We start from the raw sequence: 144,179 nt of genomic DNA, 5'->3' as shown, positions 1-144,179 counted from the left end.
GTCTCCAGGTACGCTTTTTCTGACTCTCCCCTCTTTTTGGCTTTGTCGACGGGTTATATTCCAGGGTTATTATGGACAATTGCAGTCTAAACACCAGGCTTATTAACTGTCTTTTATTAAACTGCTTCTTAAACAGGGTGGAATCAAGGCTGATTCCAATAACCTTATTCTCTTATTTCAGACTACTGAAAAATATTGTCCTTGGTTCCCTGACAAAAGTTCTATGGACCTGTCAGACTGGGATAGAGTTGGCCCCACTCTCCACCAACTCATGAGAGACGGTGTTTTACTTCCTATTTCTGTTTGGACTGACTGGGCTCTTATTCATGTTGCTTTACTTCCTTTTCAGTCTGGTGATCCTCTTCAACTGCCAGAAGTTAACGCAGATGGTGAACCGCTCCCTTTACCTCGGGTGGCTGATCCCCCTACTGGCCCTCCTCCTGATGATGAGGGAGAATTCGATCTCTCCTTGTTTTCTCCCCAAGAAGAGGAACCTGTTGATGATCCCCTCCCTCCGCCTCCTATCTTGGAACCTGTATATGTTAACTCTTCTTCTACTAAGTCTTCCCCTCTGCCAGAGGAAGACGTGTGGCATTCATCTGAATGGCCTGTTTCTCATTCTGCTTGTCCTTTTGGACCTCTCCCCTCTTCTAAGTCTACTGTTTCTTTCCACGCTCTGGGACCCCTTCTTTCAGAGGCTTGGAATCCTACTTCCCCCTAGTCTGCGTCCCGGTGCCCTCTCTCTCCTTCTCTTCCTCTGCCCCTGCACAATAGATGTGTGAGTCACCTGTTTGGGTACAGTAGTGGCTGCTTTCCAAACACAAGTTGGACCCTTAATTGAAATTGTTAATGATTTACTACAAGCAAACACTATTGAGCCTCCTTGTCTCCATGGGACTTGCCTGTGTTTGTTGTACAAAAAAAAGTCAGGAAAATGGAGGATGGTAACAGACTTAAGAGCTGTTAATGCAGTTATTAAACCTATGGGGGCATTACAACCCAGTATGCCCTCCCCCTCCATGATTCCTAAGGAATGGCCTTTAATTATCATTGACCTTAAAGACTGCTTTTTTCATATTCCTTTAGACAAGTCAGACTGTGAAAAATTTGCTTTCACTATACCTTCCATTAACAATTCAGCTCCTGCAGCTAGATATCAATGGAAAGTTTTACCTCAAGGAATGATTAACAGTCCTACTATTTGTCAGTTGTTTGTCAGTACTGTGTTACAAGCTACCTGACAGACTTTTAAAAATAATTACATTCTTCATTATATGGATGATATACTGATTGCTGCCCCCACTAAAGTTGAATTAATTTAATGTTTTACCTCTTTAAAATTAGCTGTTGCTAATGCAGGACTCCACATTGCTCCTGATAAAATCCAACAAGCCACTCCTTTTCTGTACTTAGGAATGCAGCAAGAAGCTCACTCCATTAAGCCCCAAAAAGTCCAACTTTGTATTGACAATTTAAACACCTTAAATGATTTTCAAAAATTACTAGGTGACATCAGTTATCTCAGACCAACCCTAGACATTCCTACTTATGCATTATCTCACCTGTTTGCCACTTTATCAGGAGATACAGATTTAAACAGTCCTCGCTCTCTATCTGAACCAGCAAAACAAGAGTCGTCTTTTGTAGAACGAGTGAGAGAGGCACAAGTCTCTCGTATTGACCCAAATTTACCTTTATAATTTTCAGTTTTTCCTTCCATCCACTCTCCTATGGGACTAGAGCACAAAGTGATTCTCTAGTTCAATGCGTATTTCTTCCTAATTCAACCTCTAATACTCTTTCAATATATCTTGATCAAATAGACACTTTGATTGGGTTAGGACGTCAACATATCACTAAAATTTCCGGCTTTGATCCAAACATTATTGTGGTCCCTTTTTAAAAAAATGAAGTTAAAAATGCCTTTTCTACATCTTTGTGCTGGCAGACTAATCTGGTTGACTTCACTGGTACTATTGATAATCCTTTGCCTAAATCAAAATTCTTTCAATTTCTACGAAATACTTCCTGGATTCTACCAAAACTTACTCGTTCATCACCACTAGAGACAGTCGTTACCATTTTTACTGATGGATCCAGTAATGGAACGGCAAGGTATGTAGGACCAAAAGATAAAGTCATTTCTACTCCATACACTTCTGCTCAAATAGCTGAGTTGTTTGCTGTTATCTGTGCATTACAGGATTTTGATCAGCCTCTTAATGTTGTCTCTGACTCAGCTTATGTAGTCCGTGCCACTAACGCAATAGAAACAGCTACCATGAAAAATATTGCTGACGCCAATATGTTTTCCTTGTTCTCTTTGGTACAAAAAACTGTCAGAAACCAAAACCATTCTTTTTTCATCACTCACATTCATTCTCATACTAACTTGCCTGGACCTTTATCTAGTGGTAATCATGAAGTTGATACTCTACTTTTTCTAGCCATTACAGATGCAGAACAATTTCATCAACTCACTCATACTAATGCCTCAGGTCTTAAACATAAATATTCTCTCAGTTGGAAATGAGCTAAACAAAGTGTACAATACTGTTCTCAATGTCAGGTTCTTGTCTTACCCACACAATCTCCCGGAGTTAATCCCCGAGGCCTTTCTCCTAATGTCATCTGGTAAATGGATGTTACTCATGTTCCTTCTTTTAGAAAATTAGCTTATGTGCATGTCACAGTTGACATCTTTTCCAATTTCATCTGGGCTACCTGTCAAACCAGAGAAGTCACTTCTCATGTTAAAAAACATGTGTTTTCATGTTTTGCAGTTATGGGAATTCCTAGTGAGCTCAAAACAGACAATGGTCCAGCCTATTGCAGTAAAGCTTTTAAAAATTTTCTTGATCAGTGGCATATTAAACGTATTACTGGTATTCCTTATAATCCACAAGGCCAAGCTATTGTAGAAATAAGTAACAAAACTTTAAAATTACAATTACTCAAACAAAAAGAGGGAGATAAGGAGTTGTCTACCCCCACATACAACTAAACTTGGCATTGCTCATGTTAAATTTTCTTAATATTCCTAAATCCAGTTGTTACTGCTGCCGAAAAACATTTCTCTGGTAACTGTCCTACGGTAAACCAAGGAAGGGAAGTGTGGTGGAAAGGTTCAATCTAATATATGGTCAAAATGTTCTATTTTAACATGGGGAAGAGGTTATGCTTGTGTTTCCCCAGGTAAACATCAATATCCTGCTTAGATTCCTGCTAGACACCTGAAATTGTGTCCTAAAGATGCATGCAACAACGACACAGAGAAATTTGCTGAAAAAGTGCCACAGCAGGAAACAACTAACACATCCAATAGTCAAAAAGAAGAAAATGACCACACTAACTCCTTTACGTTAGACAATCCAGTCAGCCATCCTGAACAACTTGTCTCCAGCAATCCAGGTCTGCTCAACCTCTGCCTCCTCCTGATGACACTGATCCTTCTACCCTCTGTCACTCCACAGACTTAAAAACTATACATATTGGGCCTATATTCCTTTTCCTCCTCTTATTCGAGCCATGACATGGATGGATGCTCCTATCGAGGTCTATGTTAATCATAGCATTTGGATGCCTGGTTCTGTAGACGATCGTTGTCCTGCCCAATCTTAAGAAGAAGGAACCCCTCTCAATATCACTTTAGGTTGTAGGTATCCGCCTTTGTGCCTGGGATCCACTAATGGATATTTCTCATTAGATATTCAAACTTGGGCAGTCACTCTACCATCTAGTCACTCTGTCCCTCCTTTAGGACACTTGGTATCAGGGCTCTCATTAAAACCTCTAAGGCAGATCAAAACAGGAATCACTGATGATATTCACACATCCCAATATAAGCCTTTAGGATCTGCGTGTCCTCTCAACTTCTCTTCAAATGCTGACAAATTAATATGGAAGGATTGTGTTAGTTCAGAAGGAATGGTGTTATTTTATTCTTCTCACTACACCATTGTTGATTGGGCTCCCAAAGGTCACATTACTAATGGTTGCTCTCAAGGTCACAGAGATTGTCAACATTTTCTCTATGATATTACTTATCAAAAAAAATAGTGACAGCCCTCCCCTATTATATTGTAGATTTAATTCCTTTTTCCTTTTAAGTGGAAAGGGTCAGGGGTTGCCCCTCCAAAGCCAAGGCTCATTGTTCCCCACTTAGGACGTGAACATTCAGAATTATGGAGATTAACCATAGCTATGATGGCATAAGAGTTTGGGCTGGAGAAAGTGTTATAAGTAAATCCACCTTGTCACCTCGAAAACTAAGAAAACAGATTGTCTTACTTTTGTCTATTTACACTACTATTTCCACACAGCCAAAAATATCACTATGGCAATCGTCAAAAGGTCAATTCAAAGATGGGACAGTAAAGATTATGAGGACTTTTACCCCCCTGTTGCTAATGCCCCCCCACCATTTCTCATACAACCTATTCCCCTGACCCCACATTCACAAAAAAGAGTACCGTCCCAAAATATATATAATATCTATATGGAGTCCAACAAAACTGTACCACTTAAAAGTTGTGTTAAACCACCATATATGTTATTAGTAGGAAAGATGCATATTAGCTCAAAAACCAACTTAATCACCTGTGTTAATTGTTACTTGTATACTTGTATTGACTCATCCTTTAATCAATATCATAGTATTTTAATAGAGCCAGAGAAGGTGTTTGGCTCCTTGTAGCCTTACATAGGCCTTGGGAATCTTCCCCTTCCATCCATGTTATTAACAATATTTTACAAAAAAATTCTTAAAAGGATTTATTTTTACTTTAATTGCAGTAATAATGGGCTTAATTGCTGTTACTGCGACTGCTGCTACTCCTGGAGTTGCATTACATCAATCTATTCAAACCGTTCATTTTGTGGATAAATGGCAAAAAAATCCTACTCGGATGTGGAATTCTCAGTCAGATATTGATCAAAAATTGGCCAATCAAATTAATGATCTAAAACAAACTGTTATATGGATGGGAGATAAAATTATGAATTTAGAACATAGATTACAAATGCAATGTGATTGGAATACTTCTGATTTTTGTATAACTCCATTTCAATATAATGAGTCTGTTCACAGTTGGGAATCAGTAAAATGCCATTTACAAGGAAGTGAAGATAATCTAAGTTTGGACACAAGCAAACTAAAAGAACAGATTTTTGAGGCCTCTCAAGCACACTTAACTGCTTTACCCAGTGCTGAAGTTTTAGACGATATCTCTAAGGGGTTATCTAATCTCAACCCCATTTGATGGGTAAAATCTTTGGGAGGATCCACTATCGTTAATTTTGTTCTGTGTTTAATTTGTGCTATTGGTTTATTGTTCATGTGTAAAATTGGAAAAAATACTCTTCAATCTAATCGTAATCATCACCAAGGTATGATTGCTATGGTTCATTTAATCAGAGAAAAGGGGAAGATGTAGGGAGACACCCTGAAACTATTGCTACAGAATAAAAAATGAAATGCCCCTGATTATTGTAAATACAAAATTGCATGCAGGATTGTGTAAAGACAATGCCAGATTGTACTGCCAAAATGAGCCAATAGCACGTGATGTGCTTCCCCCTGCAGAGAGCCTATGAACGGACGTGCAGTCAGAAAGGTTTCACATCACCAAGATTCGCATCCCAGAAAAGCAGATGTTCATAGCTCTGGGAATGGAATGCGACCCTCATGGAGAGCCTATAAATGAACGCATGGGGGAGCGCCTGTCCATATGGATAAGATAGGACTATAAACGCCCTCATCTTGCTGTGGCTCTTCTAGGCCTCTTTAGGGTTAAGGCATACTCCCTTCTGAGAAATTCTGGTCTCATTGTCTAACTTCATGTCCTGTTTCTATGAATTGTTTGTAACCAGCTTTTGCTGCAACTGTTACTGCTGATTAATATCTTGCTAATCATAGGTTATGGAAAGACTGTGTTCCTGTTTTAAGACTCTGTTAGAAATTACTGACGCACACACTATATTGTAAATTCTTACCTCTGTATACTGTACTTCTGCATACAGATGTTATGTTAAAGAATTACTTCATCCCCATGTGACCATCTCACCTCATAATCAAATGACCCTAAATCCCTCACTAACCTACCCCCATCCTCACTAAACTTAATAATAAATGCTGGCATATCCAGTGCACTGTTGGCACTGCGGGACCAGAAGGCGGTGACCCCCCTGGACCCAGCTTTCACTGTCTTATGTGTGTCTATTATTTCTCGACCTGCCAATCCACCTGGGAACAAAGAGAGAGCCCCGTTGCATTGTGGGTTGCTGGCCAGATCCCACAATACCTAATAAGATAAAAATTTGGAACATTAAAATTGTTCAAAAATGCATGGAATTTGGCCTAGTTTAAGCCATAAAGCAGTTGAGTTTTATAGACTTGTATATAACAATAGGCTGCTATTATAACTGGAGTATATATATATACTTATAATATAAGTATAATTATACTTAACAATATAATTGGACCTGTTGAATATACTTTGATTTCTGCCTCTCTTCATAATATGGCAATGCTATTCAGGGTTATTTATTTAATCAGTCATGTATTATTCTGAATTATGGATGAGTTTTAGAACATTAAATTAAAATAAGAAATCTAACCCTGTAAGCAGCACTTGGAAATTAGTATGATCAAGGTCTTTTGGAGTGAGGAATATTAAAAACCTAGAGATATAATCAGGGATTACACATTAGCCACTAGATATTGGAAACTGAAGTAGTTAAAATTCTACTGCTAGTTGCAGACTTAAATTAGAATTCACTACTCTCCAAGATTACATTTTCTATAGAAAAGATATCAAAAATGAAACCTCCACAACATAAAAGTGACTATTAATTAAAGGAAACCAGAAAATTAAAATAATTTATTTCAATTAATAATGTAAAAATACTAACTGTAACATTTTAATGAGTAACATTTCAAAATTAAAGGTGTTCCTTAATCTTTTTAAAATTGTGCATTTTTACTCATGTGTTTTAGAGTAAACAATTCAAAATCATAAAACAATTAAGAGAAATATTAATCTAAAATAGCAAAACTTAAGAAAAAAATGAAAAACTTATACAGAAGAATAACTTTTTATTTGTCATATATTCCACTATTGGTATAATCACTTTGTTGCTAGATCAAAAGTAAATGATATACTTAAAATAACACACCCACACACACATTCTTTCTTTCTCCCCAGAGTCCCCTTCATCTTCTACTAGTTTAAATATTATTCACTTATCTTATTTTTGTTTAGAAACTTGTCTAATAATTGTCCAACTTTATTGTCACAAAAACATTTTTAAAAAATCTCACTTTTTTATCTACCTCATTTATAATGATATGATTATGATCTTTGTTGACTTGAGTCTTTCAAGCTGCTGAAATTTTTCAGGCTCTGCTTGGTAGCTTCATGATGGTGAATCTGATGCAGCTCGTCTCAGAGAGAACTCAGACATGCCCTTGATACCTATGTGTCAACATTTATGAAGATTCCAGTGTTTATTATATGGGCATAATTGTGTCCCAGTAAATACTTATGGAAAGTCAATTGTGAATTTGATATAATTTTCATACTGCACAATTTTTTCAAACCATTTAAAAATGAGAAAAACATTCTTAGCTCAGAGGTTGTACAAAAACAGGCAGCAGGCTGGACTTGGCAGCAGGCTGGTCCATAGTTTGCCAATCTCTAGTATAAAAAGGCTCCAATCCTATATTTGCAGAATTAGGGAATACTTTCCAATTTAAGAAGTGCTAAACTGAAACTTGAAGGATGAAAGAGAATTACAGTTTCTAGCACAGACGGAGATTTTAAAATATAACTGTTGGCTAAAGGAGAAATTAGTCAAGTGAAAGGGATAAGGAGAGAAGAAAATGATAGTTCTACAATAAAGTATCAGCTGTTTAAAATCTACAACAAAATTGACCATGACATTTTTGAGAGATCAAAATATACCTAGTGCGATTGACTTGAAGACAGTGAAATGTGGAACAGGAAGCTACATGTTATTGGGAGAGCCACATCCACATTCCAAACTGCACCTCTTCTTTTGCAAAATGGGAAACAATATCTTCTAGCATTGCAGAGATGGCTAAATAAGGTAATTGATATGTAATTGCTAAATGGGTAGAAAGTTTAATATTTATTCTTCATATATTACCTTTTTTTTCAGAACTGTGCCTATTTTATTTTGACTTTATAAAATTTATTTATTTTGCTAAGCAATGTTTTAAAATTAATGTGGTTAAATTGAACATTCTCCAAATGTACTGCTTTATCAAAGTTGTCAGTTAAATTTCATTATAAAGTTTATTTTATAATGTTTGCAAATATGTGAAAGTTACAAATAATGTTGTAGTAGCCCAGAGAGGCTGAATTGAAACCTTGTATTATTTTGTTTTGTTCTATTCTGGTTTTGGTCTGAGAGGGCATGCAGAGATTAAATAGTGCTTTTCTATTGCACTAGTTTTTACAAGTTAATTTGTAATTTTATTTCATTTTTTCATTCATTTACTCTATAAATATGTACAGAGGGTGCAATCATATGCAGCAATTATTTCTATATTACAGTTTCAAAAGATAGGAGCCCATTTTCCCTTGAGAATAAATCCAAAGTATAATTAACCACCTCAGCAAGAAAGACACAATACTTCACTGCCCTTCAAATAACCCTGAGTAAATTATTTATTCCCCCATAAAATAGATGGTCAATTGAACACATATCACCTCCCTCCTACCCCTTCCTGCTGTGTATATTTAGTGCTGAGCACAGAGTCTTCTGAGTTATCAGCTATTCTTATAGTGCTATTTTCTTCTTTAATGTTACTTTTGACCTCCATATTGGTAATACTACTCAGGGTGCTCTCATTAAGGTCAATTTGTCTTATAGACAGTGGACTTCAAATGGAAAACATGTCCAGTCAATACAAGGAGATATGTAAGAAGTACTTTAACAAAAGTTTTACTTTCTAAACGAAATTTACTTCATTAAATTTGAGGCAGTGTTGCTAATGGATTGAGCGAGGAGATATTTCACTATGCATTGCGACTGGACTTCAAAAATGTCTAACATTCCCTCTGGCTCCATTCCACTGACTTATGTGTGGGATTTGGAATGTCATAGAAGAAAGCTTCAGGTTATTCATTTATGAAATGGCAGCATAATGATCTATAGATCCCACAGAAATTTAACATCAATAATTACAATTTTTTGTAAAATGTTAAGTAATATAATTTAGCCCTGAGATTAGTGTTTCAGACCTTCCAGGAATATACAAATTATCTTTGTGATCTTAAAGCATTATTGGACACCAGTGACAGAGTTTATGACTCAGAGAACTTGATTTTAATTTTTTTCTTTGGTTTATTTTTCCTTACATAGCAAGAATGAGAAATATTAAATAAAAATCATTAGAAAACAAATAAAAGTGTATGAAGTTGTAAAAATTAACCAACATTATAAGCAATTTAACAAATATAGACTGCCTACTAATTATAAAACTCTCTGTTAGTTCAGAAAAGAAAACAGGATATTTTTCATTCTAAAGTAAGTGATCCTAGCACTTCGGGAGGTCAAGGTAGGTGGACAGTTTGAGGAGTTCAAGACCAGAGTGGGCAACATAATGATACCCTGTCTCTTAAAAAGAAAACTTAATTTTATAAAAAATAGTAAAGCAAGTGATCTATAATTGTCAGCATTTTTATTGGTATTACAAATAGCCCAGTTGAACAGTTGTATGATTGAAATAAATACAAATGAAATATACGAAATGAATACAATGGTGATATGTATTTTAGTTTATATCTTTGCTATCAATCTTGACAGATATTTACTATTATCATTATTATTTTCTAAGATGAATTCTTGCTATGTTGCCCAGGCTGTTCTCAAACTCCTGGGCTCAGGCAATCCTCTTACCTCAGCCTTCCAAGTAGCTGGAATTGCAAGCATGTAACCCTATTGCCGGTTTCACAGAGATTTTTAAAAACTTATGTGTGTGTGTGTGCATATTCTTTATATATATGTTATATATATACATATATAAATCTTTTGGAAGACATGAGTGACAATGAAGAGTAAAACAAGAGAGAATACATTGACTGTTCAAATCTGCCAAATGCTGATATATATTATCCATTTAATACTTATCTCTACTGAATGTAATTTTAGCAATAAGAAAATTGATCCCATAGTCCTTAAGAATTAAAACCAAAATGATTCAGCTGACAATGAGAAGGAAAAGATCTCAACACAGACTATATAATTCAAAGCCTATATATATATTGTTTTCGATATACCACATTACCCTCTCTAAGTAAGAAGTGGAAACATTTTTTCTTCCTTTATGTCTTTTCTGTGTAGTGAATGATTTTACTACTATTTATTTACTAGAACTTTTAATGTCATTTTCATAATCTAAGAGAATTTCAATGAAAGTCTTGGGATGTAGTTGAGTTTTGCTTTCAGCTCTCAAGTGAATATAGAAGCTCTGACAGAGAAGATTTAACAAAGGAGTCACTCAGAAGAATTCTGCATGGAAAAATGGATTATAATAAGATTCATCAAAGAAAACTAAATATACAGGAGAATGTTAAATTTCCATAGCTTAAAATGGCAAAAGGAAGATGGAAAACACATGTGAAACACAATACAAATACAATTTTTAGCTTTGGAAGTATGGGCAAAGCCGACAGCTCAGGTAAGTAACCATAGTAAACTGACTTACGTAAGCACCTCACTTTGAATGGTAGACAATCTAATCACTGGGTAGTCATAAGTAAAATATCGCTTCCCTATAAAAATGCAATGGTGATTATATTGACAGCATGTTGAGAGTATAAGAAAGAGATGTCAAATATATCCATGTCTTTCTATCACCACCTATTTGTAAGCAGTGCTCACTAAGGGGAAAAAATGGAAGAATTACAGTTTGGAAATATTTATGCTGTACAAAAATTACTTCTGTAACTGAACCTCAGAAACTTCCTGGGGAAAAAAAAAGCAGAGTTTCATTGTCAACTCAGTGGGAAGAAAAATTGAGCTAAAAGCCAGTTCTACACTTCTAGAGGAATTCCATTGAACTCTTTTGTGAAAGTATTAGAGAATAATAACTCCCTTGATTTAGGACAGGAGGCATTTATAAATGGCTTGGGGTCTCTAACTAGTCTTTCTACCACCAGTCTTGAACCTTTCAGATCTTTAACATGGCTGGCAAGGAAACAGCTACTCACCTTATGAAGATCTTTTAATACCTTCTTATTTGTCTCAAAATAAAATACAAAATTCTTGTAATAGCATAAAATGAAGCCCCCCAAATTATCATGTGGAGTCAGCTTACCTGGGTAAGTGTATCGTTCTCTTATCTATCTTTTTACCTTAACTTTTGATATCCACAAAACTATATGAACTTTTTCAATGGTCTATACCCATAGACTCTCTTCTCTGTTCCAGTATTCTAAACTCACTTTACGTACTTGGATATACTTGAATTGGTTTGCAATCTTTCTTATATTGTTTTTCATTCTTTTGCCATCATCTTTCAAAGTCCATATATTTTTCAGGTTAAATATTAGAAGCCTCTTTCATAGCAAAAAATTTACTGGCTATTATTTGTAAGTTAAATTTTAAATTATATCAATGCAATTTAATTGATAACTTATACTATGAGTTTATACCCTGCTCTAGCTTCCAAGGATATGTAGATGAAAGCCATAATTCTTACTCCAATATGCCTAAAATTTAATTGGGGGAAACTTAATTAAGTAAACAATCACAGTTCTTTATACCATATATTGCAATTTTACTATTCCTAGTTAGCATGATACTATTTAGGAGGGATACTCAATGTCTTAGTAATTTGAGGTAACATCTAAGTTGATGTTTAAAGAAGGAGGATTAGCCAAGCAGTGTAAAAAATGTGTAGAAGGTATTGGCAGGATGAGGGAGCACAGAGAAAACACATAAAAGATATATGGTGAGATATGAGATTGGTAGGAGAAAGGGCAGAACTACATGGACTCATCTACCTTGTTAAGGAGTTTCTACTCAAATCTGAGGAAAATGTGGAACTCACAAGGTGATGTTAAACAGAAACAACATACATGATCAAATTTGTCTCTTTGAATTATCACTAGAGTAAATGAACTGTTCAGAGGGACACATGAATGGACAGAGACCAATTTTAAAGAGTCTTGTAGTAATCCAGGGGTAGAAGATAATGGCTGGTACTACATTGCAGGATGAAGATAAAAGACAGTAAACAGGTTTGGGTGGTAAAATTAATTACCCATAATGATTAATTATATGTGAGAAATGAAAAAGAGAAATAGGAAAATACAACGGGGCTTGTGGCTTGGACAAACAATTAGAAACTTGAAGAAAAGAAGGGATTTTATGTGGTGAAGGAATAAATTTAAAACTATGATATATACACTAGCTTCCCATAAAATACAATGTGATTATTGTATTCATATACAGATGTTCCTCAACTTCTCAACTTATGCTAGGTTTATCTGGACATAACTGTTTTGTGAGTCAAGGAGCATATTACATGACTATCACATTTGCACCATCATAAAATCAAACCTCATATGTCAGGGACCATCTGGATAGTTCCTTCTTAACAAAAAATAGATTAAAAACATGACCAGGAGAATTTAAAAATTATTCCCTGTCCTGATAAAGTTAACTTTTTGCTTGTTTATGCCAAATATATTTTATTTATTATTTCCTGATCACCCTGTCTACCATGACTTAAAGGTAAAACTCTGAATATAGAACCTTAAGAAATTAGTTTATATATTTAATATTATTTATATTTTTGAAATGAGGAAGGTGCTTTTTTGTAAAATATTTAGTAGAATGTTTGTAAAACAAATGGTGAATTGATACTTGCATAGCTGTACCATATCTTTGTACAAACATATCTGAGCTCTTACATATATAGTAAAGCATATATATAGTGTATATATGTATATATACATATACACACATATATAGTAAAGTGTATATATATATATATACAAAAGCAAAAATTTTTAATGTCAGGAACGTTTATTTTCCAAAGCATTGGAAATTTTCAAATGAGAAGTTAAATATTAGCTTTTAACCTCGTGTGGAAAATAAATCACTTTTGCCATTGCTAAAAGATAAAAGGTCTTTCTTTATTATAGATGGTACAAGTGGTTTTACAAAAATGAATGATCCAACACACATATCACAGTTTAAATAATTAGGTTTAATAATGTAATAATTTGATGATTTAATTTTAATAAATTTAATAATTTGATTTTCATAGTCTTCCATAATTGCTTTGCATTAAAGTTGAGCAGAATAATCAAACAGTAATAATCACAATGATACTACTAACAACAGTATAAGGAGGAGGGAGAGGAGGAATGAAGGAGGAAAAGGAGGAAACATAAGCTTCTTTTTAGCAAGCCAAGATGATTTTCTCCAAAGTTATCTTTATATCATACATGTACGCTTAAAAAAATAAAATAATATTATAATGTATATTATGTTTTCTTAACTCATTGGGGTGGGAGGGAAGCATGTATCTAAGGAGTCTGAGAATGTTGGTTACAGACGTTAAAATTCAGAATGTTTTAAAAATAATTCTACACCTAACTCCCCAATTCTTCCAGTTTTCCTCTGAGATATTTTATGAAGCAATTAATCAGGACATATTAACCCTCACCTATTTCTTATACTCTTTTATTGTTTTAACAGCCATGCAATTCTCCTTGATTCACAACTTCAAACGCTGTTACATTTTGTGGCTTGGGCCAGAATTCTAAATTTAATTTTTAATTTCGGTGTGGCTGAGGTTCTCACCTTTGCTCTGATCCCAAGTTTTTCTCTGTCTAAATCAGCAGAGGCAGGGCTAACGCAAAGGGAATTGAGATGATAAATGAATCACTGTTGTGCCTCTTCATAATTCATTCCCCTTTTTCATTCTGTTGCAATCACAGCAGTGAGTTAACAGAGAGAAAGAACGGGGAGCATAGGGTTGAGTTAATGTGGCATATTCTAACACCTCAGCTCCCCTGGATTCTGTGTTAGGTATGAGTCAAATATTCAGAAAGGAATAAGGAAATCTTTTGATAATTTCGAGGATCCACATACAAGATTAAAAAAGAAACACGCATTTTAAAATCTCTATAAAGATAACAGTGTAATGATCAAGACACTGTATAGAAAGATATTTTGCATGTAATTTCATTATATTTGGGCATTAAAACCATAAGTTCTTTTATTTATATGTCAGCTTTAAAGCTGTAAAAGCCCCAAAATGATAATGGAAGGTATACTAAGGGAATCTATTTATTTAATTAAAAAAATAATAAAATACAAAGAACGATTTACTTCCAACGTCAAAGTATTTGTACTCTTAGGCTTAGACACTAACATAGGTGAGTCTGAAGGAATTATCTGTCTTCTTCCTGCACACCAAAATTTAGTTAACTCATAATCTGACTTTAGACTTCTGTATAGTCATACAGTTATTATATTTTGGGGACAACTTTTCCAGACCTCCCTGGCTCAGTCATTTCCCCCATAGTACACGTTTATGGTATCAGGGACTTCTCCTAAGTAGTAATTGCAATTTAGTATCACTGTGTCCTTATTTGTTCCTCCTGAAGAAAGGGTCCATGTCTTGTTTGCACTGCATTTTAACTCAAATAGCAAACATAGTACACGCTATATAGTAGATAATGAAAAAAAATATCTTGAGATGAATGAGCAAACAAATTTTAGACATAAAGTCTTTAAAATCTTTACAAAGTAATCTCAAATGTCTAGGCAACTCACAGTATTAAAGTAGTTTGAATAAGCCTCATTCCTCCCAATTGATTGCAAACAACTTAAAGTTATATTAGGGTGTTTTGCACTCTTTGAATCAATAACTGTTCATTGAAATAAAGTGTTTCGGTTTTAGTTTGGGTAAGGTCAACATTTCTGTAGCTTTCTAGATATATGAAAACTATTCAAATTGCTTTCAAACTTATACCAAGAGAACAACTTTTAAAATAATATTGTTGCCCTTTGAAAAAATTACATGATTACATATAAAAACAGAGTCCTTTATTCACTTCTCTTTTTTATGCAAATACAGTTGGTTATAATAAGAATGAAAATGATAATATTGAAATTTAAAAACCATAAGATGTTTTAAAATGAACATATTATATAATGATCACATTTCAAAATATATGAGCCATGAAGAACAAAATATTTCTATATTTTCTTTCTGAAATAACCACTGATTCTGACATAGTAACAGATTGTGCCATGTGTATGTGTGTATATGTATATGTAGGAATATATCATTCTAAATCTCTATAAATCATATGAGCCAAAGCAAAACATGTTACAATTATATACATATATAACTTACATTCTGTGTTAGGCAAAATTATGCTAGAGATAGAAAACTCAATTCCAAAGTTATTTGGTACCATCATACTAGAGCATAACTTACATGTAATATAATTCTCAGAAATTAATGTTGAAAACTAGGCCAAATGGAAGTGAATTCCTTCTAAATGCCCTCATCTTTAGGTAGCTGTTTCTAAAGCTGCCTCCAGGGCTCACAGGAGAGCTTGTTTCAACCGCATAATAATACGTGCCTTATATATCTGCTTTTTAATAGTAATCTGTTCTTTTCTTTGTTGAGCTAACCTGATATGCTTATCTGAGTTATTAGGAGCAGATGATATATGTTATTTATCCATATTTTTTCATGGAATAATCTCGCTTTTGAAATTTTTCACATAGAATGCGTCATATACACAAAATATTGCAGTTAACATATATTTATAATATAAAAAGCTACATTTAGGCTTGGCACAGTGGCTCATGCCTTAATCCCAGCACTTTGGAAGGCCAGACTGGTGGATGGCTTGATTCAGGCGTTTGAGACACACCTGGGCAACATGGTTGAAACCCCATCTCTACAAAACATACAAAAATTAGCCGGGCATGGTGGCCACACCTGTAGTCCCAGCTACTTGCGGGCTGAGGCAGCAGAATCGTTTGAGCCTAAGGGCTTGAGGCTGAAGTGAGCCATGTTTTTTGCCACTGCTTACCAGCCTGGGTGACAAACTGAGACCCTGTCTCAAAAAAAAAAAAGAAAAGTTATATTAAAATGACCACCTGTTGGATCTGGGCAAGATGACAGACTAGATGCAGCCATGAAGTGCCACTCCCACAGAGAGAGATCATGATTTCCACTATACCAACATAGCTTGAACAGATCTTCAAAGAGAAAATGCCAAATGTGCATGGCGAGAAGAGGCAAACATTGAGCCTCAAGAGGGAGGAAGCTGGAAACCACGTGGGGTGCCCCAAGGCGACGGTTGATTCCCAGCCTTGAAAGGCACCTCCCGAAAGGGTGTGTAAAAGTTTTGGGGGACTGCCCACTCTCACCTTGAACCTCTGGGATTCCAGCTGCAAGGAACTCCACACCCCCATCAGTGTGTGAGTTGCCAGGGGATCCCCCTAGAGATCAGAGGCAGAGCTGCAGCAAGCACAGAACTGGGGATGTTTGAGTGTTTGAGTGAAGGCTGACTCTTCCGAAGCCCAGCCATAAGTGCCCATCCCCAGGGCTGTCTTTCTCTGAGAGGTTCTGGGCCCAGCTAATCACCAGGGAGAATGCAGTACCTGCTTCTCCACAGGACTAGGATTGCTACCACTACCACTACGCTACCACATCTGTCCTGAAGTCCTGCCTACCTACCAGCCCCTCCCAGGGACCTTTCTTACCCCCAGCCCCCAATAACCATCCCTAGAGCATGTACACAGTGCAGCCTCCCACCTGAGTGGTTTATTTTACCTGAGAGCATTCTGGCAGCCTAAAAGCACTTGGGTTCCCATGCTGTACCTACAGCCCAATGCCAGGCATCTGGAGGATAGAGCTATGAGTAGCTCCTGGGCCCAGGGCTGTGGCCTGCAGTTCAAAAGTGCCCAGCTGAGATCTGTGCTTAGCACCCGAATGGGGGAGGAGCCCACATTCTCAGAAAATGGAGAGGGAAGAGTGGCACAAGTTCAAGGGTTGGTTTGGGACCTAGGTGTGCCTCCTTCCACAGGGATGGTCTGATGGGGGGGCGCCTATTTCCCTATGGGACTTCTCCCCACAGGAGCCTTGCAGCTTGAAAGACTACATCATCAAAAGACAAACAACAATAAAAGACAACAGAAAGACAAACAGCAGCAAAATAGCAGGCACGGTGCCAATGATCAGAGGTGGCTCCCCCAAGGCCCATGAGCAGATCTGGTGATAGGGTCACTTCTCTCACCCTCACTCCACAGAACACAGCTGCAAATGCAAGGAATACACAAAGGAACTCTATGGCTATGTAAAAGCCTATCCACCGTCCATTGCTCTCAAGCACCATCTACTGGATTTCAGTCCAAAATATTATACAACACCAAAAAACACTACTAATACTACTCTCAGCAAAAACAAAGCCAAGAACACAACAACAAAGACCCTGTACAGAGACTGTGCCTCTGAAAACTTCCAGAAAGGAAGCCAACTGACTATATTCAACCTATACCACAGTTAAAAGAGTATCACACCTCACAGACGAGACAGAATCAGCACAAGAACTCTGACAATTCAAAAAGGCAGTGTCTGCTTACTTCCAAACAAGTCCATTAGCTTTACAGCAGTGGTTCTTAACCAATCTGAAATGCCTGAAAGGACAGACATGAAATTCAGAGTCTGGATGCCAGGAAGCTCAGTGAGACCCAAGAGAAAGTTGAAACAATCCAAGGAAGCCAAGCAATCCAGAGAAAGGATTCAAGAGCTGAAAGACAAAATAGCTATTTTAAGAATAACTATTCTATTGAGCTGAAAAATTCACTACAAGAGTATTATACTACATTCAGAAGTATTAACAGCAGAATAGACTAACCTGAGGAAAGAATCTCAGAGCTCAAAGATGGGTTCTTGGAATCAACTAGGTCAGAAAAAAAAAAGCATTAAGAAAAATGAAAACAAAACCTTCAATAAATGTGGAATTTTATAAGAGAACAAATCTATAACTCATTGACATTCTCGAAAAAGGAAGAGAGAGACAAAGCAACTTGGAAAATATACTTGAGGTTATAGTCCATAAAAACTTCCCTAATTTCACTAAAGAAGTCAACATGTAAATCCAAGAAACACAGAGAACTCCAGCCAGATATTATAGATGGGACCATCCAAAAGGAACATAGTCATCAGATTCACTAAGAGCAATGCAAAAGAAATAATCTTAAAGACAATTAGAGAGAAGGGGCCAGTCACCTATAGAGGGTACCCCATTAAGCTAGCAGCAGACCTCTCAGCAGAAGAGACTGGAGACCTTTGTTCAGCATCCCTAAAGAAAAGAAACTCCAACCAAAAATTCTGTAGCTACCAATCTAAGTTTCATAGGTGAAAGAGAAATAAAAATCTTTCTCAGACAAACAAATGCTGATGGAATTATTCCATCCTTACAAGAGGTCCTTAAGAAGTGCTAACTGTACATTTGAAAGAAGACAACTGCTACCACAAAAGCACACTTAAGCACATAGCCCACAGCCACTATAAAGCAACTATGATCAAATCTACATAATGACCAGCTAACAGCCTGATAACAGGGTCCAAAATACAAGTATCCATAATAACTTTGAATGTAAATGGGCTAAACACTTCACTTAAAAGACACAATGACAGTCTGGATAAAAAGTCAAGAGCTAATCATTTGTTGTCTTCAAGAGATGCATCTCAGATGTAATGGCACCCACAGGCTCAAAGTAAAAGGATAGAGTAAGATTTACCATTCAAATAGAAAACAAAAAAGAGCAGGAATTGCTACTCTTATATCAGACAAAACAGATTTCAAACCAATAAAAATTAAGAAGGACAATAGAGGGCATAACACAATGATAAAAGGTACAATTCAACAAAAAACCTTAGCTATATATATATATATATATATATAAGTATATATATACACTAGTATATATATTAGTATATATACTAATATACTATATACTAATATATATTATTAGCATATCTATACTAGTATATATACTAATATACTATATACTAATATATATTATTAGTATATCTATACTAGTATATATATTAGTGTGTGTACACACACACACACACACACACACACACACACATATAGTGGGAGACTTCAACACCTCACTGACAGCATTAGTCATATCATCAAGGCTAAAAATTAACAAATAAACTCTGGACTTCACACTTGGCCAATTGGACCTAATAGACGTCTACAGAACACACCACCCAAAAATCACAGAATATACATTCTTTTATCTGCCCACAAAACATCTTCTAAGATCAACCACATGCTCAGTCATAAAGCAAGCCTTAATAAATTCAAAAAAATTGAAATCATACTAAATACATTATCAGAGCACAGTGCAATAAAAACAGAAATCAATACCAAGAAAATCTCACAGAACTACACCAATATATGGAAATTAAACAATTTGCTCCTGAATAACTCCTGGGTGAACATCCAAATTAAGGCAGAAATCAATAAATTCTTTGAAGTTAATACAAATAGGGACACAACTTACCAAAATTACTAGGTTGGAGCCAAAAGAGTGTTAAGCCCTAAATGCCTCCATTATTAAGTTAGAAAGATCTCAAATTAACAATCTAACTTTTCACCTAAAAGAATTTTTTTAAAAAAGGAACACTACCCTAAAGTTAGCAAAAGAAATGACTAAAATTACAGAAAAACTGATTAAATTGAGATGCAAAAATCCATACAAAAGATCAATAAAAACCAAGAGTTTGTTCTTTTTTTAAAAAAAAAAAAAAAGATTTATAAAGTACTAGCTAGATTAATAAAGAAAAGGAAAGGCGAAATACAAATAGGCACAATCAGAAATGACAAAGGTGATATTACCATTGATCCCACGGAAATTTACAAAAGACTCTCAAAGGCTACTACGAATAACTCTATGCACATAAATTGGAAAATGTAAAGGAAATTGATACATTCTTCAAAGCACAAAACCTCCCAAGATTGAATCAGGAAGAGACTGAAACCCTGAATAGACCAAAATCAACTTCTGAAATTGAGTCAGTAATAAAGAACTTACCAACCAAATAAAAAAAAAAAAAAGCACTGGACCAAATGCATTCACAGCTGAATTCTACTGGACATACAAAGAATTGATACTAATCCTATCCAAATTATTCCTAAAAAATCAAGGAGGAGGAGTTCCTTCCTAATTCATTCTATGAATCCAGTGTTAGTCTGATACCAAAATCTTGCAGAGACACAATGAAAAACAAAAACTTCAGGCCAGTATCACTCCTGAGCATAGATGCAAAAATTCTCAACAAAAATATTAGCAAACTGAACCCAGCAGCACAATAAATGAGTTAATATACCATGATCAAGTAGGCTTTCTTTCTGGGATTTAAGGCTGGCTAAATATATGCAAATCAATAAACTCACCTAACAAACAGAATTGAAAACAAAAATCATATAATCATCTCAAGAAACACAGAAAAAGCTTCAGATAAAATCCAGCATCACTTCACAATAAAAACCCTCAACAGACTAGGCATTGAATGAACATATATCAAAATAATAAGAGCCATCTATGACAAACCCACAGCCAACATCATACTGAATGGGCAAAACCTAGACCCATTTCCCTTCAGAACTGGGCAAAAGCTGGACCCATTTCACTTCAGAACTGGAACGAAACAAGGATACTCAATATCACCACTCCTATTCAACATAGTACTGGTAGTCCTAACCAGAGCAATCAGGCAAGAGAAAGAAATAAAAGGCATCCAAGTAGGAAAACAAGTCAAACTATTTCTCATCACTGATCATATGATTCTACACCTAGAAAACCCTAAAGACCCTGACAAAAAAAAAAAAAAAAAAAAAAAACTTCTATAACTGATAAATGACTTTAGTAAAGTTTCAAGATATAAAATCGATATACAAAGAAATTAGTATTTATCTTCACCAACAATATTCAGGCTAGAGTGAAATCAACAATCCTACTACAATAGCCACAAGAAGATGAAATACCTAGAAATACAGTGTATTAGTCCATTTTCACACTGCTATAAAAAACTGCCAGAGACTGTAATTTATAAACAAAAGAGGTTTAATTAATTTACAGTTCCACATGACTGAGGAGGCCTCAGGAAACTTCCAATTATGGCAGAAGGGGAAAGAGAAGCAAGGCATGTCTTACATGGTGGCAGGAGAGAGAGAGAAGGGGAAATAACCACTTTTAAACCATCAGATCTCATGAGAACTCACTGTCATGAGACTAGCATGGGGTAAACTGCCCCCATGATCGAATCACCTCCTACCAGGTCCCTCCCTTGACGTGTGAGGATTATAATTTGAGATAAGATTTGAGTGGGGACACAGAGCCAAACCATATGATACAGCTAATCGGGAGTGAAATATCTGTACAAGGAGATCTACAAAACACTACTGAAAGAAATCAGAGATGACACAATAAATGGGAAAACATTCCAATTTGTGGATTGGAAGAATCAATATTACAAAAATGGTCATACTGTCCAAAGCAATTTGCAGTGTCAATGCTATCCTATCAAACTACCAACATCGTTCTTCACAGAATTAAAAAAATTTATCGTGAAATTCATATAAGAAAATGGAAAATCCAAATAGCCAAAATAATCCTAAGCAAATAGAAGAAAGCCAGAGGCATCACACTGCCTGATATCAAACTATACATTAATCAAAACATCATGTAAAGGGTGAAAAACAAACACATAGGCCAATGGAACAGAACAGAGAATTCAGAAATAAAGTTGTATACCTACAAAAACCTCATCTTCAACAAGGCAGCAAAAAACAAGCAATGGGGAAAGGACTTCCTATTTAATAAATGGCACTGGGATAACTGCCTGGCCAGATGCAGAAGATTGAAGCTGGACACCTAGTTTTTCACATATATAACAATTAACTTAAGACTTGGTATAGTATCTCATGCCTGTGATTCCAACATGTTGGGAGGCACAGGCAGGAGGATTGCTTAGACCCAGGAGTTCAAAACCAGTCTGGGCAACATAGCAGGACCTGTCTCTACAAAAAATTTTAAAAATTAGCCGGGCATGATGGTGCATGCTTATAGTCCCAGCTACTCTGGAGGCTGAGATGGGAGAATCACTTCAGCCCAGGAAGTGCTGCAGCGAGCCATGATGGGTGCCACTGAACTCCAGCCTGGTTGACAAAGCAAGAGCCTATCTTAAAAACAAATGAACAGTCCAGGCGCAGTGGCTCATGCCTGTAATCCCAGCACTCTGGGAGGCCCAGGTGGGTGGATCACTTGAGGACAGGAATTCAAGATCAGCCTGGCCAACTTTGTGAAACCCTGTCTCTACTACAAATACAAAAATTACCCAGGTGTGGTGGTGCACAGCTGTAATCCCTGGTACTTGGGAGACTGAGAGAGGAGAATCACTTGAACCTGGGAGGTGGAGGTTGCAGTGAGCCGAGATCATGTCACTGTACTCCAGCCTGGGTGACAGAGCAAGACTCCATCTCAAAAAACTCACAAACAACAAACAAACAGAAACTTAAAATGGATGAAAAATATACACGTAAGATTTCAAGGTATAAAAATCCTGGAAAACAATCTTGGAAATACTCTTCCCAACATTGGTCTTAGCAAATAAATTTTGTCTAACTTTCCAAAAGTGACTGCAAGAAAACCAAAAATAGACAAACGGGACCTAATTAAACTAAGGTGTTTCTGCACAGCAAGAGAAACTATCAACACAGCAAAAAGAAAACCCATAAAAATAGGAGAAAATATCAAAAAGTATGCATCCAACAAAGGCTTATTATCCAGAATTCTATAAGAAACTTAAACAAAGGGAATAAGGGAGGAGACCACCCCTCATATTGTCTTATGCTCAATTTCTGCCTCCAAAGAAAGAAGAAGTAAAAACTAAACGGCAGAAATGAAATCCACAAGCAGACAGCCCGGCGCCACATCCTGGGCCTGGTAGTTAAAGATCAACCGCTGATCTAATCAGTTTTGTTATCTATAGATTCCAGACATTGTATAGAAAAGCACTGTGAAAATCCCTGTCCTGTTTTGCTCTGATCTAATTAGTGGTGCATGCAGCCCCCAGTCACATACCCTCTGCTTGCTCAATCAATCACGACCCTCTCACGCACACCCCCTTGGAGTTATGAGCCCTTAAAAGGGACAGGAATTGCTCACTTGGGGAGCTCAGCTTTTGAGACAAGAGTCTTGTCAATGCTCCCGGCCAAATAAACCACTTTCTTCTTTAACTCGGTGTCTCAGGGGCTTTGTCTGCGGCTTGTCCTGATACATTTCTTGGTTCCCTGACCAGGAAGTGAGGTGATTAACATATGGTAGAGGGATCCCCATAGGTAGTGTAGGCCTGCCCTGTGGAGCATCCCTGCGGGGGACTCTGGCCAGCTTGAGCGACGTGGATCCTAAGAGTGCTCCTGGGTAGGCAATTGCCCCAGTGGAGTGCCTCGCCAGAAAAGCGCATGGCAGGCCCCCATGGAGGACCAACGCAGTGGCTGAACACCGGAAAGGAACTGGCACTTGGAGTCCAGACATCTGAAACTTGGTAAGACTAGTCTTTGGAACTTGCCCACTCCATTTGAGTGGAAGCGTGGCCTGATCACCCACAGCGTGCCTGTACTGGCACTTTGGTTTTTGTTTTTGACTTGACTTGGATTGTTTAATACTTTGGTTTTGGTTTTGACCTGGCTTGGATTTTTTGATACTCTGATTTTGGTTTTGATTCTGGTTTGGTGTAAGCTGTAAAAGTGTGTGTGTCCTTTTTACCTGTTCTTTGTTTTGTGGTGTGCGTGTGTTGTGAGTATGGTGTTTTGTCTCGAGGAAACATGGGTCAGGCACACAGTAAGCCTGCCTCACTAGAAACTATGTTGAAAAATTTCAGAAAGAGATTTAAGGGAGACTATGGAGTCACTATGACACCAGGAAAACTTAGAACTTTGTGTAAGACCGACTGGCCAGCATTAGAGATGGGTTGGCCGTCAGAAGGAAGCCTGGGCGGGTCCCTTGTCTCAAAGGTATGGCACAGGGTAACCTGTAAGCCAGGGTACCCAGATCAGTTCCCATATATAGATTCTTGGTTACAGCTACTTTTGGACCCCCCCCAACAGTGTTTAAGAGGACCCGCAGCAGCAGTACTAGTAGCAAAGGGGCAGTTAGTTAAGAAAGGTTCTCACTCCACCTGCCAAGGGAAGTTGGCACCAAAAGTCCTGTCTGACCAAACACCAGAAAAATCATGGCAGGAATTGGTACCAGCGGTACACCCTCCTTATCGAGAGGAAGGGCTCCCCACCCTGAGCCCACAGCACCTACACCTCCACCAGATAACCATACCCCTAGACCACCCAGAGTAGACAAAAGAGGAAGTGAAGTCACAAGAGAAACTCCTTCCTTGGCAGCTCACTTACAGCCCAAGAGTGGAATCCAAATGGCCCTGAGAGAGCAGTAATATACTGGGGTAGAGAGGATGCACACATGGTGGAAAGGCATGCCTTTGTGTATCAACCTTTCACCTCTGCTGACCTCCTCAACTGGAAAAATAATACTCCATCTTACACTGAAAAGCCTCAAGCTTTAATTGACTTGCTCCAAACTATTATACAGACTCATAATCCTACTTGGGCTGATTGCCCCCAGCTGCTCGTGTTCCTCTTTAATACAGATGAAAGGTGAAGGGTGCTCCAGGTGGCAACTAAGTGGCTAGAGGAGCACGTCCCAGCCGATTACCAAAACACCCAAGAACATATAAGAATTCAGCTGCCAGGAACAGACCCCCAGTGGGACCTGAACAAGGGACCAGACATGGAGAGGCTAAGATGGTACCATGAGGCATTAATAGAAGGTCTAAAGAAAGGGGCTCAAAAGGCTACAAATGTAAGTAAGGTCTCTGAGGTCATCCAAGGAGAAGAGGAGAGTCCAGTGCAATTCTATGAAAGACTGTGTGAGGCTTACTGTATGTACACTCCTTTAGTTCAGATAGCCCTGAAAATCAGCGCATGATTAACATGGCCTTAGTTAGTCAAAGCGCGGAAGATATCAGGAGAAAACTGCAGAAACAGGCTGGGTTTGCGGGTATGAATACCTCACAGTTTTTGGAAATAGCCAATCAAGTGTTTGTGAATAGAGATGCAACAAGCCACAGAGAAAGCCGTAAGGAAGGTGAATGCCAGGCTTGGTGAAACGCCGACTTACTGGCCGCAGCCATTAGGGGAACTGCCCCAAAAGGAGAGGGAAAGGGGGGTTCCGGGAAGAAGAGAAAGAAAAGAATTCACTCACCCTGTAGGACGACTTAGTTGTCTGGGACAGAAACTGTATAATGGTACCACAAAAACAGTCACTTGGTGGAGTTCAAATCACACAGAGAAGAATCCATTTAGCAAATTCCCAAAGTTGCAAACTGTGTGGGCCCACCCAGAGTCCCACCAGGACTGAACAGTCCCCGCTGGATTATACTACATATGTGGGCATAGAGCTTATGCCAAATTACCTGACCAGTGGGCAGGTAGTTGTGTTATTGGCACTATTAAGCCATCTTTATTTCTACTACCCATAAAAACAGGCAAACTCCTGGGCTTCACTGTCTATGCTTCCCATGAAAAGAGAAGCATAGCTGTAGGAAATTGGAAAGATGATGAATGGCCCCCTGAGAGAATCATACAATATTATGGGCCTGCTACTTGGGCACAAGACAGCTTGTGGAGATACTGGATCCCCATTTATATGATCAACCGAATCATACGGTAACAAGTTGTCTTAGAAATAATCACTAAAAACACTGGCAGAGCCTTGACTATTCTGGCCTGGCAAGAAACTCAGATGAGAAATGCTATCTGTCAAAATAGATTGGCTCTTGACTACTTGCTAGCAGCTGAAGGAGGGGTCTGTGGGAAATTTAACCTTATTAATTGCTGTCTATACATAGATGATCTAGGGCAAGTAGTTGAAGACATAGTTAGAGATATGACAAAACTGGCACATGTGCCTATGAAAGTGTGGCATGGATTTGATACCGGGACCATGTTTGGAAAATGGTTCCCAGCGCTAGGAGGATTTAAAACTCTTATAATAGAAGTTATAATAGTAATAGGAACCTGCTTACTGCTCCTTTGTTTGCTACCTGTACTTCAAATGATAAAAAGCTTCATCGCTACCTTAGTTCACCAAAATGCTTCAGCACAAGTGTACTATGTGAATCACTATCTATCTGTCTTGCAAGAAGACATAGGTAGTGAGAATGAAAGTGAGAACTCCCTCTATTGAGTGAGATTCTCAAAGGTGGGGGAATAAGGGAGGAGACCAACCCTCATGTTGTCTTATGCCCAACTTCTGCCTTCAAAGAAAGAAGAAGTAAAAACTAAAAGGCAGAAATGAAATCCACAGGCAGACAGCCCAGTGCCACACCCTGGGCCAGGTAGTTAAAGATCAACCCCTGACCTAATTGGTTCTGTTATCTATAGATTACAGATATTGTATAGAAAAGCACTGTGAAAATTCATGTCCTGTTTTGTTCCAATCTAATTACCGGTACATGCAGCCCCCAGTCATGTACTCCCTGCATGCTCAATCAATCACGACCCTCTCATGGCACCCCCTTAGAGTTGTGGGCCCTTAAAAGGGACAGGAATTGCTCACTCGGAGAGCTCAGCTCTTGAGACAGGAATCTTGCCGATGCTCCCGGCCGAATAAACTGCTTCCTTCTTTAACTCGGTGTCTGAGGGGTTTTGTCTGCGGCATGTCCTGCTATACTACAAGCAAAATCAAATAACCCCATGAAAAATGGTCAAAGGACATGCATAGACATTTTTCAAAGGAAGTCATACAAATGGCCTATAAACACTAAAAAAATTCTCACATCAGATAAATGCAAATCAAAAGCACAATGAGATACCATTCAAAATGACTATTATTGAAAAGTAAAAAATAAAAAAATACAGCAGATGCTGGCAAGGCTGAGGAGAAAAAGGAATGCTTATACACTGCTGGTGGGAATGTAAATTAGTTCAGCCACTGTGGAAGAACACTTGAAAATTTCTCAAAGAACTTAAAACCAAGCTACCAGTCAACCCAGCAATCCCATTACTGAGTAAAAACCCAAAGAAAAACAAATCATTCTAGCAATAAACTCACATGCACTCATGTGTTCATCACTGCACCATTCACCAAGCAAAAACACAGAATCATCCCAAGTATCTATCAATGGTAGATTGGATAAGAAAACATGGTACATATAAGCTATGGAATACTACACAGTCATAACAAAGAATGAAATCATGGCCTTTGCAGTGACATGGATGGAGCTGGAGGCCATAATCTTAACAAATTAACACAGGAAGAGAAAATCAAATACTGCATGTTCTCACTTACAAGTGGTAGCTAAACATTGAACACACATGGACATAAACTTGGGAACAATAGACACTGTGGACTACTAGCGATTGGAGGCAGGGAGGAGGAGTGGGTTAAAAAACTACCTATCAGGTACTATGCTCTCTACCTGGGTGAGGGGATCTGTACTCCAAACCTCAGCATCATGCAATATTCTCTTGTAACAAACCTTCACATGTACCATCTGTACGTAAAATAAAAGTTAATATTAAAAATCAATGAACACCCCTGGACACACCACTCAACTAGACAATCTAAACATAAACAGTGTTCTGGAAATCCTCTAACCACGGTCCTGATTTTTATGTGAATTATCCCTCTTACTCCTTTATAAACACACACAGACACAACCTCCCCACACATACACACACAATTTCTACTTAGTTTGAACTTCATAATTCATATAAAACGGTGTTTTCTCTTCAGTATATATCATATATATGGTCAAACATTACATAAGTATGATATATCCAAATTGATGTATGTAATCATGGTACTTTTTTAGTAATTTACTTAATCATTTTGTAAAGATATGCATATATGTGTATGTATGTACATATATATGTGTGTATGTACATATATTTGTGTGTATATATATGCATATGTGTGTGCATATATATACACACACATATATATTACTATTGATGGGCAGTTACTGGGAAGACATTCAACATATTTGACAATCAGTGGTACAAAGAAACTGAGCAGTCAAAGTGCCACAATTACTCCAAATGAATGTCAGCTATAAAAAAAAAGCAGTTATACCAGTGCATATTACCTGAACCCAGTTAACTTAGAAGGTTTCCACTTTTTTCCTACCAAAAATAAGGCTGATATGAATATACCTGAACATGTACCTTGTTTCAAATATACCAACCTTTTTTCTTAATCATACACCTAAGAGTAGAATGGCTGAATGACTGAATATGTTGAATATGAATATGCCTGTTTTCATTATATAATGCCAAATTGTTCAAGATGTGCCAATTTACAGAGTCTGCAATGTGGGTGAGTTCCCATTAACCCACTAACACTGGTTGTTATATGTTGTTTGAATTTTCATGTCTGGGAGAAGTAAGATAAAGAAATAAACAAACATCTACCACATCAAGCCTCTGGAGTAAAATGTGTGCTCCTCAAAATCTTTGGATTAAGCTGGATCTAAGACTAGGAAATAATTTGTAGGATGGTAGGCTTTGTTCTTCATGGAGAAGAGGAGAGCACAAAAATAAATGAAAAGCTATTGAAGCCAAATTTAACAGAAACTACAAATTTTTCCTCACATTCCATTCATGTCCTATTCATAGATGCCAAATTTTACATGCACACATTAAAATCCAGATAAGGATAAATATTCTCAATTCTCTAATGGTTTAATGAAGCCAAATGACAACATTAAAATTAGGGTTAGGGTTAGGGGCAATAAAATGTAAATGGCACTTATCACATACCACAGTGATGTGGCTTATTTCTGGGTCTTCTTACAGATGAAGCCACTTGCTCTTGACTTTATATTTTCTTATCATACTGTCTAAGAAATGGTGATAATTAGAGAAAACTTGGAAGCTTGGTTTTGAGGATGGCAATGCCAACATCATTCCCTCAGTGCTAAATCTCTCATTCCAGGCTTTTACTTCAGAGAAAAATTAGCCCATATTTAGGCCACTGTATTTGGTGATTCAACTGTAATGGCAAATTGACCGGTAGCCCACTTAGTGCACTTTAAAAATTAAATATTTTCTACTATGTATACCTGATTTGTAAAATTAAGTAAAAATAATAATGAAATAGACATCCATTCATATATCTTTCTAATTATTTAAAAACATAGAAAAGAAGATGTGATATGTATGTTTCATAAACCCATCAAACAATACAAAGGAAATAAGAATTAACATTCATATGACAAGTCCTTTCCAGATATGCTCTCCAGCTGGAAAAATAAACAAATACAAGAATCAAGACTGTATATAATGTTTTCCCTTTTGTTTAGATTTCAGTAAGATATTTTAGAATTATACCTCTAGACATATAACTTGTGTTTGGCTCATTTTCTAACTAATTTTTACTGATAGATGGCATATTTTATATTGATAATTTATTTAAATAAAAAACTGCGTAGCTTACAAAACATTGGTTAAATGATTAATTAGTAAGCATTTCATATTGAAATAGTGTTTATCTTATAGCTCATTCTTTGCCACAGTGAAATAACACATCGTGAGTTTTCACTAAATTGGCAAGAAATATTAGTTGTCATGAATAAGATAATTTATTAAAATTTATTATACTGCAAATGGAGCTCTCTTAATATTCACAATGTAAAGTTTTATTTTGTAAGATTCTTATTAGAAATTTTCATGGTCAAGAAAAAAATCAGTAAAATTTAATGAGATTTTAATATTTAAGTGATCAACACTTTGTAAGATCTAAGTCTCAAAGATTTGTGAAGTATCTCTTCTTAGCAACATGTAAACCTGCAAGTTTCTACTTCCGTAAGATAAAGGAAAATATGGTTGCATTGCTGAAGTTAGACGTAGAAGAAACACTGGATTTCAACCCTCAATTTGTAGGTGTGTAAATGGAATTCTTTGGAGGTTGTAAAGGTATCATCTCTTTACACATAATGGTCTTAGCAGAAGCAGGGCTTGAAGCTGTGTATTTGTGTTTCAACTAATGATACGATTTTTAAATTAAATCCCTATTTTATCTAAATTCATGTATACTCTTCATAACATGCCTTTTGCAGTTAGCATTTTCTATTTTTTACTATGATTTTAACTATAAGTGCTAATGATGCCAACTTGTAAAATGTGATATTGAAGCTTTTTGTCATTCTCATAGTATGTGAAAGAGCTTCCAGATCTTGAAGATTAAACCAGGAAATGTTTTTAAATAATAAGAAAAATAATTGTTTCTGCTTTCTAGTATGCATTCAAAGGGAAACAATTTTAGTTATAAGTTTATGCATTTCAATAACAACATCATGATTTTTCAATGCTTTACTTTGATTTTTAGATACTGTCACTAAAAAAAAAACCCTAATACTTTATGAGTGTTTACAATTTATATATTGCCATGAAACATTAAAAATAGGATTTCAGTCACTATGCATGAGAGACTCAGAAAGAAAAAAACACTCTAAACTTATTCTGGTCTTTTGACTAAAATTTGTATTCACAAGGAATAACCCAACAACTTTGAACATGCAGGTCAGGTCTAATGCAGAGCTTCTATTAACTGTGGTCTCCTGGGATTTATACACATCATATGTGAAGTGAATGGACCAGCTATTACCTCAACCACAAAGAAATAAAAACTGGTGCATTTTTTTCTTATTTTTTCTTTTTACCTTTATAAGTGTCTTTCATTTCATTTTCATAGCTTAGTGGTTTATATCACTAATAGAAAAGAAATTCAAAAATAAATCTAAAGTATAATAATTTAAAAAATCAGAATTTAATTATTCTGGTATTTCAGTGAATTAATACTAGAATCAGAAAACAAAATGCTTTATTCACACTTACAAGGACAATATTGATATTTTGTTTACATAGATTTTTCAATTGGCATCTTTTGTTTCTCCTAAATATTATCAGGAAATGAAGTTTATGGCAAATGGAGCCAAAGAAACATCCTTAATTTGAAAGAGACAAAAAAACAAAAACAAAAACAAAAAACCAATAAAAAGTTCAGTGGTGTGTGCCAAAAGTGGAAAAAGAGGAAAAGGGAGAATAGCTTTAATGCTGGTTGATGAGGGAGTGACAAGAACAATTACCTCAACTTTTTGTTTTTTTTTTTTTTTTGAGACGGAGTCTCGCTGTGTCGCCCAGGCTGGAGTGCAGTGGCGCGATCTCGGCTCACTGCAAGCTCCGCCTCCCGGGTTCCTGCGATTCTCCTGCCTCAGCCTCCGAGTAGCTGAGACTACAGGCGCCCGCCACCACGCCCAGCTAGTTTTTTGTATTTTTAGTAGAGACGGGGTTTCACCGTGTTAGCCAGGATGGTCTCGATCTCCTGACCTCGTGATCCACCCGCCTCGGCCTCCCAAAGTGCTGGGATTACAGGCTTGAGCCACCGCGCCCGGCCTACCTCAACTTTTAAGAAAGGTAGGCTAGTTATGTGAACATTTACTCCTGGACATACTCTTTATAACCTCTGTATATTTGTAACTAATAATTGTGTGTGTGTGTGTATATATATGTATGTATGTATATATATGTATGTGTGTGTATATATATGAATGTGTATATATATATAAACATATAACAAAGACCAAGTGGCATAAATCTGAAATAATATTTTTACACAATAATTAGAAAACAGGTAACACATTTTCTTATGATTTTAATTTTTAAGAAAGGAAAACATGCATACTTGTAATATTGTCCTAAATCTCGCTAAATATGCTTTAAAGAATTGGTTTTCATAGTAAGGATGTTTTTATTCATATTAATAATGGAAGCTCTACTTGCTTCTCAGAAGAGCTGAAAGCATTCTTGAGCATAAAGTCATACACCTTTTTGGGAAAAGGTGGTGTCTAAAGTAACCTGACAAGAAACTTCCTATGTGGAGCTGGCCTTATGTCTGATCATATTGATGCAGTTCACTAAATATTACTAGAATTAAATATAGCTGCATGGAACAGTCATTTTTAAAATTAATAAACTGTATTTAAGAGCAGTTTTATATTAACAGCAAAATTGAGTGGGAAGCACACAATTCCCATGTAACTCCCATTCCCACTTAAATGCAGACTCCTCCACTCTTCACATCCTGCACTAAGGTTATGCATTTGTTACAACCTATGAATCTACATTGACACATAATTATCACCCAAAGTCTATAGTTTATATCAGGGTTCAATCTTGCTGTTGAACATTCTATGTGTATGGACAAATGAATAAGGACACATATTCACCATGATGGTATCATACAGAACAGTTTTACTGCCTCCAAATCCTCTGTGCTCTGCCTATTCATCTCTTCCACCTCCCTAAACCCTGGAAACCACTAACTCTTTTATTGTCTTCACAGTTTTGCCTTTCTAGGATGACATATATTTGGAAGTACACAGTCTGCAGCCCTTTCATATTGGCTTATTTTACCTAATAACATGCATTTCAGTTTCCTCCGTGTCTTTTAATGGGTGTATACTTCATTTCTCTTTGCCATTTAATGTTAAAATATGAGGCAGATGTCAAAGAAATATCCAGAATATGGGCATTGAATGAAGAGTAATTTTCAAGTAATAAAACTTCATCCAAATTTATTTTTAGAAAAAAAACAACTAATTTATTTTTAAGCTGAATTATCATGCACACTGAAAAAATCTATATACCTGTACTTCTTGAAATTGTACAAAATTAATGCTAGTGGAAATCATAATTCATTTCACTAACTGAAATCTCAGGTTTCTTATGTGTATATTCAGCAGTAAGTTTTAAAAATTCTTGAGTCTATATTTTAAAAATAAAATATAGAATGCATAATGTAGGTAAAATAAAAGGCATTCAGTTCCTATAAAAAAACTGCACAGCTCAAATGTAATTACCTTATTGACATCATGATAAATTTAGTTTAGAGAGTTCAAATAAACATCTGTTACCTCCACTCACAAATGTGTTCAAGCATTCATGCTGCAAATGCTTATCATATTTTTAAGTGAGAATAATTTATACTCCATTTACAGTCTATCTTTCAGCATGCTTGAATGTGACTCAGAGAAAGGTTTATTAATAAACTGCAGTTTATGGGAAAATCACTTAAACTTGATAAAAGACAATTATAATAACAAAGACTTTTAGTTTAATTGTAGTGATCTACTTTCACCTAAATTAGTCCACAAACCTATAATGAGATAAACTTAAGGTGATGTTTTACATGAATATATCCACAACCAAGATAATATAAATTTTCCAAAAGTGCATCCATCTTTTTGCGAGGTGGTGGGAGAAAGAGAGAAGTTGGGAAAATGATAACTGCTGAATGAAGGTAGGAGAAAGCTGCAAAATAGTACATTCATGAAGAAAGAAAAAGGAGTCGTTCTTTCAGCATTTTGGAGAGGCTCGTATCACTGAGTTTGTAGATGGGCAGAGGGTAAGCAATAGACGTCAGATTGAAAGTCAGATTGAAAGACAGTCATGACTTAAAATATATCTAGACAGGATTTAGCTATATTCCCAACCCCTTTCTCCATATAGAAATCTCTGCATATAGGAACATAGGAATGAAACTTTGATTCACTAAGGAAATGATCATGATCAAATGTTCCAACAGGCTTGTATTTAGGTATTTTCCACAGTAAAGGCACAGAGCACTGAGGCACCATTTTGTTCCTATTGTTTTGATAACTCTTAAATCAATTTAAAACCAACAGTATCTGAATTCATGATATAATAGATATTACAATAAAGTAACATAAATATTGATTCTAAAGGAAAGCAATAAAATCCTAGGAATATGCTTAAAAGTGCAGAGAGACAATTATGTGTATTTGTGCATATAACAAAACTCTACTGATGTTCGAAAGAGATTTAAAAAAGAGTACACCCATGAAAAAAGTCTCTACTTGATATGACAAAGTAACATATAGAAATAACTGCAACAAAGATAGCATTTAATTAATAAGCCTGATATAAGAGAGAGAACATGTGTAAATAGCAAAGGCAAATGAAATTATAAAGTTAAAAAGTAAAAAGAAATGTAAAATGGTGGGGATAGAAAACATAGGAGAAAGAAATGTCTATATATTAAGGGCACGTGTTTACATATTGATAGAGCTCACTATACTCAAAATTGAAACACAAAAGACTCAGCCCTAGAAAAATTATCCTGAGAGTTCAGAGCACTAGGGATAAAGAAAAAATTTTAAAGTTTTCTAAAGATAACGAAAAGGTAAAAGAGGAAGGAATATCATGTTCTCAAATGGCTCTTGAGCAATACAAGATAATGTAGTAAGTTCATTTCAAATTTATAAGACAAAAATAATTTCATTTAATATTGTATCCTACATTCAGGCCATCAACACTTAATCAAGTTTGTTGCCATATTATTTTCAAATATGTCCACATTCAACATCTGAGGATATTCTACGAGGATCGTGTGTTGGGGGAGAGGGGTGTACAGAAAAAATCCACAAAGGAAAAAAAGAAAAATATAGGAATACATACAATTCAGGAGAGTAGATTCCAGACAGGAGAATAATAAATGAATTTCCACAGTAACTTGCACAATATGCTTGAACAGTTAGTAGAGATTGTTCCACATTCATCTTAATATAATTTTTTTGATTATTTAAATTAGTCTTTTGAGAGATATATCAAAATAAATGGATGGTACAAGAGTTTGTATATGGAGTCATTAGAAATGATATATACTTATATAGATGTCTTAATATCTTATACAAGAGACAAGTAACAAATTCTAAATATAATTATTCAATTGTCTTAACTTCATTGTTATTTTATAATTTTATAATTTTTAAGTCTCTTAAAAATAAAAACTAACTCATTTAAACATTTTTTATATTCATTTCCTCTTCCGTCAAATTGAAGTTGCTTCTTTTTATGTCTTCTTTTTTTTTTTTTTTTTTTTTTGAGACAGGGTCTCCCTCTGTCACCCAGGCTGGAGTGCAGTAGCACAATCAGCTCACTGCAGCCTTGACCTCCCAGGTTCAAGCTATCCTCTCACCTCAGTTTCCTAAGCAGCATACATCATGGCTAACTTTTAAATTTTCTGTAGAGATGAAATCTCCCTGTGTTGCCAAAGCTGGTCTGGAATTCCTGGGCTCAAGTGACCTTGCCACTCAGACTCCCAAAGTTCTTGGAATATAGGCTTAGCTACTATAACTGACCTGAAGTTACATTTAATAACGTCTATATACTTTTATTGGGCAGTTTGGTGCCCCCCTAGATATGTAAAACTAAATAGCACATTACTCCTGAACCCCAAACTGTAAAAAACCAACCATAGTTACAACCAACTAAACAAACAAAAACAACCAAAGAAAATTTGGCAGATTGTGGAAATTAGGCAAAGCTAGCAGAGGTGACCTACAGGGTGGCAAATGTCTTGGATTTTTTTTTTTAATTTTGTTGTATTTTGAGACTTTTCTGACATAACACAATGTTACTCCTTAAAGAACTGGAAGAAATAGTAAAGAAAATAGAAAGAGTGAAATCAGCAAGATATAAAAACAAAACAAAACAAAAACCAGACAGATAATATTCAGCAGTAATAAAACCAAAAGCTGATTCATGACACGATCAACAACATAGGCAGATTTTCTATAGCTAGACTGATTCTGGGGGAAAAGGAGAGAGAGAGAGAACACAAAACATCGTATCAAGAATTGAATAACACAGACCCTATTGCCATTTGTAGGATAATAAGATAATATGACAAATAGTATTCTGCCATAATAGTCTTAATAACCAGAACAAAAAATTGATAAGAAAGGGAAAAATAGTGAAAGCTTTATGTCTATAATCAAATAGAATGTGTTAAAAAAGCATTTCATGAAGTAACTTTCAAGCAAACACGAATTTAATAAGGAATTCTATCAAACATTAAAAAAGTTATACTATCAAAGTTATACAAACTTTTTCAGATATTGGAATAATAGAAATCATATCCACTTAAATTATTCTATGAGATCAATAGTGACAGGAGAGAGACAAATTCCTAGACAGATAGGGGTGGGTCCCTGGTGAAATTTGACCTTCAAGCCAAAGACAATGTAAAGCCTGAAAAACGAGCTACCAGTTCTGGATAGAATCCACAGAATGGAGTGAGAATTTCCATTCCCATTTTGCCCACTCTCTCTCTCTATTGGTTCTTTCTGAATGATGCCTTATAACTAATGGAATGGTGCCTTATCCAAGACTATTTTGCATATGCCTACTTTCTCCCAATTGGTTTTTGTCACAAGCCAATCGAAGGGTTCCTTTTCCAAGCCTACCCATAGACCAATCAGCACACATTTCCCCATTCTAAGCACATAAAAACCCCGGACTCAGCCTCACAGCTGGTTACCCACTTTTGGGTCCCCTCTTGCTGTCAAAAGCTTTTCTTTTGCTCAATAAATTCTACACCACTTTATCCCTTCTCTGGTGTCCATGTATCTTATTCCTATTGGTCATGAGATAAGGACCCAGAACCTGCTGAACTGTGAGAGTAAAAGAGCTGTGACACTCCTGCTGCCAAACTGTGGGAGTGAAAAAGCTGCAACAAGATCATCATAAAACTACTAGTACACAACAATAATAAAAAAGATAAACATTAATACTCCTCAATAATATAAACTTTTTTTATTTTTTCATTTTTTGATTACTTTTTATGGGTACATAGTAAGATAGGAGGTCTACTTATTTATGGGATACATGAGCTACTTTTATATAGGCATACCATGTGTAATAACTACATCAGGATGCATGGGGTATCCATAACGTCAAGCATTTATCCTTTCTTTGTGTTACAAACATTCAAATTATTTGCTTTTATTTTTAAATATACAATAAATTACCATTAACTGTAGTCACCCTGTTGTGTTATCAAATACTAGGTCTTATTCATTTTAGCTAACTATGTTTTTGTACCCATTAACCATCCTCACTTTTCCCCATTACCAACCCCACCACCCTTCCCAGTAACCATCATTCTACTCTCTATCTCCATAAGTTCAATTGTTTTAATATTTTAGCTTCCACAAATGAGTGAGAACATGTGAAGTTTATCTTTCTATGCCTGGCTTATTTCATTTAACATAATGCCCACCAGCTTCATCTATGTTGTTGCAAATGATAGGATCTCATTCTTTTTATGGTCAAATATTACTCCATTGTGTATATGTACCACATTTAAAAAATTTGTTCACTTGGTGCACACTTAAGTTGCTTCCACATCTTGGCTATTGTTAATAGTGCTTCAATAAACATGGGAGTGGAGATATCTGTGTTATACTGATTTCCTTTATTTTGGGTATATAGCTTGCAGTAGGATTGCTGGATCGTATGGTAACTCTACTTTTAGTTTGTGAAGAATTTCCATACTGTTATCCATAATGGCTGTACTAATTTACATTCCAAGTAACAGTGTAGGAGGGTTCCCTTTTCTCCACATTCCTGCCAGCATTTGTTATTGCTGTCTTTTGGATAAAAGCCATTTTAACTTGGGTGAGATGCTGTCTAATAGTTTTGATTTGCATTTCCTTGATGATCAATGATTTTGAGTACCTTTTAATATAATTGTTTGCTATTCATATGTCCTGTTTTGAGAAATGTCTTTTCAGATCTTTAGCCCATTTTTAATCAGATAATTAGATTTTCTTTTCCTAAAGAGTTGTTTGAGCTCCTTATACATTCTGGATATTTATCCCTTATCAGACAGGTATTTTGCAAATATTTGTTCCCATTCTGTGGGTTGTTCCTTCACTTTGCTGATTGTTTCCTTTTGCTGTGCAGAAGCTTTTTAACTTGATGTAATTCCGCTTGTCCATTTTTGCTGTGGTTACCTGTGCTTTTAGGGTACTCAATAAATTTTTGCCAAGACCAAAGTCCTGGAGACTTTTCCCAAAGTTTTATTTTAGAATTTTCATTATTAGAAGTCTTAAATTTAGTCTTAATCCATTTTAAGCAATATTCTTTATAAGACATTATCAAATTAATTCTGACAATACATAAAATGAAAAGTATATTATGACCAAATATAGTTTACCCTAAGAATGCAGTGTTTGGTATTTAAAAATATATATATATTTCACCATATAAAATAAATATAATAGGAATATCATATGACCATTTTAATATAAACAAAAAATTAATTCCAAAAATTTAAAAGCCTTTCATATTTTTAAGAAAAAGGTCTGCAAATAGGAATAATAGAAATCTTCCTCAAATTTATAAAAGATGTCTATAAAAAATCTACAGTCACTATCTTATTTAACAGTGAAAGATTGAATGGTTTTGTGAGGACCATCTCAGAGTTCTAGTGTTGATATGCAGATTATTTTAAGCTGAAGATATTTGAGATTCTGCAAATTCAGTGAGGCCTTCTCTGAGCTTCCTTTATCTGATTAATAGCAGGAACTTCTGGGAAATGAGACTACCATAAACCCCTTCACCAGAGGAGTTTCATGGCCATAAAGCTGACCTAAAGCCATTGAGTACCTGCATAAGCAAATGTTATCAGGAGCTTTCTTACCTCCTATTTGTCCTCCTTAAAAACAAACAAACAGTTGGTGGGATTGTAAACTAGTTCAACCATTATGGAAAACAGTATGGCGATTCCTCAAGGATCTAGAACTAGATGTACCATATGACCCAGCCATCCCATTACTGGGTATATACCCAAAGGATTATAAATTATGCTGCTATAAAGACACATGCACACGTATGTTTATTGCAGCACTATTCACAATAGCAAAGACTTGGAATCAACCCAAATGTCCATTAGTGACAGATTGGATTAAGAAAATGTGGCACATATACACCATGGAATACTATGCAGCCATAAAAAAGGATGAGTTTGAGTCCTTTGTAGGGACATGGATGCAGCTGGAAACCATCATTCTTAGCAAACTCTCACAAGAACAGAAAACCAAACACCGCATGTTCTCACTCATAGGTGGGAACTGAACAATGAGATCACTTGGACTCAGGAAGGGGAACATCACACACCGGGGCCTATCATGGGGAGGGGGGAGGGGGGAGGGGGGAGGGATTGCATTGGGAGTTATACCTGATGTAAATGACGAGTTGATGGGTGCAGCACAGCAACATGGCACAAGTATACATATGTAACAAACCTGCACGTTATGCACATGTACCCTACAACTTAAAGTATAATAATAATAAATAAATTAAAAACAAACAAACAAACAAACAAACAAAAAACAAGAAGTTTTCTCCATAAAGAAACCTATTTGTTCTTCACTTAATAGCCCTTTTTATCTACCTGTCTTTTCCCTTCTAGGGTAGGTATACAAGCCTCTAACTTTAACCATTTAATGAACTCTGCCTACTTCTTTTGTTAGCTTTTTTTCTTTTTGTTCCTACAAATAAATCTATTTTTTAAATCTCTCTCGCCTGTTAATTTGCCTTTTTTTCAGTTTAATTCACAGGACCCCAGGGAAAGAAATTAAGGTTAGGGAAAAGTCATCCCCTCAAAACACTTTCCTACTGAGATTTTAAATAAGGCAAACATGCTAATCTTTACCATTTCTTTGTATTGATGTACTAGAGGTGCTGGCTATTACAGTAAGACAACAACTACAAAAAAATAGTAAAAGCCATAAACATGGGAAAGAAACTAGTGAAACTGTCCATATTTGTACCTTGCATAAGTTTTTATTTAGAATATCCAAAAGATTCAATGATAACAAGAAATAATAAAGGAATTTAGTGAGAAAGCAGAAAAAAGGTTATCAAATAATATATATACTTTAGAAAAATTTTGAAAATATACAGTAATTATAAATAATTACAAGTACAGTGATGTGAAAGAACTTTAAATATCTATGAACAGCAGAAGATGTCCACAATTCCACAGGAAAAACTATAGCACATTGTTGATAGTAAAGTTCTAAATAAATGCAGCAAGATGCCATGTTAATAAACCAGGAAACTCAATATTCTTAAGATGGTAATCTTTCTCACACTGATCTACGGATAAAAAGAATTCTAATACAAATGTTGAGAGGCTGATTTGTATACCTTACAAGAAAATTCTAAATTTAAAGGGAAATACAAAGAAGCTAGAAAATGACAGATACAATAAACGAACAAATTTAGATAATTTATCTTATATGAGTTTACTATTTCCTATGGAGCTACATTAATCAATACAGTTTATTAACAATGAAAGGTGGACACACAGAAATACTGGATAAAATAAATTATCCAGAAGTAAATCCATGTACAGTGAATTAATTTTCAACAAAGCTATAAAACCACTTCAACAGAGAAAGAAAAGTCTGTGTAACAAATGGTGTTAGCAGAATCTCCATAGAGGAATAAAAGAACATCAAATTTGATGATATACCATGCTCAAAATGTAACCTAAAATTAACCATAGACATAACTATCAAATCTATAAATAGAAACTTCTAAAAGAAGATATGAATGAGATATAATATTTCTCAACTTCAGGTAAGTAAATACTCCTTAGATTAGCAACACAAAAACACAAGTTATAGAATAAAATTATCACAAAGCATACTATATTAAAGTAAAAACTTTCGCTCTTCAAATGTTTCCAGAAAACACAAAAAGATACTCGCCATCAACATACACAGACTCAGATAAAATATTTGTCACATGTGTAATAGACAAAGGAACTATACTGAGAATATATACATGCCTCTTAAAACGCTACAGCAAAAAGAGAAATAGCCCAATTATAATATGGACAAACATTTCTTTCACAAGGAAAGCTACAAGAATGTCCAATTCACATATAAAATAAATGCTAATCATTAGCCATCAGAAAGATCCAAATTAAAACTACAATGTCATGCCACTAAATATCCACAAGATTGATTTAAAATTTAGGAGTGACAATGTCAAGCAATGTGATGAAATATGGGGGAACTAGAATTCTCATAGATTTTCTATATGACTGATATTCTAAGTGGATTTCTTTCTTAAAATGTAAAAACATATACCTGTGTAACTCAGTCATTCTGCTTCTAGGGATTTATCAAAACAAAAGTAAACTTATAGCTACATTAAGACTTTTATTCCAATATTCATAGCATCTTCATTTTTGTAATAGCTGATGAGATAGTGGGAAAATATCCATCAACCTATGAATTATAAATCAATAAAGGTATTCTCATACAAGGGAATACTCATCAGCTATAAAAAGAAACAAGCTATACATGTTTGCAAAAATCCAAAATCACTTCAAAAATAAAAAAAATCAGCCTCCCTCCCCACCAAAATATATACTAAATTATCTCACACTGAAAAATACATACTGTAATATTGTCATTCTAGAAGAGCAAGTTAATCTGTTTAGTGAAAGAAACAAAATCAATGGTTGCCTAGAACCAAGTAAGGGAGTAATAAATTGAAAAGGGGAATGAGGGAAAATTTGGAAGGGATGGAAGTGTTCATTATAGTGATTGTGGGGAGAGTTTTATGCATATATACTTGTGTCAAAAGTGATCAAATTGTACTGTTTCAATAAATGGAGTTTATCTGCCTTCCATTATATTTTAATGAAGATACATAAAAAAGCATGTATGTCCTGAACTTATTTTTTTAAGAAATATATAATTATCTTTAATCATCTGAGAAAATGCTTTCCTAAAGTTAATAATAGATAACTTTGGATTGTGAAGTTTTGTGTTGTATTTTGCTGTTACAATTTTTGTTTCATATATTGTTTTACTTTTGTAATGGTTGTGCTTCATTTGTATTGCTGAACTATTAAAATTCAATTAACGTATTAACAAGGTCTCCATAATCAGAGATAAGAGAGATGGTGGAAATTATTCCCTGAGCAAATCAAGGACCTCATATAATACAAAAACAAAGGTATCCTTGATTTACTTAGAAGGTCTTCACTTTGTGTTTCCAGCACCAAGCATAGTGCACATGTATTATAGGTATTCACATACAAAACATATATAGTCTATTTTAGAGTATATTAATGCTATTTACTCATAAGCTATTAAAATATCAGATAAATTAATTAACTAACATTGTCTACTTATTTTATATACTCGGTATTGCACTTGGTGCTATTTGATTTAATCCCCAGAACAAACATTTGTTTGTACTTTGGGGATGATTCCCGGACAGCTAACGAAGAACAAAATGCAGCAAATTCAAATGCTCATGGCATTTATTTTTTATAGTAAAATTGGCAAGATAGTTCTCATTACACCCATTTTACCCATCAGGAAACTGTATTATACAATTGGTTTGGACACGTCAGTAACCCACATATCAGCAGAGGTATATTTCCTTTTGAGCTTCAAATAAAATTTCCTGTAACCTTATGCCATGTTCAATAAGCAAGAGGCGGGTATAGGGTTTGCAAATGTAAATCTCGCTCTGAGCTGCTGTTCATGATGCATTAGTTAGTGAACTGCTCACATTATCATCTTTTGATTTCTCTACAGATTCCAGATAATAATGAACTCAAATAACACAGATATGGTTGTCAGCTCTTTTCTTTAATTCCCATAAAAGAACAAATATAAAAACAGTTACAGTGAAGAACAACCACCACCACAGAAAACAGCCAAAGAAATGAAAGCAGCATGAATTAAATAATAAAACATTAATGTTAAGTAAAATTTGGTTATTTCTGACAGTGCAAGCTCTCTTGTCTACTTTCATTCTTCTTCTGTTTGCTCCAGACTTCATGCTCATGGACATGTTCAATGCATGATTGTTAAATATGTATTTGTTGTATCCTGCTAAGCTCTTCTAGGGCCTTAACTTGCATCTAGAGTAGTGATGTTCATAAACAGCTTTTTATACAAATCGTAAGTTGACAAGCAAACATATGTTTGCATAAAATCAGTATCAGGTAAGTGGTAAATGAAGCCGGTATTCACCTATCTCCAAAGAGCAAAGACTTTTCACTGTACCTGCTGCCTCATATCTGTTAATAATAGCAAAAAAAAATTATAGAGTAAAACATATGAAGATTACCTCTTTAGAGCATACCACATGGCAGGAGCAAGGTAGCATGTAAGCATCCTGCTTGTGAAAATAGCTAAATGTATTTATTGATCACTATGGACCAAGAAATATGAACAGAGTGTATACCTGTTTCCTGATCCCTTTACAATAGCCATAAAAAGATATACATATTCTTACCATTAGGTACCACTGGTGTAGAATAAATCCACAGTGACAGATCTAGTAAGTTATGGTGGCATTATCTCAAGCAAGTCTGTCTTATTCCAGAGCTTATTGTGTTAACTACTATTCTACACTACTGGCATGTTATTCAAAAATTATATGAGCATTGCAGATTCGGCAGAGGCAGATAATGGGGTGCTTAGAAATCAAATAACTTTTTCTTGAGTGACAAAACTGGTAATGATGGAATTTCTAAACCTAACCTTTTTCTGTGGCTCCAAACTCATGCTCATTTCACATCACCATGCTACTGCTCTAATCAATGCCATTCCTGCTTTCAGAAGCCAAGATTCATCACATCTACAAATTCTAATTAAATCTAGGCAGCCTATTTTTTCTGGATGGGGCTATTGTAGTGTGAAGCCAAAAATTTCAGTGATCTGTAAATGACATTAACTAAGGCTCACATTGTAGTCCCAGTGTGATCTTTAAAATTTGTCTTCTTAATACATGTGGCCTTTCAACAAGCTTATTCTTTTAAGACAACATATGTAATGTTTCAGAATTTAATACCATTAGTAATAGGTTTCTGTTTTCAAGTTGATTCATTATCATACAATAAAGTACTGTTAGTTGTCTTAAATGTTACACTATTTATTATTGAATTAGTATTGAGTTGATTTAAAATAGGTGCCAGACAGAATGCTTTAAGTATGAATTGGCTTATGAAAAAAATTATATATTACATATATACACACACATTATGTAGACCTCAAAATTTATTTTTAATTGTCAAACATTAATTTGTTGAATAATTTATCTTCTGTAATAGATGATTATTAAAATAAGCTGTTATCAATCTTACACAAATAACTTTATAAAGCTTCAAAATCCATAACATTATGAAGAATTTTTTCTACCAAAGCATAATTAACAAAACATCATCCAAACTGAAAACCATATAGGACATAAGCCATTTCCATAATTTTATATTATTTTGAACTAAACAATGGTTTACAGTACATATTAGCTATCAATATGTATTTGTAAATCTATCCTCAAAGATATAATCAATTAGTGTAATTTTTGTGAAAGCCATATATTTAAAAACATACTTTATTCAATATGAGATCTCTTATCCCAAGAGAAGAATAAGTATTTCAGTTATCTCTGAAAGAAAAACAATATTAGAGTATTTTTAAAGTTGTAAAAACTCAATATGTTCTTCTGTTATTTAATTGAATAATGAGAAAGTTTAAAATAGATAATATAACCATTCATAAGCCTTAAACCTACAACACTACTTTTTCCCACAATTTTACTTTTTATAATTATTTTTATTTGACACATAATCATTGTACATATTTATAGGGTACAGTGTGATGTTTCAGTACATGTGTACATTGCATATTGATCAAATAATGATAATTAGTGTGTTTACCATCTCATTTATAAAGTATTTGCAGTTGGAATGAAATATATCTTAAAATGGTTGTCTACTATTAATGTGACATCTTTTCATTTTCTCCAGAAGCCTTTATTGAAGCATTTTCCCCCAAATTAATGAGTAATAATATAAAGATAGAATATAATCTACTTATTTCCTTAATTTGAGAATCAAGTATGAAAGATAGAAAATTTGGGAAGTTACATATGAGATCCTCATTATTGTGTATTTGTTTTAAAAGAATAAAACAAACTAAATACAAGCATCTTCTCCAGTTACTTTAAATATTATGGTAGTCTTATAGGAAAGATGATACACTTATTTTCCTGAAACACATTTTTTTTTTTAATACTGAAAATAGGAGAGGGTTACTAGTCCATTTTTCACAAAAATACAAGATACTTTAAAATAAACTATTCTTTTTTGAGAATAAGCATAAACAAAATGAAACAAAAAATATGATTCAAAATGTATTTTTTCTTCTAATTTTGACAAACTTAAAATATATATGTATTAAAAGACAGGAAGGTTTGGCATATGCTAATTTATAGGGTCAGAGGCTGGCAGAACTGGAATAATGGCAAAGCTCATATTCAAACTCAAGATCTCCCTGAACAGGGCAATCATCAGGAGGCCGCCGGGTTACAAAAATGCACTTGTGATGACCTGGTCTCTGGAAGGGGTTTGGCTGGAAAATGGCATGAGAAAACTCCCTAAGGTGGAGAACATACAGTCAATCCTCACTTACCCTTGTCAATAAGTCCTTGAAAACCACTACTTTACATGAAATTGTGCAGAACAAAATTTGTATAGGCTAATTAATATAAACAAGAGTTAAGTTCCTGTGCTATATTTCTGGTGAGAAAACATCACCAAACTTCTAAATAAAAACTCAAAACATGTTTAATATCAAATATTGAAGTAAATGTGAAGTCTACATATATTTATATTTACAAAATATTAATAAATCAAGTAAGATTATTATTCATCCAGTAATTTCAGTTTGGGTAAAGCCTTTCCCAGCAGTTCAGAGCACAGGTAAGGAAGAAATCCCTAGACAAAACACTGTTTCATGGCACGGCATACTCACTCACGCACACACACACACACTCAGACTGGGACAAGGTAGACACATCAGTGAACTCAATGTGCACAGCTTTAGGATGTTGGAGGAAATTGAAGTGCCCTGAGAAAACCCATGCAGACATCAGGAAAACATCCAAACTCCACACAGAGAGTGGCACTGCTGGGAGTCATTTTTTTTTTTTTTTTCTCATCAACATTATACTGAAATACAGTTGAATGAAATAATGTTATTCAAGAACCTGCTCTAGAAGGTATCTGTTTTGACTGGTGATGCCATATATGAATAGAATTATTAAAAATCAATGAAAACCAATAATTTATAGTACATTTAAAAATAACTAAAAGAGTATAATTGTGCCGTTCATAACACACACAAAAAAACTGTGTGAGGTAATGGATACCCCATTTACTCTGATGTGATTATTACATATAGTATGCCTTTATCAAAATATCTCATGTACCTCATAAATATATACACAGACTATGTACCCATAAAAATCAAAATTAAAAAACAATTCAATGAACTGAGGATTTTAAAAAGACAAAAGCAGTGATTTTTAAATAACATACATTGCAGGAAGCATAAAATATAATTTTGTTATTGCAAGCAAGAAAAACTGGCTCTAGCTTCCTTAAAAGACTTAAAAGAAAAGGCATTAGAAAAAAATTTGAGGAAGCTCTAGCCGAGCAATTAGGCAAGAGAAAGAAATAAAGGGCATCCAAGTTGGAAAAGAGGAAGTCAAACTATCTGTTTGCTGATTATAGAATTGTATACCTAGGAAACCTTAAAGACTCCTCTCAAAACTCCAAGATTTGATAAATGAATTCAGTAGTCTCAAGTTATAAAATCTATGTCAAAAATTAGTAGCACTGCTATACACCATTACTTTTTCAAACTTACTAAAATGTATATGGCAAATATTTAGTTTTTAATTACACTGGGTAGAATTTACAACTTTCATAAATTATGCTACAGTTGAATATTTTGCATAGTAGTGGTCTGAAAGACCAATAAATCTAGTAACTGTCATGAAGTTTGCTAATTTTAAAATATGGAAATATGTGAAAACTTTGAAAATCTAAACTACGATGTGTAGGCCAGTTTTTCATAGATTTAGATTTTACCATTTTTTAAAAAATATATAAATTATCAATATAATACAATTCAAAAATTATCTGGTTCTACATGTTAGCTCATGCTACATTTAAAGCATTACATTGAAATCTTGATAAAATAACATTTTGCTTGATTGTAATTTTTTACTTGATAGATTTTTAGTGGCTTTAATTCTTATTCCATGATTTATTTTTATTTTAAATTAATATAATGATTATCAATTTTATAAATTGCTTCTGACAGTGAAAATAATCATGTGACTTTCAGAATGAGGTCAACTCCTCTCAGTAACACTGCAATATATCACAATGATTCAAGTTTCTCTATTATAGGCAAAAGTAAAGGACAAGATGACTTTGTAACCCCAATTGTCTGGGAACACTGCCAAAAACCAGATTTTGTGCTACACTAATGTAATGGAGAGAGATTCACTTTTGAATTGCATGATGTTCTATTGGATTTAAAAAAAAAAAAAGTCACAAAACATTTACCATAATGATGACTGGTCATTAGGTAGAAAATCCTGATTATAATGTAAGGGCAAAATTAAAATGGCATATATATCACATATTGTAATAGAGTTATTAAAATGAACAGATATTATAATAGCTATATTAGGGATATACAAATTATAATAAATGCATTATTAATAATCCACACTACACCGCATTTATATTGTTTTTACTGTATACTATGCGCTCTTCTGGGCACTAGAGCTAGAAAATCAACAGAACCAACAACAGCAGATGTCAGTTTCTCAGGAATTTATCACTTGTTTGGGGGAAGGCATACAACAAATCCTTAATAAAAAATAACAGATAATGATCAGTGCTATGATGAAAACTAGATACCACATTATGAGAACGAGTAGGATGTTTTACTTAAAACACACCCGGAGAAGGTGATATTATAGATTGAATTGTACTTTCCAAAAAGGTGTATGGAAGCGCCAAACCTTGTACTTGTGAATGTAACCTTATTTCAAAAGAAGGTCCTTGGAGATATAAGCCAATTAAAAGGAGGTCACTAGAATGAGCCCTAATCTAATGTGATTGTTGTTTTTTAAAAAAGAGAAAAATGTAGGCACAGAGACAGAAGGGAGAGCTCTGTGTGAATAAAGAGGCAGAGATTAGAATGCTGTATCAACAGACCAAGGCCTGCCAAAGCTTTCCAAATCCAAGGCTAGGAGCGGGACATGGGGTAGATTGTTTTTCAGAGCGCTCAACAGGAATGAACACTGCCAGTACCTTGATTTTGAACTTCTAGTCTCCAGAACTGTGAGGCATAAATTGTTATTTTAATCCACCTAGTTTGCAGTACTTTGTTAGGAAACTGATATGGATGATATTTAATTTCAGAAATAATTTATAATAAAAGTCAACTCTGTGAAGAATTGGGGGAGATCATTCTGAATAGAAAAGTCAGATGCTGCAGAGACTTAAGGCAGCGGCAATATATCTTAGGCACAAGACATAGAAAGAAGGTGGCTGTGTGTGTAGTGTGCAGATAATTCGGTAGGGAGACAGTTGTAATAAGTGTGAAAAAAATAACAAATGTTGAGACCTCCAAATCACTAAGCCAAGGGAAAATTCAAGCTGGGAACAACTTCAGGGAAACCTGCCTCCCATTTTATTCCTAAATAAGATGGCTACAAAGATAAAAAAAAGCTACAAACCTCTCTCGCAATTTGCCCACAAATGACTTGTGGGCCTCAAGATCTTTTTTTTTTTTTTTTAAATTTATTTACTATTATTATACTGTAAGTTGTAGGGTACATGTGCATAACGTGCAGGTTTGTTACATATGTAAACTTGTGCCATGTTGGTGTGCTGCACCCATCAACTCGTCATTTACATCAGGTATAACTCCCAATGCAATCCCTCCCCCCTCCCCCCTCACCCCTCCCCATTATAGGCCCCGGTGTGTGATGTTCCCCTTCCCGAGTCCAAGTGATCTCATTGTTCAGTTCCCACCTATGAGTGAGAACATGCGGTGTTTGGTTTTCTGTTCTTGTGAGAGTTTGCTAAGAATGATGGTTTCCAGCTGCATCCATGTCCCTACAAAGGACACGAACTCATCCTTTTTTATGGCTGCATAGTATTCCATGGTGTATATGTGCCACATTTTCTTAATCCAGTCTGTCACTGATGGACATTTGGGTTGATTCCAAGTCTTTGCTATTGTGAATAGTGCCGCAATAAACATACGTGTGCATGGGTCTTTATAGCAACATAATTTATAATCCTTTGGGTATATACCCAGTAATGGGATGGCTGGGTCATATGGTACATCTAGTTCTAGATCCTTGAGGAATCGCCATACTGTTTTCCATAATGGTTGAACTAGTTTACAATCCCACCAACAGTGTAAAAGTGTTCCTATTTCTCCACATCCTCTCCAGCACCTGTTGTTTCCTGACTTTTTAATGATCGCCATTCTAACTGGTGTGAGATGGTATCTCATTGTGGTTTTGATTTGCATTTCTCTGATGGCCAGTGATGATGAGCATTTTTTCATGTGTCTGTTGGCTGTATGAATGTCTTCTTTTGAGAAATGTCTGTTCATTTCCTTTGCCCACTTTTGGATGGGGTTGTTTTGTTTTTTTCTTGTAAATTTGTTTGAGTTCTTTGTAGGTTCTGGATATTAGCCCTTTGTCAGATGAGTAGATCGCAAAAATGTTCTCCCATTCTGTAGGTTGCCTGTTCACTCTGATGGTAGTTTCTTTTGCTGTGCAGAAGCTCTTTAGTTTAATGAGATCCCATTTGTCAATTTTGGCTTTTGCTGCCATTGCTTTTGGTGTTTTAGACATGAAGTCTTTGCCCATGCCTATGTCCTGAATGGTACTACCTAGGTTTTCCTCTAGGATTTTTATGGTATTAGGTCTAACATTTAAGTCTCTAATCCATCTTGAATTAATTTTCGTATAAGGAGTAAGGAAAGGATCCAGTTTCAGCTTTCTACTTATGGCTAGCCAATTTTCCCAGCACCATTTATTAAATAGGGAATCCTTTCCCCATTTCTTGTTTTTGTCAGGTTTATCAAAGATCAGATGGCGGTAGATGTGTGGTATTATTTCTGAGGACTCTGTTCTGTTCCATTGGTCTATATCTCTGTTTTGGTACCAGTACCATGCTGTTTTGGTTACTGTAGCCTTGTAGTATAGTTTGAAGTCAGGTAGCGTGATGCCTCCAGCTTTGTTCTTTTGACTTAGGATTGTCTTGGAGATGCGGGCTCTTTTTTGGTTCCATATGAACTTTAAAGCAGTTTTTTCCAATTCTGTGAAGAAACTCATTGGTAGCTTGATGGGGATGGCATTGAATCTATAAATTACCTTGGGCAGTATGGCCATTTTCACGATATTGATTCTTCCTATCCATGAGCATGGTATGTTCTTCCATTTGTTTGTGTCCTCTTTTATTTCACTGAGCAGTGGTTTGTAGTTCTCCTTGAAGAGGTCCTTTACATCCCTTGTAAGTTGGATTCCTAGGTATTTTATTCTCTTTGGAGCAATTGTGAATGGAAGTTCATTCCTGATTTGGCTCTCTGTTTGTCTGTTACTGGTGTATAAGAATGCTTGTGATTTTTGCACATTAATTTTGTATCCTAAGACTTTGCTGAAGTTGCTTATCAGCTTAAGGAGATTTTGGGCTGAGACAATGGGGTTTTCTAAATATACAATCATGTCATCTGCAAACAGGGACAATTTGACTTCTTCTTTTCCTAACTGAATACCCTTGATTTCTTTCTCTTGCCTAATTGCCCTAGCCAGAACTTCCAACACTATGTTGAATAGGAGTGGTGAGAGAGGGCATCCCTGTCTTGTGCCAGTTTTCAAAGGGAATTTTTCCAGTTTTTGCCCATTCAGTATGATATTGGCTGTGGGTTTGTCATAAATAGCTCTTATTATTTTGAGGTACGTTCCATCAATACCGAATTTATTGAGCGTTTTTAGCATGAAGGGCTGTTGAATTTTGTCAAAAGCCTTTTCTGCATCTATTGAGATAATCATGTGGTTCTTGTCTTTGGTTCTGTTTATATGCTGGATTATGTTTATTGATTTGCAAATGTTGAACCAGCCTTGCAACCCAGGGATGAAGCCCACTTGATCATGGTGGATAAGCTTTTTGATGTGTTGCTGAATCCGGTTTGCCAGTATTTTATTGAGGATTTTTGCATCGATGTTCATCAGGGATATTGGTCTAAAATTCTCTTTTTTTGTTGTGTCTCTGCCAGGCTTTGGTATCAGGATGATGTTGGCCTCATAAAATGAGTTAGGGAGGATTCCCTCTTTTTCTATTGATTGGAATAGTTTCAGAAGGAATGGTACCAACTCCTCCTTGTACCTCTGGTAGAATTCAGCTGTGAATCCATCTGGTCCTGGACTTTGTTTGGTTGGTAGGCTATTAATTATTGCCTCAATTTCAGAGCCTGCTATTGGTCTATTCAGGGATTCAACTTCTTCCTGGTTTAGTCTTGGAAGAGTGTAAGTGTCCAGGAAATTATCCATTTCTTCTAGATTTTCCAGTTTATTTGCGTAGAGGTGTTTATATAGTATTCTCTGATGGTAGTTTGTATTTCTGTGGGGTCGGTGGTGATATCCCCTTGATCATTTTTAATTGCGTCGATTTGATTCTTCTCTCTTTTCTTCTTTATTAGTCTTGCTAGTGGTCTGTCAATTTTGTTGATCTTTTCAAAAAACCAACTCCTGGATTCATTGATTTTTTGGAGGGTTTTTTGTGTCTCTATCTCCTTCAGTTCTGCTCTGATCTTAGTTATTTCTTGCATTCTGCTAGCTTTTGAATGTGTTTGCTCTTGCTTCTCTAGTTCTTTTAATTGCGATGTTAGAGTGTCAATTTTAGATCTTTCCTGCTTTCTCTTGTGGGCATTTAGTGCTATAAATTTCCCTCTACACACTGCTTTAAATGTGTCCCAGAAATTCTGGTATGTTGTATCTTTGTTCTCATTGGTTTCAAAGAACATCTTTATTTCTGCCTTCATTTCGTTATGTACCCAGTAGTCATTCAGGAGCAGGTTGTTCAGTTTCCATGGTTGAGCGGTTTTGATTGAGTTTCTTAGTCCTGAGTTCTAGTTTGATTGCACTGTGGTCTGAGAGACAGTTTGTTATAATTTCTGTTCTTGTACATTTGCTGAGGAGTGCTTTACTTCCAATTACGTGGTCGATTTTGGAGTAAGTACGATGTGGTGCTGAGAAGAATGTATATTCTGTTGATTTGGGGTGGAGACTTCTATAGATGTCTATTAGGTCTGCTTGCTGCAGAGATGAGTTCAATTCCTGGATATCCTTGTTAACTTTCTGTCTCGTTGATCTGTCTAATGTTGACAGTGGAGTGTTGAAGTCTCCCATTATTATTGTATGGGAGTCTAAGTCTCTTTGTAAGTCTCTAAGGACTTGCTTGATGAATCTGGGTGCTCCTGTATTGGGCGCATATATATTTAGGATAGTTAGCTCTTCCTGTTGAATTGATCCCTTTACCATTATGTAATGGCCTTCTTTGTCTCTTTTGATCTTTGATGGTTTAAAGTCTGTTTTATCAAAGACTAGTATTGCAACCCCCGCTTTTTTTTGTTCTCCATTTGCTTGGTAAATCTTCCTCCATCCCTTTATTTTGAGCCTATGTATGTCTCTGCGTGTGAGATAGGTCTCCTGAATACAGCAGACTGATGGGTCTTGACTCTTTATCCAGTTTGCCAGTCTGTGTCTTTTAATTGGAGCATTTAGTCCATTTACATTTAAGGTTAAGATTGTTATGTGCGAACTTGATCCTGCCATTATGATATTAACTGGTTATTTTGCTCGTTAGTTGATGCAGTTTCTTCCTAGCCTCGATGGTCTTTACATTTTGGCATGTTTTTGCAATGGCTGGTACCGGTTGTTCCTTTCCATGTTTAGTGCTTCCATCAGGGTCTCTTGTAAGGCAGGCCTGGTGGTGACAAAATCTCTAAGCATTTGCTTATCTGTAAAGGATTTTATTTCTCCTTCACTTATGAAACTTAGTTTGGCTGGATATGAAATTCTGGGTTTAAAATTCTTTTCTTTAAGAATGTTGAATATCGGCCCCCACTGTCTTCTGGCTTGTAGAGTTTCTGCCGAGAGATCTGCTGTTAGTCTGATGGGCTTCCCTTTGTGGGTAACCCGACCTTTCTCTCTGGCTGCCCTTAAGATTTTTTCCTTCATTTCAACTTTGGAGAATCTGGCAATTATGTGTCTTAGAGTTGCTCTTCTCGAGGAGTATCTTTGTGGTGTTCTCTGTATTTCCTGAATTTGAATGTTGGCCTGCCCTACTAGGTTGGGGAAGTTCTCCTGGATGATATCCTGAAGAGTGTTTTCCAACTTGGTTCCATTTTCCCCCTCACTTTCAGGCACCCCAATGAGACGTAGATTTGGTCTTTTTACATAATCCCATACTTCTTGCAGGCTTTGTTCATTTCTTTTTCTTCTTTTTTCTTTTGGTTTCTCTTCTCGCTTCATTTCATTCATTTGATCCTCAATCGCAGATACTCTTTCTTCCAGTTGATCGAGTCGGTTACTGAAGCTTGTGCATTTGTCACGTATTTCTCGTGTCATGGTTTTCATCTCTTTCATTTCGTTTAGGACCTTCTCTGCATTAATTACTCTAGCCATCAATTCTTCCACTTTTTTTTTCAAGATTTTTAGTTTCTTTGCGCTGGGTACGTAATTTCTCCTTTAGCTCTGAGAAATTTGATGGACTGAAGCCTTCTTCTCTCATCTCGTCAAAGTCATTCTCCGTCCAGCTTTGATCCGTTGCTGGCGATGAGCTGCGCTCCTTTGCCGGGGGAGATGCGCTCTTATTTTTTGAATTTCCAGCTTTTCTGCCCTGCTTTTTCCCCATCTTTGTGGTTTTATCTGCCTCTGGTCTTTGATGATGGTGATGTACTGATGGGGTTTTGGTGTAGGTGTCCTTCCTGTTTGATAGTTTTCCTTCTAACAGTCAGGACCCTCAGCTGTAGGTCTGTTGGAGATTGCTTGAGGTCCACTCCAGACCCTGTTTGCCTGGGTATCAGCAGCAGAGGCTGCAGAAGATAGAATATTTCTGAACAGAGAGTGTACCTGTCTGATTCTTGCTTTGGAAGCTTCCTCTCAGGGGTGTACTCCACCCTGTGAGGTGTGGGGTGTCAGACTGCCCCTAGTGGGGGATGTCTCCCAGTTAGGCTACTCAGGGGTCAGGGACCCACTTGAGCAGGGAGTCTGTCCCTTCTCAGATCTCAACCTCCGTGTTGGGAGATCCACTGCTCTCTTCAAAGCTGTCAGACAGAGTCGTTTGCGTCTGCAGAGGTTTCGGCTGCGTTTGTTATTGCCCTGTCCCCAGAGGTGGAGTCTACAGAGACAGGCAGGTTTCCTTGAGCTGCTGTGAGCTCCACCCAGTTCGAGCTTCCCAGCAGCTTTGTTTACCTACTTAAGCCTCAGCAATGGCGGGCGCCCCTCCCCCAGCCTCGCTGCTGCCTTGCCAGTCGATCACAGACTGCTGTGCTAGCAATGAGGGAGGCTCCGTGGGTGTGGGACCCTCCCGGCCAGGTGTGGGATATGATCTCCTGGTGTGCCTGTTTGCTTAAAGCGCAGTATTGGGGTGGGAGTTACCCGATTTTCCAGGTGTTGTGTGTCTCAGTTCCCCTGGCTAGGAAAAGGGATTCCCATCCCCCTTGCGCTTCCCAGGTGAGGCAATGCCTCGCCCTGCTTCAGCTCTCGCTGGTCGGGCTGCAGCAGCTGACCAGCACCGATCGTCCTGCACTCCCCAGTGAGATGAACCCAGTACCTCAGTTGAAAATGCAGAAATCACCGGTCTTCTGTGTCGCTCGCGCTGGGAGTTGGAGACTGGAGCTGTTCCTATTCGGCCATCTTGCTCCGCCCACCGGGCCTCAAGATCTTTACCCTAAACCAGCTCAGTTAAATTTCATTGGCAATATAAACTGATGGCTTATCTTCACAGGTCCTGGATAGAAAGTCATCCCTCTGCTCACCTGAGACAAACGCATATGATATTGCTTCCTCTGCCCTACTGTTTATGGGAAAATGCAGTTTTACTGAGCCAGGTTAAACTGTGTATTCAGTGAAAGGCTGATCAAGGACCGAAAAGAATGCAGCCTTTTATCTCTTGTCTACGTATGATCTGGAAGCCCTTGCTTCAAGTTGTGCCACCTTTCCAGACCAAACCAATGTACATCTTACAATATATTGATTGATGTCTCATGCCTTCCTAAAATGTATACAAGCAAGCTGTACCCTGACCACTCCAGGCTCATGTTGTCCGGACCTCATGTAGCTGTGTCCCCAGAATGCCCTGAACCTTGGCAAAATAAACTTTCAACATTGATTGAGGACTGTCTCAGATAGTTCGAATTCACAAAAGTGACACTGAATAGGCAAGGGAGACAATAAACCCTGTTGTTCAATTAAGGATTTCAGATACTATCATAAGTAAATTGGAAAACTTATTTGAAGACTTTAATAATAACAGAATGTTGTTAAAAGAAAGAATTCTATTTCAAAATGAACACTCTGGAGAACAGATAGTGGAAAGAGGAGGTGGACAAGAGTGGAGCCCGCAGAGCAGTTCAGTATGTACTGCAGTGACTGGTATCCTGAACCATAAATGCCTGCAATTTTTATGCAGTTGATCAGTATTGGAGATGGTGAAGAGTTAAAGATTTGTGATATATTGACCAGAATTACTGGCAGGAGTATGTGTGTAGTGAAAATAGAGAAATCGAAAATAACTTAGGTGTTTTGGGCTTGAAGTGCTGCGTAGTTTGTTGAGATCATGTCCTGACATCAGAAACATTTTGGTCAGGGGCCACAAGTTCACTTTGGACATTCCAGGAAAGAAAAGTCTATTAGCTATGAAATTATAATGTTAAATTTACAGGTTTGAAATATTACAAATTTAGAATTCGGGGTGTCCTTGTGTGTGAAGGAATATATCTTGAATAAATCAAAATAAAGTTGATATTTAAAGCTCCAGACCTAGATATATAAGATGCCCATCATTAGAGGAATATATGTGCTTATGAATTACTCTGTAAGGTCTACAATATTCAAAACTGGCTAGCTGTGGAGCACACAAAGTATATTGATCAACAATGACCTTGAAATAGATGAAAATTCCAGATTTGATTCAGAAATCAAAAGCAGAAAACCAAATCAGCACTCAGGAACAGATTCCTGCAGACACACAGGTCTAGTACACAAAGAATGGGTTATATTACCATTCTTTGAGAAAGGAATGAGTTACGTACTGAAATGAATCAAAGGCGATTCCAAGCAGAGGAAAGAACATGTCCAAATTTCTGAGGGCAAAGGGGCACGCGATACATTAAAATAAATAGAAAAGAAATCCTTTCAGTATGATTAAAGGTAAGTAATAAAAAATGAGACCAGGGATGTAATCAAACAACAGGCCAACTGTTCTTAGTAAAACCCGTATCAAGCATGTTGGACTTTACCCTTACTGGCATGGGATGTCTTTGAATAATTTAGACGAGGAGAATGTCTGTATTACATTAAACTATCATTCCACCTGTGGTGTGAAGAATAGATTTTAGAGCAGTATTAGGAAGTCCCTACTACGCTGTATTCATGTTTCTTTAATAACTGCCCCTTCAAGTTTCCTTAATAACATTATGTCACTGCAACATGAAACTTCATGAATACTTCAAGAAACTTCCAGAATAAACATGTTTCATGACTGTTCTTATCAACCTAAAATAAGACCTACAGTGAAGATCATAACATTGTTCAGTTACCTGGAGCAGTCTTGGTTTACTCCTGTGTTTTTGGCATAATTAAGTGCATCCTTTCATCCTTAAAATGTTCCAAGTCAGTGGTGTTCTAGCGAATGTTCAACAACTGCTGGAGAGTGGCAGGTCCTAATTTGTAGCATTAGCTGATTTCCATGGTGAAAAAAATACCACTATGGTGACCACTTCAAGTGAATCATTTTTAAAACCTGGCTTACAAAACTTTTTTTAACAATCAGCTCATCCAAGCTAGTAAAATTCAGTTTCAGTCCAGAACCGGTTTGATTTTCTATAACAACAAATTACCTATTATTAGTACTCTTCTACATTCAAATGGAACTCCGTTTTGATTAAAAATTAAATGGTCACCTTACCTAAAAATGAAAGGTGCTACTGAGGATAAATCGTATAAACATACTAAGTAAATGTTAGCTTGTACCATGTTTTGTAAATGGAGTCAGTCTATATTTCACAAGGAAATGAAATGTAGGGTAACAATATCAATGCAAATACTATTCCTAAAACAAAAATATTAATTTATCAGATCAATAATTTTATAGCTCATATATTATACTTTATTAAATACTGGCCTATATAGAGTCCACAATTATAAATGTTATTTTTGAAGGAATTTTCTTTTTATATAAAAATATTTATGCACAATATTACAAGTATCTTCTAAAGCTTACTTTGGAGTATTTTAAAACAAATCCTTAACTTTTGATTGTAGATTTTTCTCCACAAATTGAATATTTATATCATTATTTATTTGATATCATTATTAGCAAATTGCATAATAAGTGTTGAAACAGTTGAAATGCCTTCTATATTATTTTAATATAAAAGATTGATTTTAATTAAAACTAATTAGGGCCCAGAAATCATTTTAATTACTAAATAACAAAATGAAAAAAAATGATGAAATATCTTCAAATCAGAATTAGTAATAAGCCAGATAAGTCAATGTGTATAAAATAGGCTGCAACAACATTACGTGTAACATCAAATAAGAGAAATGGTTTTGCATAACATAATTTCTTATGTAAAAAGTACTCATTTGGCTTAACAGACATTTTGAAAAGTTATTAGTATAAATCATCAATGTTAAAAAATGTGAAATGCCAGTAGTACCAGCTAACCAGGTGCAATTCATAAAATCTGCTTTAATCAAGATATTTGTCAAATTAAAATGTAAATTAGGACTAATTTACAAAAACATGATAATGGTTTTTAAAATCGTAAAGGAATTCATATAGAGATGTAATATCAAATTATGTTAAGAATGTTTATTTGAGAATCTTTTCCGCCAAATTAAAAAAAAGCCTAAGACTTCTGTTGTGCATGTAGCAACCATCTTTTTCTGCAATTCATCCAGGATCTGAGTTATAAATGGTTCTTGCAAATGTCAGCCAGAATTCTCCATATTAAGGAGAATGTTCAAGGGTATCCTGTGGGGAAAGGAGAATTTAGTTTTAATGAGTCAATCTTTCTTTCTGTTTGGTGTGCTTTAGCTTTTCTGTTCTGAGTCTTAATGGTTATTGCTGGAATGGTCTCACTTGGCACATTGCACTGAGATGGATTGCTATTTGCTCATAGGAAAAGTTTTGTAACAGACTAATTATGTAACTCATTGCAATATTTTCCTCATCTCAACAACTACAGTCTGGATACAGATTGTGTATGTATGTGTGTATGTGTGTGTGTGGTTTCTCCTATATAATTTTATCTTTCTTAAGTAAATGTAAGATGCAACATAATTGCCACTCTGAAAAAAAAAAGGTCATTTACACATTAAAGAGATATCCATACACTATCAAAAAGTATCTTAGAAGATATCAGTTAAAAGAAGCACATTACTTCACTAATATTACGTTAGTAATTAACACATTGTACTCGACTGTTAAAAACTTATTTACTATAAAAATATAAATTGGATATTCTTAATGTATCTTGATTTGTTTTTTAAAAAGAAAGCAATGCAGCACAATCATAATCAAGGAAGTTATAACTTTATAGGGGATGAGACTTTGAAAAAGAATATTGAAAGACAGTTTAGACATAATGTCTTCAACGTACAGTAGTTGAGAAGAATTGCCACAAAAAAGAAAAATAAAAGTAGATTACGTGTCTATATAATAGCCCAGGTTACATCTTTCCAACTACAGTAAAATGTATACTTTGGTTAAGAGAATTATGTACGTTATTTCAATTCCCTATTCCCTACCTGCTGGGTAAACAGAGGTACACTGGCAATGTTATATTGGGAAATGCTGTTAGGAAAAGTAAGAAAAAGACATTTGTCAGGCCAGGCCCCGCAGCCTGCTACCTAACCATGCTTTCACCGATTTCCTGCCTTCACTGAAACAAATTTGCAGCTAGATATAGTTGCCTGCTAGTTAAATACGTCGTCCTTTTGATTATCTGAAAGTATTGTCCCTCAGATGTCAGTTAAATGGAGCCACTGGTATCATTAAAAATCCTAACATCATAGCATGTGTTAGCCTTCCTAGATACCCAATTGCTGTGATAACTGTAGTCCTATACATTTTAAGAATCAGGTTTCCCTCTATTTACCTTTCCATCTTTTATCTGGAGTGCTCTGAAATCCATAAGCATGAGCTTGCTTATTAACTGAAGCAGAAAAAACTATCATACTAAATGCTCCTTCTATTGACAGAGACAAATGGACCACTGGGATATTGGCATATTCAATTTAATAATTATATTCAAAAAGGGATGTTTTAATATTTACCACAACTTTATCATGTATAATATATGATATAGAAATATTAAAATATTATCATATATAATTTTATGGAAAACAGGTACAAATGTTGATATAATACATTGAGGTTATAACCTCAATATATTTCTCCTTAATATTATGTATAAGCTTATCCTGATAAATATTTGACCCAGGTAAATTTGTGTCTGGTTAGCTTTTTCAACCTACCATATTGGCATTATGTTTTAAATCATGTTTCACTGTTGAAGATTCTACAAATAACACTACTGACTTTATTCAGTCAACCAAAATGCAATACCTGATCATAACCTAATATGAAAAGAGAAATCTTTCTCGTCAACAACAAAGACACAGAAAATGAAAATAAGAAATATAAGTAGCTCTGATATCATCAGACAAGTTTTATCTTGCCAGTTATTCAAGTAAGTTGCTGTGTTTATGTTTGTGTAATGAATAAAACCTGCTAAATGGTCTGCTCTTTCTTTTTCAGCCTGAAGAAATCTCTTGTCAGTAAAGTAGAAGAATTTTAGTCCATAGATTCTTAACGTCTATTACATATATACAATGACACTTTTTACAATTTTTATTATTTGCCAATCATTAGCTGTTCCAGCTGTGTTTCGAGTTGCCAAGTAAATGATCTCCAGACTACTGAAATATTATATATTGCTTCTATCCACACAAGATTGAAGACATAGTTGTTTTGTTTGTTTTGTTTTCTCTTGTTCCCAAAGGGCTATTTTTAAACACCTGTGCTGTTTGCTTCAAAAAAATAAAAATATGTTTTGCATATTCTCAAAGGAAAACACTCCCTGAAATTTATTAATCAGCAGTTTGATGCATTCAGTGTTTAGTAAAAGCTATGGATGAGAAACAAAGAAAAACAGAGAGACTAAGAAAAATACAGAAAGCGGGAGTGAGAAGAAGGGAGCCAAGAAAAGAAGAAGGGAGGTGGGGTTGGAGAGATGAAAGGAGACAAATACAGAGGTATTGAACTGTAATGGCTAAGAAACAGGTCTCCAGAATCAGAAAGAATTTTTACTGCAAAAATTTTTAGTTTTTTTTTTTTTTTACATTAGTCTAACAACATAATCCTTTGCAGTTCTGATTTATTTTTTCTTTTTCTTTCTTTTTTTTTTTTTTTTTTAAGACGGAGTCTCTTTCTGTCGCTCAGGCTGGAAGTACAGTGGCGCCATCTCAGCTCACTGCAAGCTCCGCCTCCCAGGTTCACACCATTCTCCAGCTTCAGCCTCCCGAGTAGCTGGGACTACAGGCGCCGCCACCACGCCCGGCTAATTTTTGTATTTTTTAGTAGAGATGGTCTTGATCTCCTGACCTCGTGATCCGCCTACGTCAGCCTCCCAAAGCGATGGGATTACAGGCGTGAGCCACTGTGCCCCGCCTGATTTTCTTTAAAAAATTGATATGATACATTTTCTCACTTCACAGACTTTTTTTAATGGTAATGAACTTGGTTAATCCATGTGAAGCACTAACCAAAGTGTCTGTCATGGAGCATGCAGTTGATAAATGTTAGCTGTTATTATTATTACATACGATTGTGGAATACAAAATGGACGCGGTGATGATGTATTTCTAATATATAAGACTGTTGTTACTCTTTAAATAAAAAGAAACAATAGTAAAATATTTGTAGATGGAGAGTAATCTATACTTTCTAGCTTTATGCCATATATCCTTATGGAGTGTCTAATGTGTTTTAGCCATTTTGATAGGCAGGTAGACACTGGGGTACCAAGAAGGATTACATTCAATTTGAAAGACGGAAAATTACAATTAAAAATGCTAAAATATTATGATCAAGGTATGAAAAAAACCCCTACAGAAGCACATAGGAAGAAAATGAGAAACATTAACTTTAGGTATTCATTTCTCTGAGACGATTCCTGAAGACTGAAAGAGTTGTTTGTACACACTTCTGTAGATTACAGCAGAGAGAAGCTAAGGGATCCCAAATTATGTGATCACATTCACTAAGACCTAGATGTGAATAAGAACATAGCATTATGATCACAACAAGATGTGAATAAGAATGTATCATCATGATAAGCACTAGATTCAGGGTATAACAAAAAAGTTAGAAAAGAGATAAGTTAAAGTATTTTACTTCCAATAAAATGTTTCTGGTAAATTATCTATATATTTCAGTGTAAGGTATTTTTCATAGCATAAAATGCCTAGATACTCCCCATAATTTTCCATGACCCATTATTTTAGGACACTCTATTATAGCAGAAATCTAGATTTTTTTATGAATCTAATGCAGTTCATTATTCAATAAATAGCTTATTACTTCTCAACTGTCTTGCCTATGGGTATTTATTATGCAATTGAAATTATATTGGAGACCTCAACATAGCAATCTTTAAACAGGATGAAGCTTATTAAAGTATAACATAAACAATAAGCTTACTGCTACCATGTATATTATTTGCAAGGTTTTGATTAAAATCATGTCATAAAAACATATCTTTTCTTGGATAACTTATTTTACTCAGAGTTCAAATAAGGCTTATTTATGTAAATATAATTAATTCGATACCAAATTGCAGATAGAGTCTGATGGAAAAAGCTGCCCTATTTCCTAGTTTCTACATCACATGCAGCTGCCTCTGTAACAGTGATAGTGTTGCTGTCTCCCATTTTTATTTAAATGCACAAATTATTGGGGGAAAATGACTTGAATGTTTTATGGTATCATATTATAGATAAGTCATTCTTAATGTGCAGCCTTTCTAAATTGTAGTAAGCACACATTGATCAATATATTTTAAAACTGAATATGTACTCCATGACAAAATCGATACTGCTTTTGTTACCAGTGGAAGGTCTTGACTACAAGTCGTCCAGGTTCTTGGTATTTTGAACAAAGAACTGAATAAAAAGCATGAAGAAAGCAACAAAAGAATGAAGCAAGGAAAGCACAGACATATTGAAATGAAAGTACACTCCACAGAGTGATAGCAGGCTTGAGCAGGGGGTTGAAGAGCACTGGTTACAAAATTTTCTGGGGTTTAAATACCCTCTAGAGGTTACCCATTGGTTACTTGGTTACACACTGTGTAAATGAAGAAGTGGCCCACAACCAATCTGGGCATAAGAAAATGAGAAGCTGAAGTGAAGTTACAAAGTTACACCCTATGCACATGAAGACTCCTTGCAGGAGGGGACCAATCAAAGGTACCTGCCATTTTTCCTTTGCCGCAGCAGTGGAAAGGGGGGTGTTGCAAAGGGAGTTGCCTCCGATCCTTTTGTTACTTGGGCATGGAGAGGTAGAGGTTTCCTTTTAATTCAGTTCTAGAAAGTCAGCGGGAATCCACCTTAGGTTCCCTACCTCCAGACCCTATTCTCCTGCCTCACTTTCATAAAGAAAAATAAGGCAACTTTTAAAAAAGAATCATTTGATTGGTGTCTAATAAAGCGTTATTTTCATGTTTTTTTTTCCCAATTATATTTCTGCAATGAAATTTCTTCAGGAGTCACAAATTCTTCTCTGGTTAATGAATGTTTCTCTGTCTGTGAGCAGAATATTATGAGACAATGGCTAACGTTATAAAAAAAAAAGTTCATTATGCATCACTGAAAGGAAGAACTACTAAGCAACTGAAGTCATCCTGATCTGAAGAAAATTTAATAGAAGGAAATTCAATATTTCATTTGATTCATAGCAAAGATTGGGTCCTGTGCTACAAAGTAGGGAAAATACTCATATCAAAGGTATTGCAAACCAGATAAACAACTATGCAATATCTTTTCTAAGTGAAATTTCAATTTTTTCTTTCACAATGGAACTGTAAATGAACAGAAAGATTACATCAACTTTAAGCACAGCTTTAAAATATAAATAGGACCAGTAATAAATTGATGGTGCATGTCTGAGCTTTTTTAAATTTCAATTTTCTGAACTTATGATTTCCTCATTTATTTTGTTATGTGCTTGTTTTACTGTACCTTTCAAGATACTTGCAATATTTTTATTTTCTACTTGGTAAAATTAAAATGCTAAAGTATAGTATTCTGTATGTTTGAGACTTTATTAGATGTATCAATTCAGTAAATAATTATTTAGAATTTAAAATAATTTCCTTTTGCAAAGATCTAGACATACTAGACAAACATTTAAATTTATTATTTTACTTAATTTTTAAAATAGAATGCAACCTTAATGTATGTGTTGTATATAAAAATATATAGAAAATTAATAACTCAATATCTGTGTTAAAATTACTTCTTTGTCCATATTAGTTTCCATAGTTATTCCTAATTCTGTTGGGTTTTCTTTATTACTTATTTTTAAAAAATGAAGGATATGCAGGAAGTAAAGTTAAAATGTGAGTTTAAGAATGTAAAATTTAAATTCAAAGGAAGGAAGGAAAACAAACAACGAAAATAAGTTTAGAAGACACAGTTTACAAATACATTACATCATGATCACCAAAGCTACATTTTTAACTGAAAAGTTGCTGTTCATAATGATATGGGAGGGGGACAGGGAAGTGCTGAGTAAAGAAGGGTGGGGTACCTGGCAAGGTCTCCACCCTTGGGCCTGTGCCCAAGGACCTAAGTAAGGACAGACACTCTGTTTTCCTGCCCAAATGTTGCATTTTCCAAGAAGACTCTGGCCCACCACGCCCCCACTCCCCATCCTGTGCCCATGAAAACCCCAAGACCTTAGCGGGCACACACACAAGTGGCTGGACATCGAGAGGAACACACTGGCAGAAGAACACTCCAGCAGATGCCGGCGGGCCATTGATAGCAAAACACGCGAACACTCATGGGAATTCAGTCAGTGGAGAATCCGGCTGCTGGGCAGCCCGACTCCAGGGGAAGACCACTTTCCCCTTCCATCCCCCTTCGGGCCTCCCCATCCACCTTGCTGAGAGCTACCTCCAGTAAATAAAACCTTGCACTCATTCTACTAGCCCACGTGTGGTCCGATTTTTCCAATACACTAAGGCAAGAACCCCGGATACAGAAAGCCCTCTGTCCTTGTGATAAGGTAGAGGGTCTAATTGAGCTGATGAACACAGGCCGCCTGCAGATGGCAAAACTGAACGAGCATAATGTAACACAGCCCACTAGGACTTCAGGAGCTACAAACACTCAAACCCTAGACACTGCTGTGGGGTTGGAGCCCCATGACCTGCCCCTCTGCATGCTCCTCCGAGGTATTTGAGCAGGCGGCGCACTGAAGAAGCAAGCCACACAACCATCGCACGCCTTAGGAGGGGGACAAAGGAACTTTTCCTGTTTCAATAATATTAATTATAATGACAATATAATTGCCTAAATCAAATAGAGAATAATTATAGCTTGAGAAAATAGAAAATTCGTGTGATACAATTTTACTTAAGTGTAAAGGTACACTTAGAAACTTTGTTCCTGAACTTGAAATCTTATCTTTAATCTGAGAGGATATTCAGAGATATCTTAGAGGAAAAGGATATTCTGGAAGTGCAAGAAAAAAAGAAAAAAAAGTATAAGAAAAGCATATGAGGTAGGCCCCACACTTACCCCATCTTTCTTCCTAGAAAGAGTCTCTCAAATTTGACTCAGGTAGATGAAACCGAAGGACAATATGGTAGTCCAGCTGAGTAGACAAAGGTCAGAATTCAGGGGTAGTGATGCAGTTGGAACTTTTCAAGGAAACTGTGTGGGACTGGGGTTCACCAAAAATCCTTATCCAAGGTCTGCTTTCATTGTGCTCATGATGACACTTTAAAGGCCAAACAGAAAGCAGCTGCGACAGACCGAAAGGTTCACATGGGGCTGGGAGACTTTGGCATTCTGACCCATCTTAGTGGAGAGACTTCAATAATTTGAGACATCTGCTGAGACAAGAGAAAGGGCATATTTTAAGAACAAGGACCACATCGTGTTGTAAGAACTTCTCTAAACCCGTTAAGACAAAGCCTAAAGTGAAGCCTCAGAATGTTCAAGCGAAACTACCATACATTAACTGTTAGTTAGAACAAAACTAAACACTCTGTAAAGGAAGACAACATACCTCAAACCTGGATGTTAAAAATAGCAGTCAAGGAGTTTAAAGAAACTATTATAATTGGAACTTACAAGAACAGATGATCTTAAGAAGTAAAGACAAATCATAAGACAAACATTTAAATGATAGTCAACTGCACAAATCTGCAAGTGAAGAATACAATATTTGAAATGAAATACATTTATTGGATGGGTTTATTAGGAGATTAGACCCTGCAGAAGAACAGATTAGTGAACATTAAGAATTTACTAATATAAACTATTCAAATAGAAACTCAGAGAAAAAAATTAAAAATAAAAATGGTAGAGTTTCAGTGAGTTATGGCAAAGTACCAGTGAACTATGAGGAAGTTCCTAGTAATGTAGTACATATGTATTTGGAATCTCAAAAAAAAAAAAAAAAAAAGAAAAGAAAAGAAAAAGAAAGAGCTGAAAAGATCAAAATAGTGATTGAAAATTTCCCAAATTTGTTGAGAAACATTGACTTCAAGACCCATGCAGCTCAGTGAATGGGAAGCACGATGAATACCAAAAAAACCCCCCACACATTGCACGTTATAGTCAAACTGCTGAAAATCAAAGGAAAAACTCTTTAAAGCAAGAAGAAAATCATATAATACCCACAGAAAACAATGATACAAACAACAGCTAAATTATCATCAGAAAATAAAGGTATAAAAAGAATTGTATATTTAATATGCTAAGAAAGTAAACTGCCAACCAATAATTTTGTATCCCATAAAAATATTATTAAATAGATGTATGTGAAATACATATTCAGAAAAATGAAAACTGAGCACATGGTTCACCATATATATGCAGTACAAGAAATGCTAAAGAAAACTCTTCAGTCTGAAAATAAATTATACTATACGAAAATTCAGGTTTGTAGTTAGGAATAATTAGCATGGTAAATGACAAATTATAAACATGTTAGTAAATATGTGAATGATTTATTTCCAACAAAAAACTGTTTAAAGGTAATAAACTTTATCATTAGGTAGGACTTGTACTATGCATGGAAGTAAAATATGTATTAGAAACAACACAAAGGATAATTGGTTAATGAAAAAAATGTTATCGAGTTGAGAGTTTCTTATATTTGTGTAATGGAAATTATGAAGTGTAAAGTAATATAATATTAATTCTAAATAAATTATGAAAATGTAAGGAGGCCTATTTCTATCTTAGCTACAAACACTAAAAGTTATAAAGAGAAGTATAGCAAAATGTAGAGAAAATAGATCAAATATTAAAATATACTGGTGAACTCCAGAAAAGACTGAAAAGAGAAAATTGTTTTTAAAAAGCACATAAAACAAATTGAAAGCAAATAGAAAAATGGTGGATGTCAACACAAACATACCAACAATTACATTAAATAAAAATAGAGAACTTTTTTTTCTGATAAAATGAATCAATTATTACATTGAATTAAAAAAAAAAAATGACAGCATACTGTCTATAAGGAACCCCCGTTAAGATAGATGGAAAGTCACAGGTAGGTTGAAAGTAAAAGGACAGAAAAATAAACAGTGAAATCTACAGTCAAAACTACTGTATATACAGCTTTTTCAAAAAATTGAACATGGAGTATTTATCAAGATAATTCATGACTTGTCTATAAAATATATCGCAATGCAAATAAAACAAAATCCAAATAAAAACAGAAAATGGTATATCAAAACAGTCATGCTGATAAAGCAGTGCTTGGTGGGGGGGAGGGGAAACAACACACAAATGTGCTTCTCAGGAGGCTGAGGCAGGGGGATCATTTGGGTCCAAGTTCTTGAGGGTGTAGTGAGCTATGATTGAGCCACTGCACTCCAGCTTTGGCAACAGAGTGAAATACTGTCCTTTCTCCCCCCCTGAAAAAAAAAATCAATTCAAGGTTTGGGACATAGCAAATTGTGCTTCATCAAGCTCTCTACTTAAATGGGATACACACTGAAGTTTGAAAACTCTTGGTTTTAAGCCATTTCAGTTACTTCTCATCAGAGAGATACATGCCCAATGCTGCTCATTGCTGTCATGGACAGTGAGAGCAATATTGCTGCACTACCACTGCCTGAACAATACTTTTAAAAGTAGACAAATTAAAAGGCAGATTTCAATTCAATCAACTGTAAACTAGAATAGTTGCTGTTGAAGCAGTCCATCACATTTCAGACCTTTACCAGGGGCTTGGTAGTGTTCAGTAACTGAAGTGCAACAGACATTAGCTTCTTAAGGAACTCCTCCAATTAAAATAGGTAGGACATTAAAAATGCACCTTGAAAAGTACTTCAAGTCTGTGTCTTCATGGAGATGCTTTAATATATATTTTTAATTCAAAACACAAATCATTTGGTTAAAATATTAATTTATCAAACAGTGCCTTGCTGTTTTGAACATTTGACTCAACTGACTGGTTAATTCATTCTGTATTTTCAAAACAGTTGTACAGAAATATTTTGGGAAAATGTAGAAGTTATAATATGAAGAATGCCAACATTTCCTAATGACCTCATTAGAATTCTAAGCTCATTGAATTAATATTTTTTAGTTTTGGTCTCATGGATTTATGAAGTTTAATTCAAGCTATGAATTTCTAAAGTACAAATATCCATACTAATTAAAATTCAGTCACAACAGACAAGCTTAATTGGGACAAAAAAACTCCTGAGAAAATTACAGTAGATTATTTCAAGTCTGAGCATTTCAAGGATTTCTTTGTTATGCCAAGATCCAGTTATTAAGATTTCTCTTGTCCTTTCATGATCTCTTCACAATAAATTTTACTTTCTAGGCAGTTTCATAAATGAGTAACTGGCATACTACTTCCAGTTTTCAGAAGGACTTTGTAATGATGAGCAAAATTGCTGTGATTTACGTTCTGTCCTATAGATGATAAAACAGAAATAAAAGAAAGTATGGGATAATTATAAACACAGTGATAGAATCATCTTTTTATAAGAATATTAGAAGCAAAAGATCTTGGACAGATTTACTCTGCCAGTACAGATGCTCATTTAAATATTTCACAAAATTCAATATTAAATAAATTGACAGTAATATCTTTATTTCAAGTGTAATTTAGAAATCAGGAAATACTAAAGTCAAAATTATAGATTTTAAATTGTGTTTGCAAATTTCTAATCTTACTTTATATTAAGTCTGAAAATCCAAAATATGCTGCATATTTAAATGTCAGTGTCTTGGTCGGATGTCCAGGCTATAATAATAAATACACCAAAATGTCAAGTGGCTCAAACACAATAAAAGATTACTCCTCAGTCACATAATACTCCAATGTAGCTTCATGATCAATAGGCAGTTCTCCTTCATATAGTGTGTCAGAAATCCAAGCCCTTTAAGTCATTTGGTTCTCTCATCCCCTAAGCCTGAGACCTTGTTATTATAGGACTCCAGCTAGAATACAGAGGCAGTTTGAGAAGAAAAACTCATGCCAAGCTTAGTCTCAAAATAGCACCCATTACTTCTTTCATGTACTACTCTTTAGAAAACAGTCATATGGTTATATCTAAAGCAAGGGAAGTTAGGAAGTGTAAAATAGTTGTGTGCTGAAGAGAAAATGCATTTTTGATTAACTGATAGCATTCTCTGCAGCAGTCAGTTTAACTTAATACTAATTCAATACTTCCCAAAAAGTTCACTTTATAGAGACAAACTGAAGTGGAACTGTCATAGTTTAAATTGTATTCACAGCATAAGTATTGAGACATTCCAATAAAGAGATAAGACACAAAGAGCAATTTCACAAAAGCACACCCAAATCATAAACTTACAACACAGGGTTGTGTGTCTGTGTTTGTGTGCACTCTTATGTGATGTCTATGGAAGTTAGCTATGGTAGAATAAAGAAAAATGTTGGTTTTGTATGTGCATTTGAACATAATTCTCATTAAGATGTGGCTTTATCTGTTCCCACTGCTTCAATTATCACTCTTGAACAGGTATGAAACACGGGGTATTCAAAATAAGGTAAGTTACAGATTCAAACATTCTAAGTATGCGATCTTGGTAAAGCTGCTTACTAATTTTGAGCTTACTAATAACGTGAGTTTGGGGAAGTTTTTAAATCTCTTTGATCTAGCTTCTGATTTTTAAAAAGACAATTTTTCTACTTTGAACATTTTGAGGATCACATGAGATAATACATAACAACACTCTGACTCACAAAAAACAAACTGTAAATACTACCTATTTTTATGACTCCCGTATCTCCAGTTCTGATCTCTTTCCTGAACTCGTGGCCCATTTTTTTCAACTTCTTATTTTTTAATTTTATTTTGCAATTAGTTAAAAGCACTGCTTCCTACTTTTACTAAGATAAGTAGATTCCACTATTTAAAAAAAAAAAAATCTGGGCCGGGCGCAGTGGCTCACGCCTGTAATCCCAGCACTTTGGGAGGCCGAGACGGGTGGATCACGAGGTCAGGAGATTGAGACCATCCTGGCCAACACAGTGAAACCCCGTCCCTACTAAAAAATACAAAAAAATTAGCCGGGCGAGGTGGCGGGCGCCTGTAGTCCCAGCTTCTCCGGAGGCTGAGGCAGGAGAATGGCGTGAACCCGAGAGGCGGAGCTTGCAGTGAGCTGAGATCTCGCCACCGCACTTTGGCCTGGGCGACTGAGCAAGACTCTGTCTCAAAACAAAACAAAAAATCTGTAGAATTACCTCCATCTCCATCATAAAGCCTCCCCTACAGCCTGATTATATCTCGTGCATAATAAGCTAATCGCATAGTAGACAGTATGTATGTCCTCATTAGGCTGTTTCCACGTTTTTCTAAAAAGATTATTTTCTAAGTCTTCAAAGGCATCTTGAGGAATTCTCAAATCTTACTATGATTTTCAAGGCTCGTCACAAATTCACCTTATCAAAACTTTTGCAACATCATTTCCTGTCATTCTCTTTCCCTGATCCATAAATACTATCTTAAAGGCTAACTAAAGGTTCGCACACAGAAAAGCTATTATAATCATTAGTTTATACATCTGTCCATCCTGGAAACCAGTGGTTAATCTGAGACAATAAATTCATGATTTTTTAGTTAAGTTTGAGTTGTGTTGTTGTACCTTGTACTTTAAGAAATCTTACCAAAATTATATTATCCTATTTAATCCTCATAACAAATCTGTAAGTTAAGCAGACTGATTTTACACAGGAAGAATTTGAGATGTCATGGTTATATGAATTCCTTAAGGTAATTCATATAGTAGAGAGTAAAGGGTAAAACACAGATCTGAAACCAAGTGTGTCTCATTCCAGTAACTGCTTGGTTTACTGCTCATCATTCTCCATTTGTCCATTAAACAACTGCTACCAACTTATTTAATCTGTCAAATAACCATAAAAGATCATATATTGTGTTTGTTTTCAAGAAATAAAGAAGAGAGGAAGGAAGAAGGATAGAAGGAGGGAAAGAATACATGTCTAGATACATATATAGATACCTTCATATGTATATACACTGACAACTTTTTATACTATGGAAATTTAAAATATTGGTGATAAAATAATAATATTACACTTCAACTCTGCAAATAAAGCTAGTTCAGGGTAATATTAAATGATTCTATGTTTGTCTGCCAGGCACTGAATATTAGGATTTGGCATGTGGTATTTCATATCAAAAGTATGGGATACTGGACAAATTATAGCTCTTACACCCAATTCGGTTGTTTTTCTTTTCTCTTTTCACTGGATACAGGTGAACATTTTAGTCAATTAATGCCTTCTTCTCTAATAGCTTTTGCTATCCCTTTTGGAAGATTTAGCCCTCATTTTCAATTACATTTAGAGAAATTTTATTTAGATCATCTCTAAAAACTCAAAGTCCATAAGTCAAAACCAAACTCACTGCACAAGCTGGTTTCTTCTCATGAGTTCTGGGATAATGTATAATTTTTTTTTCCAATAATTGGTATTCAATATTTCACATTAAAATTTAAGTGCTCAGATCACATTATTTTACACATTCAATCAGTGTTCAACACCTGAAAATTCAGTTCCCTACATTCAAGCATGCCCGTATATTTCTCCACTCTGATTTGCATGTCAGTCACCAAACTATGAAGTACACAGATAAACACATTTAGCAGATTTTTCAGAAATTATACAGAAAAATTGAATATTACTGCTTTACAAATATTTATTATAATAATATTTTTAAATACATAAATGATAAGAAGAAAACCAAAAACAACTCTTTAAACTTAAGATAGATGATGTTATTTTCCTATATACTGCTGACCCTCCAAACATACATTTTTAACCATTCTTTTCCAATGATTCTCACAGCTCAGACATCAAATATTCTTCTCCAAACAACTACATGGACATTTTACAAGCACCTCAAACAAAGCATATTCATAACTAAACTCATTATCTTTACTCACCTTTGTATTTTCCTCACTATTCCTAATCTCAGTTAATGACATTGTCATTTATCACCTCTTCATTCCTAAGACATATAAGGCTATATACATATTGTAAATATTCCTGACATGTACTAAATAAACACAGAAATATAATATTAGTCTACATAGCTAGAGTTTTCCCCACTGATGTAAAAATTGAACTAACTATAAATGTTATTGGAAAGAAAAATATTCACATTTGGAAACAGGAATTTATCCATGCAACAAGGCATAAAACCTTTGGAAACACAATTGTTATAAATATGTAATAGCCTATTTGAATAATCTACTTATTTAGATCTTCATATTCTTATGTAATTGAATAGACACATGTGTGTGTGTGTCTGTGTGTGTGACAAATTTTACCAAAACATTTTGAAATTTCTAAAATGCCGATTTCAACCATTATTATGCTGCCTTCATAAAGCATGAAAAAAATACATCCTCAGAAGTTCTCAACATATAATCATATATTACATTGACCATCATGCCAATGACTATCTCTCATACCCTCTTATGTAATTTCAACATTTACTAGTGAATAATAAATATTTACATTATACCATATTTTAGAAAAAAAACTTTATAAGTTGAAAGTATTAGAGAAAACCCAGGAGTTACAGAAGAATTCCACTTTAATTAAGATAAAAATGCAATAACAAGATGTAGTAAATTCTTGTAATTTTATGTTGCCTCAACATCCATTTTGAATACAAGTTAACTTTCTCATACCAGAAGCAGGGCTCAGTCACCCTTGACAGTTTCCAGTTCTACCTCATACCCAAATGGCTCAAGCCAAGCCTGTGGCTAGAGGAAGTACTTAGAGGTCTCTCTTCTGCCTCGCGTACTGCGCTCCCTAATTTCCCACCAATTTCTTTAAAAAGGCTATTCAGGCATTTGCCCACCAATCTAAAGTGACACACTCTCGATTCCCTTATATATAGATTGTTAGTTACCATACACTTCTCTCTCTCTCTCTCTCTCATACACGCACACACACACACTCTCTCTCTCTCTCTCTGATTCTCCATTCCTGCCTCATGTGGCCAGGAGACAGAGGACTGCCCTCCTGACTCAGTAGGCCCTCTTTGCTCAGAACTGTAGGTAAAAATATTTGAATTTGTTTCCTATTGTAGCGTGTTGAATTTGCACTTTCTATCTGAAGAACCAAGGGCTATCTCAGGCCAGGTTTTTCCTGCGATGCCAAGGAGAACACAAGTCCAGGCTCCCAGTGTCAGAGCAATGGTCAGGCAGGCCTAAACTGGACATGGGTCAGACAAGAGCCACAGGGAAATCTGCCAGCATAAACAAGTTTCCCATGTGAGGGACCCCCTGAGGCGGGGTGGTAAAAGAAGTATCCATTAAGGGTACATTGTTAAACACCCATGCCCAGCTCTCCTTTATTTCTTGTTAGGGCAAAATTGCTAGCTACTCTGATACTAGAACCCCGATTTAGGAGGAAACTCCCAAAACACAATATATAGAAATAAAATGCCTGTTTTTATTCTCTAGATTAATAGCAATTAATATCATTTAATATAATCTTTTATGAAATAGAGCAATGATTAGTAATATTTAGATTTTATATTAAACTTAAAAACCTCATGTAAAATAAAGCATCAGTATTCAGAATGGAAGGTCTGCATGAGTAAGTCACTGTAAAAATATCATTAGTATGTAATGGTCATGCTGATATTCTGTTTTTCTCTCCAAATCTATTATCCTTTTGCCTACAGCACAAGGAAATTGATATTTATAGATTGATTTGCAGGGTGGCCTTTCCTCCTATTTCCCTGTTAGACTTCACCAATAAAAGGCACCACAAAAGACGAGACATTGGACTAGAAAAAAGGTTAAGGGATTTATTTCTTTCCCTCCCTTCTTGCCGGTCCAAGACTGTCAGTGGCTGTATTTCACTGTTAACAGCACAGCTATGGTTAAGTGATTCTCAGCTACAGACACAACTTGCTCTGGATCCTAGCCACTGCTCCACACGGTTGCACCTTTAGCAATGATAAATTTAGAGATGATAAAGTGCTTCACCATCTTTTCTTGATTTCCCTTTATTGTGCTCACACATCTTAAAACAGAATCTTAAATTTTATTAAACTCCCCTTAATTCCCCCCTCTTGGTAAAGCATCTCTTTTATGCATAGAGTTTATTTATTTAGAATTGGTTCTAGGAGTGGCCCCAGAAAATGATCCATTAAAATAGGATTCTGGCAATGGCTTGATGATATGTTTGAAGAGGGAAACCGACTGTAATCATAAAGCTGATGAGGAAAATTTCTGGGTTCCCCGTATCAAAAACATACTTTATAAAAATGTGTACACGTAACAAAAGAGGATGTAGAGGGAAAGAAGATAGACTATGCTGGGTATTACTCATTTGATCCTCAAAAATATCTGGCAAATTTATAACAGTTATCTATCGTTACATAACCAATCACCCCAAAATTTAGAGGCTTAAGGCAACTTACATTTATTCTTTTTTACAATACTATGGCTCAAGAGCACAGTTTTATTTACCTGAGTTAGGCAAGAATGTTCTTTCCTTGATTTGTCTATGTAATTAGGGTCAAGTGGCAGATTAGCTGTGTTGACTGGTCTAGGATTGGCTGAGTGTGGCCAGTCTAGGATGTCCTTAGCTGAGATTACTCATCTCTTACCTATGTGGTCTCTCATTCTCCAGCATGAGGTTAGTTTGGGTTTGTAATGATGCCGTTGGTAAGGTTCTAAGAAAGATAAAGCAGAAGCAGCAAGGTTTTTTGACACTTGAGTTTTAAAGTGGCACAACATAATTTCCACCATATTATATTAGTCAAAGCAAAGTATATACGAACACAGGTTCAAGAACTGGAGTAATAGATGCCACTTCTTGAAGGGAGAAGCTGCAAAGTTACATTGTGATGATAAGGGACACATGGATTGGTGAGGATTTGAGGATATTTTTGGCACTCAATCTACTTCAAAATTTCACCACTCTGTTCTGTCTGAGGAGCTCATTCTTATATATTACATCAAATAATTCTCATCTTTCATCTTCTTATTGGGTTTGACAACTGAGAGACACCAGTAGCACATTAGAGACTATCAAAGCATGTCAGACCACAAGTTATTTATGGCTGAATTTCTCTCTCTAAGCTAAACGTTCTCACCTAGTTAGCTTTAAGATACACTTTTATTCATGATTCCATATTACTCTTCATTAATTAAAATACAACATTTTTTTAAAGTTAATGCATAGTAATTAAATTTTCAGATATTTTAATTTACTATTCAGTGACAAAATATCTATAACTTTGGAATAACATTCAGAATTGCTCTCGATGACACATTATCATTAAAATTGGACATTAAAATATCTTCAAAATATTTTAATTGAAAGTATATCCTTGTGAGGATATTTTTAACTGAAAAATTACTATTGTGGTTTCAAAATGCGCCTATATTTATTTCCATATTGTAAGAAAATTATCTTCAAATTAAATCAATTTTTAAAATAACATAGTTTGAGCATTGATTTTATCTAATTATAATATGTGAATTTTTTTTACATTATTATATTTGACTTTCCATATTTCCCTGGGGTAAGAAACATATCAAAATAATTGTTAATGCTTGAATCTTCATTTTACAAACTATGTTTAATGAGCATTTTATATTGTGGATATTATAGAATATATTTATTTCAACTATATTGTTATAGATTGCCAGATAAGAAAAGGGTTATATTTATTTCAATGTTTATCTAAAAAAATTATAGTACATACATTTCACAAAGTTTATATCAACATTTATTTGGAAAAAATATAAAGATTGAATTCATGAATATTTCTCAAATTTGCTTTATCCATCTCCAACTCTATATCTGTATCTATATCGATATATTTATATAATCTCATCATTTTCATTATAGGCACCAGTGTATCTGTGTGTCTTCATTGAGCCAATTGCAAGCTACTATCACTTTAACTGTACTGTTAAATATTTCCACATACATCTTCTAAGAGTCAAAGCTATTCATTTACATAATTTCAGTAGTAGTATCACAATTAAGTAGAATAACTGCACCTTTATGCCATCTAATGTTCAACCAATATTTAAATTTCTTTTCACAGCCCTCAACATCTCTTTTATTGATTTTTTAAACCATATTCAATCAAGTCTCAGACAGTACCTTTATTTGTTATATTTTTCAGTTTCTATCTAGAAAAATCCCCCAACTGGTTTTTATAGTTTTGTTTTTAAATTCTTGTTTTTATGGTGTACACTTCTGATAGAATCTAGTCAGTTGTCTGGTTGATGGTCCACACATTCTGGATTTGTCTCAGTGTTGTCTCATGGCGTATAACTTGTTCCACTACTCTATGTGTTTTGTCTGGGCTTATGTCTAAAAGTTTGATTTTTTTCAAGTGAAACAGGATCGGTAAGAATAATGTATAGGCAATGGTACATCCATTATGTGGCATCACATCAGCTGTACATAATGTCAATTTGTCCCAATGTTAGTTTTCCTAAGTTTGACCATTTGGTTAAAATAGTACCTACCAGATTTATCCACCTTAAAGACACATATTTTTCCTTTCCTGAATAGTAGAGGAGTCTGTCTGCTGATACTTTGACAACATAAAACTATTATGTTTCCGAAAGTACTTTGAAACAATCATTATTTTTCCATTAAATTACTACGCTTATGGTGGAAAAATGCTTTTAAAAAATTTTAAGATGGCATCTCATGTATTAGCCTATATTCTTCTGAAAAGAAAATATTTTCTTACCACTGTCTTTTATTCACTTAGTTTATTGAGAGTCAGTATTTAATAAGTAAACTCAATTAATATTATTTTGGTGTTCAAATGATCAGCTTTGATTCAAAGCTTAATCAATAATTAAATATAATAAACGACTCTCATCAATTCTAAAGATTCTTCTATTGTCTTTCATTGGATGAAGCTCATCATCTGATACATTTCAAAGGAAGGGATCATAATTAAGTTTTTCTTTTGTTTTTGAATGTTTATTGCTATTTTAAGTGCTCAGTTTAATCTTTCAAGTTTCTTGAAAACAATGCTCCACTGTTGCTTTCTTTGTATATTTTTGTTACTCTCTGGGGAATACTATTCCGTTATATTTTATTTTTATTTTACTTCATCCAAAATAAATGGATTATTTTGGAAATAAATAGGAAGGATAATTTTGCATTAATTTGGGGCTGCTGTTAAAGGCATGGTTATAAACTTTTTTATATTGTATTTTGTAACTCCCTTTTCTTATTGCCTAGACTATGGTATGGAGGGTTTCTTCTGTGTATAATTAAACCATAATAGCTTTCCTAAGATAAGATTTTTGTTGTTTTCTTTAGATTGACCATTCAAGTTATTTTTTTACTGGCACAAGATCAGCTTTTCAATATATAAATTCTGATATCCTTATTAAACCAGAATCTTTATTCTTTTGATTTTGAACATTAGTTATTTTTTCCTTTTTAAATATTTTTGCTCTTCAGATTCTATAATTCATGTATGTGTGTGTGTGTGTGGTGTGTGTGTCCATATATATCTACTTGTGTATTGATACCCATATGTTTTAAACATTGACCACAGAGATATATACATACACATACAGATAAATACAGGTTGATCTATTTTATCTATGCTTATTTCTCCTTGCTCTTCCTAAAAATTATTGTCCTTGGCCAGCTGCGACAGCTGCGGTGGCTCACACCTGTAACCCCAGCACTTTGGGAGGCCGAGGCAGGTGGATCACTTGAGGTCAGGAGTTTGAGACCAGCCTGGCCAGCATGATGAAACCCCGTCTCTACTAAAAGTACAAAAAAAATTAGCCGGGCAAGGTGGAGGGCACCTGTAATCCCAACTACTTAGGAGGCTAAGGCAGGAGAATCACTTGAACTTGGAAGGTGGAGGTTGCGGTGAGCTGAGATCACACCACTGCACTCCAGCCTGGATAACAAGAGAGAAACTCCGTCTCAAAAAAAAAAAATTTTTTTTAACCCTTTACGCTTATTCCTTTATTTTCAGTTTGCATTTGTCCTTCCACTGGCATCTTGTAATAATTAATCATGAGATGATGTTGTCTTGTACTTCAATAGTTTCTCTGTTCAATTTCTTCTATCTCAAGTCTTTCTTTTGCATGTATATTGTAATTATGAGTTTATGCCTGTATCCAATTTGCTGCATTTCTTTTGTATCTCTAATTTATTTTAAAATTTTATTTAACTAGGGCGAAAAATTAGTGTACAGTTAACCTTTGCCATTTTTTCCACATCAGAGACCATTTATATTTTTAAACATAACATTTTTGATCGGCAATTTTTAGTCTTATGGTAGATTGGTATGGCTATAAATGATGTTCTCTTGTTAATAATAAACTTTCTAGAAATGTTCTGAATCAACAGGAGACAAATTGGGGTGGAACGGGAAATGAGCCTAGATAACATCTTCATTTTATTTGTTTATTGTTTATTATTCTGAAGGTACAGTGAAGTTCACGTCTTTAATAAATGATACCTTCATGGTGGGGAGAGGTCAGTGTGCTTTCTGCTTCTGACTCTATGATATTTTTTTGTTTCCATGGCTTTATGAACTACAATGGCATGCTTATTTCTCTTTGTTCACCACCACCAAACCTCCTTCCTGTTCTTAAGTACTTCCCATGCATCCTCTTTTAAAATTTTCCTTTTTTAATGCGCCAGATCTGACCCATTGTCAGCATTCCTTACCTAGAACAGGAAACTCTCTCTGGGGCAGTTTTATTTATGTTTCATCACTGTTTTGGTCCCTCTACACACTTTTATTTTAAAATATTATTTTTTTAAATTTAGAAACGCGGTCTCACTCTGTCACCCAGGCTATCCGAACTAAAGCTCAATGGAGCTTCAAACTCCTGCCCGCAGGGGATACTCCTACCTCAGCCTCAGCCTCCCAAGTAGCTGAGATTACAGACACACACCACCACACCTGGAAAAGTAAAAAGTCCTCCCTTTTTGCAATCTTCTTGCAATCTATTACTCATCAAAATGGCTCCACATCTGTGTCTGCTATTTTCAAATGTTGGTTTCCCAAGATAAAAGTAAATTCAGTTTTAAATTATTCTGTTTCCTGTTCATGCAGTCGGATGGGGGAAGCAGTTCAGAAATAAGGCTATCACTATTATCTTATGTATACTAAGAAGTTTCAAGCCAATGATTCTTAAATATTTGAAAGTCGATGGAATTAAAATATATGACCATGACCACATATTTTTAATCTACTGATCCATGTAATAAAAAACACCATAATTAAGACAATGGAGCAATAAAAATAGGAAAACTTGTCCTGAGAATAAAGACAATAGCTTAAATTTTTAAAAATAAAGTCTGAATAGCCATTCAGGCCAGCAAAGATATCAAGTGAGGTTAATTAGCAGATTATAGTAAATCTGACCCAATGAGAAAAAAAGCAATGGCTCATTTTTATGACTTATTTATTTACTCAGTACCACAAGGAAATGACTATTTTGTCCTTCAAAGATATATTTTTAAGAGTCAGATAAAATACAGCACAGGTTGTCATGTATTGATTTTCAATTATGGTAACCCATAAATTTTGTAACCGGGAAGTTTGCAGTTTTATCATGTATTATACACTTGCCTTCTGAATTTTCTGCTCTATATATAAGAGGTGCTGTAATGATTACCCTTCTTTCTTTTCTCTCCTTCTATCCTTCCCCTGTTTCTCCTCCAAATTCTTTTTTTCTTATCAAATATGTATTTCTTCAGTTGAAAACAAAAATAAATGAATTATTTTGGAAATGGGAAAGATAATTTGGCATCACTATGAAGCTACTATTAGAGGAATGCTTATAACCTTTTTTATACACTCATTCTGTCTTTAAGGAAAAAAGTGAATTCTGTAAATGTAAAGAAAATTAGAAAATATAAATATTGAACACTGCTGCTGTCTAGATACACTGGTTATGTGCTTATTCATGCTTTAGGGTCTTATTACAAAACATGATTTCAGGAATTTTGCTCTTTAGGAGTTTTATACTGAAAGATTCAGTGAAATTGGTAGTAATATAGCATCTCTCTTTCCATGTTTGACTAAAAATTTAAAAACACTGTGGCAACCTATGGGATTATTAGTTGAAGTTCTTCTTTTCTTATACATCACACAATAGTCTGAAATTAATTTTACCAATTTCCAGGCACATGCTTATAATACAGGAGTTAAAAAGAAATTATTTAGGTAGATAATGAGGGTACAGGAGACCTTGGTAAGGCTTTTTCTTTTAAGAAAAAGCAGTCCCCAAACCATTTCTTTTCTAACAAAAAGCATCCTGAGGAGTAGAGCTGCAAGCATAGATAAGCAAGCTGGAAGCTTGCATAGACAAAAGCTGGCAGCTGTACTCAAAGTCAGGCCCACCCAGTATGGTGATTCCCCCTCCCTTTTCTTTGTCACCACATGTGCAGGTGTCATAGTGCCGGCCAGGTAGAGGTCACATTTGCATAATAAAAGGGAGGGCCAGTTTCTACAAGGGCTATGTAAATGACACACTTGGTCAAACCAATCCCCTGGGACCTATGTAAATCAGACACCACCTCCTCAAGCCTCCTCAGATTACCTACTGCTTCCCACCAGAAGGGTTTTTGTTTGTTTGTTTGTATTTGGAGCCCTCCTCCCTTTTTATGGAGGAGCTGTATTCTTTCCTGCCTACTAAACTTTCTGCTCCTTAACCCGCCCCATGTGTGTCCGTGTTGTTAAACTTCTTGGCGTAACACAACGAACCTCAGGTATCTCCTCAGACAATGAAGGTGCTTCACTTATATTTCACAACAAAGGACTTTGTAAAGTCTTAATAGGAGAGATGTATTTGCTTATATCATTGTTTTGCAGATTGTATTTAATGAACATCAATCAAGAGAAAATCACTGGGCCAGGGAACAAGAGTGTGAGGATGTGTTGGCAAGAGTGATGATAGGAATATGACTAGGATGCAAGAAGAAATGTGTTTTCCACTTATCAGGGAAAATACAAGACAATAAAGCATAAAACATAATGCAGGCTAACTGGGGTGGGCAGTTTGCCAATGTGTGGGTAGATTGAATGATTTCTACATTAAGATTCCATTAGTTTTATGGAAAATTATTATTTTTAAAATGCCATTCTAAGTGGTAAGCATGATTAGACTATTAATTATAGTGGCATTAAAATTTCCATTATGCTAAAAATATATTAATGAAAACCCTAATCCTGTGAAACTTTCTTTTGATTGACTAGGAAAAACATACACACACACACACACACACACAGTCAAAGGGGAATGACTTAAAAACAAGGCAGGATAGGAGTTTCCAGCACTCACTCCCATGGAGAAACATTAATTTAAACAACTATTCATGCATGAAAATACCATCACAAGAGCTAAAGCCAGGTGAGAAATTATAGTACCTAAATACAGCACCGAAATTAAAAAATATATTTGAAGAAGGTAGGAAGGACAGCTTCATGTTACCTGTGCCATACTTCTCCCAAGATTATCCAGTGAAACACAAACAAAAATACTCTCCATGTGAAACGAAAGTGAAGTGAGAATCAATCTTTGCCACAGACCACAGCACCAGGCCAGCCCCAACAGTGCCAGGCACTTAGTCCATCCCCACATACTTTGTCACTAGGCCATTTAGAGAACAAGGCTGGCACTTATGTACCCAAGGTCAATGCCTGCTTCAGCACAAGGTTGCTCTCCCTTAGACTTAGACCTTTCAGACCAACCATTGTGATCTCAAGCTGCAGGCCCACCTCCCTGGAACCAGTCACCAGGCCCAACCCAGTGGACCCCAGAAACAGGGCAGCAAAACTGGGCCCAGGACCCAGAACTGAGATGTGTCCCTCTGGACTGAGCTATCAAGCGTATTCATGCAGGTCCAACCTATAGGCCTACTCCTATTGACCTAGCCCCATGCTCACCCACCATAAGCTTAGGCACCAGTGTTGCCTGTCTGCTCACCCAGGTACCAAGCCATCATATCCATGGACTCCAGCAGCAAGTCTGGCTCAATACCTTACAAGGTGGCACACCCAGATTCACTGGATAAGCCAACTGGTAAAGGGCTTCCCCTGATCAAGCCAGCCTATAAAGATTGGAAGAAGTGCCTACTTGTTAAAATACACAGATGTCAATGTAGAGCATGAGGATCATGAATAATCAAGAAAAAAAATGACACTGCCAAACAAACAAAACAAATAGAAAACAATAACTCACTCTAAAGAAATGGAGACCTGGCCAGGTGCAGTGGCTGACACCTGTAATCCGAGCACTTTGGGAGGCTGAGGTGGGCGGAGGTCAGGAGATCGAGACCATCCTGGCTAACACGGTGAAACCCCGCCTCTACTAAAAATACAAAAATTAGACAGGCGTGGTGACGGGCACCTGTAGTTCCAGCTACTGCGGAGATTGAGACAGGAGAATGGCGTGAACCCCGGAGGTGGAGCTTGCAGTGAGCCGAGATCCCACCACTGCACCCCAGCCTGGGCAACAGAGCGAGACTCCGTCTCTAAAAAAATAAATAAATAAAAAATAAAAAATGAAATGGAGACCTATGAACTCCCTGCAAAGGATTCAAAATAAGTGTATTTTAAAAGTTTAGCAAGCTGCAAGTGAAATCAGGAAAATAATTCATGAACCAAATGAGAAGTTCAACGAAGTATAATAAGCATACAAAAAAAGAAATTCTGTTGTTGAAGAATGCAATGACTAAACTGAAAAAGTCAACAGAGAAGTTCAACAGCAGATTCAATAAAAGAAAAGAAAAAACCGACAAGTTTTAAGATAGTTCATTTGAAATTATCTATTCATGGGGACAAAATGGAAAACAGAATGAAAGAGTGAAGAAGTCTGATGAGACTTAGGAGACACCATGGAGAGAAATGATGTACACTCAATGGGAGTCACAGGAGGAGCAAAGAAAGAGACAGTGAAGGAAAGATAATTTTAACAAATACTGTCAGAAAACTTTTTAAATTTGAAAAAATTCACTGGTGAATTCCATCAAAATTTTAAAAATTATTAATGTCAATCCTTCTCAATTTCTTTCAAAAGATGTGAGATAGGGGAACATTTCCAAACTCACTCTGCCAGGCCAGCATTATCCTGATTCCAAAGCTAGACAAGAAGAGTACAAGAAAAAAACTTTACGGGCCAATATCCCTGATAAATATGGATTTAAAAGTCCTCAAAAAAAAAAAAAATTCAATAGAACCTTGAAGAGGTCACTCAACATGATCAAGGACAATTCATTACAGGGATGCGAGGATGGTTCAATTGTAAGCAAATCAACAAATGGGATACACCACATTAACAGAATAAATAATAAAAATAATATCAGCTTATCAGTACATACAGAAAAAACATATGACAAAATTCAACACCGGTTTATTACAAAAATTCTTATTAAGTTAGGTGTAGAAAGAATGCATTTTAACATAATAAATGCTATGTATGACAAGCCCACAGATAACATCATAGATCAGTATCAAGAGAAGGATATCCACTGTAACCAAGTGTCTAGTACTTGAAGTCCTAGCTAAAGCAATTAGGCAAACCTGAATACGAATGGAAGCATTAAATTGTCTCTGAAATGACATGATCTTATATACAGAAAACACTACTTATGCCACAAAAAAACTTAGAACTAATAAATTCAGAAAAGTTTCATGGCACTAAAGTAATATACCAAAATCTGTTTTGCATCTATACACTAGTAACAAACTATGTGAAACATTTTTAAAATCTTATTTATAATAGCATAAAAATACTTAGGAATGGATTTAATCAAGGAGGTGGAAGAGCTATACACTGAAAAATATAAAACACTTAGGAAAGACATGAAAAAGATCCAAATAATTGGAAAAATATCCTGTCTTCAGTGATTAGAAGAATTAATATTGTTAAAATGTTCATACCATCCAAAGCAATCTACAGATTCAGTACAATCCTTATCAAAATTCCAATGTCATTTTTCAGAAAAATAGAAATAAACAATTCTAAAATTTATATGAAAACACAAAAGACACAAAATAGCAAAAACAACCTTGAGCAAGGAGAGCAAAAATGGAAGCTTCACATTATTCAATTAGAAAATATACTCCAAAGCTGTAGAAATCAAAATATTACAGTACTAGCATAAAAGCAGACCTATAGACCAATGGAATAAAATAGCCCAGAAGTAAATCTTTGCATTTACAGTGAATTGATCTTCAACAAAGATAGTAAGAACAGGCGTAAAGAAAGGCAAGTCTCTTCAATAAATGACATTGAAAACTGGATTTAAAAAAGGATGAATTCATGTCCTTTGTAGGGACATGGATGAAGCTGGAAACGATCATTCTCAGCAAACTATCGCAAGGACAGAAAACCAAACACCGCATGTTCTCACTCATAGGTGGGAATTGAACAATGAGAACGCTTGGACACAGGAAGGGGAACATCACACTGGGGCCTGTCGTGGGGTGGGGAGAGGGGGGAGGGATAGCATTAGGAGATATACCTAATGTAAATGACGAGTTAATGGGTGCAGCACACCAACATGGCACATGTATACATATGTAACAAACCTGCACGTTGTGCACATGTACCCTAGAACATAAGTATAATAAAATATATATATACACATAGGTATATAAAATATGTATATGTACATATATATATATAAAGGAAAACTGGATATCCACTTACAGAAAAATGAAATTAGAACCTTATCTCACACCATATACAGTAATCAACTCAAAATTGATTGAAGCCTTAAACGTAAGACCAGAAACTGTAAAATAACTGGAAGAAAACATAAGGGAAAATTTTTTGTCATTGGTCTGGGCAATGATATTTTGGATACAACTCCAAAATACAGGTAACAAAGATAAAAACAGACAAGATTGCAGCAAACTAAAAAGCTTCTACACAATAAAGAAAACAGAGTGATAAAACAACCTATGGAATAGAAGAAAGTATTTGCAAACCATACTCTCATAAGGGGTTAATAGCCAAAATATACAAGGAACTCATACTACTCAATAGCAAAACATGAATAACCTGATTAAGAAATGCAAAAAGGACCTAAATAGATATTACTCAGACATACAACTGGCCAACAATTATATGAAAATATGTTCAACATCAGTAATAATCAGAGAAATGCATATCAAAACCACAATGAAATATCAGCTCATATCTGTTAGAATAACTATTATCAAAAGACAAAAGATAACAAGTGTTGGTAAAGAGGTGAGCAAAAAGGCAAGCCTTGTATACTGTTGGTGATAATGTAAATTAGTACAGCCCTTATGGAAAACAGTATTGAGGCTCCCCAATAAATTAAAATAGAACTACCACATGATACAGCAATCCCTCTTCTGGGTATATGTCCAAAAGAAGTGAAATCAATTTCATGAAGAAATATCTGCACTCCCATGTTCATTGCAGTATTAGTCACAATAGTCAAGATGTGGAATCAACCTAAGTGTTCATCACAGGATGAATGAAAAAAAAATATGATATACATGAATATCTTTTAATCTTTAAAAATAAAGAATATTATCAACAACAAAAAGCTTATTAACGCTGAACTACTTTTTGAATTGCTAATTGGTCTCCTCCTATACAATCTCAAGGGAGGCTTGTTTTCTTGTTCTTTCCTTCTTCCTTTCTTCCTCCCTCCAATCTCTCCATTCCTCCTTTGTTTCCTTCCTTTGTTTTCTTTCTTTCTTTGTTTCTTTCACAATCAAGATATTTAGTTGCACTTCTTTTCCTGTTATTAATTTTATTTTTGTTATCACCCACGTTTTTCATGAAGTCTTGGCTTTTGTTAAAAGGCAGGTTTCCAGTTGTGTATCTTGAACAGTTTTAATGTCTTGCTTTCTGAATCATGACTGGTTTTTCATACACAGTACTATATGTTCTTGATATAGCTGAGGGTTCAACACTAGCTTATTACTGTGGAATCATGCTACCTCCTCCTCTTTGAACCCTGTCATTTACTTATATTTAATTCTCAAAGTAATTATTCTTAAGTTTATTACATTTCCTATTAGAAGTTTAGCTTGACGAAATTTTTTTTTAGATTTTTAAAATCTGTCATTCTATAGAAAGGGAAATACAAAAGTTAACATTTATTTACAACTTCTGTATTGCTAGACATTCTAGGAAATTATGCATGATTTTTGTGTTATGAAAAAGTAATATTTTCTAAGTACTAACGTATAGAATAAAATTCAAATTTCCTAATGTATCTATAAGACTTTTCAAAATATGTTCCCTGACCCAGTCTTACCTCCCACACTTCAAACTGTCTCATTTTCATTTCATCTTAAGTGTTACCAATATTGGACTATAATTTAAAAATAAAATCATGCTGTGGTCAAAGTGCGGTCAGAATATAGCTTAAATATCAATCCTTTATTATATCTTTTATGAACTGCTCCATACACACAGCATAATCTGAGTTCTCTGGGGCAATTTTTGTTTTGCATGTATTCAATTATTTGTGATTGAACACAACAACTCATTATAATATGCACCTCCAAATTATTAAAATATAGTCTTTCTATAAATATATGTGTGTATATATATATATATACACACACACACACACAACTCTGTATATCTTTATATCTTTGTCTATTTAATAAGTTAGATTTATAGAAGATATCAAATACCAAACCAAAAGATTCAGGATAAATCCTTTGAACAGTAATGAAAGATAATTGTTAGTGTAATCAAATTTTACACTTAACTTGGAAATTTACTGAAGTCACGCATAAGGGAGACTATGATAAATGGCAAAATACTTGCTGTCTTCTCATTGTTAATTCTCTAAGACTTTTCATGAGAAAAATAGGAATAATACCAAATACTTACAAGAATACATTACATGAACCTTTTTCTTAGGGTCATTGCATCTGATAATAAATAATACTTTCAGCAATGAAGGCTTACACCTGTAATCCCAGCACTTTGGGAGGCCGAGGGGGATGGATCACGAGGTCAAGAGATCGAGACCATGTTGGCCAATGTGGTGAAATCCCGTGTCTATTAAAATACAAAAACTTAGCCGAGCATGGTGGTGTGTGCCTGTAGTCCCAGCTACTTGGGAGGCTGAGGCAGGAGGATCGCTTGAACCCAGGAAGCTGAGGTTGCAGTGAGCAGATACCACGCCACTACACTCCAGCCTGGCAACAGAGCAAAATTCCATCTCAAAAACAAACAAACGAAAAAATAAACTTCCTATATTAAGCCATGATAGGTTTGAACTGGTTTTGTAAACAAGTTTTAAACTTTCTCTATTAAAAGTGTAAGCCCTTCATAACAAAACTTAAAATACAAAGAAAGCTTAAATCCTGTAACAATGAATTTTTAGCATGTTGTTTGACTACCAAATCTAATTTTGAAAATGGATCTTTTGGCAGTAGCTTGAAAGCTCATGCCCCTAGCAAATGAGACCTCCATAGTTTCTAGTCCAAACTTGAAAATGAAAAATATTTTTTTCTATTTTTTTGAATTAAAATAATTTATACTATTTCACTCACTTCAGATAGCCAACCATATGATAAAATTTGACAGCAGAGGTAATTTAAAGTGGGGACAAATGTCATTACATCAAGTGTTTTTAAATTTGTACAGATGCCTATAATACATAATTTATCTTCAGAGTTCTACACCATAACTCATGGAAAATATTTTTCATAAAAAAGAATATATTATCAGTTAATAATTTCTTAGTCATACAAGAATATTGACTCTTGACATTATATATAATCTGTGTATATATATGTGTATATATATAATATCTGTGTGTATATATAAATGTGTGTATGTGTATGTAAATAACTTTTTTTATTTTAAAAAGGAATACATAATTGAATGAATTAGACTATCCCACCGGGTTTTTTTGTTACTATCTCTGTAATTTTTTCTTCATCCATCACATGCACCTCATAAATGTATACACTGATTTGGTACCCATAATAATTAAAAATTAAAAAAGATATTTGTAACTTTAAGCATCAACCTGAAAAATACATTCAGATATTTAATTGCTAAGAGAAGCTCTGTCTAGGAAGTGATTTTGTTACCTTATATTAACTTATTTTGCCTAAAGTAACAATGCATTTGTGAACTCTCTTAAGTGTTATGCACAGTATGAAAATCAAATTTTTCCATGGAGGATTTCATGTATTCTATTATTCTCATTGTATTGACTTCTCTTATGTATTGGTGACATGGTTTGGCTGTGTCCCTGCCCAAATCTCATTTTGCATTATAGCCCCCATAATTCTCACATGTTTTAGGAGGGACCTGGTGGGAGATAATTGAATCATGGGGGTGGTTTCACCCATACTGTTCTCCTAGTAGTGAATAAGTCTCATGAGACCTGATGGTTTTATAAAGGCAAACCCTTTTAATCGGCTCTCATTCTCTTTTTGCTCGTCGCCATGTAAGACGTGCTTCCACCATGATTGTGAGGCTTCCCCAGCCACGTGGAACGGTGAGTCCATTAAACTTCTCTTTCTTTATAAATTACCCAGTCTTGAGTACGTCTTTATCAACAGCATGAAAACAGACTAATAGAATTGGTTTTGTTGTTCTTCTTGAGTTTCTTTTCTAACTTTTGTTGACTGGTCATTCTTCTTTGCTAACTTCAGGCTGAAGGAATTTTTTCTTCCAACTTGATCAAATTTCAAAATCTCAAGGAAACTACAAGTTATTCTTACTTCTCATTGCATAAGACTTCAAGTCAATTTTAGGAGAACCAAAAAAATAAATAAAACACTTTTTACTTAGCCACTTTACTTAAACAAATATATGGTACCTCTTGCTAAAACATCTGTGTCTATCTAGCCTTGTTTTTTCTTATTGTAGTAATTTCAAAACCTACAGTGCATTCTTTCTCATTCCAACCAAAATGTTGCTAGTCATGATTGTGAAATGATGACAGAGATGCAAATGAACGATAAATAAATAACAAACATGTAATTCTTATACTGCAACATGAAAGCTTTGAATACACAGAGTCTCCCTGGTGCTGATATTAGGAAATAACAGATGTGTTGAGAGCATACAGCCTTCTGGTGTGTAGGAATAGTCAATGAGAAGAAATTGAATAAGGATAAAAACAAAGTTTCCTCAGTGAATTTTTTTAAGTGAAGTAGCCTTTGTTTTACTTTTTATTTCAATCATTTCCAGCATATTTTCATATGTAAACAGAATTTATCATTTTATATGCCTCCATTGGAATAAATATAGGCAATTTAATCAGTGCTTTCACACACCTGCCAATATCTTTATTTTGGGGATGGTTAAAACTATGTATGTACATTGGTACATACTTTATTATCTACCAACGTTGTTTTTTTTTTTTTTAACTAAAAATATCTTGAATAATTCAACTTCTATAGAATAAAAAATAATTTGCCTCATGATTTAAGATAACCATCATTGAGCCTTTGTAAGTCAGTAAGACACTTAAAATAGCTTAGCCCCTTGTAATAATATAGGGTCAGTAATGATTATCAACAACAACAACAACAAAAATAAATTCCTAATAGTGATATACTTAGAAATAAAAAGAGACAACAAAAAGTCTATTTTTTTTGAAATCATAGTTTCAAAGAGGGAGATAACTTTTGCTAGGGCCTAGTATTGAAGGTTATAGATGTAGCATTTCTCACTGAATTTTAAAAATGTATGACTCACACCTGAATACTATACATAATTATTATACTCAACATTTGTGGTATTTGAAAAAATAAATGACAATAATTTTGCAAAAGCCCACGTGATACTAACTGCATAAAAATATCCAAATATGTCAAGTCAGATAAGTTATTTTGGGCTTCATCCAAGAATTCATGAACATTTCATAAACTACTTCAAGAATTCTCACTGTGATCAAGATAAAAGTGTCTGATAAAGCTTATACATTGACTGATACATGCACTTCAATGTATGAGTTAATTCATTTGCAATTTCCTAAAATAGTATTTTAGTCCGTGAATTTAAAACTGTCAATTTTTAAGTGATTGCTGAATGGCAACTATAAGAAGATAAATAACTGTCCTTGGTTAAATAACTGCAAGCCCTTAAATGAACAGCTAGGCTATTGTCTTCCTGTTTTACAAAGTTGCTGCATGCAAATTAGACTAATATTAATTATAGGTTTATTCCTATATCATTTTAAAATAAATATCTTGGCTGGGTGCAGTGGCTCATGCCTGTAATCCCAGCACTTTGGGAGGGCGAGGTGGGAGGATCACCTGAAGTTGGGAATTCGAGACCAGCCTGACCAACATGGAGATACCCCATCTCTACTAAAAACACAAAATTAGCCAGGTGTGGTGACACATGCCTGAAATCCCAGCTCCTGGGTAGTTTGAGGCAGGAGAATTGCTTGAACCCAGGAGGTGGAGTTTGCGGTGAGCCGAAATCACGCCATTATACTCGAGCCTGGGCAATTAGACCGAAATGCCATCTCAAAAAAATAAATGAATAAATAAATACATAAATATCTTTAGAAAAAGTGCTTTTCTTTCCTTTGATTTTTGAAAAATTCTAATTATCTGCTCATAAATGCTTGATACATTACTAAATTACATCTCATGTTGAAAGAAAAATACGAACTTTTTTTCCGCCCAGTAATATTGAGGTTTACATGAGGTATATTGGGTTTCTCATATTTCTAAATACCTTAGGCTTTAATTTCATTTAATTCAGATGTTTTTAACAATCATTTTTATTCCCAAGTTGTAAGCCAATGCAAGTTTTCAATTTTATTTATCTATTGTTTACATGCTTTGGTAGTTAATATTATTATGAGTATCTTACAAAATATTTTATTTAAAAGGCATGGCAAAGCTCATGCCAATTAAACTTCTTCAAACAGAATCATTCTGAGGTTATTCAATATTTCAGGTAACTCAAAGGTAATAGTTTAATGAAACTTCTTATTATCTTCAAAGGCTTAAAACCAATATAGCTTTAAAGTATGTATTCTACTGTGAGCAAGACAGCATCTAATTTTCCTTACAATTACATTTTTTAATGGATGGAGGTAGTAGAATACATGGCTCAACAGCTGGCTTCACCAGGGTACTCCAAAGAACCTTAAAAATCTGGGCATTTATAACAATTATTTATTTATGAATTGCTGACTATTCTTTGGTTAACATTCCATTAATTGAATCTATGTTTTATAGTAGTTTTAGAGCTTAGTGATATTGCATTGTATGTCTCATTGATCTCCCTTATAAATATTAAAGCAAATGAACTCTTTCCAGTTTGTTAATATAAATAATTTATCTCTAGAGCCTGGAAACTTACTGGAAACTTCTTGCATTTTAAGTAAGGCATTTCTACACTTAAATACTCAGAGAAATGATAGAAGGACCATGTACAGATTATAAGTGTTGTACCAATAAATAACCTACCATTAATGAACTTAATAACTTTGATAAGTTAAAGAATAATTTTTTATTCATATCTTTCTATTTTTATTATTAGAGAAAACAATTAAAATTTTATTTGTTATTAAAATAGAATACAATGTACAATTTCAAGTTCAAAATAGGAAATGGAATACACTAGAAGTTTGTTGAATCTAGATGATTTTAATTTTATATGTGTGTATATGTTTATACATATATATATGTATATATAAAGAAATGGCTAATGAACAGTCAGAAATTCTAATTCTATGACCTTGAGGAACCTCAGAGTGGTTCTATAATATGCCCAGCAGCACATTAAATTAACCTTGTAAAGAAAATAGCATGTTAATGTACATATTGACAACAATAATTCTTCAAATCTGAATTCTAGAGGCCATATTGACAGCAATGATCCTTCAAATCTGAGTTATATGGGCCAAAGGTCATACTGTCAGTCAGGTTTTCCTTGGTAAATTTCTAGAGAAAATGTCGTATTGTAATGTATGCAATTCCAGGCACTCCTTGGACAAACTGTGACTTACAGGTGGCTTAGTGGTAAGGAACTTTGAGTCTGAGCTCCTTGTGACCTTCGGTTAACTACTTAGTGTTCCAAGGTTGTCTTCTAGAAAATGGAGCATAAATAATGTCTTATTGGGCTCTTGTTGGAATTACATGAGAAAAACAAACAAACAAACAAACATATATTTAGTAATGAATACATTATAGGTACTCAACCCTTTTAGCTATTTTTACCCTTTATGTACACTTCTTAAGACTCCTAGAGTAATTCCATTGTACATCATCAAGTACTTCTACTGCTGAACTAGGTCATGGCTTCCAGAGGCAGCAATTCCATTCCCTGTCTCTAAAGATAAATAAATGATCAGTAATCAACGAGAACAAAACAGGAGCATCCAAAGACAGATGTATTTCTAATTCACTCAGAGCATAATAGAATGGAAAATGAAGACACATAGAGCTATGTATTGTTTAATATAAATAAAATGCACATTTGATTCAGACCCCAACCAGTACCATAGATTATTTTTCCTCCCAGATACAATCTTTAATCTTCTAAACTGAATATTAGAATAGACATTTGTGTTTTGTGGCATGTATTTCATAGCTATGTATATGAATGTGCATATAAATACATATATAAAAAAATATATGTGATTATATATGTGTGTGATTGTGTGTGTACAATGTCCCAAATTTGTGTCTTTACTATTACAAGGGACTTGTGACTATGACAGTAAATTTGATGTGATGCTACATCTCAAACTGCCAAAGTGTCTCTGAAAGTAGGGGAGGTCAACAAACCACAGAATGTGAGCAACCTGTAGGAGCTGGAAGGGGCAAGGAAACAGATTTTCTTCTATGGCTTCCAGAAGGGACATAACCTGGCTGATATCCTCATTTTAGTACACTGAGAAACATTTTGGACTTCTAACATCCAACAGTGTAAGGTTAAAAAGTTGTATTATTTTAAGCCCCTATATGTGTAGTGATTGTTACAGTAGGAACAGAAAACTAAACAAACTATATCAAAACAAAACAAAAGAATGTATTGTTATCCAAAATTACAATTTAGTTGGGTGTCCTGTATTTTTATTTACTAAGTCTGGCAACCAAATATTTGTAAATATATTAGAAATTTAAAAGTGAAAGAAGTGAATTTCTGAGTGCTGAAAGGTTAGTTAAGACTTTTTAGATAAAAACATATTTGGGATGGACTTTTTAACATATAAATGTTATTAATTAGTGGATTAATTTTTAAAGTATGTCTCTATGTATGATAATTTAATACCAGGATTACATCCCAAACTCTTATTTCAGTATAGGGTAGGAATTAGGTCAATATGTTTTAAAAGATATGAAATAATTCTTATACACCGGTAACAGACAAACAGAGCGCCAAATCATGAATGAACTCCCATTCACAATAGCTTCAAAGAGAATAAAATACCTAGGAATCTAACTTACAAGAGATGTAAAGGACCTCTTCAAGGAGAACTACAAACCACTGCTCAGTGAAATAAAAGAGGACATAAACAAATGGAAGAACATACCATGCTCATGGATAGGAAGAATCAATATTGTGAAAATGGCCATACTGCTGAAGGTAATTTATAGATTCAATGCCATCCCCATCAAGCTACCAATGAGTTTCTTCACAGAATTGGAAAAAACTTTAAAGTTCATATGGAACCAAAAAAGATCCCGCATTGCCAAGGCAATCCTAAACCAAAAGAACAAAGCTGGAGGCATCACGCTACCTGACCTCAAATTATACTACAAGGCTACAGTAAGCAAAACAGCATGGTACTGGTACCAAAACAGAGATATACACCAATGGAACAGAACAAAGCCCTCAGAAATAATACCACACATCTACCGCCATCTGATCTTTGATAAACCTGACAAAAACAAGAAATGGGGAAAGGATTCCCTATTTAATAAATGGTGCTGGGAAAATTGGCTAGCCGTAAGTAGAGAGTGGAAAGTGGATCCTTTCCTTACTCTTTATACGAAAATTAATTCAAGACGGATTAGAGACTTAAATGTTAGACCGAAAACCATAAAAACCTTAGAAGAAAACCTAGGTAATACCATTCAGGACATAGGCATAGGCAAGGACTTCATGTCTAAAACACAAAAAGCAATGGCAACAAAAGCCAAAATTGACCAATGGGATCTAATTAAACTAAAGAGTTTCTGCACAGCAAAAGAAACTACCATCAGAGTGAACACGCAACCTACAGAATGGGAGAAAATTTTTGCAATCTATTCATCTGACAAAGGGCTAATATCCAGAACCTATAAAGAATTCAATCAAATTTACAAGAAAAAAACAACCCCATCAAAAAGTGGACAAAGGATATGAACAGACACTTCTCAAAAGAAGACATTCATACAGCCAACAGACACATGAAAAAATGCTCATCATCACTGGCCATCAGAGAAATGCAAATCAAAACCACAATGAGATACCATCTCACACAAGATAGAATGGCAATCATTAAAAAATCAGGAAACAACAAGTGCTGGAGGGGATGTGGAGAAATAGGAACACTTTTACACTGTTGGTGGGAAGGTAAACTAGTTCAACCATTGTGTAAAACAGTGTGGCGATTCCTCGAGGATCTAGAACTAGAAATACCATTTGACCCAGCCATCCCATTACTGGGGGTATACCCAAAGGATAATAAGTCATGCTGCTATAAAGACACATGCACACGTATGTTTATCGTGGCACTATTCACAATAGCAAAGACTTGGAATCAACCCAAATGTCCATCAGTGACAGACTGGATTAAGAAAATGTGGCACATATACACCATGGAAGACTATGCAGCCATAAAAAAGGATGAGTTCGTGTCCTTTGTAGGGACATGGATGCAGCTGGAAACCATCATTCTCAGCAAACTATCACAAGAACAGAAAACCAAATACCGCATGTTCTCACTCATAGGTGGGAACTGAACAATTAGATCACTTGGACACAGGAAGGGGAGCATCACACACCGGGTCCTATTGTGGGGAGGGGGTAGGGGGGAGGGATAGCATTAGTAGATATACCTAATGTAAATGATGAGTTAATGGGTGCAGCACACCAATATGGCACACGTATATATATGTAACAAACCTGCATGTTGTACACATGTACCCAAAACTTAAAGTATAATAAAAAAAAGATATGAAATCACTATTGAAATAATATACCTTAAATAGCACATAGTAATTTATTAAAATTTATTTTATAGTGTGAACCATTTCCTAGCAGAAAATGCGAGAAGGGAACAATGTTAAGACACATTCAAATAAACTATGATTAACTAAGTGTCTAGAATAGACTCAGCTCTGAAGTATAAAGATGCATATAGGACATTGTCTCATTTGGCAGTTGGCTATTAAAACAAGTGCATGCAATTAGTTGCTTTAGGTGTTATATAATAATTCCCTAACTGAATTGTAGTTTATTGTTATTTAATTTAATTTTGAAGAATTTAAATCACAGTAAACTTGAGAGCCATTCCTGCTCAAAACAAGAAAGGGGAAAAGTAGCACTTTAACTTAGTAAAGAAATTAAGCAATTGACATTAGAATGTAGATTTCAGCAATGATAGATTAGAAAAGATAAAAGATAATGAGAAAAATATTTCTATCCTTCATTAGAACAGAGAAGAGTCTGGTAGTCTGCATGAAGTGTCATGAGTCTTCTGAAATGTTTCCTAAATTATAAGACTTGAAAGTCAAAATTACTCTTCGATCCATGGACTGAAGAATGGAAACTGTGTTAGCAGGCATGAAAACAACATTAATCTCCTTGTATCTCTCCATCAGAGCTCCTGGATGACCAGGTACATTATTGATTCACAATAATATTTTGAAAGGAATTTTTTTTCTTAGCAGTGGGTCTCAACAGTAGGTTTAAAGTATTCAGTAAAATGTGATCTAAATAAATCAGATGTTTTTCAGGCTTTGCTCTTCCATTTATAGAACATAGGCAGAGTAGATTTCACACAATTCTTAAAAGTCCCTGGATTTTTCCGAATAGTAAATGAACATTGACTTGAATTAAAGTCACCAGCTGCATTAGCTCCCAATGAGAGAATCAATCTGTCCACTGAAGCTTTGAAGTCAGGTATTCACTTTATCTATCTAGCTATGAAAGTTCTAGATGGCATCTATTTCCAAAAGAAGGCTGTTTTGTCTACATTGAAAATCTGTTGTTAAACGTAGCCAACTTCACCAATTATCTTGGGTAGATCTTCTGGATAACTTTCTATGGCATCTACATCAGCACTTATAGCTTCAACTTTTATGTCATGGAGATGGCTTATTTTCTTACACCTCCCAACCCACCCTCTTCTATTTTCAAATTTTTCTTCTGTGGCTTTCTTAATTCTCTCTGCCTTCATAGAATTGAATGAAGAGAGATAAGCCCTTGCTCTAGATGAAGTTTTGATTTAAGGCAATGTTGGGGCTGACTTGATCTTCTATCTTGCTCAAACTTTCTCCATATGAGCAATAAGGCTGTTTTTGCATTCTTTTCATTCTTGTGTTCACTGGAGCAGCACTCTTAATTTCCTTCAAGAACTTATCTTTTGCATTCACAACTTGGCTGTCTGGCCATGAGACCTAGCTTTCACCCTAAGCTTTCCTCAGTGAGCTTAATTATTTCTAGCTTTTGGTTTAAAGTGAGGGATGTGTGACACTTTGTTTTATTTGAACACTTAAAGGTCATTGTAGGGTTATTGATTAGCAGAATTTTAATAATGTACATCTCAAAGAATAGGGAAGCCTGAGGAGAGGGAGAGAGAAGTGGGAACCAGTGATCAGTAGAGCAGTCAGTACATACAAATCATTAAGTGATTTGTATATCCATTAAGTTTGCCATCATATATGAACACACTTTGTAGTGCTCCAAAACAGTGACAATAGTACATCAAAGATCACTAATTACATGACAGACATAATGATAATAATAAAGTTTGAAACATTGCAAGAATAACCAAATGTGACACAAAGACATGAATTGAGAACATGCAATTGGAAAAATGGCACTGATAAAGTTGCTCAATGCAGGGTTGCCACAAATCTTCAATTTGTAAAAAGCTCAATGTCTGTGTAGTACAATAGCATGAAGTACAATAAACTGAGATACGCCTCTAATTGATGTTCTACTTTTTGAAGAATACTCTCTTTACTGTTTTGTTTAACTAAACTCAACAGAGACAGACATCATCAAAGCCATGGTTTTATATAATGGGTGGCTGAATCTTGTATGCTGTAGTTTCATGTGAAATCAGACTTTTTTTTTAAAGTAGCCTAATTGTAGCTTTAGTAATGACATGTCTTGATTTTCTATACCAAGATATCCACCTATGTGATTTCATTTTTAAATAGGAGATTCTCTAGGATTGGCAGAAAATTTAAGTTCATAATTATGTTAGATAAATTGAAATATATTGACTAAACATATTTCTTTTAGATGAAAAACATAGTAGAACTTTAAATGGATATATGCAAATTGCTTAACTGAATCAGGGTAATATCTTTATTTTTAGCAAATACAACCACCTTTCATTAGAAAGTGCATGGATTTGGATAATCTCCACAAAGCCATTCATGTCAATAAGGGAACATTTACTCAAAGAATTAGGGAAATATCACTACCAAAATAATGCAAGATGTAACTCTCTTTTGAGAGTTATAAGTTTTATGAAAATTTTCACTTTTAAAATTTTGTTTGTTTCCATGTGATTATGTCCTATTTGTCATTATTGTTATTGTTTTGCTTTGTTTTCAGAGGATTTGAATGCTAACTAATCCAAAACCATGCTAATCCAAAACCCAGGAAAAATATCTACTTTAAGCATATACATTAGTGACTATGGCTTCAATTAAGATTTATCTGAAGTCAGATCTAATTATATAGTAGGTAAATTACTGTTTGTTTCCTGATTGTCCTGTGATGACTCATTTTTAGATACATGATATCTTTTTATTTATTTATTTTTTTCTGAGATGGAGTCTTATTCTGTCATCAGGCTGGAGTGCAGTGATGTGATGTCCACTCACTGCAAACTCTGCATCCGGGGTTCAAGTGATTCTCCTGCCTCAGCCTCCCGAGTAGCTGGGACTACAGGTGCATCCCACCATGCCCAGCTAATTTTTGTATTTTTAGTAGAGACGTGGTTTCAAGAGATACATGATATCTTAACTTTAGTAAGATGATCCAAAAAATGCTGTCTTTTCAGTAGCATAACTTTATTTATGCCAGCAGTGAAAATATTCACTCTCTGGAGCGATATTACTAGTTTAGAAACACATCATATTTATCAGACATGAGGCACCATTGATGGACCAGGTAATATTATGTAATTTCAGAAGGAAGAAAGAACATAATCTTCATGCTGAAATTAGAAATTTTTCTCCAAAAACTTTTTTCTTTTTGATTTTACAACACATCTTACAAAGTTTCTTCTCCATGTTAATTTAGCTACTCTGTATTCCTTCACATTTCTTCCTTTTCAAGCATATATTTATACAGATGGCTACATACAAAAACTCATATACAGGTAACTAAGTCTAAGATAGGAATAGGTTAAGACCTTGGCTTTTAAAAGTTGAGCAACTCAATTTTGATTCAGAAAGCAACAATGACTTAAAATACTTTACTTTTTTTAAGAAAGACATCTTCAATCAACATTCAACTGTAAGCAGCAACCCTTCTAATTTGCTAAGCCAGAAAACCATTACATCTTCCCCTTAAAAGTTATTCTTATTTTTTTCATATTTACCTAATTACCATTTACAAAGCACATAACATTTCTTATAGGGCTGATTCACATTAGGAAGAGATGAAGTGGTTATAACTTCACAATAAAAATCAGTCCTGATAATTACAGTATTCAGTCTGGATACACGGGTATTCATGCATAGCTTGTGAATAATTGGAGACAATTCAAAGAGTGTGTAGAATTTACAAAGACTTACAAGTGAAAAAAGTTCAGGGAATAGGAAGAGTCCAAGTTATTTGAATAATTCTATCTGCGTGATTTTTCAAATTCATATCATTTCTGCAAACATCACAGCTTTCAGGATGTATGCATGCTTTGGTTTATCCTCTTTGAGGCACAGACTGTATATCAAAGCAAGAAAGAATTGATAATCATTTACATTCTGTTTAGTAAAGAGCTTTACCAAATGATAAGTAGAAAAAAAAAGATTGAATTTTTATATAAAATGAGTACTGCAATTATTAACAACAATATTAAACAACTCATGAATATGTATGACTCTTCTCCATGTACTTTGATTAACAGTCCTTGAGAAGTTTCATTATTTAAATGATTTGTAGAGGGTAAGGTTATTTTAAAGTCAATTATTTGTTCTCATATGTATATAGATGCTGAGGCTAGAAGCTACATAGTTTGTCACAAATATAAAAAACATGGCTGCCAATGTTCAATTCATTGAAATATTTATTAAGTTTCTGGTGTATTCTGATCACTGCTTAAAGAATATGGGATCCAAAATATGAGTCAACATGTTCCCTACAAAAGAGAAACACAAATATGTTGACAAAAAGAAGATATGTCAGCAAACACATAACTAGAAAAAAAAATTTTTTAATCTCTAAAGAAGGAAAGTATATAAAATTTGTGACATTCAGATTGCATTCATGAAGGGTTAAGAGTACTCATGCTTCCTGAATACTTTTATTCTGAGAAGTCTGCAAACTTTCGTTACAGATAGGCAAATTATTTCCTGGAACAGGTAAATATATTTATCACAGCCTTTCTTTCTAACAATTTAGGAGTTCCTTGTAGGAATCTGACTTTAAAAAGCAAAGCAGGGGAGCTGATTTTCTGAGAATTTCACCTTGTGTTGTTTCTTTGGTTGTTTTATCAGCATTAATACCTGCTTAAATTGTCTGGCTAATCTCACTTTTAGTTTTTTAGCCTAGTCATATTAGATTTGCTTTCCACAATTCACCCTACCTATTATTCGCAATAGTGGTACAGGAAGATCTCACACCAAAGACCATAATTGCTGATATACAAGTATAAGTACTTATTCATTTTTACAGCTTTTGCCACCTAGCTTATTTACAGCATTCATAGAAATTTTCCATAATTTTCACCAGGATTCCATTTAAATATTAAAATTCCCTTTAAATGTGAAAACACACTCACACTAACAGACAAATTCTGTTCTATATACATATTAATTAACCAAAGCATCAAGTACTGGCATAGAATACCTGGACCTTGAATTTTTATAATCAAAGTATTAATTGCCTCTAGCATGACTTTCTGTAACTTATATGCCACAGAATGTTATATGAAAACATACATATACACACACACATATGTGTAATATGCAAATATACATATATACACAAAAAAGAATTACAAAACATTGAATTATGAAAATTGACTTTATATTAGTAAAATGACCTGCAAAACTACATTTTTAAGCCAATAAACAGTATTTCTTCCTTGAAAAGTGAGATAGCTAATGAAGACTCAAAATGCCTATGATTTACATATCTGATCTTACGAAAATATTTTGAAATACAATGTCTGGAAATATTTACTCATCTTTCTGTCTAATGGAATGTGATATTTTAAGAAAGATCAGCAACAAAATTTTATATGAATCTTTTGAAGTTACAATATTGTGCTTTCTCAGTGTTCAAATTGATTAGGATTTTTAAAAAAATTACACATTGAGATCATGGGTGCATGTTCTGTGTTATGGTGTCCCCCAGATTTAACAAAATAACTGATACATAGAACATACCATATAATAAAAATGGTTGTCAAATTGAATTTATTAACACTAATAATACATGAATACATTGGTATAAAATAAAATGATAACTTCAGGAGATAGTTTTGAGTTTTCTTCAGATAAACTCGGATATAGTGAGATATCACTTTTTGCTACAACAAATAATAAATTTGATTCTCAGAGCTGGAAAACATCTAAAAGTTCACGAGTATACCATCCTCTCTAAAGTCACAATTCTGGTTTAAAAAAAAATCTATCTTTCTGCTGTATAGGCTATATTGAATTCTGTAAATAATAGGAAATATGTTGCTTTGTTGAGAAGTCATAAATTATTAGACATCTAGTGTTACAGAAGAACTTATTCACACCTTGGTACTAAAAGCCACTACCTAGGATAGGCTCCCTTTAGTTATTTTCCTGCCTTATTAATTGTGGTTGTTAATTACTATGTCAATTTAGCTAAGCTGCAGCCACAATCCTTGGAATTTTTTTTTACCATATGGCCCCTGGTTAATGTTGACCAGCAGCCAAATTTTTTTGAGACTTTGAGGTAGAAATAAAGGCAGTCTTATTTTTCTACTGCGAAGGAGGGTGTTATCCACTATGGCAGCTTGCACATGTTGTCACTAATGTGTTTGGTCACCTTGTTGAAGTGGGGCATCAGCTGAGCCTTCAGCAACTCCAGCTACCACCATACCTATTCCTTCATCTTCTCTGATGCTGGCCAGGTATATGTAGAGCTACACGGCAGCAGATATTGACCCCTCCTGCAGAGCCTCCACAGCCATAGTTGCAGACAGTGAGATAGAGGCACAGATTTTATTTTGTCCCCAAAATTTTTTGTTTGTATTTTCAAGCTTCAGTTTGTCCTTGTTCTCAACCACATCTATCAGGTTGATGTTTTCTAAATTAGTTGGGTGTCATAAGCAAAATTCAAAGAAAATCCCTCAAATTCCTGCCTCCAGCATTCAAAACTTATATAGCCTCCTCTCCTGATAGGTGTGCAGAAGTTGTAACTGTGATGAGATACCATTCCTACAACAGATAGACTTTTAAGTAATCAAAAGTAGATTATACTGGTGGGCTTGACCTAATTTGATGATTCTCTAAAAGAAGGTGAAACATAGACATTTTGCCTGCTGACCTTGAACAAGCAAACTGCAATCTTGTAGAGAGGGTCACAGAGCAGGGAACTGAAAACTGGAAACAGCTACAGTTCCTGGTTGACAGCCAGCAGGAAATTGGGAAGCTCAGGTCTACAACCACAGTGAAGTTAATTTTGACAATCCAAATAGGTTTAGGAGAAGGCTCCAGTCCTCAGATGAGAATACGGGCCCAACTGAGACCTTGATTTCAGCCTGATGAGACCCTGAGCAAAGGACCCAGCTAATCTGTGCCCAGAGTCCTGGACCCACAGAAACTTTTTGATAATAAACTGTTATTGCATTAAGCCACTAACATTGTGGTAATTTGTTAGGAAACAATAGAAAATTAATAGAGTTCGTGTTACCTGGAAGTGAGGGTGTTGCTATAATAAATGCCTATACATGTAGGAAAGGCTTTGGAATTAGTCTGTGAGCAGAGGCTAAAATGATTTTCAAGAGTCTAAGTGAGAAATGCTAAATTTACTTGAAGAGACTGTTAGTAGAAACTTGGACTTGAAAGATGTTGCCCATGAGGGCTCTGGAAGGAAGTGAGGAAGTGAAGAAGATGTAACATTGTAAACTGGAGAAAGAAGATCCTTGTTATGTAGGGATAAAAAGCCAATGTTTAGGAAGGAATAGGACACGGAAAATTGTAAAAGTCATATATTTTCAGATCTTGAATCCGTAAAATTTTGTTGAATCTCCTTTACCAGTGGAAGGACCTTTTCGTCTCTGTCTGAAGACTTTGTCTACTTTTGCCTGAAGAAACTTCGGTGTGCTCCCCCATGGTCCTGCTATTACAAGGAAATGCTGATCCTTCTAAGATGTACCCTTTATCCCTTATTATTCCTCAATATATAACTAGACTTAGGTCTCAAGAAATCCCAGAAAATAAGGTACACAGTATGACCCATGGAAAGGTGTGATACACACAAAAAAATTACATGATTTAAAAAAATTTATATAGAAACCTGGGGATCATATATTGTAATTAATACTAAAGTTCTTAGAACAGGGTTAACAAATATTTTGTTTGATCAGGCTGAATTGAGACTCCATAAATAAGTATTTCACATTCAATATTTATATCAATATTCAACAGATACAAACAAGCAATGTCTTAATTAAATTAGATGTGAGTGGCTATAATATTTTTATTGGTAGATTGATTTGGGCCTCAATGTGCATTACACTAAATGAAGGGGATATACCAGAACTTCTTTATTATGCAGAAGGCATAATGAATGCTTGTAGATGAAGACATCCAAATGTTGATGGAGATTGGAAAGCATTAGTAGATTTATCATATAAAATGAACTGCATCTTATGGAAGTTATAAAGGACAGTCCTTCATAAGTTTAGAGAAATACATTTATGAGTGGAATCTCTCCATATTTTAAAAGAACTGTGATGACTATTCTTTACAAGCCAGAAATGATAGTCAGAACTACTTCTATTAAACTTAGCTCTCCTAATCTTCAAGGGAGTAAAGGGATCTGGTGTAAATTGTGACTCTTAATTGCCAAAGAGAAAAGATGCATGATTGCCATAATCAGTGACAGAGCCAACACAGTAATCAGAATAGTATGACCTGCAGAGATTTTTGGCATTGACCAGTTGATTACTGCATCTCTAAAATGAAATATATGGATATCCTACTAAGCTTGTATGAGTAATTCAACTCCAGACTTGTTGAATGAAATTGTTTAAATCACTATAATACAAAATCACAACCCCTGTACCAATTCCCAGACTTCAGTGGGTTCAACCCACAGTCTTTTGATTGAATAAGAGGAAAGGTTCATTCAAGGATGAATCCTTCCATATATCCAAAAACGACTACTCAAAATTTCTTTCTACTTTCTCCCAAATTACCTGTGGCCATTTACCACGGTGATTTTGCAATGGAAAAGAGGAAATGATTAGATACTTATGGGGTTACTGAACTCTGTCTCTGAAATGACCTTAATGCTTAAGACCTGAAATGCCATTTTGCTGTTCACCATCAAGATTAGGGGGTTATGGAGGTCAAATGAGCAATGGAGTTTTGGCTTGTGTCCATTTCACAAAGAGCTTAGTGAGATAAACATCCCCTGTGGTTATTTCCTATAATTGGAATAGTCATACTTAGCCACTGGCAGAGTTCCCACATTCATTACCTGGGCTCTTATAATAAGAAAGGTCAATTGAAAGCCACTAGAATTGGCTCTATCTACCAATAGAGTACTTCAAAATAAATCATGAGAGAACTGTAGAGATTTGTGCCACTCTGAAAGACTTGAAAAATGCAAGGATATTGATTCATGCTACATTGTTATTCAACTTGCCTATTCGGGTCATACACAATCCAGATAGATTTGGAGAATAAGGATGGATTGTCATCATCTCAATTACATGTTGACTCCCAATTGCAGCTGCTTTTATAGATGAAGCTTCATAGTTGGAAGAAATTAACAAATCCCTCAGCCAGAACCTTGTATGTGTCCATTGATCTTGAAAATATTTTTTCTTCTCTATATTTATAGTAAATGCCATAAAAGCACTTTACTTTATCAGCTGAACTTGCTAGTAATATGTGTTCTCTGCCCCAGCTATGAAACTGTCTAATCCTACATCATTTGGAGCAAACATAATCATCCCTTCATTCCCCCAGAATGGTATATTATATTGATTTATTTCATCAATAATAATCATGCTGATTAGGCCTGATTATTCAGATGTAACCACTATTATAGACATCTTGTTAAAATATATACATATCAAAAACAAATTCCTCAAAAATTATAGGTTTGAAAAATGTTTTGAAATCATTTTCAAATTGAATGACAACATACTTCAGGCATCTCCAACCACTAAGAAAAAGGACCTCTTTGGAACATGGAGGCAATGTGTACCTCCATCTGTGCATGCTATCCTGACTACTTTGCTGAGTAATCAAAACAAAGCTCACAATTTTGAGCGGGTCACAAAACAAGACAATGCTTTGCAATATGTTCAGGTTGTCATACTTGTGTCATATAACTTAGCAGATTACATGGTATTTCTAGTATCTATGGCGGAATGGTATTACATTGCCCCCTCTCCCTCAACCCACATGTATGGTCTTTTAGGGGAATTCCCTATATGTAGCAGCTAATGAAAAGCAATGGGGGTTGTTTATAGATGTTTTTGCACAATGCACTGGCACTATACACAGGTGCAGCATTACAATGGAGTTACTCTGGGATCACCTCCAGGAAGGTGATACTAAAAGGTTATTATGTTAATTAAGGAAAATGCTCACCTTCAAACAGTATACCTGGTTTTCAATGTTGTGTAGTAGGAGAGATAGTCAGAAGCATGGATCTTTATTGATTCATGGACAGTGGTTGCTGATTTGGCTGAATGTTGTCGATTTGAAAAGAAGAAAAGGGAAAAACTGTGACAAAGAAATGTGGTGCATGGGAAAACATTTCTGAATAGCCTTGGGTATGAAGATACTTGTTTCCCATAAGAAACTTCATCAAAATGCAACTTAGAAAAGAAGAATTATAATAATTAGATGGGAAAGTTGACCCATTCTAAGGATACCAGGACATAATTCCCTTTAGCTATATCTATGCTTTCCTGTTGGGCTCATAAACTAAGTGCTCATAGCAACAGTGATGAGAATGCCTGGGGTCACCAACCTGGACCTTGACTCACCAAAGCTGATTTGAATCCAGCTACATGTAGCGTCCACCTGCCTAAAGCAGAGACCAACAGTAAGCTCTCCAGATGATATAATATCTTGGGCTAACCAGATGCCTGGTGGTGGATAAATTGAATGAGATGCCCATCACAGAATGGGCAGTACATTAGTCTCCCTGAAATAGACCCTCATGCTGCATATAGGTTTATTTTTCTTGTACACAATGTTTATGCTGCAATCACCTCACGCATATGCACTTTACTGGTCTTTCTTTGTACTCCATGACCTGAAACAGCTGACTTGAATAATGGTATGACTTTTAGAAGATTTATAGATGAATGCACCAGGCAATAACAACTCTGCAAAAAAAAGCAGGATAATATTGTTTATTTTAAAATGTCAGAAACCAAAAATGATAAATTAAGAATTTTCCAAAAGGCACACAGTTATTAATATTTGAGGTGGGTACAGAAATAAATATCTGTAACCCAAGCACATTTTCTTTTCCATTTACTATATCCCTTCTCTTATGACCAGAATTAAAATAACATTATTTTCTATGTACCTATATACTTCATCTAGAAAAGAACATATATTCTTGTTAATTACTTCATCTTTCCAAGTTGAATTAAATTTGCTTCTATTATCTGTATTTTCCTCTATGTACTTTATGTAGAAAAAAAATTAAACTACTTATAAGAACATCTGCTTTGAACAAGTCAGTATATTTTAGCATTTCCTCTTTCTCCTCTTGGATATCATACAAAAGCAAACAAAAAAATTTTTAAATAATTCAGAAAATACATTTTTAGAGAATCTTGGACATAAATATAATCCAAAACTTCAAAAATACATTTCTGGCTGCCAACAGCACTGATGCTGAGCATAAGTCATCTGAAAAGGAGTGAAGACAAGAAGCATAGCAAATGATGAGAGAACTATCCTTGACATAGCTAAAAATAAAAAGCTGCAGACAAAAAATATCTACAGTTGAAGTGCTCATTCTGAAGCTTAAAGCAATACTGGATAAAGTAACTAGTTTGACTCAAAGAAGCAAAGGACATACCACAACACAAATAATTACAGAGATGGGCCATATTTTCAGGAAACAGTCTGTCTCTGTGGCAGCAAACAGTCTCCCAAATTATTACCTCTGCACACTACTGCCTATAATAAAGACTAGCCTTCTCTGAGTCATATTGCATGGCCAAATGAAGTGCTGAATGAGAAAATGTAAGCTGAACTTCCTGGAAACTTCAAAACGTGACTCAAGGGCTCCATTGGTGCCTTTCCTTACCCATTCCTTGTGCTTGAGATTCAGACATAGTGCCAGAGTGGTAGAACAGCAAGATAAGATCTTCCTAAGAGATAAATAAGCTTGTCTCTTGTTTAAGCCAATTTTATTTTGGATTTTCTTTTGGACAGCAGCTAACCTTATCAAAATATATTTTTCCAAATATACATGGGTTTTAATTTCATTTGATGTCTTTTTTTCCAGAGAGAAAAGTAACAATTCTGACAACACTTAAACAAGAAAAGCTTTATGTAAAAGGATAACTAAAAATATATATGTAACCAAGGATATCATAAGCAGTGTCTAAGATAGGTCCCAAACTGTGTTGGCTTTAAAATCCTCTCATTGTCTGGTAAAGTATCACCATCTTCTTGAAAATCTACCACAACATCTAGATTTTAGAAAAGACAGAGAGAGAAAGAGAGAGAAATAATGAGATATCCTTTTGAAGAAGTGGCACGCAGACATCCAATGACATCAACAATTTCTTTGAGTCAGTGTTAGTTTCTGCAGAATTGAAATGCTGTCTCTGATCATGACTGCTGTCATCTCCTTATTCATAAGTTCAATAAGGCGATCGTACTGCTCTCCAAGTAACAAGCAAAGGAGAAATGGACAATGAAATCCAGTATTCACTTGAGTTTTTATGTAGGATTTGAAGGCTGTTGGCAACTAAGAATAAACATAGTAAAACAAAATGGAGTAGACTTTTGTAACAGAATGCCATGCATGTATGCATTGCTCTTAATACACACTACTGAGCAAGAAAAATTAAAATTCAATGAGGCTTATAGAAAAATATAACTTGTGTAATAAAAACAGACACATTCATGAAACCATATTGTACAATTTCAGAGAAGCATACACACACACACACACACACACACACACACACACACACACACATTAAAGCAAATGTCTCTGATGTATGGTGTGTTTGAAGAGGGTCATGGTGGGGATAGGGCTAAAGAAGTGGGCCACAGGCTGGTCTCGGTGGCTCACGCCTGTAATCCCAGCACTTTGGGAGGCCGAAGCGGGTGGATCACAAGGTCAGGAGATTGAGACCATCCTAGCTAACACGGTGAAACCCCATCTCTACTAAAAATACAAAAAAAAAAAAAGGAGCCGGGTGTGGTGGTGGGCGCCTGTAGTCCCAGCTTCTTGGGAGGCTGAGGCAGGAGAATGGTGTGAACCAAGGAGGCGGAGCTTGCAGTGAGCCGAGATAGCGCCACTGCACCCCAGCCTAGGCATCAGAGCCAGACTCCATCTCAAAAAAAAAAAAAAAAAGAAGAAGTGGGCCAGAAAGGGAGAGGTATCTTATTTAGTTTGTTAGTTCTTATGAGGTATGAGGTATGGGTCAAATAATATAATTAATTTAATTTTGCCTTTGAATTATAGAATTAGAAATATACATATTTAAAAGGTTTGTTTGTTTTGTAGAGACATCTGTCCAATATCACACAGGACTGAGAAACAGGAACATTTCCCTGGATTACAATGTCAGGGTTACTTAGGTATACATTTTAAATGGCAGATGCCAATCATTTGTGTGTGGGAGGAGGTGTGTATGTATACTTTGCATGAAAGTGGGCACATCAAAGGCTTTAAGAAGCATCTAAGTCTTAGTTTCTGATGGTAGACATGTATTCTGAACTCTTTACATCTCTGGAATATTTTTTCTTTTGTTTCCTGTGATCCTAAATCATTTTTTTTTCTTTCTTTTCCTTCCTTCCTTCCTTCCTTCCTTCCTTCCTTCCTTCTTTCCTTCCTTCCTTCCTTCCTTCCTTCCTTCCTTCCTTCCTCCCTCCCCTCCCCCCTCCCCTCTCTCTCTCTCTCTCTCTCTCTCTCTCTCTCTCTTTCTTTCTTTCGAGACAGAGTTTTGCTCTTATTACCCAGGCTGGAGTGCAGTGGCATGATCTCAGCTCACCACAACCTCCGCCACCTGGATTCAAGTGATTCTCCTGCCTCATCCTCCTGAGTAGCCGGGATTACAGGCATGTGCTACCGCACCCAGCTAATTTTGTATTATTAGTAGAGACGGAGTTTCTCCATGTTGGTCAGGCTGGTCTCAAACCCCCGACCTCAGGTGACCCACCTGCCTCGGCCTCCCAAAGTGCCGGGATTATGGGCATGAGTCACCGTGACTGGCTGATCCTAAATCATTCTTAAAGTCTAGATTTTTTCCCAGATTATTCTACATCAATTCCTGATCCTCAAATACAGATCCATGCACCTGTACTGTGTATTGTCCTGCTGCCTCTCTCACTATTATTATAATTTTTCTAATCAGACTTTTCATTACTGGTTTTCAAGGCAACTGAAACTAATGATGCAAATTAGTTATTATGTATTCAATTTAATAAAATTGTACTATATACCTACTCTTGCAGTGTTTCTATCACACCTGGATAATTATCCCTTCTTTATTTATTTAAATATTTTTTATCTTGAATGGTGGGTATTTTGTAAAGCTTAATATAATTGCCTTCAGAATAAAGATAAATGATAAAAGAAACATGTATGTTGATTAAAATATTTTGAAAAACATATAACAGATAAGAGAAAATATTAACATATGTTGTAATTTTAACAAAAGAAAACCTTCCCTACCCATTTTCCTTTGATATAAAGCAGAAAAAAAATAAGGCTCGGGAGGTAGCGATTAATAAGAATTAGATAGGTTCTCAATTGGAAGAAATAGCTACGTCTATTTTATTCACCCTTCTATTCAACGCATGGATTGCCTTTCTAAAGTTTGGTGTCCAAACAAGATAAAATTTAGACAAGTCTCAGATAAAACCCTAAATCAGCTGAAGAAGAGTTATGCTTAACTTTTATAAGAGCATTTCCTGGAAATCTACAGTGAAGACAAATAACAAAAGCATTGAGAATGCAGTAAAGCTTGCTGCACATCAACGATGGTGTCAGCAACTAGTGCAACAGAGATGAGGCACTGGAGCAGAATGCACAATGAAGCCTGAGATGTCAGGCAGCAGGCAAAATAGGTACAAGTTAAACCGAGATCACCTCTGTGCATCTAGGGAATACTTCAGTGACAGTTTTAGCAGCAGTTGATTTAGAAAATGCATAGCAATTATGTGGTCAATTTTAGAACAAGTGTGATGTGGTGATGAGAAGAATGTATATTCTGTTGATTTGGGGTGGAGAGTTCTGTAGATGTCTATTAGGTCTGCTTGGTCCAGAGCTGAGTTCAAGTCCTGAATATCCTTGTTAATTTTCTGTCTCGTTGATCTGTCTAATATTGACAGTGGGGGTGTTAAAGTCTCCCACTATTATTGTCTTGGGGTCTAAGTCTCTTTGTAGGTCTCTAAGAACTTGCTTTCTGAATCTGGGGGCTCCTGTATTGAGTGCATATATATTTAGGATAGTTAGCTCTTCTTGTGGCATTGATTCCTTTACCATTATGTAAGGCCCTTCTTTGTCTTTTTTTCTCTGTTGGTTTAAAGTCTGTTTTACCAGAGACTAAGACTGCAATCCCTGCTTTTTTTTTGCTTTCCATTTGCTTGGTAAACATTCCTCCATCCCTTCATTTTGAGCCTATGTGTGTCTTTGCACATTTGATGGATTTCCTGAATACAGCAAACTGATGGGTCTTGACTCTTTATCCAGTTTGCCAGTCTGTGTCTTTTAATTGGGGCATTTAGCCCGTTTACATTTAAGGTTAATATTGTTATGTGTGAATTTGGTCCTGTCATGATGCTAGCTGGTTATTTTGCATGTCAGTTGATGGAGTTTCTTCATAGTGTCAATGGTCTTTACAATTTGGTATGTTTTTTCAGTGGCTGGTACCGGTTTTTCCTTTCCATATTTAGTGCTTCCATCAGGAGCTCTTGTAAGGCAGGCCTGGTGGTGACAAAGTCTCTCAGGATTTGCTTGTCTGTAAAGGATTTTATTTCTTCTTCGCTTATAATGTTTAGTTTGGCTGGATATGAAATTCTGGGTTGAAAATTCTTTTCTTTAAGAATGCTGATTATTGGTTCCCACTCTCTTCTGGCTTGTAGGGTTTCAGCAGAGAGATTTGCTCTTAGTCTGATGGGCTTCCCTTTGTGGGTAACCTGACTTTTCTTTCTAGCTGCCCTTAACAATTTTTCCTTCTTTTCAAACTTGGTGAATCTGACGATTATGTGTCCTGGGGTTGCACTTCTCCAGGAGTATCTTTATAGCGTTCTCTGTATTTCCTGAATTTGAATGTTGACCTGTCTCGCTAGGCTGGGGAAGTTCTTCTGGATAATATCCTGAAAAGTGTTCTCCAGCTTGGTTCCATTGTCCCCGTCACTTTGAGGTACACCAATCAAACGTACGTTCGGTCTTTTCACATAGCCCCATATTTCCTGGAGGCTTTGTTAAATACTTTTTATTCTTTTTTTCCTCTAATTTTGTCTTCATGCTTTATTTCGTTAAGTTGATCTTCAATCTTTTATATCCTTTATTCTGCTGGACCGATTCAACTATTCATATTTGTGTATGCTTCACAAAGTTCTCGTGCTGTGTTTTTCAGCTCCATCAGGTCATTTATGTTCTTCTCGAAACTGGTTACTTTGGTTAGTAATTCCCCTAACCTTTTTTCAAGGTTCTTAGCTTCCTTGCATTGGGTCAGAACCTGCTCCTTTAGCTTGAGGAGTTGGTTATAACCCACCTTCTGAAGCCTACTTCTGTTGATTCATCAAACTCATTCTCAGTCCAGTTTTGTTCCTTTGCTGGCAAGGAGTTGTGATCTTCTGGAGGAAAAGAAAAGAGGCTTTTGGAATTTTCAGGCTTTTTGTGCTGGTTTTTCCTGAACTTTATGGATTTATCTACCTTTGATCTTTGATGCTGGTGACCTTCAGATGGGGTTTTTGTGTGGACATCCTTTTTGTTGGTGTTAATGCTATTCCTTTCTGTTTGTTAGTCAGGCCTCTCTGCTGGAGGGCTGCTGGAGTTTTCTGGAGGTCCACTCCAGACCCTGTTTTCCTGGGTATCATTGACAGAGGCTGCAGAACAACAAAGATTGCTGCCTGTTCTCCTCAGCAAATGCAAAAGAACAGAAATAATAACAAACAGTCTCTCAGACCACAGTGCAATCGAATTAGAACTCAGGATTAAGAAACTCATTCAAAACTGCACAACTGCATGGAAACTGAACAACTTGCTCCTGAATGACTAGTCAGTAACTAATTAAATTAAGGCAGAAATTAAGAAGATCTCTGAAACCAATGAGAACAAAGACACAATGTACCAGAATCACTGGGAAACAGCTAAAACAGTGTTTAGAGGGAAATTGATAGCATGAAATACCCAAAGGAGAAAGCGAGAAAGATCTAAAATCAACACCCTAACATCACAATTAAAAGAAGTACAGAAGCAAGAGCAAACAAATTCAAGAGCTAGCTGAAGACAAGAAATAACTACAATCAGAACAGAACTGAAGGAGATAGAGACACAAAAAACCCTTCAAAAAAATCAACGAATCCAGGAGCTGGTTTTTTGAAAAGATTAACAAAATAGATAGAAAGCAAGCCAGACTCATAAAGAAGAAAAGAGAGAAGAATAAAATAGACACAATAAAAAATGACAAAGGGGAGATCACCACTGATACCACAGAAATAAAAACTACCATCAGAGAATACTATAAACACCTCTATGCAAATAAACTAGAAAATCTAGAAGAAATGGATAAATTCCTGGACACATACACCCTCCCAAGACTAAACCAGGAAGAAGTCAAATCCCTGAATAGCCCAATAACAAGTTCTGAAATTGAGGGAGTAATTAATAGCCTACCAACCAAAAAAAAAGTCCAGGACCAGATGGATTCACAGTCAAATTCTAGCAGAGGTACAAAGAGGAGTTGGTACCATTCCTTCTGAAAGTATTCCAAACAATAGAAAAAGAGGGACTTCTCCCTAACTAATTTTATGAAACCAGTACCATCCTGATACCAAAACCTGGCAGACACACAACAACAATAAAAAATTTCAGGCCAATATCACTGATGAACATCGATGTGAAAATCCTCAATAAAATACTGGCAAACCGAATCCAGCAGCACATCAAAGAGCTTATCCACCACGATCAAGTCAGCTTCATCCCTAGGATGCAAGGCTGGTTCAACACACACAAATCAATAAACATAATCCGTCACACAAACAGAAGCAATGACAAAAACCACATGATTATTTCAATAGATGCTAAAAAGGTCTTTGATAAAATTAAACACCCTTCATGCTAAAAACTTTCAATAAACTAGGTATTGATGGAACGTATCTCAAAATAATAAGAGCTATTTATGACAAACACACAGCCAATATCATAATGAATGGGCAAAAGCTGGAAGTATTTCCTTTGAAAATCAGCATAAGACAAGAATGTCCTCTTTCACCACTCCTATTCAACATAGTATTGGAAGTTCTTGCCAGGGCAATCAGGCAAGAGAAACAAATAAAGGATATTCAAATAGGAAGAGAGGAAGTCAAATTGCCTCAGTTTGCATTTGACATGACTGTATATTTAGCAAACCCCATCATCTCAGCACAAAATCTCCTTAAGCTGATAAGCAACTTCAGCAAAGTGTCAGGAAACAAAATCAACATGCAAAAATCACAAGCATTCCTATACACCAATAATAGACAGACAAAGAGTCAATCATGAGTAAACTTCCATTCACAATTGCTACAAAGAGACTAAAATACCTAGGAATACAACTTACAAGGAATGTGAAGGACCTCTTCAAGGAGACCTACAAACCACTGCTCAAGGAAATAAGGACACAAACAATGGAAAAACATTCCATGTTCATGGATAGGAAGAATCAATAACATGAAAATGGCCATACTGTCCAAAGTTATTTATAGATTCAATGCTATCTTCATCAAGCTACCAATGACTTTCTTCACAGAATTAGAAAAAACTACTTTAAATTTCATATGGAAACAAAATGAGCTCATGTAGTTAAGACAATCCTAAGCAAAAATAACAAAGCTGTAGGCATTATGCTACCTGACTTCATACTACACTACAAGGCTACTATAACCAAAACAGCATGGTACTGGTACCAAAGCAGATATATAGACCAATGGAACGGAACAGAGTCTTCAAAAATAAAACTACACATCTACAACCACCTAATCTTTGACAAACCTGACAAAAACAAGAAATGGGAAAAGATTCCCTATTTATTAAATGGTGTTGTAAAAACTGGCTAGCCATATGCAGAAAACTGAAACTGGACCCCTTCCTTACACGTTATACAAAAATTAACTCAAGATAGATTAAAGACTTAAACGTAAGACCTAAAATCATAAAAACTCTAGAAGAAAACCTAGGCAATACCATTCAGGACATAGGCATGGGCAAAGACTTCATGACTAAAACACCAAAAGCAAAAGGCCAAAATTGACAAATGGGATCTAATTCAACTAAAGAGCTTCTGCACAGCAAAAGAAACGATCATCAGTATAAACAGGCAACCTACAGAATGAGAGAAAAATTTTGCAATCTACCTATCTGACAAAGGGCTAATATCTAGAATCTACAAGGAACTTAAAACAAAGTTACAAGACCAAAACAACCCCATCAAAAAGTGGATGAAGGATATGAACAAACACTTCTCAAAAGAAGACATTTATGTGGTCAAAAAACATATCAAAAAAAGCTCATCATCACTGGTCATTAGAGAAATGCAAATCAAAACCATAATGAGATACCATCTCACACCAGTTAGAATGGTGATCATTAAAAAGTCAGGAAATGGCAGGGCGCGGTGGCTTACGCCTGTAATCCCAGCACTTTGGGAGGCCAAGGCAGGCGGATCCCAAGGTCAGGAGATCGAGACCATCCTGGCTAACACGGTGAAAACCCGTCTCTACTAAAAATGCAAAAAATTAGCCAGGCGTGGCAGCGGGTGCCTGTAGTCCCAGCTACTTGGGAGGCTGAGGCAGGAGAACGGCGTGAATCTGGGAGGCGGAGCTTGCAGTGAGCCAAGACCGCACCACTGCACTCCAGCCTGGGTGACTGAGCGAGACTCTGTCTCAAAAAAAAAAAAAAAAAAAAAAAAATTAAGTAAACACCACATGCTGGAGAGGATGTGGAGAAATAGGAATGCTTTTACACTGTTGGTGGGAGTGCAAATTAGTTCAACTATCGTGGAAGACAGTGTGGTGATTCCTCAAGGATCTAGAACCAGAAATACCATTTGACCCAGCAATCCCATTAATGGGTATATACCCAAAGGATTATAAATCATTCTACTCTAAAGACACATGCACACATAGGTTTTTTGCAGCACTATTCACAATAGCAAAGACTTGGAATCAACCCAAATGCCCATCAATGACAGGCTGGATAAAGAAAACATGACACATATACACCATGGAATACTATGCAACCATAAAAAAGGATGAGTTCATGTCCTTTCCAGGGACATGGATGAAGCTGGAAACTACCATTCTCAGCAGAGTAACACAGGAACAGGAAACCAAGCACCACATGTTCTGATTCATATGTGGGAGCAGAACAATGAGAATACATGAACACAGGGCGGGGAACATCACACACCAGGGCCAGGGCCTGTCAGGGGGTTGGGGGTTAGTGGAGCGACAGCATTAGGAGAAACACCTAATATAGATGACGGGTTGATGGGGGCAGCAAACCACCATGGCATGTGCATACCTATGTAACAAACCTGCAGGTTCTGCACATGTATCCCAGAACTTAAAGTATATTAAAAAATGTAAAATTACAAAAATTTAAAAAATAATAAAATGCATAGCAAGTGCATGAAGCAAAGAAGAACAGTAGAGAAAAAAATGGCAATGATATTGAGCAACAAATTTTCATTCTCACTAAGCATGCTGTAAGGCTGTTTAGTAAAGTTATTGATAGTGTTTACACTGTGCTTATTTTAAAGTCACAAATAAAGTTGAAAATATGAGTGATTTATTGGTTTGGAGTTAAAAATGTAATGTAATCTGAGAGTCTCACATACATTCTTTCAAGGTCCTAATAAAGAGGTCTGAAGAATACAAAAGAGAGGAGTTCACCCTCTGTTTTAAATGGTTGCAGTTGTGGAGGAAGCAAGCCACAAGTTTGATGTGAAATATATATGTGATTAGGCCTTTTGTCATACTCTCAAATGTCATTTTTCCTAAACCATTTCCTTTTTTGGCCTTTGGCAAGGAAAGTATATATAACATTTCTGTACATCAGCAACAATTAATTACTGAGAGAATATAAATATGCTTTAACTATTTTACAGGTGTAATTGTGTGGGATAGGTAACAAGCTAATACAATGTTTTACACACTGATTTCTTTATCCCTAAAGCATTGACAATTATTTTACAGTACTGACAAGGACAAAGCATCAGTTGTATGATAGGGAAATAATTACTCCAGTATGTATAACTTGTTACAAATACATTATATATCATTTCATTAAATTCTGAAGTATGAAAATAGCAATATAATATAATACTTATTTGCTTTCCATATTTAATAAGTATTTTCCTCTTATCTTCCATACCAAAGGAAGCATTAGGCTTTCATATGTCCTTGCCTAAAATGCTTTAGCAAGACAGATAGAGGAAACTATTGAAAACAAACCTCATTTTTGTATGCGTATGAAAGCTTGAGATTATTTATAAGCCTTTGCTTGGTGTCCCATTAGGGAAGTGCCTTACACTTTGGAATCCATTTGACTGTGAATTAATTCACCTAAAACAACCCATTATGCTTGCCAAGTTCCAGGTTATCAAAAACATGTTCTTGTTAAATATTTACAAAGTTTTTAAGCAAATTGTACAGCATGTGATGGTTTCAACCACCTTTGAATATTTTCGAAGTTTTAATTCAATTCAGTTTTAATTTTAATGTGATTCTTTTAAAATCCCTGGCCTTTGATTTAGCTAATTAGCTGGGGTTTTGAGGGATAGCTGAATTGTATGCCAGTGTATATTCACCTTTCAGACACTGAACATCTCATTTTTTTTCCAAAATACACAAAATGAACATCTGATCAAGTTAGTTACATTTCTGGATGGAGACTGAAAATGTGTTTAAATTAGTAGCATTTCATGATTCATAAAAGCATTGACATCCAACTACTGGAAACACTTGAAAATCAAAACATACAACAAATGCATTCCCAAATATCATCAAACCAATGTCTAGAAAAACTCAGAAGTGTACTATATTTTGTCCACAGTGAAACTGGTGTCATAAAACTGCTGCAGGCAAATTTTAAAAATTACAATTAAAATTAAACTACACTGAAACTCTAAATTGACCAACTGTAATTCAGGAGGAAGACTCAGAAGCCACTAAAATTATCCCATTCTATATAATTTGTTGTGAACTGTATAAATACTTAAAATATGTATTGTGTAAGTAGGTAAACCTTTAAATTTAATAATCATGCAACTTAACAAATTATCTTTTAGCCAGTTACATTTTATTACAAATTTTCACAAGATTTTTGGCCACACATCATATTGGCAATTGCACCTGGCAGGTGGTATATCCTAGGAAGGAATATATTCACTTATTGCCTAGGGAGACTGGACACTGGGCAGGTTCCCGTTCTCTCAAGAAGATCATAGAAACTGAAAACTTGGCACTGACTTTCAAAGGAGCAATTAGCATCTCATGTGTAAACAGAAATACAGGACGTTCTCTGGAGCTTTGACAGATTATAAGCACTCCAGGATCTCTGTAGGAATCTGAAAACGTGGTATGACTTTTTTAAAAGCTGAAGTTATTTACTGAAATGAATTTTCCCTGTACATCAAGTAAATTTCTCTAGGAAACCAACTTAATATGGATCTATAATTTATTTTATATTTTTTCAAACACTATAGACCAAAGTGGCATTTCCTCCACATCTAGTTCTATGATTGTAACTTATACTTTTCAAATGATTTTTGCAGATGAGAGGAACCTAACATGACAGGAATTCTAAGTGATAACTCATTAATACTTGACTAATTTGTCCTACATAAAAAGAGACTCTTGATAGAAAGCAATGTTGCATCTGATTACTTACAACTGTAGTTTTGTTAGTTTGAGTTTAATTTTATAAGCATATTCTAAATATTTTGTTGATTATTTTACTGTGTATTATGAACAGAGGCAAAATTGTGATATTTATATGCAAGAATTACTTTAATAAGTGCAAAAATAATGACCCATTACATGTTATAAAAGCCATGTTTGTTTTACCAATTTAATTTCTAGGGTTAATAGACTTTCACTACAGAAGCACTGTAAGGCAGTTTAATGACTAACAATTAGTAGCTTTGTTGACTACAACAACCTACGAGTAGATAGGGTAGCTATAACTCCTATGATGGGGAGAGAGGCAAACTATAAAGGCACCAAGTCCTGGTCATAAGGTACAACTGGTGTACTTGTATACCAATTCCCTCAAATTTCAGTGATGTCTTGAGCCTCATATAAATGTTTTAACTTGAACCAAGGTGTAGGTATTGTCAGAATTTCTGCACAATCTTCTTTTTGAAAAGACTTACTAGCATTCTATACAATGAAGTACATCTCTCCTAAGGAATACTGTATAGGCCTTTCGGGTCAGAGTGAAAGAATGGAGAAACAGGAAATTATTTCTATTCATTTTTTTGTCCACGGTACTAAATGATTACCTGTAATTAACTGCATGATGCTGTTGGGCCACAATCATGATAAACCATTTTTCAATGACCCTAAGTTTCTTCATTTAGTCATAGTCTTTCTCGAGAAAATATGCACATACTACACAGAGGATGCTGTACCCAACCTCTCTAAGTTTTGTAAGATTGAATTTCATGAAAGCAGCACCCAGATTTTTTTGTTTGTTTGTCTGAGACAGGTTCTATGCTCTCTCACCCAGGCTGGAGTGCAGTGGCACAATCAGGGCTTACTGCAGCCTCTACCTTCTGGGCTGAAGTGATGTTTTTGCCTGAACCTCCCCAGTAACCGGGACCACAGGCATGCACCAACACGCTCTGCCTAAATTTTTTGCATTTTTTTGTAGAGACATGGTCCTACTACATTGTCCATATTCTGGACTCAAGTGTCTGCACACCTTGGCCTTCCAAAGAGCTATTTGCAGGGTGAGCCAGTGCAGCTGGCCCAAGGTGCACCTGAGCCAGGTCACCTTGCTGGGTCTCATATCATATGACTTCAACTTCTTCTTGACAAGCAGGTAAGGTAGTATTTAATAAACACTTAAGATTAATTGAACCAAACACCTGTATACTTAGCATCTAGTATGGGCGAGGAATCCTTACAGATTCACCATCAAAAAGTGTTTTGAGATATATTTTTTCCTACCTGATAGGTAAGAAATTGAATTTCAGTGTTCTGGCCCTCTCTTCACAGGCATTTGTCCTAAAGTTTTTGTTTGTTTGTTTAGCTTGCTAGGTTCCTTTGTTTTAGATTGCAATGTCTTAGCTGATGATATTTTTGTTTATGTTGGGGACGGGTGCTGTTTCTTCTACTTCAGTGACAGTTGTTTCTTTATGACTCTTGAATTCTAAAATTTGTTTCCGTTTCTTTCTTTTCAACATCAAGATTCTAAGGGATGCCTCATTTGTTCCAACACACTATCCTCAGAAAAGAAAACTTTCTAAGACTGTCACCTGTTTTGACACATTTTAGCTATTTCCCTACAAAAGTCTGGTCGCCAATGCTATAATAAAAAACAAAAAAGCTTCAATACTGTCTCAGTATTCTATTCAGAATGGGATACTGAAATGATTAGAAAAACAGTATAAACTTTAGAAGAGTAACATGGCAACAATTCATAGTGGTGGGGGTGGGGGGAGCAGTATTGGCAAAATATTACTAAAATTTGTTGCTAAATATCTTAGAAAATAAAGCTAAAAAAGCATTTCCAAAAGTGTTGACCTGCTTGGTTTTGCTATCCTTATTAAACACATGTAAACAATGTATTACTGAAGTATTTCTAGCTAAGCAGACTTAGAAATGCCTCAGAAGAAAGTAAATATTCTGTAAGTTTCATGTTAGTCTGAGATACTATCTACCACTGGTAAGTTGGTGGTCTATACAGGATGCTGCTAAAACGTGTGTTGAGTGTTACAAGTTAAGAGAAGAACCGAAAACATAACAAAATGTTACAAGGGCTAGCTACCAGAGTGTCATGATATATGGTTTCTAGCAACAAGAAATAAATGCATAAATTCCAAAAAATGACTGAGGCTGCACATGGTATATTGTGTTTAGTTTGAAACTTTTAATTATGTTAAGTGTAAAGAAACCAGAGACAGTTTAGAAGAGACTGCCAATAATTTAAAAAAAAATGAAGAGCTTATTAAAAGAAGATACATTATAAATATAAAAATTGATTAGTTGCTTTTCAAAGTCATAACTTAAAATAATATCTTAGTTTCAAAGAAATTGACATTAAAATCTGAATAATTTAGAGATAACATTTGTGGCATAAGAGATAATATGTTTTGGCCGAAGGATAATGAAGTAACTGAAATGGAAATAATAACATATTACGGGATACATAGCATGAAGGCTGTACATATCATAAAAGAGTCTTTAACTTTCCATTTTGTCGTTTTAAAAATGCTTACATTTCTGAGACTATATTCATAATTATTGCACAGAAAACAACTGCTTTACAGGTACTTTCTGAGATATGAACTAAATGGTCAATTCTTAGATATAGTGAGATCAGCAACTACAATTAATTGCAACAAGGCAACTGGTTATTCTTCTAAACTTAGTTCCAATAATACCAACATTTTTCCATGTGACATTTACAAAGCATCACAAACATAAGACAGCATGGAAACAGGTACCTACATGGAAACAAAATATTTAATGCACTTCCTGGAGCCATACACAAGTCTATAATAAGTTCTGTTAACATAAAAATGCCTGAATGAGAAAATACTCAAGTTGCAGGCACAAAGGAACATATTTCACATAAGTTTTGATACCTGCAAAATACTGTTAGTTTTTTAAAAACAAAATTATATAATGCATTTCCATGAAATTTTATTTTCAGTAGTTTTATCAAATGCAATATCCTCATTAGGCAGATTAAACAATTGAAACACATAGAAATAAACGTTTTCTTTTCTCTTCAATTCCTATATTTTTCTCCTTATTTTCATAGTATTGAAATTGAACCAGGAATGCCCCAAAGCAAGTTAATTCTATTTTCATGTTGACGATAGAACAAAAATTTGTAGAAGCATTTGTATAAGTTCTTGCACATACAAGAGAGTGTTAAGGACATAGTGATGATTGTTTATAGATGGAAAATATATATTATCACCATAACATTTTATGCAAATGCATTGAAGATAAGTTTGCAGAGCAAGAACAATAATCAGCATAACTCTCAGAAAACTGTACGCTGGTTTTGATGAGATTCCGCATACATTCTATTAACTTTTTGTGTTGAGATTTTTTAAATTACATTCTGTCTCAAGCATATTTATGAGCTTTCCTTTATTTTTCAAAGCTTATTTGTAGAAGGAAAACACCATTACCACATTTATATAAAAATCAGAACTTCCTGCTTTCATTTACTTCTCTACATCTTAGACTTTATCCTATTTTAAAATTTTCCTTTGAACTTGGCTTCTTCAATTTTTTCTGTATTTCTTAAGACATCATATATTTCATGTAAGGTTTCTTAATGTTATCTTTTTAACAAAGCTAAAAATAGAATTTTTATGTCATATTTAATTAAAAAATACCTTATAAAAATGTAATAATCTACTTTGCAACCAGTAAGTGAGTTCAGTGCACATGATAACTAAATTTTTTAAAGGTTATTTCAAATTGTATTTGAATTATAAAACAAAGATAAAATAGGACAAAATAACTATTATCAAAACCATTTTCTGCTGACAGGTTTTCTAAGTTATTGATTATCAACATGGGTAATTTTGCATGCCCTACAGGGTTCATTTGGCAAGGTCTGCAGTTCAAGAGGGGAACTGGAGTTATTTGAACGTAGCGGGTGGTGGCCAGGAATGTTACTAACCATCCTACGATACACAGGACAGACCCCCACAATGAAGAGTCGTCCAGTCCAAAATGTTAACAGTGCTGAATTTCCCTGCTTCCAAGTAGTCTTGAGATTAGTCAGTATTTAGAAAACATAAATTAGGAGGTTTACTGCACCTATTTGTTCTCCTCATTCAATTCCCACTTAGAAGTGAGAACATGCAGTGTTTGGTTTTGTGTTCCTCTGTTAGTATGCTGAGGATAATGGCTTCCAGCTTATCCATGTTCTTGCAAAGGACATGATCTCACTCCTTTTTATGGCTGCATAGTATTCCATTGTGTATATGTACCACATTTTCTTCATTTAGCCTACCATTAATGGACATTTGAGTTGATTCCATGTCTTTGCCCTTGTGAATAGTGCTGCAATGAACATATGCATAGAATGATATGTTCATATAAGAGATATATGATTTAATATATTATATGATGTAATAACATATAATATGTTCATAATAGAATTATTTATATTATTTTGGGTATATACCCAATAATGGTATTGCTGGGTCAAATGGTATTTCTGGGACTAGCTCTTTGAGGCATTGCCACACTGTCTTCCACAATTGTTGAACTAATTTTCACTCCCACCAACAGTGTAAAAGGGTTCCTATTTCTCCACAGCCTCACTAGCATCTGTTGTTTCCCGACTTTTTAATAATCACCATCTGACTGGCATGAGATGGTATCTCATTGTGGTTTTGATTTGCATTTCTCTAATGATCAGTGATGTTGAGCTTTTTTTCATGTTTGTTGGCACAGCTTTACCTATGTAAGAAACCTGCACATCCTGCACATGTATCTCGGAACTTAAAATAAAATAAAATAAAATTTTTTAAGAAAGAAAATGTAAATTAGGAAATAAATTGATTTATTTTATTTTCAAGCTGAGAAAATTTCAGGTGTGATAACTAAATAATCAACACTTTCCTGAATAGACTTTGCCTGTTTTGCTCTCCACTCATCAATTGTATTTTAATACTTTTGTCAAAGACATAAAACATATATAAATCAATTTTAAAAGCTCTTACTAATATGATATAAACTGAATTCACTTTTTGCAATTTTCCAGGTTCTCATATGCAAAATTACACATATACACGCATACACACATACTAAGAAAAAATACTACCTAACGTGTATAACCCCTGACAATTTACTAAATTATTTAAGTGTCCTCATTATGCCTATGAATTCAGTTACCTCCAATGTGCTGATTATTTTCCAAATTGCCTCTAATGATAGTCTTTCTTCTTTATCTTCAGAAGTACTCAAGGACTATTGGTGCTTTCTTATAGACACTCTTAGTACACTGTCCAGTGTAAAGTAAATTACACAGTAAATGCTATTGACAAGACCATAAATAGCATGAGATTATGAATAAGTCTGCCTAATTCACCAATGTATCCAAATACCTTGCATGATACTTACCATACATAGCTTACTCTCAATCAATATTTATTAAATGAATAAATGAATTAAATGAAAAGCATGTTGATTCATTTTTAATTCCATACAATATCTCTGCTTTTTTGAGACTAATGAAACTGGAGAAGCCAAAAGATATAAAGTACTTATATTTTGTATACTTTTGGAATGCAGGAAATATTTAAGGTGGAAAATAGTTGAAGTAGTTGGCCATGTGTGTTGACGTTACTTTAATTGTTGAGTCACACAATGTAAAAGTAGAGTAGCAAAGTTAATAAAATGACAAGTAGATTATAGCACAGCAACCTGTGATAAACAGTGAGAGACTGAAGGAGAACCTATTGACTTCTCACATTGTAAACTGCTGAGATAGCATCCTTTGTTAGAACATTTCTTTGACTTTAGAAAAAAAAAATATTTCAATCTCTCACAGAATATGTGTGCTTTTTTGAGGGAAAAAAAAACATATTATTTTACATCTGTTTACTTAGTAAACGGAAACAGGTTCAAATCAGACTTATATGATGCTCCAAAATTTAGATGCCACCAAAATCTATTCACAAAGTTAAGAACAAACATAAAAAGAATCTTCTATTTTTATTTACATCTTGCAATATTAACCGTACTATGATACTAATACTGATTATACTTAAAACTAAAATAAAAAGAAGACTATATTTTACTACCATCAGAGTGAACAGGCAACCTACAGAATGGGAGAAAATTTTTGCAATCTACTCATCTGACAAAGGGCTAATATCCATAATCTACAAAGAACTCAAACAAATTTACAAGAAACAAACAAATAAACAACCCCATCAAAAAGTGGGCAAAGGATGTGAACAGACATTTCTCAAAAGAAGACATTCATGCAGCCAACAGACACATGAAAAAATGCTCATCATTCCTAGTCATCAGAGAAATGCAAATCAAAACCACAATGAGATACCATTTCATACCAGTTAGAATGGCGATCATTAAAAAGTTAGGAAACAACAGGTGCTGGAGAGGATGTGGAGAAATAGGAACACTTTTACACTGTTGGTGGGACTGTAAACTAGTTCAACCATTGTGGAAGACAGTGTGGCGATTCCTCAAGGATCTAGAACTAGAAATATGATTTAACCCCAGTCATCCCATTGCTGGGTATATACCCAAAGGATTATAAATCATGCTGCTATAAAGATACATGCACACGTATGTTTATTGCTGTACTATTCACAATAGCAAAGACTTGGAACCAACCCAAATGTTCATCAATGATAGACTGGATTAAGAAAACGTGGCACATATATACCATGGAACACTATGCAGCCATAAAAAGGGATAAGTTCATGTACTTTGTAGGGACATGGATGAAGCTGGAAATCATCATTCTGAGCAAACTATGGCGAGGACAGAAAACCAAACACCACATGTTCTCACTCATACATGGGAATTGAACAATGAGAACACTTGGACACAGGGTGGGGAACATCACACACCAGGGCCTGTCGTGGGGTGGGGGGAAGGGGGAGAGATACCATTAGGAGATATACCTAATGTAAATGACGAGTTAATGGGTGCAGCACACCAACATGGCACATGTATACATATGTAACAAACCTGTACGTTGTGCACATGTACCCTAGAACTTAAAGTATAATAATAATAATAATAATAATAATAATAATAATAAAAGATCTTCACCAAAAAAAAAAAAAAAGAAAGAAAGGCTTTCAGGCACTGCGTGCTGGGACTCATTCTACCTAGAACATAATAAAATATAATAAAATGCTAACCTCGAAGACAGAGGACATATCCCAGAAGGATTCTCTTCCTCCAGGACCTGACAGCACCCTCCAGGTCTGATAAGGTAGAGGGTGGAAAAAAAAAAAGAAAAGAATTCTGCGTTCAGGTAAAAGTATTAATTAAATCAATAATAAAAACAAAATAAAAATTCCGTAATTTTGTATTGGAAATTATACTTTCATGTTCTTTCACACTTGGGGGTTATAATGAGGATGTGTTGGAGATGGCCTAGGCATGGAATTTATTCTTGTTTTAATTAGTTACTGGACTTATGACTTCATATTTGATAGGAATTGTCATTTGAAAGCTACAGAGATATATAAAATGTGCAGTGTATATTTACTGTTCTTTTTAAGAATATATACTTGTTTTTCAGACACTCAGGGAAACATAGTAGATTCTTTCTAAAATTTTCTTTAAAACATATTGTTCAATATTATCACATTTTCTCTCTAACAGTGGTAAATTAGAACAGAAGAGCTATGCTATTTGCAATATCTGCTTTACAAATGTAGATTTTTAACCCCTTTTTCTAACTACACAATACTTATTTCAGATTGTATTATATAATGTGATTTTAAAATTATCCTTATTTTCATTAAGTGTTTTAGTTGAATTTTTTGTGCTTGTGTATGTAAGAGGATAAAACTTATTTTATCAGGATTTGTCTTTTGGAAATAACTTGTCTTGGTTTAGGAGAATAATTTTATATACCACTTGTAAGTACAGAGTGCATGTTTTAGAAAGAAATAGCCTGAAGAGAGATAAAAATCACTGTTAGTAGATTACCGAGAATCAAGACAGGGATAGACAATTAAGTGGAACTTGTATTAGGGATTTACCACCACAAATGGTTTTCATAATTACATATAATAAAGTTTTAACTGTGAGCGCCCCCAACATCCCACAATCCATTCTTACCAGCACACAAGAAGATGCAGTATCTCCAAGAAACTAGAAAGGCAACATGTCCCTGCCCACAATTACAAATCATTTCACCTATTAAAATACCCATTTGCCAAATGTGATAAAGTCTTCACATTCATCAAGTTGCTCAGATTCATCAAGCAGTATATTAAAAAAGATAGCATATACAGGTAGCCTGTTCTTTTCAGTACTTTAATTAAAATGTAATTCAGATTAGATTCCAGCTCTGCTCAAACTACTGGATGCTTCCCATTTCCATCTGAAGATATTCCAGTATCTTTACACAGAATATAAGATCCTGCACTGTCTTGGATATCTGCTCTTCTCTCAAACCTCATCTCACCATTCTGCCTCTTTCTCAATGGACTCCAAGCACAGAGGTACCTCCGCAATTAACAGCCTACCAGGATTTACACTTGTTCCTCCTGTCTGGGACAGTCATTTCAGATATTTCCATGAATACTTTCAAGGAGCACTTGAAAACTTGAATAACTGTAGGTTTGACAAGTTAATAAGTACTTTATTAAACTTATTTTGCAGTTTGGGAAGACTTCATTCAGACAACTACTTCAATTGCAGTGATTCAGTCAAAGGTTTATTTCCTTTTTCAGGAGAGAGTGGATATTTTAAACCATGAATCTGTTTCCTTAGAAAGATACCCATTAGCATACAGTTTGAAAAAAAGCCTCTGAAATATAGAGTTATTTAAAATGGAGAATTTAACAATTCTCTAGATGTATGATTTCATTTCCTGCAGTCAGGTAGTGTAAAAGGGTGTTCTAAAAAGTAACAAAACAAAATAAAAAGCTAAATGAAAATTCCAATGTAAATATCAACAGTAGTTACCAATTTTTAGAAGAAATATGCTCTGAACTTCCTCTAAGAGACTTTTTTTAAAAAATTACTTCTTGGTAAAACCATATTTCCTATTTTTTTATCTTTAAATGTATATTAATTCCAGACTATTAATATTGAAAATGTGATAGTTTTTCTTCTAAGGAGATTATTAATATTTGATTGCATACAATCATACATAGTTTTTTATATCTCACTTATTACATACTGTTTTATATCTCACTTATTTTTTTGAAAAACAGTGGATGATTCAATTATATATTCAGCAACACTTCCGCAACAAGCAAACTGAAAAAATATCTTTTGCTCATTTAAATATATTGGCTCATTCAAATGTATCAGGAATGTGAAAATAGCTAAATTATTACTGTTTCTTTATTTTTGTGGATATATGAGGTTTCACACATTATATAGTCTTTACAAAAATAATGTGTTCATGCAAATACTTTGTTAGTCTTAAATTTCATTACTATTATATGCCAGAAACTGAATATATTTACTGATTTACTAAAAGAAAAACTGCACTACTTCAAAACTAATTTTGAGTAACCATGATGGCATAATTTATACTCTATAAAAAAGGTTGACACAATGTAGACATTTTTAAATTGTTTATTTTTGTTTTTAAATGTATGCATTTATTTATTTAAATTGACAAATTTGCATGTATTTATGTTATACAACATGATGTTTTGAAGTGTATATACACTGTGGAATGGTTAATCTAGCTAATTAAGATATGCATTTACCTCATATAGTTATTATTTTTTTGGCGAGAACACAATATTCACTCTCAGCATTTTCCATAAATATACTATACTGTCAGTGACTAATCACCATGCATTACATAAAGGGGTGTAATTCTTAGGTACAGTCTATGACAGCTGGATAACTGAGAAAGAAAAAATAATAAGCAACATTTTATTTTAAGAAATTTTGAATACTGAATGTGCTGTCAATTTATCAATACTTAAAAATCAATAATTCAATTATTTTATTCAATTACTTATCTGGAGTAAACTAGATTAGTCCTAATTTCCATTTATGTGTTTTGTAGATATTGTTATGACAAAAAATAATTGAGTGATATAGATATAAATTTTCAGTAAATATGTTTTTGACCCAGACACATACCTTTCAAGCTCTTAAATCTTTTTATTATGAAATTTTATTTTAAAAAGTGTACCATATATTCTTCTTTAACCATAAAGACATTATTTGCTATGAAATATGGGGGTTTTATTGTAATTTGAATCACTGTAACTCTTGCTTAGATTCTGCTGTAATCAATAGGTCACAAACGGCTAGGAACTTGCACTTAGGTCAGATAGAATATAAGATTTTAATATTTCTACAAATAGCAACTATCGTCTTTTAGATGCTCAGGTCAAAATATGTGGTGGCATTTATCACTCCTCTCATATTTTACATCCAATTCAACAATAAATTTCTGTTGACACTACTTTCAAAACAAATGCAAAATCTTACCACTTACTATTATCTCTACCACTACTCCTTTGGTTCAGGATACTATTTTCTCTTACCTGGTCTATTTAAAATGTGAACTATGCAAAACACTTAACAACTAGCCTGCCTGAGCAATGATTTCTTGGAAAGTGCAATTATCATAATCAGCAAGTATGGTCACACCGGTAAATAGTAGTGACATAAAATGAAGGGAAGTAATTAAAGTTTAAGAGAAAGTGACAACTGGATTTGGGAGTGTATTCTCCGTAGAGAGGAAGGAAGAGAGTTTGATGAAGAAGAACCAGATCTTGGAATATTTGAATTCTAATAGACGTTGCTTAAAAGTAAATTGTAGTTAATGCAGTTTTCCAATGAATTCTATTGTATACTTTGAGCATAAGTCTGATGGAAAAAAGGTCCCTGCATGTATTTAACAAATTTATGAACAGCACCAAATTACCCCTATTGCTAAGCAATTGACTTTCAGTAGTAAATATACTAATCTTTCTTATGCATTAAAAATAGTACTGATATAGTTGTCAAAACTCTGACAATACAAATAGAAATAAACTATAGAAATGTATATAAGATGTATCATTATTTCACTCATTCTTCACTCCATTTACTTTTTGTAATACTCTCCTGGGTGCTAAGGTCCTGTTATACAGCAAATGTGATGTATGAAGTTAGTGCATATACAATGTAGGCGAAAATATTTCCTGTTCTGCCTTTTTTTTAAAAGTAGCAGTATCTTGAGGGAGACAGAAATGGTTTCATGTAATTTCAAAATTTTAGTAAATACCAAAATAGAACATAAAGAAGCTCAAAGTTCTGACAAGACAAAGTTAGTAACAGCCCAGAGAAATATGGCAGATGCCAACTAAGGGTAATATCTACTCTCAGTGTGGAAGGTACTCAGCATGCAGGAAAATTTGATGTGAGGGGTATAGTAACTGTATCTGGTGAAGAAAATGTCAAAAGAATGTCAATAAAATTCTCACAGCTTTAATAGTATTTTAATGGAAATTTCAAAATAGGTATCAATATTTAAAAGCTAAAATAAATACTTGATTTAAACGTTCTTTTTTAATTCTTTTCCAGACTTTGTATTTTCTAGCCATTTACACTCAAAGGAGAAAGTAGGTAATAATATTTGCCTGTCTAATATTCACATGCTTATTTTAGAGTAGTATGTATTTAATTATTCATATTCACTTATACCCGAGACTAGTATTTACTAGGCAAAATTTCCTTTCTTCTTGAAAAATTTCATTTCTGTATATTCACCAAAGTTTTTATAAATAAAATAAACATTTCAGACTTATCCTCATGAGTAAATAATATTTTTTTCACTTGAAGAATTAGGATTTGCTTCTATAGATCACACTGAGTTTGGCAATAAAGCTCATTGCCACAGCTGCACTCACTTCAGTGAATTACTTTTTAATTACCAACAATTCTTTTCATTTGGCTTGGATGACCAGACTAGCATCTGGGACTTAAGGGAAAAAAAAATGGCTTCTCCAAACAACAAATTTTCTTAGCTGTACAAATCCTTTTATGTACTTATTCTTATTTTTAACTCAGATTTTAGTGTTATTACTTTTTCTTTCAATACTACTAATTTTAGGCAAAATACCAACAAAAAACTAAAAACTAAGTTCTGGCAAAGCCTTGTAATTAAATCAGCAGTTTGAGATTTCTCCCCAATAGAATTTTCAAACTTCGATGCCAATTGGCACAACCTATTTTAGAAAAGTGTAAACCCAGTTTTAGAGAAGAGTACTTTTCAGGTGAAATTATTTCTGTCATAGAGGTCTGGGTCACTTTTCAAGCTGTAACATTTCTACTTCCTCTAGTCTCTTCCAAAATTCTGGGAAACAAGTTCCCTAGATAATCTACTAGACTGGAAATAACTAAACTAGCCAGCCTGAATAAAGAAGAGCTTCAAAACAGTGTTTTCCATCTGAGAATCAGGAAAAAGAGAGACAATCTCCCAGAGAGGTTTTAACATCTTTGGATACTCTGCTTATAGAAAAGTCTCACACAGAGTCTGTTGGTTAGTTCCCAAATCACACTCTGCTATAAGAGCTTTGCACTTCTCTGCTGTTCATAGAGGAGTCATTATGTTCAACCATTATGTTCAGCATCTGCCTGGGCTTCTCTCCCCTCTCTTATATATCTTCTGACTGTATTAAAAAAAAATCTTTCTAAAAGAAACCACCCCATTCTCTTTAATATTTTCAAAATAATACATTTGATAAATCAAGTTCTAGCACAACATACAATATTTTCGTCATCTCAATTTAGAAGGCAAAACAGCATTTACTATTTCACAACCAGGTAGAGGTATTTAACATTCAGGATTATTTACTGAATGGTGTCCTTCAGCCTCAAAAAAATTCTTGACAATGGAAGTTAAAAACTGTGTGTATTAGCAAAGATCTTAGTTCTTATAGATTCTACATTCTAGAGGGAAGCATTCAAAGCCAACAGAAAGAGAAAGAACAGCTTTGGAGACATGTATAATCAGAAAAATAGAATTAGGTTAAGGTTTAGAGAGGACATTCCAGAAAAGTCACCAAGAAGGAACTTCTGGTGTATTCAAAGAAACTGAAAGAACGCAAATATGGTGGAAGCCGAGGGAAGGTAAAATGTCACACTACCAGAGAAACAGCTGGTGGCAAGTCATAATGGGCCTTGTAGGCAAGGGATAAGTAATTGGTTTTTCTTTTAAGGGCACTGGAATTCAATAATTCTATGCCCAAGAATAAGAAAATGTAATTTTTATTAAGAAACATCAATGTATCTTCAGAGCAAGGATTGAAGCAAGAAGGTCATATAAATGCTAATATCAGTAGTCACCATAAGAAATGATACTGGATTGCATTAGATTGAATTGAATTAGGATGGAAGCAATAAATTTGAATAAAAGTAAATGGAAAATTGGGTGTTTTGTTTTGTTTGTTTGTTTTGCCTTTTGCTTTGAAAGTAAAGCTATCAAAATTATCTGATGGTTTATATGTAGGAGGATCAGTTAGGAGATATCCACATTGAATTCTAGTTTTGCCTTTAATAGTTGTCTGGATGATAGTCGTATTTACTGAGATGAAAAATGCTTAGGTGGGAGCACATTCAATTGAGGACAAGGTTCTGTTTTGAACACATTAATTCTAAGGTGGCTTATAGACTTGAAATGAAAGTATTGACTAGTATTAGGAAATTTTGACTTGAATTCACAGGTGAGGCGAAACCAGAACATTTAAATTTGGGAGTAATTAATAAACGGGTAACATTTAAGCTGTAAGATTGGATAAGTATACATATTTCAAACTATATTGTGCCATATAAACATATACAATTATGATATGTCAATTAAAATAAGAAAGCAAAAGGTTGCATGAGTTAATCTAGGATAACTTATAGAAAATAAGGGGCTAACAAGGCTCAAGCACAGTGCATTCTACAATGTAGAATCCAGCAAAGAAGGTTTAGAACTAATAGTCAATGAGATAGATGTGAACTTTTAGAAACAAAGAGAAGGAATGATTAAAGTAGAGAAAGTACAGAGAGTTAAATGCTGCTGCATTTATTTATATATATTAATATATTTATTTATTTATATTTATTTATTTATTTATTTATTTATTTATTTATATATATGTATGTGAAGTGGCTAATAGATCAGGCAAACAAAGTTGACAAGAGTAGTTTTAATGGAATAGGGAATAGGGCTGGTATTCAGATATGGTAGAATGAACACATAGAGAAAGTTTCAAAGATAACACTTTACAGATTTTGGGGGGTTTTATTCTGTTTTTGTTTATTTGTTTGTTTGTTTTTATAAGGAGAACATAGAAATAGAGATGGAAGGACCCAGAGAGAAACGTAGATATCAACACTTCTTACTGATGATTTTTGATAATATTTAAAATTAAAACATAACCTCAATTTTTCATATAAGAAAGTAACATTAATAGATATAAAAATCACTTTAGGAATAAGTATCCATTCTCTTCCAGAATAGTCCTATTATAATGAAACTCGATAATATTTATTAACCATGACCTCAATTCAATATAGAAAGCTATGAACTAGACTTAAAATGTAGGAACTATCATTCATACCCTTTGAAGACCTGCTTCTGTATATAGTACTGCACTTTATTAAATTCTCAAATTTAAGGTTGTAACTTTTGCTATTCATGGAGAACACCAAAGTTTCAAGTGCAGATCTTTTCTTATCCTTAATTTCACAGGTTTTGATCCCAGTCAGCATCTTGCACCCAAATTCCATCTGAGCCAGTCTCTATTTTCAGAAGGCCCAGCCTGAGAAAAGAGTCTTGAACATAATATTTATTCTGTAATGTCAACACTATAGCTTTCTTCTGCCTATGTGTTACTTTTAAAAGAAAATTAGAGTATAAATTATTATTCTTAAATGTATATCATTTCCTGCAGAGTTAAGTAAGCTCTTTTTGTTATGTTTTCTTCTCAACAGCCCTAAGTATCATGCCTATTGAATGATGGTATTCCTGGCATAAATTCAAAAAGAATTTTCTTTACATTTATTTATCTAAGTCATGATACATATTGACTTGTCTTATATTGAAAGTAGATCTTTCCTATACAGTTCGTGATTTTATTTGAATTTTCTTACTGATGTTGTTTTATTATTGGGAGAATAAATAGGTTATTTGCCTAATTTCTAATATTACTTACCTTTATTCTAGCTATTGCTTGAAACCATTCTTTTATATCGAAATCATTTGTTTTATTTTTCAGTATGGAAGATTTGCTTCATGTTAGGTCCATGTATTTGCCCCCTGGAATTTTCAAGTGCTGTGTATATATATGTGTGGACGTATGCGCACATATATGCACATGTCTTATTTATTTTCTCATACTCTCTATTATATCTTATACATTTTTTCCAAATTGACTCCCATACTACCCAGTCTATGGCATCCTTACTACTTGATATGGTTTGGCTGTGTCCCCTGCCCATATCTTATCTTGAATTGAGACTCCCACAATTCCCATGTGTCATGGGAGGAACCCAGTGGGAAGTGATTGAATTATGGGGGCTAGTCTTTCCTGTGCTGTTGTCATCATAGTGAATGAGTCTCACAAGATCTGACGGTTTTAAAAAGAGGACTTCCCCTGCACAAGCTCTTTTTGCCTGTTGCCATCCACGTAAGATGTGACTTGCTCCTCCTTGCCTTCTGCCATGAATGGGAGGCTTTCCCAGCCACGTAAAACTGTAAGTCCAATTAGACTTCCTTCTTTTGTAAATTGTCCACTCTTGGGTGTGTCTTTATCAACAAGCGTGAAAGCGACTAATATGCTAATCTATTTCCCCTATAAAAGCAAAGCAAAACAAACAAAACCCACCTCTCTCCTGGAATTTTAAATTTTCTTGCTTTAATCTGTGCTGAATTCTTATCAGGTTCCTACAAACCCTCATTGCTTCCTTCATTGGATACTTGTTTCCTTTCCCCTTTACCTTATCTTGCTTCATTTGATCCCTCAGTTGTCTAAGTATACTCCCTTTAATATATTTTAATATATTTTTAATAATAGGTATTCAAAGTTAAATTTCTAATTCCCTTCAGCTCTGAAAATGTATGTCTAATCAGCCTGTTCTCACTACTTGGTATGTAATTTGGTAGGAGAAAGAATTTGAAGTGAAAAAGCATATCTCCTTCAGTATTTGAAAACCAATCTCCATGTCCTCTAGGATTTAGTAATATTAATGAGAAATCTAATACAGTAAGTCTTCACTTAATGTGATTGATAGGTTCTTGGAAACTCCAACTTTAAATGTAATATTATATAAGGACACCAGTTTTACCACAGGCTAATTGACATAAAAAAGAGTTAACCTCATAGGGCATATTTCTGATTACAAAAGCATCACCAAAACACTCTCAATAAAGTGTCAAAAGTACTTTTAATATTAAATATTTGAATAAATGTGAGCTATACATTCATCTAAGAGAAATTAATAGAAACCAGTAAGATAATTATGTACCAAATTTTTTGGTGACTCAGTGAGTGATGGCAGTCATAGAAGTGTGGGGGTAAAACAAGGGATATGTTTGGAAAGTGAGCATTGCTAGGAGCAGCTCCTCCCATTATACAGTTCAAAAACAATCACAACTATCCAAGGCTTGCTGAGCCTTGTCAGACCACGTTTATTTATTTATGTATTTATTTAGGCAAATACATGCATGTTAATAAACAAATAACATTCTAGAGGTGGCTGCATGCAAACATTTAAAACTTTTGAGAGATTACAGCACACCAGGGAAACTATTTCTATGACTATTGGAAGGATAATATCAAGGTTTGGAATATGCTCCTTACCCAGAATTCCCATAAACCAAGTGACCTAAAATCAAGTAGATCAAAGAATAAGCTAGATAAACAGTTTACTCACTTAAAGCAGTTTCTTTGTTAATTCCCTACAACTGAATCCCTATAATCTTCATTTGATGTATTTATCTACAGGCCACAAGGGCCAGCAGCTGCACAGATACTTCTTTGTTTAGCCAATTCTATTATTTAGCATAACTTTCCCAAGAAAATTTAAAGTCTGCTGTGTAACTAAAACCTTTACATTAGAATCTGCTATATAGCTTATCACGAGGAATACCTTTCTAATCATTGCTTATCTTACTCCAAACCATGGAAAAAGGACCTAATAAATGATGCCCTTCTAGAAAAGTGAAGGCCTCCTGGCAATGTTCTCTTTAACCCATGATGTAGACCACATCATTTATTGTCATGAATTTGTATGATTATTGCCTACAAATTTTTGTTTTACAATGATTGGAATTTATTCATTCACACATTTCTAATCTGCTTATTTCATTTTAGGGCTGCCGGTGGTTGGAGGCAATCCAGGTAGCTCAGAGCACCAGGTGGGAACCAGCCTGGACAGAAATAATGTAAATACACCAACTCGCCTAACAGGCACAACTTTGAGATGTGGGAGGAAACCAGACACCCAGAGAAAACCCACACAGACATAAGAGAATGTGCCAACTCCACAGAGGCAGTGGCCCCAGCCAGAAATAATTTTCTCATGAAAGTTATAACAAAACTACTTTGACAACCTGCTTTATTACTAAATTACTGCAACTTTGTAGATTACCTATTTTCTCTATAAAACTCAAAACTTCTACAGGTTTGTTGTTCTGGTTGTTCACAATGATTTGTATAGGTATTGGTATAGGTTATTATATTTATCCCATTTGGCAATTCTAATATAAAGATTGCTTTTTTATGGTCTTTTAAAAAATTTCTTTTGAAAAATGTTTCCATTTTTTGGTTTTTCATTTTTACTTTGAAAAATATGTTCTCAAGACATTGAACCAATGGTGGAGTCTTCATCTTATATTCATTTTGGCACATAGTAAGGACTTGATATTTTGAATCAATATCTTCATCTTTTTGTTATTTTATGAGCAATTTCCTTGATGTTATTTAGCCCTTCTATTGATTTTTTTTTAAAACATTTCTGATGAGCAAAGAAAATCTAGCAACTTCATTTTTTAAAATAATTGATTTAATCCTCAGAAACTCTTAAGGATTAGATAAGGAGGGAAATCAATGGTGTAGAATGTAAAACAGAAATTCTCAGTTTTAGGACAGCTAACTCTAAATGTTCAGTTACTTTAATGGTTAATTCTATTATTGGCTGATTCTATTTCTTTCTCTTTTTCATTCTCTTTCACTTTCTCTTTCTCTTAGCCCAGATGGTGTGTGAGCACAGGGGTGTGTAGGAAATAAGCTTGAATGATCTCATACCAGCCATGAGAAGAGTCTGTAGAGCAGCATGTGTGCTCTGGCCCCACATTGTTTTCCACTGTGGTAGGGGTGGGGATAGATATGACTAGTCTGTTCCCCAAGGATGGTATCTGGCAACAATATTTGTGGCTGATGACCTCCTTGTTTCTTATTCTAGTATGGCCAGAGCCTACCTAGATCCCACAAACTATCTTATTTTTACACCGTGCTGTGTGCGCTCTCCTGTGGGATGACTATGCTTCCTAAGATGACTCTGTATTGCTGCTGTAATGAAGTACCACAAGCTTACTGGCTTACTACAATAAAAAATTATGATTTTACAAATCTGGGGTTCTAAAGCAAAGTTTAAACTTAACAGTGTTGGGTGGGCTATGTCCCTTCTGGGGGCTCTAAGGGAGAACTGGTTCCCTTGACTTTTCCAGTTAAAAGTTCCTTGCATTCTTTGATTTGTGGCCAGCAGGAGTGTATTATCTTACAGTCTCTCTCTGTCTCTCTCTCTGCCCTGTTTCTGTTGTCCTACTTTTTTTTCTGACTCTGACTTACCCTTTTCTAATCAAGACTCCTGTGATTACATTGGCCCCCAACTAGATAATGCAGGAAAATTTCCACGCCTCAGGAACCTTAACTTAATCACAGCCCCGAATTCCCTTAGCCATGCCATGTGGTACGGACTCACAAATTCCAGGCAATAAGTATCCTTGGAGAAAGTTGGGGAGCACATTTTCTATTTACCATTTACCATGGTCTTTGAGCTACTGGTAACCTTGCCGCACAGATAATGATTACTTCATCAGTTTTGCCAGGCAAAATTAGCAGTCACATGTCATATACCTCTATGGGGTACTGGAAACTGAAGCCATAAGCTTGGATGGCTCAATTTCTGTCCTGTTGTAATGTATTATCATATTCATTTTGTTCCATTTACTCAATGATTGCATGTATCATCTCCTGGAAAAATATACTCTGAGTATCTAAACTGGGATCATGAATCAGATACAATCTTATTTCCTTTTAAATTACTTTATATTTTTAGAGACATGGTTTTGCTCTGTAACCTAGGCCGGAGTGCCGTGGTGCAATCATAGATCACTGCAGATTCGAGTTTCTGGGAGCAAGCAATCCTCCTACCTCAGCCTCCCAGGTAGCTAGGACCATACACCACCAAACCAGACTAATTTTTTATATTTCTCTTTTGTAGAGACAGGATGTTGCTATGTTGCTCAGACTGGTCTCAAACTCCTAGCCTCAAGCTATCCTCCCGCGTTGGCCTCCCAAAGTGCTGGGATAACAGGCATGAGCCACCACACCCAGCCTACAATCTGATTTTGATTGTCCCTTCACTACATCTAGAAGCCTGTTGCTTCCTACTCTAGGTGAAGGAATTATACAAGGACAAATGCATATTTCTAACAATTTGATTCCAGTTGCTCCCCACCCCAAAACCCAGGCTATTCCTTTCCTTATTTTTGTTTCATTTTCTCAAGATGGCCTTCTTTTATATAATAACTTCTTTTGCCAGTGAGTTTGTGATCAGCTTTTTGGATGCATATCACTTGGTATTTTATAATCTCTCCTTTAAAGGACCTCAAATATTAATCCTGAGTTAATTGCCATTAATGATTTTATGTATTTGCCAAAATTTCAAGATCAATTCTCATTTTATGTTAACCACACTGTGGAAATATCACAGCATTGGCAATCATATGATTTGTGTTCACAGTCTAGTTTCAAATGTGTTATCTGACATTGGGAAAATCAATACATTTTTAGGGCTTTGTTTTTCTTTGGTATCAAATGAGGTTATCTAACTAAATATTATTTGAGATGCAAAGTTTTGATTCTCTGATCCTGAGAAATCCACTATATGTTTATTTGTAGCTAGATGTATGGAGCTACTCATATTATGAACAAATTGTGAGTAACCTTGGGGTATGTCAAAGAGAACCAGAGCTGAACACTAAAGTGATACTGATAGATTTTTTTAGAAACTATTGCAATAGGGGAAAATAGACTTCAGTATTTAACTGAGTTAAATCTCAATATAGCAAGGGCAAATAGGAATTTATAGCCAACGGGAAAGAGGCAATGGATAGAAAATTACCAAGAATAAATATTAAGGGAATTCTGGATAAACTGACTTAAGCAGGATTCTTGCTACAACTGGGCTAGGTAGGCTTGAGGTCAGGGGCCAAGGACAAGACCTAGTCCAAGAAAGGGCTCAGAGGAACCTGTGGAAAGTTCAGTCCCAGAGTCTTACTAACAACACCCACCAATGTTGTGCCTGGGAGAGAATGAAACAATGTATTGGTAAAAAGTTATATTGGGAACCAAATATAAATATGTAGCAGTACAATGTTCCTCAAATTGTCTTGGTTACAAACAGCAGAGAAGCTTAGTAAATATGAGTGCCTTGGCCTCCTATGAGAAATTAGCTTATGGCTAGAATTGAGAACTATTAATATTTGTGTAGATTATCATCAACATATTTTTAGCTTGTTTTAAATTACTTTGCCCTCTTGCTTACAATGGCAACATATGCTTTTCTTTGTTGGGGGAGGGTAGAGAACATCAAAATAATACAAAATATAGAATATACAATTATCATTACCTTAATCTTATATCCCAATCCAGAAAATATTGCCCTTAGGGCATTCTGGTGATGAAGAGCATGTTTGAAAGAGAAATTGCCAAGAGCATATAAAACAAACAGCATAGGGATTATACCCATAGATAAAAGGAAGTCCCATATTTTTTTGCTAATCTTGGGTCTTAAGTTGCTCAATAGGTTCATTGTGGAAATCTGAAATTAAAGTTTTAAAAAGCATGTGATGATTATTTTATGTGTCTCTACCAATTATAGTTTAAATTATGACATCTCTGTGCATGGAAATAGCGTCCCTACCTTCTATGGATCATTGAACAGGTTCCAGAAATGAACATAGAACTGTTTCTTATTCATGTGTTTAGAAAAAAAAAACTATCTGCATTGTCACGGTATACTTCTTTTTATTTTTTATTTAGTTTTTTTTTGAGAGGGAGTCTCGCTCTGCGGCCCAGGCTGGAGTGCAGTGGCGCAATCTCGGCTAACTGCAAGCTCCGCCTCCTGAGTTCACGCCATTCTCCTGCCTCAGCCTCCCAAGTAGCTGGGACTACAGGCGCCCGCCACCACGCCTGGCCAAGTTTTTGTATTTTTAGTGGAGATGGGGTTTCACCATGTTAGCCAAGATGGTCTCGATCTCCTGACCTGGTGATCTGCACACCTCGGCCTCCCAAAGTGCTGAAATTACAGGTGTGAGCCACCAAGCCCGGCTGTCATAGGGTATACTTCTAATGTGCTTAGAGCTAACTTTGGGATGTGATAATTCTTCCTAAGACTTAACTATAATAAAAGTACATACATGTGGTACCTAAAGCCATCACAAAAGCTTAAAAAGAAACAATTCATACCATTAATTTTGGGCTATAATTTTAGTGAGAACTAATGTATTAATTGATTCCTAAAATTGCATATTTTATACTTGACTATTAATGATGTATTATTTATATTTAGATATTCTGAATTACAAATTAAAAGCATGATTTGCTAGCTTTTTTTTACAATATTGTGTTGTGTGAGTGTAATAAGCTATGACATGCTTGTGTGATGTAGATCCAGTTTCATGTCAATTATATGAAAACTAAAGCTGTTTCCAAGCCAAATGATCGCCTTTGAGTTCAAGCTCTCAAACTGTGAATACCCTGGGTGGTTTCTTGGCATGCAGATTTCTTCCACCTGTTCTTAGATGAAACATAAATGTGAACCATAGGAGATGTGATTTTCAGTGCTAAATGGAAACCATTTACTTTATAACTTTGCAATGGAAAACTACCAGTATGGCCAATTAGGTGTTGAATACTTTAAATATTTTTCTCTACCAACATGAGATTTTTGCCTAGAAAATGTCTTCACCAAAACAAACAAGAAAACAAATCAGTTGTTTAACTGGCATAATCAAGTTAGACAAATACAATAGAAAAAATGAGGCAATAACATAGAAAATTCAGGTTAAATAAGATTCTATTGGGTATAGTGTTTAATCTTGTTGAGTTTTATTAAAGTTTAATTTGAATGATTGGAATCTTTTGATATGCATTTCAGTTAATCTATAGAAGCATCTTTAAGGAAATAGTCAAGTAGATCCACGGTAACCTGAAGGAGTTCCTTTACCTTTCTCTTGTATATTATTTATAAGCAAATATAATAATAATAAGTGGTAGAATGAATTGTATCCCCTCTTAAATTGTTAATGTAAAAATCAGAACATTCAGTGCTGAGTGCTTTGAATTGTCCTCATTCCTTTAATAAGCGTAATGAGAGAATTGCCTTGTTGGTAGAATTGCTTGGACCAAGGGTGGTACCTGACTCAACTGGACTCAGAACTGTTAAGCACATTAATATCAAAAGTAATACTTTTCACTGGGAAAAGAAACTAAAAATAAAACGGAGTTTTTGGTATCTCTCTTAGCCTGGGCATAAATCATACCTCAACAAAGGAAAAGCAGAAACTGATTCAACAGAAAAAATATATATATTTGGGAAAGAGTCCTTGGGAGCACACAGGTCATGGTTTCTCAGATGCATTGGCCCCCTTTCTCTTGTTAAAATGTTCTTTGGAGTGTAGGATTTGTATATGTCCACACTTTTTTTTTTTTTTTTACAGTCTCGCCTCTGTCACCCACGCTGGAGTACAATGGCGCAATCTCGGCTCACTGCAACCTCTGTCTCCCGGGTTCATGTGATTCTCCTGCCTCAGCCTCCTGAGTAGCTGGGATTAAAGGTGCGTGCTACCATGCCTGGCTAATTTTTGTATTTTTAGTAGAGACGGGGTTTCACCACGTTGGTCAGGCTGGTCTCAAACTCCTGACCTCATGATCCACCTGTCTCGGCTTCCCAAAGTGCTGAGATTACAGGTGTGAGCCACCGCGCCTGGCCTACGTCCATGATTTCTTAAGCTACCTTAAGGATTTCTATCAATTGAAATCAAGAGTACTAATATAATTAGCTTAAGATTAAACAAGACTTGGTTCCCTTTGTTTTAATAAGAAATTATCTTTAGATTTGAAATGCACGTCTTATCAAAACTAAGCATGTACCGGAATAATAAATAAACCTCATTATATTTACATTTGAAAATATTAATATTCTTAACAAATAAAGATACATCTTTAGGAACCAAATTGGCAAAGTAAAAGAACAGGCAACACCAGACCATTATGAGGCTACAGAACTACTAAAAAGAACAAAAAAATAGCATAATTATATGAAAATATTACAGTTTTTTCAATTTGGATGTGATAAAGATAATATGTCCAAATATCTGGTAAAAAACCAAAAAAACTGTGATTAGCAGCATTACCACTGGGAATGGGTGGAAACATGAGTGAATCATTTTTAAGATAAGTATTTTAGTCATTAATTGCAAGAGTTTGGAAACATTTATTCTGAAAGCCCTTTTAAATAAAATGAACTACTCAACCATGTATTCTTTTGAGGATGGAGTGAAAGAAGTAGACTCAGCTATTACTACTGGTAATGAAGACAGTATGGCACGGGTACTCTCGCAAAATTGTAATCAACTTCCTTGTGCATTTTTAGAACACTTCATCATGGTTTAGTTGACATAATAATCAATTGTCATATTGAAAACACTACACAACTACCTAACTAAATTCTGGAATAAATTTGTAAACACAATAATAGGTTTTGTGGGTTTTCCTACACATCCAACGAACTTCTTTTTCTAATAATGGAACCCCATATTTACTTTAAGTTACTATTGCTCCCTAATTGTTTCCAAGTTTTTTTTCAAGCAAAGTCAATTTGACCTGTAACTCCAGAGACAGGGATATGGCCCGGTGTTGATAACTCAAATTAGCTGACCATGAGAGAGGTCATGTAACCCAATCAGAGCCTTTGAGACACCGTCTCTGGATTTTCCTCAGTCTATGCATAGAGGGTGGCTCCACTTTTTACATAAGCTTGGAGTCTGGAGGCCATGAGTTGGAACTATGTTGGTATGACAGCCTGTGGATACTGCATGGTAATGCCCTGTCTGAATGAAATGACTGCAATAAAACCAAACAGTGGGGCCTAGGGTCACATTGTAGCACCTAGATTCAGCTTCACTAAACTCTGGCTTTTCAGCAGCATAACTTCCAAGTTCCATTTTACTTAAATAAATTTATATTGGCTTTTCCTTGACTTGAAACTCAAAAAAGAATTGGAAACTTGAGATTCTGAAAACAATGTGGAATCTAGGGGATAAATACGTAGAATTATGAGCTATAACTACCATTTGGAGCACTGACATCTCTCGCAACTCTCTCTCTCTCTCTTTTCTTTTGTCAATTCTTGCTCCCAAAGGTCAGACCCTCAAAATCGTATGTGTGTAAAATCTCCAGCTTCCTCAATGGAACTGGTTATATGACCCAAGCTGTTCCAAACATATTCAGATTAAGGAAAAAGCATATAATATTGGGAGATTTTGGATTATCTTCTGTTTGCAATACTGCTTAAGAAACATAAGCAAAAATGAAGGAAATACGTGGAACTGTGTGGTTATAAGCTTATATCCTCCTTTTTACATATATGTACACTAAAACAATTTGGTACTAAATACTTATTCTGTCCTATCAAATATTTTACCAACTTAAATGCAATTTCCACAACTTTTGTGAATATGTTGGAAGAAGCAGAAACCATAGGATGTGGAGAATCTGTTTTTTATTCCTACATGATGACACATAACCTCCAAGTTCATTTTCTCTATTTTCCTGCCTTTATTTCCTTCCTTTGTTTTATTTTTCGTAGACTCCTATCCCATGCTGGGTTTGATCTATGATCTTCTAGCAGCATCAGAGGGAGTTGGAACAAAAATAAAAATTTTATAGTGTAGTAATTAGAGTAACAGGTAGAGAGATCAGTAAATACATGGCTCAGTGCTAAATTCTTGCAGATGTTTCTGACTGAATTCTTGCCAGAATTTGAAAGCAATGTATGACTGTTTCTGGGAGTTGCAGACAATCAACTCTCCCTTTCTGCACTTTTAAGTACAAGGTACTTACAAGCAACATAATGAAATAACTTACATCTCTCTAGTTTGTTCAGCCAGAGACAACATCTGAATCTTGATTTTTTTCAAATCTCCTTTATGAAACTTTTTCAAAAGTACCATTGTGTTACTGTTGTAAACAAAAGTTCTTTTAAATCATAATTATCTGAGTTTCAAACATCTGTTGATAATTAGTACTCTTATTCACATAAAATTATTTTTAGTCCGGAATCGTCACAGTCATTTTTGATTGTGAGATTATCTAGGGACTTTGGCAGAATTATGGCTGTCTTTGGACCTGCCCCAACTCTAATATCTCCCAGAGATATTAGAATCTGGAGGGTCTTGTAGCCATAATTTGAATAAGGCCTCCACACAATTCTTATATTCAGAAAATATTGTTAAACACTGATTTAGTCTTGACATAAATTTAAACCATATCGCTCCACTTATGCTGTACCTTCTACATCTAGTCAGTAATCAAACGCTCCTGTGTCTTTTGTTCCTCAATCTACTCCAAAGCCAACATCTTCCCCGATGTCCTTCACATAAATCCTTCTTCCTAAAATTGTACTCTTCCCCCATGACTTAGTTTGTGCTGATGTATCATAGCATAGACTGGGCAGCCGAAACAGCAAACTTTTATTTTTCTCAGTTTTGGAAACTGGGAAGTCCAAGGTCAAAGGGCTGGCAGATCCACTGTCTATTGAGTGTCCTCTTACTGCTGTGTCTCTTCACATAGTAGAGAGAGAAGAAGCAAGCTCTGTCCTCTTTTTTTATATAAGGGTATTAATCCCTTCACAAGGGCTTACCTCTTATGGAGTCATTCCAAGAGTCATTATCTCCGAATACCATAACATTGGGTATTAGAGTTTCAACACAGGAATTTTGGGGAAGACACATTTTTGTTTTCTTTATATATGATATGTAGTTAATTTTGTGAAATTACTTTCT

The sequence above is a fragment of the Macaca thibetana genome, chromosome 17 (assembly GCF_024542745.1).
Source record: "Macaca thibetana thibetana isolate TM-01 chromosome 17, ASM2454274v1, whole genome shotgun sequence".
Classification (NCBI taxonomy): Eukaryota; Metazoa; Chordata; class Mammalia; order Primates; family Cercopithecidae; genus Macaca; species Macaca thibetana.
This window is presented reverse-complemented; position numbering follows the sequence as displayed.